Source organism: Peromyscus californicus, unplaced genomic scaffold (genome assembly GCF_007827085.1).
Source record: "Peromyscus californicus insignis strain IS unplaced genomic scaffold, ASM782708v3 Scaffold_15__1_contigs__length_86483966, whole genome shotgun sequence".
Lineage (NCBI taxonomy): Eukaryota > Metazoa > Chordata > Mammalia > Rodentia > Cricetidae > Peromyscus > Peromyscus californicus.
Window position 1 is genome coordinate 82,003,529 of NW_026294447.1, and position 134,940 is coordinate 82,138,468.

The following is a 134,940-nucleotide window of genomic DNA, read 5'->3' on the forward strand; positions in this document are numbered from 1 at the left end:
TTTCTTTAAGTCAACACTAAAAACAGGAAAATTGCTTCTCAGGACACTCTAATGGAAAGTTGAAGTGTCGAGTCCCGGGCAACTCTAGTGAGGCTGGCACACCTAAGTTGTGTGCAGGAAGCAAAGCCCTGGGCGGTGTTGGTGTGGGAGGTGACTTCTGTGTCAGATGATAGGTATGCCACGGGGCCTTGCCCAGACTCCTCCTTTCTCTTCCCTCAGAGAGGAGGCGGAGAGAACTCAGCTCTTTATGCACAGCCCACGTTTTTTGCCTTTTTGCGGCTAGGCACATTACAAACCTTGGAAGGGAAGGCTTCGGTTTTTCCATCAGGTCTCTTCCAGTCACCTGGGTGTGGGCTCCCTGATCCTACTAAGACCTGAGACCGGAACCTAACTGACAGACCTTAGCTTAAGGTTTCTAGGGTAAGTCTAATAGCACCAAGAATCGGGTTCCAAAGACGTACACTACTGCCCTCTTCTGGAAGTAGACGGAACCACCGGCACTTACTATTGAGGTCTCAGGCCAGAGGGAAGGGGGAAAGCATTGCTCTTACTAGATTGCGGCAAGTATGTGTGAAATATTAGCTATACAAAGGAAAATCCCTGTTGGGTATGATAGCCCAACCTGTAATCTCAGAACTTTGGAGACAACGGTAGAAAGAGTGCTCCGAGTTCCAGGTCCGCCTGGACTAAAGTGAAACCCTGTCTCAAAAAATAAATAAATAAATAAATAAGGTGAACTATTGAGGTGGCGTAGAGGATAAAGGAGATGGTCATGCAAGCCTGGAGACCTGAGACCCTAACCTTTGTAAAGGTGGAAGGAGAGAACCTACTCCACAAAGCGGTCCCCTGACCTCCATCTGTGGAGCAGGCTTGCCTCCCCAGTAAAAATAAATAAAATATTTAAAACAAACAATAAACACATGGATAGATAAATAAGTAAAATTATTGATAGAAAATAAAATGAGTACTTATAAATTGCGTGGTAATTCTGTGAGTTTTCATACATTCCAGTTAATTGATTGAAACGGGCACTGACATGCTTGTCTTCAATTTTTACTCAAACAATATAGACTATTTCTTCAATAGACTTCCAATGGTTGCTACCATTTTTTTTCCTCTGAAACACTTAGTTTTCCAGAATAAATAAGATTTGAAACTATGTCACAAAGAATGGATTTGCACTCACTGCTGGGGAAGTATCAGCCATTTGACATTTGGCTGTTGTAAGCACAGACACAAAAAATGGGAAACAGCACTACGGTTCTTTTACCAGATGATTTTGAAAAATAAATACCTCTTCCTCCCTCTTCTCCCCTGCACCCCAGGCATGGAACTCTAGGCCCTGCACATGCTAGACAAATGCTCTGAACTAATCTGTCATCTGCAGCCCCTGGGTTTTTGAGACGGCATCTCACGATGTAGCCAAGGCTGGCCTCAAGAAGCAATTGTCCTGCTGGACAACCCTCCTGGGCAGTAGGATTACAAATCTACACCAGCCTGCCTGACTCTAAGTCTTTTTATATTAGAAACTGCCCTTTGTGGGGGGGAAGACTGATGAATATTGGCGGATGCCTTCCCAGGAGCTGTGTGAATGTGCCTCTCAGCTTGATGGACGAACTGTTAAACCCTGCCTATAGCTATTTCCTTCAAAGAGGAAATGCTGGCACCTTTTACTAGAGGGAACATGAGTTTGCTCATGTGGGGCCCTAGAAATTGCTTACACTGAAGTGATCAAAACAAAACGCTTTGGGTGTGAATGATTTTAAGCCTTACATACTTTTCTGAGGTGGGGATTATAAGTGAAGAAATAGAAATTTTTATAAAACACTTAAGTTTTGTGCAAGGGAACCAGGTACCATGATCTAGCACCCAAACAAACCATATTCATCCCGTGTAAGCTGCACATCTCACGTTTTAACATCTTTAAAATCAAGGCAAGCCTTAAGTTCTTGGCTTCTCCTAATCCATGGCATCTGTCACTCAGATGACTGGCACCCAGATTTACACTCAGCCAGAGGACAGTCATGATACAGTTGATATTGTGCCTTACCACACTGAATTGGGGCAAACATTACGTTGTCAATAAAATGGACACTGGAGCTTCTTTCACTAAAGGGGTTCAGAACACTTGGTCCAGTACAAGGAAGTTTCAGGAAAACTTTAGTCAATTTGCTCTATGCATACATTTCTTTTGAGACAATCCCAGACTAACCTTGAATTTGCTATTTAGTTGAGAATGACCTTGAACTCCCAATCCTCCTGTGGTGTATGCTGCCATGCTGGGTTATTTTTCCTTTCTGGGTCTTCGAAGCATGATACATAAAAGAACTCTGTAAATAAATCTACAAGGGTCCATGAAAGGGGGCAAAATACAAAAGTTTCAATGTAAGAAATGACTTGGTCGTGTTCTAATCATTAACATTTTTTTCTTGGCATCGCATACAGTGAAGGCATGTCTTATGATTAACGCCATCTTCCATTCAATGCATCACATAGTATCATAACAGAGCAGTGGAAAGAACGTCTCTGAATGTAAAAGCAGGTGACGTACAACAGCAGTAACCGAAAAGCACATCCCTCAATTTGCACTGCCCAAGGCATCAATCAATTTTTGAGAAGAAAATGGAATTTTCAGAACTCTCTCTCTCCTCTGATGTACCTCGATATTGGAAGGATAAAATAATGCACCAGATGCCAACATGGATAAACCCCACAGCAGGTGGCATCTCGCTGCAACGGCTGGATGCAGGCCAGCCAGCCTTGTACATCATGGGACAAACAGGCGAGGCACTCAGAGATCAAAGCCAACACGGAGCTCAGCTCAAGCCCCGTGATGTACCTCGCTGAAAAGATGTACAGGGAGATTGAGTGTCAGCAGAGTGAGAACACTGGTGTCTTTCCCAGTCCCCAAGGTCTCCTTTGGACCAGAAAGCATTGCTGGGAAGGCATACATCATGGGCCCGAGTATTACATCTCTCTATGGGTTCTCAGTATGAGTGGAGCAAGAGTGTGTGAAGTTGATGATCTGATATAAATCAGAGTCATTTCTGTTGACAGGAAATAAAGTTAGACTATCAGACATACTCAGAGCCAATATCTGCTTTCATGTTTTTCAAGTTATGAGGGAAAGATGTCTTCCATTATTGTAAATGTGTCAGAGCTGATACTGGGCCAGCCTGTTCCTCCCAGCTTCATTTCTCAGCCAAGACTGGAAACCACGCTGTGATAAAACATCACCAAGGGAAGGTTCCAAGTAAAGGCTCCTTCTCCTTAGACCGGTCTGGCTAAGAACTCCTTCCGCTCACCCTCCACCTCTCCGCTCAAGGAATCAGGCTTCTGTTTTGCCATCAAACATCATTTCTGCCCCCTGATCGCCTGCCCCAGGCTTCATTTTAACAAAGCTCAAGGAATCAGATCTTTCTTCATCTGCACAAACTCCTGGGTGGAAGTGTGGGCCTATTGTATTTGATGTGCACAGTGAGAACACAGGGTTATACATGACCAACATGTATACAGAGCAATGTCCAGGTCCACTTCTGTGAGACTTACTTGAGCCTTTCATAAGGCATGTGTCTTATGGGAAGATACATGTCCATGTGTCTTCACTTGAGTCCCATCACTGACTCAAGAGGTTCGTGACCTCCATGAACCTTCCTTTCAGGTCCCCTGAAGTGCCCACCACTGTCCTCAGTCACCGTCAAAGCTTCTGAAAATGTCCTTTTTCTCTTTATACAGCTATAAGATCGGAACCTTTCTGCCTATGCCCTGGAACTTTCTGAAACGCCTGAGTCATCTTGAAGCCCCTCCCCAGTCCAAACTCAAGTCTTCTTCAAGTTCCAGGAGCTCTCATTTGGACCTTTGTCTAGGACCTACTCTCCAGCTTAGTGTTTTCCCCAAGCAAACACCAGCCCAGAACAACCACGTGGCAACCATGTCTGTTGTCACAGATGATTTTTGGATGGGACACTATTAGAGGTGTCAGAATGATAAGAAGCCTGCCCTGAAGCAGGAAGTAGTGATTCTAAAGACAGCCCACTTCCTCCTGCTTTCTGACCACATGACCTACTTAAGTTATTTTTGTCCTATACTTCCTTTTCTATAAACATGGAGGCTTGGGTCTAACCCACTGGGTTCCTTCCTAGTGGTAGAATTCTGTGCTGTAGGCTTGAGACAGAACATCTTACAGCTGGTATAGATTTTTTTCTTTGTTTAATATTAAAGGATTGCTCATTTCTTAGGAATATCTTGATTACTTCTATTTTATTTTTTATGAGAGGCTATATAGAGTTGTTTTGTTGTATCAAAGTCCATGGCCTGAGGCTTCTTCCATGCGGGGCTATTTGGACTTGCTAAAGTGATGGTGTGCTTGTAAGTCTTCAGGAAGGAGAGCAAGTGTATTAGAACAGAGTCCAATTTGAACAAACACCTCTTGTTCCTTCTACTATCAGCTGCCATGTTACAGACCTAACATGTCACACGAGGCATCCTGGAGAAGGTTGCTCCAGGAATGGTTTCTTGAGAAATGCAATTGTCAGATTTTTTGTTTTGTATGGTGATATTTTATTTGTATTAAAATGTTATTTGTATGTTAATAAATAAAGTTCCCCGGGGGTCAGAGCTATTAGCAAGCCATAGGAAAGCAGGGCAGTGGTAGCTTACGCTTGTAATTCCAGCACTTGGTAGGCAGAGCTGGGTAAGTCTCTGTGTGTTCAGGGATACAGCCATTATTGGATACACATACCTTTAATCTTAATACCAATCATGGAAAACCTGGAGGCCTATACAGACAGGCCGTGAGGAGGCGGTCATGTGGTTGGGTTTACAACCAATGAGAAGGCAGGACAGGAACTCTATATAAAGACTTTAACACAGGGGTAGCTCTGGTTCGGAGAGGTAGGACCACCGCAGGAGGAAGGGTAAGGTTTTAGCTCTTAGCTCTGACCTCTTGGCTTTCTTCTTTGCATTGGTTCTGTGTTTATTATTTAATAAGAAGGTTGGATACATCTACAGTTTTGTTTTGTTTTGTTTTGTTTTGTTTGTTGAGACAGGGTTTCTCTGTGTAGCTTTGCGCCTTTCCTGGAACTTGCTTTGGAGACCAGACTGGCCTCGAACTCACAGAGATCCGCCTGCCTCTCCCTCCAAGCTGGGATCAAAGGCATGCGCCACCACTGCCCGGCTGCAATTGTCAGATTTTAAGAGTTCATAACAGAGAACAGTGCTGTTATCTTCCACTGAGGAGTGTGTGTGTGTGTGTGTGTGTGTGTGTGTGTGTGTGTGTGTGTGTGTTGCATGTATATAAATACATGAGTGGCCATGCCCACGGCCACACACATGAGGAGGCCAGAAAAGGATGTCAGGTATCTTGCTATAGATTGCCTTGAGACAGGGTATATCACCGGACTGTAAATGTGTTATTTGGATTAAGCTGGTTGGCCAGCAGGCTCTCAGGATCCACCCGGCACCTGTGCCCAACGCTGGGGTTACAGGCAAGTGTGGCCAAGCCCAGCTTTAATGTGAGTGATGGAGAGTGAAAGTCGAGTCCTCATGATCTCAGAGCAAGCACTCTTCTTACCCAGTAAGCTGTGCCCCCAGCCCTTCCACTGAGGGCTTTTTAAACGTTACATTGAGGTTTGACATTAAAAAAAAAAAAGTGACATGTTTTTGATAGTCAACAGCATGTCGCAGTGAAATAGCCCTTGGTGTGTGCACTGCTCTTCATGTCTTAGTACCTCAATCCCAGCCCATCCTTCCTCTCATTACGCTCAGCCCAAACAACACAGACTTTTCCAGCATGTGTTCTGAGCCTGCATCGTGGAGCCCAAGAGCCAAACTCTCAGGAATTTAAGCCTGTTTGTTTCATTGCCAGACACTATCCCAAAAGGTCACCGATCTTTGAAATCTGCCAGCCTCTAAACCCACTGAAGGGCTTGGGAGAGTTAAAAGGTTCCAGATGTGGACTGAGTAGCCTCTCCGATTTCTTCAGCCTCTGTTGCTGATTCAGGGTGTGACCTGTACAGGTCATGGAATCTCTATGTGCTTTCAACTCCCCATTTATAAAATGTAGCCAATATGTATGGATCCCCAGGGTGTTTAGAGATACTAGAATTGAGTCACTACAGAAAGAAGACTTTCTCCCTGGGTTTCGTGTTGTTGCCGATGAAGACCTTAGGTGCCGCCTAGCCCCCAGAAAGCAGCAGTTGAGGGGCAGCTGCCGCAACTGGACACATTGACCTCTCTAAACTCTGAAACCCTGCTGCTCCACTCAATCTGGACTTTCACATCAGACAACATCTAGTTTATAAAGGAAAATATTTAATTAACAGGACCCTGGGGCTGGCAACGCTCCTTCTCACATGTAACAAGATACCTGAAACTCGAAAGCAAACCCTGAAAACTTAAACTACTGTAAAATTACAAAGTTTAACATAAAATGGGAAATCTTTAAATAGCTGTTTTGTTCGATGTTCTTAACAGACAAGATTGCCACACAAAGGAACTATGTAACCGCTAGCAGCAGGCACTCCAGGAAGATAAAATAAACTGGCTTTATGGACCCAAGGAATTGATTTTTAATGAGATTCTGCTTGGTTGTAATGGCATCCTGAGAGGGTGATCCAGTTTCCATGGCCTCTGGTATACAGTTATAAGGTGAGGAGCAAGGACTTGGTTAAACAATGTCTGTGCATTTACCCTTTTAGTATATGAGATTAAAATAAAATAAGGATGCTGTTCTGAGACATTCTCCAGAAAGTGCACATGAACACACACCCCCATATGCATGCACGCACGCACGCACGCACGCACGCTCACATGAGCTTGCTCTCCAAAGGCTTTTCTCAAAACAATCCCTGCTTGGATAGTCTGAGTTTTAGAGGACTAAATAATTGAAATTAAATACACACATTTATATTTATCTCCCAGAGTACCTCTAAGTTATTAGATGGACTTGGATGATTATGTCGCATACTCATAACCTGGATTCCTTGATGACTTTTATGTTTACATATAGATAGCCATATGCCACAGGCAGTGGCACCATAGAGTGGAGAGCATAGCATAGCATCTTGGTAAAGAGCGTTAGGGCTGAATCTTTCTTCTGTCCTTGGATGTGTTAATTAAATTATCTGAGCCCCAACTTCAACTTCTACGAATGCGGATAACACCTGTCTTACAGGTTGGTGGCAAAGATGAAAAGATACAAAGGTACATAATAAGTAACATAAACTATAGCAATGTAATATTAAAGAAAAAGAAGTAAGTCCCCACCCCAAGATTATGTATAACATTTCATCATAAAGTTAGAGCTAAATAGCATTGAACTTTATGTTTATGTGCTCATGTGGGATCAATAAAATTATATGTAAGATTGGACATATTGGCATGTGTGGAGTTTGGTAGTTGAGCGCCTGATCATGAGTGTGTGTGTGTGTGTGTGTGTGTGTGTGTGTGTTTAAAAGATCAGACATCAACACAGGCTTTAGGTAGGAAGACGAGAGAGCAGATGTGAGAATCAGACAGTGAGGTAGGAGATTATAGTCAAGGCATTTGTGTCGGAGTGACAGGCCCAGGAGGGCACATTGTGATGAAAATAACTAGCTCACTAAATAAATCTAGCTGTGCAAGGGTCAGTGATGTGCGTGTGTCATGAGCCATCGACCACAATTAATCCAAACCTGAACTGGAGGATCAAAAAAAAAAAAAAAATCAAGTCAATGAGAAAAAGTTTGAGAAAGTGATGAGCACAATGTTTGGTGCTCAGTCAGCAGTCAGTGGCTGTAAAAACAGTTGTGGGCCAGGGATTTCTACACACATTCAAGCTGTTCTCCTCCTCAATAAGTTTAGCTTCCCTTGGCGTTATCAGCAGCTTCCCATTTCTGTTTCTGGATCTCTTCATCCTCTCTTTGTTCCCATTGTATTTCCCAAATACCTAACTTTTGATTTTACCTTGAGATATGATATATAACATAATACCGTAAGCAAACCCTGGAGGTTCTGCTCGATGTATGTTGTCAACTATGTTTAAAAACTTGACCATCATTCGATATAAGATACAGTGTGTGAGTGTGAGTGTGTGTGTGTGTGTGTGTGTGTGTGTGTGTGTGTGTGTGTGTGTGCATCTGTTCAAATGCATGACCAGAGATCAGCCTCAGGTACAGTCCCTCAGATGCCATCCACTTTGGGTTTTTGTGTTTGTTGGTTGGTTGGTTGGTTTGTTTTGAGATGGGTTTCCCACTGGGCTCTAAGTAATTAGGCTAGGCTGACTAGCCAGAGAGTTCCAGGGTTCCTCCTGTCTCCCCATCCCCAGCTTTGGGATTATGGACACATGTCCCTACGCCCTGCTTTTTATGTGAGTTCTGGGGATCAAACTCAAGCAACTGAGCTTGCACTGTAAGCCTGTCACTGACCACACTGTCCCCACATTCCCAGACACCCCCAAAAGTTTCTCTGTGCCTATCACAGTCAACTGATCCCCTGTTAGTTCAGACTTCTTTTACTATAGACCAGCTCTGATTGTCGGTGGGCTTCGTAGAAATGGATCACAGACTATTCTTTTCAGCTTCTTTTGATGAAGATAATGTTTCAGGGATTCTCTCTCTTGTATCAGTAGCCCATTCCTTTTTCTTGCTGAGTAGCAGTCTCACACCGGAATAGTCAATCTATTATCCTCCCTTTCTCCCTTGGATGAATGATCTGTTGTTTTCCAATCTAGAGCTATTATGAATAAGGCTGCAGCAAATATTCCTGCATAATTTCTTTTGTGGAGACATCTTTTCATTTCTCTTAGGTAATGCCCAGGAGTGGAACTGCTGAGGCAGATGCCTGTTTATTTTTCATGAGAAACTGCCAGTTTTCCAAAGTGGCTGGGGTCAATCGGATTCCTGAACTCTGTAAGATCTAACTGTGGTTAAGAGACCACACCAACAAGGACCCGTTGTGCCGGGCCCATGTTTTTCACCAACTCCAAAAGGATGCCTGGGCCAGGCAAAACAAAAATTTTGAAACAATATGGCTGTAAATGGCAACAGATGAATGTTTACTTGTCTGACCGTACAATGTACAAAACCAGAAGTGTGAGGAAGAGCTTCCCTGCTGATTCAAACCGCAACATGAATCACGGTGAAGAATCCGGCTTGGGTGAAGTGCGAACCTAAATCATAGCTTCTCTAGCTTGGGTGGATGCCCCTTTCTGCTCCTGGGCTCAACATCCAGATGGGACTGCCATTTGGCGGGTTGGGGGCCAGGGGTTGCTTGGTGAAGGGTAGTAGGGACATGAATTGCTTCCAATTGGCTGGTTGATTTGGTTGTAAAGACAATGGCCTGCCCTGGTACCCGAGAGCTTTACATCTGTTTCTCATACAGCTCAGCCACCCATGCTGCCTCAGCCAGGCCCTCCTGCAGGCCAGGCCAGCACTTTATAGATGTTTCTCCTGCCCTTTTAAAAAGATGAAAGTTTCTAAAAGCTCCTTGTGTGCAAGCGTGTGTGTGTTTGTGTGCGCAAAGGTGTTGGTGACAGCAGGGATTTCGGCCTCAGCGCCCTCCCCACCTCACCCCTGGCAGTGGAGTGAGCTGCACTACTGTTGGGGTGTGTATTTGGGGAGGCGATTACTCTAGGGTTGGGCACCCACAGCAGTGGAGCTGGCAGAAGCCTAACAGTTAGGAAGTGATGACAACAGCTTAAAGATAATTAGTGACAATGAGCTGAGACCTCATTAACCCCTTTAACACCTCGTGGGTTGTGATTAGGGTGAAACACATGAAGGTCCTTTCGAGATCATCTTGTCTAATCTCAGAAATTGATCAGGTATTAGTAAAATACTTGATGCAATGTCTCCCATTATTTTGTAACTATTAACAATGATTACTCCCAAAGGTTGTACTTTCTTTGAAAACCAGGGGATTTAAAGTCTGTGCTTCTATTTATTTATTTAGATGGGTTTACATTATGAAGCCCAGGCGGGCCTTGAACTCACAATTCTTCTGCCTTAGCCTTGCCACCGTCGCCCTCCCCGCTCCATCATTCATTTTGTTCCTCTAGATTTCGTGGAGCAATAGAGTTCTCAAAGATTTGTAGTGAAGTTTCAATAACAGGAAGTATAATGGCTGGAAACTCCTACAATGGCAATCTGCAGGTATGCCCTTATTTAGATGAATCTGGGGTATTTCAAAGCAATGCCAGCTTCAAGTACCAGGGAAAACGACTGTTTCCACCGTCCTGATGGGCCCTTACTAAAGGACGGTAAACTGAGGCAGAGATACCTAGGTCTCCTGGGATTGCTTCAATCCCGTTCTGCTTCCAAGGCGTCCCTCCATTTAAACCACGGCATACAAATCCTGGAGGGTCTCTTTGCTCTTAAATGTTCCTTATGAAAATTATCGTGCTTTTGGGAAAGTGCAACGGCATTACTTGTTAAACCACACACGTCAGAAAATAAGCCAATACTTCAGAACGGCAAAGGTAAGTTTTATTATATATTATAAACTGTTACTTAGTGACAAAGCTGTAGTGTTTTTCAATTTTTCTTTTATTTTTGTATATGTATGTAGTGTGTGTGTGTGTGTGTGTGTGTGTGTGTGTGTGTGTGTGTGTCTATGTAAGGGTGCTCACACCCATGTGGAGGTCCGAGGATAACTTTCAGGAGTTCATTCCCACCTTCTACTGTGCTTGGAGGCAGGTTCTCAGCCAACCACCTATGGACACATAAGGTCCATATTAATGAAGCCAAGACTGTTGAGTTTTTACTCTTTGAGGACAGTGGTCCTTTCCCTTTCCTGGGTCACAGACTCACTTCAGGAAGTTGGTGGCTCCTATGCCTTTCGATGCAGAAGGGAGCTCCAAGTTAATTACAACCCAAACTTACTGCATTTGGGGGCTCTGTGGGTGCCAGGTTGATATTTTCCTCATCAGCAACAGAATGATGACATATTGATGAATCTTACTTTATAAAACAAAGGAAGAGAGAATGGACTGAAGGTGACTAGATCATCTTCAGATGGGAACTTGGACTTGAGAGAATTACCTTCATTTCTAAGAAAACCAAAGGAGGGGAGGGCAATGAGAAGTGCTTTGTTGTAAAGTAAGGGTCAAGTGGGCAGCAGACATTTATTGAGAAGATAGATTACCAGAAGCGCGAGGTGAAGTGGGTCCCTCAGTATCTAAGCGACCCATCAGCAGAGACGGTGGTTGAAAATGTCATTAGGGGACCTCCAAAGACTGTGCCACATGCCCTTTGGTGGGAGGCGGGGCCCGGAGTTTCCAGGTAATTCTAAGGCACAGTTAAGTTTGTGAACCTGCCTCCCGCTCTTACTCTTGGCATGAGCTTTTCTGCAAAGCACTTTATATAATATCGTTAGCCAGTCACTGTGAATGAGGGACTTCCATAAACAGCCAGAAAATGCTTTTGATAACCCCAATTTGGGCAGTGAATGTCAGCAGAGAGCCCCGTGGAAGGCAGCTGTAAACAATTGTCACTCCGCTGCTCTTAGCATCAGAAGGCCACTTCAGCTCGGCCTATCACCGAGTTTCATTTTTTCGGTGCTTAGCCATTTGTTACAATAAAAATTAAGTTACAGGAAAGGAACGCTGTGACGGGATAATGGACTCCCACTCAGAAGAAGCCAGCCTGTGTCCAATTCATCACTGCGTTTATAGTGCATTAGGAGACATTACAGCCGCAGCAGCCTCGTTCCTCTGGGGCAGGAAGAAAAGCCGGAGTGAGAGAGAAAGAGGAATTTGCTTCATGAACTTGGCAAAAGTGAAGTAAAAATAGAATATAGGGGTGCTTTCAATGGCCGTGTTCAGTGCTCGATGGCCATTCCTCACAGTCTTTGTGACTAGCGTTCCAACGCACTAAAAATTTAGTTCATTTCACTCCTCACCACAGGAGCGGTTTGTCTATTAAACTGGAATGGTTGTCTGAGCAATAGGAGAAAAGCACAAAGAAAATCGGCAAACGTTAGGCAATTCAAAATGATTAAAGCCTGCAAAATATTTTGCAAATAGAAAATCCTGGAGAGAGCCTTAATAATAATATTAGTCCAATGGATGGGGCCAGCGATATCTATATTGTCTGGATATTTTAATTGGCAGATTGAAGTATCATTATAAACTCATAGGAAATCTATGTCAGTGTTCTCATAAAAGTAAAACCGCTTATTTGATGTTAGAACGCCGTGCTTTGAAACATAGTTGCTGAAGGAATGTGGCACGGGGTAGGTATGTCTGCCAATTTAGGCCTGGGAACTTAATAACTTTATAGCGTTTTTATGATTGGCCCCTGTGCCGTGGTAAGCCTGAAGGCAAGTGAGGGGCCTCAGGCCACCTGGAATAATGGGACCAATGTCTTCATTCTGTGATTTTTAAGGTAACGTTTTTTTTCCAACTCTACTTTTATATTAAAATAACATTATTTCATAGATAGAAAATCTGAGGGACGGCTGCAGGTTTCCCTCTTAAGAAAGTCTTTTTAATTCATTTCTGAATCTGTTTGAACAAAAAACCTGTGTGGTCTCATTTTCCTCTCTATCAATCTGTGTTATTTCCAGGGTGAAAGGTAATTTTGACCCATAAACATGGCTTCCATCACACATTTCTAATTTTAACCTATTTGTCTCTGTTTGATTTACATTGGGTTGAGAGCAAATGAACTATTGCGAGCTTTTATTGAGAATTAATTAGGTGGCTGAAGTGCCCGTGGCAGAGTCTCTGCCAGGACAAGCCTCTCCCTGGGTCCCCAGCCTTCTCCAGTTAAAACACCTAGCAACTTAAAAAAAAAAAAGATCCATAAAACCAATGATATAATTAGTTCCAGAGTGGAACTTAATCCCTTTGAAATCAGACGCTGTCTTCCAGTGCAGAAGGGCCATATTAGAACCAGCATTTCATGGTATCAAGGAGTTTTCCTGGGGGGGGGGCGGGGGTAACGTCGGAACGAGTAGCTCATTCCGGTGATCCACCTCACAGGTCTCACAAAGTTGCCCCGTGGTGCCGGACGTGGCTGTGCCTCGTGTCCCATCCTGAAGTCAGAGCATGGAGAAAGGAAACGGGCTTAATAAAAATAAATAAATAAATAAAGTGACCTGACTCCATGAATGTGTGTGCGCATGGGGGGTGGGTGGACGAGGGGGGTGGGGGTGGAGACAGAGAGAGAACTTACATTTTCACAAATCCCCGGGTATAAATGTGATTTATCGTAAATAGTTCCACAACATCGAAATGAGTTTTTATTTTCTGCGTATGCCGCTTCAAAGAGGAGCTCCGTGGGCTCGTAAAAGCGCAGAGAACAAATCGGGGCCCCTAAGTCCAATTTATATGCCATGCCCACTGTGCACCGAGACACGTATAATCTGTAAAACGTCAGCTTCAAAGTTCCACGGAGATCGGTGTTAACCCTGACCTCTGACCCCGCTGCCTCTGGCTGGGCCTGTGTGCTCTCTTTCCCAGCTGTTTTAGATAAACGTGGCCCATTTTTAAGAGATTGTCTCGGTGGTTTTTACATGAATCGTGGCAATAGTATTAACTCTCACTGGAGAAACCACCTTTTCCCAGAGGGCCTTACCGGAGAGCCAATCACTTAATGCCTCGCGCAGGGAAGAGTGGATTAATAAATATGTCACTCTACCAAAAATATTTAAACAACTCGAGGAGAAAAGAGCAAGACACACAACAAAAGGAAAGCGCAGAAGTGTGTTTCCTGTCAAAATACACAGAGGAAGCACTTTATTTGGACCGTTCTCTCCATAAAGGGACCCGGCGGGCCAACATAAACAGAGGGGAAGAATCTGGTTTATCCCACTTTGGAGTTTGGAGGCCATCAGCTCCACCAAAGTTCTGAGCCCAAAACCAGGCTATCTCCCTTGAGGCTGCTAAGGGAGGTCGGTGACAATGGCCGCCGACAGATATACTTAGCAAGTCAATGCTCCGCCATGAAGCGGTCCAAATGGTTCCTTGTGTGGTTGGGTGGAATGATTCACTTGCTGGGATCAGTTCGGAGTAATGCACATAACGGGTTTGTGCAACCAAGACTATAAACAGTGGTCTCAGCCAGAGTCTGGGGAAATTTTTACATTTCAACCCAACAACACAAATCCTGAATGAACGTTACCAGAGAGCTTACCACATAGAAGGTGGGCTAAAGGTACAGAAAACGTACATTACCGGCCAACCCCCAAAAATGAGCATTCAGGATTCAAAAAGCCAGCCAAATGTCACATGGAAGAAGGTCATGATCAGGAGGTGGGATCTCAATGGAACTGGGGTTTGGGGGGGGGGCGGGGGGCGGGGGATGTCGGGGGCAGGTCTAGTGAGGTTCACTGAGCTAGAGGTACTGGGAAATCAACCCTGAGAGCTTCAGATCAGCAACTGGAAAAAAAGTAAATATCCTTGGCTTTGCTCAGGGAGGTTATGGCCAGAGAAAAAGGAAGACACCGATCCAAAATAAAAAGAGGCCACCTCCTTTTGGGATGACACATCCAGGAGCCTGTTTAAGTCCGGTCCTGCTTAGCCCTGGGAAGCTCAGTGTCTTGGGTGGAAACTCTGGCTGGCAAGCATTCTCACGAGCTGTGGAACTGGGTTTTGGAAGATTTGCCCAGACTTTAAAATGATGAAGAAAACGCTGCAAAACCCTGAAGCAGTCTCAATCCCTCCAAATCCGCAGGCGTTTGAAACAGGATCCCAGATTCTCACGCTTCAGCTTCAGGCGCGAGAGCACTTTGGAATTCTTTCATGTACAGAGACTAAGAACAACTTAGATGGACTAAGCCACAATTCGTGTTTTGTTTTGTTTTGTTTTGTTTTTAACATGAAAAAGGTCCTCCAGATAGATAAGAACCCCTAACAGCATTAAAGAAATCATCTTGAGAGGGGGCGTCTGTTCGCTCTGGGATATCATGTTATTAGAAAATTGGGTACTCTCCAATGTGTCACCCAAACCTTCGAGGTCTAGACCAGGTGAAAAGACTGGTTTTGAAACTGATCCAGGAGACTTGTCCCTTTTAAGTAGCAGCTTTCATGGAGCAGCCAGTATTTATATATTATTATAAGATAATACCCCCACCTCACCAGGCTGTTGTGAGAATCAATTAATGTTTACCAAATACTTTGAGCTCTGTAGATGAAAGTTGGTGGAGATGTTCACTGGTATTATTACCTTCATCTGTATTTGAAGTTGGCTGTTATGAAACAGTCTTTTTTTTTTTCTCTCAACCCCCCCCCCGCGTTTTTTCTTTGGGGAGAAAAGGTAAAAACTGTCCCATGCACAGTGGTGCTCTCAAAAGGGCAGGTGTGATGAGGAGGGTTTGATCTAAAGAATAGACTGAAGTAGAGAAAGGCCTCACTTCAAAAGAACGTATGCCATCTCTCAAAACCTCTCCTGGGAGCCTTGGGAGTGTCAAGTTCAATCTGTGACTCCTGCTGAGACAGGACCAAATGGAAAGGCAAGGACCAGCTGCGCATTGGTGTAGCATAGAAACAGCAACCCCAAACTCTGCCGATTAGCCAGCTCTGCTGAGGGGTTTAAGTGAGCAACCTGCTTACTGAAGAGAAAAACACTTCCTTAATCCTGCCACAAGGTTCAAGGGCAAACGGTGGGAAGCTGGTTTTGCTAAGAGTTGACTACTTAGCTTTGAGAGCTACTTAGCTTTGACAGAGTTCACACTGTTGTACTGTGATCCTAGTGAGTGCCCGGAGATAGGATGCTGTAGCCCTCAATGGGCCCATCTGAGAATGTAAGATTGGAAGGAAGACAGAGCAGTGCAAACTCTAAATTTGACGGGTCAGAATTCTTCCCCCCTCCCCAACAGCACGCCTCACAGGTGGAGAACGCTGTCTTCATTATCTTTAGATCTGTGTGTACATTTTAAAAAATAGTCAACATTGCATCACCACACAAAATACCTGACAGGCTACTTATCACGATGTTTCAGAGAATCAAGTGTCCAAAAAGCACGGGCTCTAGGTGACTGCCCCTTGGCTACATCACTGCAAGGCAAATAGTAGTGATGGGAGCAAGCATGTGACGACATCCTGAAGTAGAGATGTCAGGCTTCCTTCTTTTATAACAATCCTCTCCCGAGAACCCAAGCGGCCACTCCAGAACTCACACCCAATAACCCAAGGATCCTCCATGAGGCCCCACATTAATGGTTCCATTCCTTTCCAATTGCATTACCCAAGAAACCAAGCATCTCATCACACCAGATCCTTGGATCAACCATAAGAAAAGCACAGCAGCTTTTCTCCTAGTACCATTCAGGAGATGAGACAGAGTTGGTGGATACAGGTTGGTGGAGGAGGAAGCGGGGTTGCACTGGTGGGGGTGTCTTAGTTGGCTAAACACAATGGCTAAAAGCAGCTCGGGAGTGAAGGGTTTATCTGCCTTACAGTTCCCAGTCCATCATTAGGGGAGCCAAGGCAGGAACCTGGAGGCAGGAACCTGGAGGCAGGAACTTAGAGGCAGGAACCTGGAGGCAGGAACCTAGAGGCAGGAACCTGGAGGCAGGAACTTAGAGGCAGGAACCTGGAGGCAGGAACCTGGAGGCAGGAACCTGGAGGCAGGACCTGAAGCAGAGACCACAGAGGAACACTGATTACTGACTTGCTCCTTCTGGCTTTGCTGAGTTTGTTTTCTTTTACAACCCGGAACCACCTGCCCACAGTGGTCTGGGCTCTTCCAAGGAAATACCCCACAGGCTTGCCTACAGGCTAATCTGATAGGGATATTTTCTCAACTGAAGTCCCCTCTTCTCAGATGACTAGCTTGGGTGGAGCTAAGGAGCACAACGGGTGATCAACTGTACCTGTCTCTACCGTGAGAACAGCCAGATTCCTTATGGATAGGAAGCTGGAAATTCCCACGAGTTTCCTAACCCCATCCTTTGGTAAATGTTCATATAGACAGAGAAACCTCTAAAATTAACTTATTTTAACTTACTCATTCCAAAATTAAAGGCTTGCCTACCAACCGTTAATAACTTCCTGCCCCCAAATTCACACATGCCTTGCCAGTCTTCCAGCATATTTTTGTAATGGCAAATCAGGATTTTTAAAGGCAGAAATTCATTTTTCAGGGAAAAGTTAATGACTTTTTTTTTTCCTGATAAGTTTGATCATTTTCAGTTCATTATTTTCAAAAGTATTCACAATGTTCTCCCACCACAAGTTAAGGACCAACAGTCTTGAAACTATCCAAATTCCTCTGCAATCAAGGAGGAAAGCCTGACAAAAAAGGGGGGTGTCGATGTCTCTTTGAATGCATTTGACCTGCACGTTGACCGGTCCCCAACTCACCTTACTTCCAAGGAGTCGAGAAAATACAGCGTGAGAGCCTGCCCCTCACCTCAGACTTATCAGAAGTGGGCAACACACGCTCCTGCCTGGGCATGAACAGCTTGGACTTCCAGCAGGCAGGTAGATAGGAAAGAAGTCCTTTAGCTAGTCAACAGTGAGGGGTTCCTAGAACCTGTGTGCAAGACTTGAGAGGCTCTCTGAAAAACCACGTAGGTGCCAATAGATTGGAGAAGTGGGGAGCATGTAACATGGTTTGTTTCTACAACACTACTAAGAAAAGGTAAATCTACGTGTTTGATTTTTAACCCCATATAGTTTAGAAAGAGAAACGGAAGTGTTTTTTTTTTTCTGTTTCTCCACAAGCATCGCATAGTCTTTCTGGGATAGTCCAGGGCGGGTGCGAGTATGTCCCATTCGCCCAGCAGAGGTCGCTCTTGCCCACCGTAATCTTCAAAAGCTCTCTCCCTTGTCTCGCTACACTCGCGGCTTCAGGCAGAGGCTGCAGTGTGAAATAATAACGTGGGCAAAGACATTATTAGTCTTGAGAGATGGAACAGAAAAGAATCTGTGGTTTGTGGAATAATATTGCAGTGTTTGGGGGAAACGATACTTGGATGATGACTCTGAACGGTAGGCTTCAATCTGGATAAACCCATCAGTTCCTTTAGTAAAACGACAAGCTTAGCTCCACTCTGTAAAACCTGCCCACCTTTGTCCCTTCTCTGAGAGACACCTTCAGTCGAGAAACTCGGGACAAGAAAGTCAAGCAGTGTGGTCTGCCACCCACCCGCCGTTCTCAGCCCGGGGTCTCATCACATTGTTGAGGGCCGCCTCTGTGATACAGCTAATCACTCCACGCGATCCAACCTTGAGTGTCTCCGAAGACCATCTAACCTCAGTGGGAAGGTGGGATTAGTGTGGTAGCAGCGCCCTCCTTTAAGAACTCAGCAAGTTCAGTGAGCTGTGGGGACCAGGTCAGACCTATGCATACATGTTGATGAGTTCCTGCATACATGCTATAGGGTCCCTGCATACATGTGATAGGGTTCCAGAGAAGAAACCTAGTCTCCCCATCTCCCTACTCAGCATGGTCTTCTAGGTAGAAAACAGGCTGCCCTGGACGAGGTGCTGATAGGATGCTGAGGAGGCAGGCGTGGCTTCTCACACAGAGGGAGGTGACCCACTACACACTGAAAATGGCTTCACCCCACATGGCATTAAAAATAAAACACTCCAGGGCTGGAAGGGTGACTCGGTGGTTAAGAGCGTGTACTGCTCATGCAGGAGAGTTTGGTCTCCAGCACCCACAAGGTGGGAGTGGGGTGGGGGAGGCAGTTCACACCAGCCTGTAACTCCAGCTCTAGGACACTGTCTTCTGGATTCTGTGGCATCTACACTCACACGTGCACAAGCCCACACACACACACACACACACACACACACACACAACTAAAAATAAATAAAAGAAGTATTTTTAAATGAAGCATGGGGGGGGGGGGATGTGCTTCTCTAGACCAGTCAGGGCCTAACCACTGGCATTTAAGTCAAATATTTACAAGACCTATGGCTGATACTGTAGCTTAGTGGAGCACAGCAGGCCCCGGGCTCCCTGAGTTTAATTCCTTGTACGGAAAAAAATGTAAAGAATTACCTTCCTTTGCTCTCTTTCTAACATGCTAGACAAAAAATAAAAAATAAAAATCTTTGTTTTTCAGAACTGTTTTGGGACCACAGCACAGAGAGTTTCTGTCTACTCCCTGCCTGCCCCTGCCCCTAATCCATTTGTTACAGCCCACAAACCCACATACTTATCTGCCAGAGTCCACAGCTCACATTAGGGTTCGTTTTGTTCATAGTCTGGACAAATGTATAGTGACCCAAATCCACCATCGCAGTATTCTACAGAACCGTCTCACTGCCCTAAAATCCTGTGTGCTCTGCCAACTCTTCCCTCCTTCATCTCTGGTCCCCGGCGAGCATGGCTCACTGTCTCAATGGTTTTGCTTTTCCAGCACGTCATAGAGTTCGAATGACACGCATGTGACTTTCTCAGACTGCCTTCTTTCCTTCCAGAGTCCTCCACGTCTGTTCACGGCTTAAAAACACGCGTCTCCTTATGGCCGAATACTATTACATTGCTTGCTGGGTCTTGCTCACCTCCTGCAAGACATCTTGGTTGCTTCCAAATCGGGGGAATTTATGAATAAGTTTGCACTGAGCGTCTTCATGCAACAGTGAATGCCATGGCTCGTGGATGGTCAGAGTGCTGAGGAAAAGGTGACGCAGAGCGCTCGACCTTGAACGGGATGTCTGTATCAAACCCCCTCCACCAAGACTCAGAGGAAAGGACGTAAGAATTGCAGGAGGAGGAGGAGCGCCATGAAATGCAGTTGACTGCACACGACGCAGTCACGGTGCTTACAAACTCACGGTTGCCATAGTCACCTGCGCGGTAGCACACCAGCAAGAGCAGTTCTCCCGGAAGTCAGCGCGGACGGAGCGCAGTAGGTTAAAACATACGTAACATACATACATAAATAAATAGACTTGGGAGGGGGACATGTGGGGCTGTCTGGGAGGTGTGTGACAGGGAGCTGGGGTGGATAACATCTAGGTATGTTGTATACACGTATGAAATGTCAAAGGACAAATGAAAGAAATTCTAAAAGACTTCATGCAAATTTTAGTGTGAATGTAACTATCACATATAATATAACAATTGCTGTATCTAATCATACACCTCCACCACCACCACCCCATTACTGGGAATTGAGTTTAGGGCTGTGTACATGCTAGGTAAATGTTCTACCAGAGTTACACACTTAGAACACCTCTCTCTCTCTCTCTCTCTCTCTCTCTCTCTCTCTCTCTCTCTCCCCTCCCATCATGAGACAGGGTTTTAGTAGTTGTCCAAATAGGCCTCGAACTTGGAATCCTTCTGTTTTAACCTCCTAAGTAGCTGGGATATAGCTTACACCACTGAGGCCTGGCTCCTTTACAGCTGGGATTACAGCCTATGCCACTGAGATTTAGTCTCTATACAGCTGGGATGACAGCCTATGCCACTGAGATTTAGTCTCTATACAGCTGGGATTACAGCCTATGCCACTGAGATTTAGTCTCTATATAGCTGGTATTACAGCCTATGCCACTGAGGCTCCACCCCTATACACCCGGGTTATAGCCTGTGCCATTGAGACCCGGCCTCTATATTTTTTGTTTAAGTTTTGCAGTTGGTGGATCAAGGCCATGTCTTCAGAACGACGGCGCAGATACCACCCCAAGATTGGAAGCTGGGGTCTGATAGATCCCAAGACCCCTACCTCCTACATCCCCTTCTGGAGAACTCTGTGGCTGAGCTGCGACTGTCACAGGAGAGATCAGCAGGTGAGGAGACGGCAGTCTCCGCTGAAGCCTTCAGCTGGTGACACAGTAGGACAGGTGCTTTTCCTGGCGGTTTGTTCAGCATTAGAGCACACCACATGTGCTGACATATGCTCTTGATCACGCTGGGGTTTCCAGTTACTCACTGCCCATATCTATTGAATCACTGAATTAGATGAGTCTTCACATTCTAGCAAGACAGTTCTGTGTTGTAGTGGTGGTAGTAGTGCTTCAGTCAATAGTGTGCCCCCCTCTTTTTTTTTTTAATGCTGGGGATTAAACTCTGGGCTAATCACAGACTAATTAATCAACTGGGTTCCTCCATCCTCTGATGGTGATTTTGATCCTCAGCGTAGAATGCTTATCAAAGGGATTAGAATCCTGAGGCACATCCCTTTTCCTTTGGACAGGACGAGCATTCCTTGTTCTGATCCCTCAGACTGTGCTGGTGGTCATGGCATTGGTGGGGCAAGAAGGAAGGAAGGCTGAAGGCTGCTGGGGCAGCTAGTGCCAGCCTCTTCCTTTGTCCCCTGCTGCTGGGACAGTGACAGCCACTATCTCAGCTTTGCTTATGGTACTCTGGCTTCCCTGTCCCTAACCCCGTCTTCCTCAGCATCTTTAAAATTTGGAAGCGTGTATTTTTCTAAAAGATAAACCAACTGAAGATTGGGTTTGATGGTTGAGGTAACATACTGTATGCCAAAGTGCAAGCGCTCTGGTTAGCCCAGGAGGGAACGCTCCCGCTGATGGGTGAGACTGCACTGTGGCTGTGGTCCAACCATCATGACGGGATTGCAAAGAGTCTGGGGAAGAGGCTCTAGTGTGAGGTAAAATGTGACGTCAGAGGTACAGCTCATGAGGTACCTGTGGATGACTTGAGTCATTAGCGTGACCATTGTTAAAAAATACACCCGGAAACTATGCAAGGTAGACCTGGAGCCCCATGGTTGTGCAGACGCTTCCCACTAAGCAGATGAGTAGGCTGTATTTGGGAGCCATCTTAGAATTATAGAAAAATAAAGCCCAGGGAACATCAAGACTGCCTCTCAATGGTGACATTCCCAAAAAATCTGGACTGTCATCCACAGGTGACAAACATTACCTCCTCTCCTGGAAGGTCCCTGGAAGCTTCTAGACACTGGGGCTGATTTTTGCCCACCGATGCCTTCCAGCCATTCCACCAAACATCCTTTAATCAATCAGCTTTCCAAATGCTGTGGCTTTTGATTTAAACAAATTCTCAAGGAGCTGGAGAATACAGAGAGGAGCCGAATAATACTAGTTAAACATCTATGTAGGCTGTGTCTCTTTAGAGTTAAGAGGAAGAATCACTTTCCTATGGGTAATTACAATTTGGTTTGCTTCTTTGGTTGTTTTCAAATGCCAGCTCTGCCTGGATTCTGTACGGGTGGCAGAGGACGGAGGCCACTGCTCTGACTTCGGTGTTCTCCATGGAGGAGAGGGATGAGGCACTGCGATATGGTGTAGGCTGTGCTGGAGGAGGTAGGGGGTCACAGTCTGCAGGCTCACTCCTGGGATACATCTCCAAACATCCAGGAGTGTATGCCTGCAGGATGGCACTGGAGCCAGTGGGGTCAGAAAAAGGGACCTTGTGTCATGGAGGACAGGACAAAAAATATCGGTGTGGAAGGCACCTAAGAGAGAAGGGGAAGTTATACAGGGGGAGGCTGTAGAAGCTACTGTGAGTCCTCTTAGGGAGTTTGGGGTCAAGGTGGGCGTCAGGGCAGGTTTTTCGCAGGAACTTTCGGAAAGAAGATTCTAATGGTTATGCAGCAGCTCTCGGCTCAGAGGAAGAAAGAGCAGAAGCAGAGGGGTTATTGAGAAGGTATTATCGTGATTGCACAACTTTCTAGCTGCAGCTGCTAGCAAAGTTAATGAGGAAATTCTCTTTTCGGTGCAAAGGTGTGTGCGTTGAAGGTACGCGCAGCATATTGACGCACCAGTGAACTCAGTATTCTTCATGTAAGGCAGAAAGCCTCATGTGTATATCAGGTCTCACCTGGAGATGTTCTTCCTCACACCACTGAGCATCTCTGAGACTAGAGACCTTCAATTTCCAGGTATGATTTAGGAAACAGAGAAGCCTCCCCCACCTCCTCCACTAAATCTTCCCACGATGCCCTTCTACACGAGGACACTTTATTTATTATTGATTGATTGATTGATTTTGTATCTTTTAGGTTTGGATGCTTGGATCCGAGTACGCTAACTGAATAATATGGAATTTATTCCTATTTTCCTATTTTCCCTCAGATGCACCCTTTCCTTCCACGGCCTTTTCTTTGCCAGGCAGCTGATCTGCCACTTCCGTTGGGTGAACTTCCTGCCTGACTCCTGTGTGAGCCCCTTCAGTTTAGGGATGAGTGCAGACCCCTCGTGGTGGTAGCCCTGGGCCCTCTCCAGTTCTCCATGTCTTTCGACAAGCCTACACCTCACTAAGTAGCCCTTTTACTTATCCAATGCTCCTCAGTGAACACCCGTGAGAACTTCCTATATTCTTGCTGGCATGGGACCTCTCCTGCATCTGTACTATAAGAGGAAGAGATGGAGCCCCCGCACGTGAGGATCAAGAAAGAAGATAGATAGATAGATAGATAGATAGATAGATAGATAGATAGATAGATAGATAGGATACAGACAGACAGACAGATATCCTGGAGTCACAGATGACCTCCTTCCCACCTATCCTCAGGCTGGCTGACTGCCCGTCTGCTCAGACCCCTCTTCTGTTCATGTTTCTGTTAGCTGAGAAAAGGCTGCCCCCACAGATCTGGTTTGAATTTATGTAAAAAAAAAATTCCAAATTGATTTGCAAGCTCCAATCTGTAGTTCATAACCACTCCTCATCAGTATTTCTTGTCTGACTGTGTAACTTAGCGGACTCATCACACGGAAACAAGAAACACACAGATGTCACCCAACATTGGGTGAATAATAGAGTCTTCAAGGGTTAAGAACTGGCCACACGCTGCGCCTCAGGTACGGCAGGGTTACCAGAGCTCTTCTTTTGTGTTCTAACAATAAAGTAGTTGGTGGTCTGCTGCCTATGGCCTGTTACACATTCCTGGGTTTTATTAGGATAACCGTAAGCAACCATAAGCCTCCAAGACCCACCCTGATGTCAGTGGCAAGTTTTACAGAACTTGTTGGATTTGGGGGTATATAAAGTGTGAGGTGTAATAGGTAGCAGGCTGGAAGAGCAGCTGAGGGCTGGCTGATACAAGTCCCAGCTCCTGATGTGAATATTTAATAACTGCTCATTACAGGCAAAGGTTGGCCACCAGATGTCTGTTTCTGCAGCTCCCGAGCCCACTAAACTTCAGAGTTCCTTCAGGAGCTGGCATGGAGGTTCACAGTTAACTCTGTTGTTCACACACCTTGGAGATCAGGACAGGCCCAGATGATTTGGGGGCACTGGGTGAGGTGTATTTGCTGAAAGTATCTCATTTGTTATTCCACAGTCAAGCAACCAATTACTTCTGTTCCAATCATTTGCCAAGTAGACACAGCACAGTCGGCCTAAAGTAGAAATGTAACATCTTGGTGTGGGCATGCCTGAGTTCCTCACACATCAGATCAGGAAGGGCCCCGGTGGTCACGACCTCAGTACGCCATGGTTAATGGGACACTGACCTAGCTTTGCACACCTGGGCTGAAAAACTCCTTCCCCACTCATCAGGTTCTAGGTACAGTGATCTGCCCAGCTGTGTTTTGACCACAGCTGGTCTAGGAATTAAACTGCGTTGTGTTTCCATGGCCCATGAAGTTTTATGACAGAACACTCTCAGGACAGTTGCATGTCTCAGCTCCCCATGTCGACAGGAGAAAGAGTCTCTGGTTGCCTTCCACCACAAGCTTCTGTCTTCCCAGCATGCTCCATTGCCTGCTCCATTGCCCTAGACCATGGCAGCAGAGGCAGATGGCAGGCTGTGCCAGCTTCAACTCCTCAGGCTGTGTGTAGAGGGAGCTGTTTATTTTTTTAAAAAAAACAATTCTTAATTTCTATTTATGTGTATGTGTGTATCTGTAGAGGTGAATACCTCACATGTCTAGGTGCCCATGGAGACTCTAAGAGGGTGCCTGATCCCCTGGAGCTGGATTTATAGGTGGTTATGATCTGCCCAGTGTGGTTGCTGGGAACCAAATTCAGGTTCTTTAGAAGAGCGGCATGCTCTCTTAACCATGGAGTCATCTCCAACCCCAAAGAGGGAGCCGCTTGTGTGTGTGTGTGTGTTTGTGTGTGTGTGTGTGTGTATAAATATGCACACATCATAAATATATATGATTTTATATATAGGAGGAGTCTGTTTAATTGGCCTTATGAATCCGAAGCCAAGAACTCCAAAATTATAGATGACAACTCTTTGAAATTTTTTCTCTTTTTTTAGTTTTCTAAAATGAACACAGCTTTATGTTACCACATCTTTGCTTAAAACCTTGTTTTCCATTTATTTTCAAACAAGATGCAAAGGCTGGCATGTGTGTGTAAACCTGTAACGTCGATAGTTGGGAAGCTGATGCAAAAGGATGAGTTCAAGACCGGCTTGGGCTACACAGTAGGATCTTGTCTCTAAACTGCATTCTAAAGGCTGAGAAAGTTATTATTAACGAGCTCTGTGGAGCCACACTCGCCCCAGCCTATGTTCACTTGCACAGCCTCCATTCCCTCCAAGCTGTAGCACTCTGGTATGTTCTAAATCTCTTGAAGTTTCCTTGCCTTAGGGTCTTAGAGCATGCTCTTCTGTCCACCTGGAATACATTTTCCTCTTTCCTCCTCTTCTTCCCTTTAGACTTCGGCTCTAAAATAATAATACTTCAGGGAGGTCACCCCGAGGCTTAGGTAAAATATCCCCTGGTGCCTTGTCTTCTCGACTTCTCAGTAGAGCCTCCTGTCACTGGAAGCAATTAATTCTTGGTATGATTACTTATTTAGTGTCTTATACTGTAAACACCAGGAGGCAATGGATGCTGGATCCTCAGTGCCTAGCTGAGTTGAGTATATAGACTGATACCTAATTGTTCAATTAATTATTTAAAAACACATGCTTATTACAAAACAATTTACAGAAAGGACAGAAAAACAGAGAAGAAAATTAAAGTAATCAATAATCATACCTTCCAATATAGCAAATACTAATATATTGGTGCATTTCCCTGGTTTTTTTCCTTCTAAATACAGCCATGATGTACATATAAGCAATGCCTACTGAAAGCATATTCTGTGTGACCACGTCCTCCTGAGATGTACTAGCTCTTGCTTTTTGCTCCTGATATCAGCTGAAGAAGTTTGGAGTTCCACCAGCTGTGTAAAGGATATGGGATTAAACCCAGATCCTGGAAGCAAATTCAGGCTTCTCCCTACCATAACCCACTATCATTCCAGGCCAGTGTTTCTCAACCTTCCTAATGCTGTGACTCTTTAATACGGTTCCTCATATTGTGGTGACCCCCAGCCATAAAAATTAATTTCCTTCCTACTCTGTAACTATAATTTTGCTACTGTTATGCATCATAGTGTAAATATCTGATGTGTAGGATGGTCTTAGATGACCCCTGTAAAAGGGTCATTTAACACCCCCAATGGTTCACGACCCACAGGTTGAGAACCACTGTTCTACAGTCTCAGCTCAGTCCTCTTAGTAATTAGTATTCTTCAATCTATAGAACTATGTTATTTCACTGTTTTGAATTTATTTTCTTGCCATTGTCCTTTCTCTTTTTCCCTAACTCTTATTAAAGGAGAAACTTTTCAGGATCGTGAAACCAGGCTGCGCACTCATGGCTCTTCTGTGACATGAGCTGGAAACAGGCTGAGCGCCTGGATCGTCCCTACTTCCAAATAATCGTGTGGTTTCTTTCCAAGTACCTGCCACTTGATCTCACTGTATCTATTCCTACCCACGGCTAAGCCCACAGGGAGAGGCATCTTCTAAGTGGTCAGAGGTGTCACAGAACATGCTAGGAAGTCATTGAGTCAGGGCTGCAACCCAGGCAGCCAGGTTCTGAGCCACTGCCCAAAGCCACTGCCTCACCAAGCAGCGGGAAATACCAGGAGACCTCAGTCTTTAGAACCCATGAACTTGTACCCACACATTGTGTAGCCACACATATTCATTTTATTGTCTCCCCTGGGAAGAAGAACTCTACATTTCATCAGGTTTATTTAGAACAAGAAAAAAAAAGACTAATGTAAATGAACAATTGCACTCATATTTGTTGCCAGGTTACCAAGTACCATTGTAAGCACTTCATATGAAGTGAGCCCTTTAATCCTCCCAATGACCCCATGAAGTAGATACCACTGTCCCCCTTTTATGGTTGAAGAAACCGAGGCAGGGAGAGACTATTACTGTGCCAGGTCACACAGATGTCCAGAACTGAAGGAAATCTCTTCCAGGAGATCTCATTCTCACTTAACCACAGGAAACAAACACCTCTCTGGCAAATGTCGCCATTTAAATATGCATTTTCTGACCCCAGAACTTGGGGTATGTCTGTTAACATTTACAGCCCACGCTGTATTTCTTCCTTCCTCTAGGAAAGGAAAAAGCTGATGCTTGTAGAATATTCCTTTACACTGTGTGACTATACGTCTCTGTGATTGGTTTAAGGAAGAAGCTGACTGGCCAATAGCTGGACAGGATAAGGCTAGGTGGGAGAGCCAAAGTGAGAATGATGGGAAGAAGAGCAGAGTCTGGAGTCGTGAGAGATGCCGGGAGAAGCAAGACGAACATGCGCTATGGAAAGAAGGTACCGCCACATGGCAGAGGGTAGACAAGAAATACGGGTTAATTTAAAATGTAAGCGTTAGCTAATAACGACCTGAGCTATTGGATGAGCACCTATAATTATTATTAAGTCTCTGTGTAGGTTATTTGGGAACTTGCAGGCGGGAAAGAAAAGTCCGTCTATGGTTGCTCAGTGGAGTCGACGGAAGCTCTTACCCTCGAAGATATGGTGGAGTAGAGAAGCAACTCCCCTTTATTGAGATTAAATCACTAGCAACCCATGGAATCAGCTTAATGATCAAAGGAATTTATTTGGGAGTTAACTCACAACCACGGGAGATTTATCATAGGGGTCCGGGAAAGCTGAGCTATGTCCCACATTGAAAGGCTGGGTCCAAGATCTCAAACCATGAGGTAGCCAAGAGAGAGCACTTATGTGCGTCAGGTCTTAAGGTCACCCCCCCACCCAGTGGCCACGCCCCAGGGGCATGTACCTCAAGGTCATAGGCAGGTGTAACTGTGACTAGGGGCGGGGCTTCAGGGCATGTCTCAAACAGCCATCCACTACACCTCTTCCTAAGGAGGAGCCTTTTAGTGACTCCAACTGATTCTTACATATTTTAACACGATTGCTGTCCTTCGGGTATGCAGACTGGACAGTCAAATTTTTGATGGGTTGAGTTCTGCATTAGCAGGGAGGCCTTCTGGTGGGAGCAGGTCCTGAAAAAAGAGGGCTCAACAGGGGAGTATGCTAACACCATTGTACGTGTGGCAGGATGTCAGAATTTGCACGTTTATAATGTGTGCATTTGTGATCACATACTTCCATGGCCACTTCTGCAGTACACCCAGACTAAACCACGTTTGATCGGTTATATTGACTCAGATGAATGGAATTTAAATTATACGATGCTTTCTCTATACCTTTTGAGGGAATGAGACATGACCTAAGCTGTTCCCAGAACACTGCCCCACACGCTTTAGAGTTTTTCCCTCTGCAGATGGAAAAACAGAGCCGAGGGAAGCAGGCTCACTGTTCAGCGGCTTCTAGGAGATTTAACAGAAAGCTATGAAGAAACTTATGACTTTATTCTCCCCGTTGGGGATTTAGCATTTTCTTGATGAAGTGACATTGAGACAAAAAACTGAAATAACAAAGTCTCGGAGATGAGATTGAGTCCACCCCAGGGTCCAGATGAGGCAAAAGACAAAATGGGAAATGTGCACGCTTGAAGCATGAGGCTTTGGTGGACACCCACACGGCCTCCCTAGCCTCAGCTGAGCGGGTGTGGGAGAAAGTTCTGGAAAATGCACCCTAGGCAGGCTTTGGACAGGCTGATCTTCTACCTTTTTTTTTCTTTTAATGTTAAAATCTTGGCAGAGTCCCACTTTCAGGCCCGTTAAAATTCAGGAAAAGAAAAGGGGGGGGGGCAGAGGAAGAAAAAAGAGATTTTAAAGAGACAATGAACGCATCCACTCTTGCAAAAATAAAATCCTACTCCAAAAAGCCTTTGTGAAAATGCTTTTCAGCTTTAAAAAACAGGGGGAGGTTGGAATGCTGTTGGGACCGTGGGATGACTGTTAAATGTGCCGTTTGATTAGCTCTTGTGCGCATGCACCTAAACCTTGCTCCGTCCTTGGAGAGAAATAGCCTTGTCTTCTCCCCAAATGGAGTGGAACCCATTTCTATGGATGGACTAGATCGGCCTGTGTGCGGATGCGGTTGGGTGGAGTGCAGAGGACAATTTGTTCCCATGTGCTGGCTCCAAAATAAGAGCCTCCCGCTCTGAGAAGTTTCCTTCCAACCCCCCTCCAACGCAATCAATGGTCCCGCCAAATCCCTTCCTCCGGTCTCAGATTTCTGTTATATAAACTGCGCTAATCAAACAGTCTCCTTCCAATGCAGAACAAGGCTATTCAGAATAAGCATTTACCAGCAAGCCCGTGGCTTATGTAACCAGAGCTCGACATACAAATTGTGAGAAATCTGGTCCCTCACTCAGGTGAGCTCCGTGTCTACTGAATCCCAATTCTGTAGTTTGTACTTGCTGGCTACAGCAGGGTTGATTTCAGACAGACAAAAGGCTTCTTCCCCCTTTCCACACTGGCTGAGCTCAGGTTCTGGAGCCCAGTGTAAGCCATGCCTTAGCGCCCCCCCCCCCCCATTCCCCAGCGAACCCCAAGCATAGCCTTGTATTCAATGCAATTAAATACGTCTAGGAAGCTGTTGAGTGGCTACTTGGCATTCCTGCTGTATGATATTTAAGCCATCTCCTATTTCAGAGTATTTAAATGAGTCCCATTTGGGGAGTGATTATAATTATTTCATGAGGAATGCTCTGTTATATAAATATTTATGCCACTGTTTCCATAAATTCCTAGCAGTGGAATTTCTTAGTCAAGGATATGCCCATTTTGATGGCTTTTTGTTACATGTTGCCAAATTACTTTCCAGAAAGGTGAAATGGATTTATACTCCCATCAGCCACTGCCTGATACCATATCCAAAATCATTTAATAATTTTTTTTTTTTACAAAAATGATTAAGTAGGAAAGAAAAAAAAAAAAGCCCTCAGAACTCCTTTCCTTAAGAAAACATCATACATACAGGAAATGTCTGGTGAGCCATCCATCTATTCTCTCGTGTGCTGCTAGGAAAATGTCCCTGGGAGGGGAGAATACAGCTGTGCACATCAGCCTGGCCTTCACAGCAGATTCACCTCCTGCCCACTGTGTTAAATTCCTATGCCCTTCCTTTCCCCCTCCCTGTCTTGCAGGTTCTAGTCACAGCTCTGATCTTCAATCCTTCAAGGTGCTCTGCGAAGAGGTGCCCTCGGACAGCAGAGTAGAACCTGCTGGATGAGGAGAAAGGCAGGTTCAGGTTCCATGCTGTCAGCAAAAAACCCCCTATAAACAGAGGCCGACACAGCAAGCCCTTGCTGTTAATATGCCGTCTAGACTTAAGATTGCTCCTTCTCTGTCCTCTAAGCTTCAACTTTTGACCTTGCTTCTGTTCTTGCATAGGTACGAGTGACTACGTTCAACCATTTCCTCTTTCATGGGTTCAACGGCCAAGCGACCTGTCATCTAAGCTGCCACAATGACCCGATGACACCGTCCTAGCCTCGTCCCTCTATGTAGTGAACGAAAGGCTTCTGGCCATGAGAGACAACTTAAAGGAACAGTCCCTGCAGAAACTGGAGCAGACAACCTTTGCCAAAGGTGGGTGGCGTTATAAAGTACGTTTTTAAATTAACTTTTTAACTGACATAGAAAACCACATATTACGCATGTTTAAGGGCATATGTCCCGTGGGATTTAAAAAAAAAAAGATTTATTTAATTATTTTGTAGTTATATGTGTGTGTCTACATGGAGGTATGTGCATGTGAGTGCAGGTGCCCACAGAAGCCAGAAGAGGGCGTCAGATCCCCTGGATCCGTAGTCACAGTCAGTTGTGAGCTGCCCAGTGTGCTGGGGACTATACTGTAGTCCTCTGGAAGAGCGACAAGTGCTCTTACCCAGTGAGCCATCAGCCCGGCAGCCTTTACTATGTTTTGATACATGAACATGTTCAGCACCAGGAAAGTATGTGTGGGAAGGTTAGGAAAAGAGTTTGAGGGTGCTACATTTATAGTAGAAACAAATTACTAGCAAAATGATTTGGGGTAAGGTTTATTTTACATCTATTTTTACCCAGGAATGTTTCTCCATCTCCTCCACATTGCCAAATCCCCATTGCCCATATTTTAATGTGTGCTTATTCAAGTATTTCCTTCCTCACCGTGTAAACTTATTAAGCATTTGCCGTGTGCCCAACATTCTTGTTCACGAACATCAAAAATGTTCTCATCTAATGTTCTCAACTGCAACAGTACTCTTGGGGTACTGTTACTATTATAATTCCTGCAATATGCAGGAAGAGACTGGAGCATAAGCAATTATGAAGCTTGTTGAAGACAACAGAGCCAGTGGGGGAAGCATTCTGGCTCTTAGAAACACACTACCAACCAATATTCTCTATTACCAGCCTATCTAGATTCTTTTGTTTGGAGTTTTACACACACACACACACACACACACACACACACACACACACACACACTTATCCTGGTAATATCTTATCTGAGCCTTGTAAACTAATCTGATTATCAAATTTAGGCTGATAATGGGCTAATGTATTTCCAGTCTCAGTAAACTGATAGTTGACTAGAACTAGCACTGTGAAAGGACTAGTAGTGGTGGCAGTTAGGGACATCCACGAATGACGGGCCAATGGGAAGAGTGATGGTGATAGGTGCAAGAAAGGTCTGGTAGGTAGGATGATAATCTTGGGAAGTGTTGGGTAAGCCTGTGGTATCTGCAGTCACCGGTTCACTCAGCACATGGGGCCAGACAGACAATGGATATAATGTGTAAGTCTTTATTAGGAATGACTGATTGTTCATATGTTTGCCATCGTGATTAAGAAATCCAAGTCTCCAGAGAACTGCTATCATCTGTCAAAGATGACCGAACCACTATGTTTAATGGAAACCACGTAATTCCACCACGGTTCTATCCACAACATCTTGTTTTTGTCTACATTTTTGTGACTAAGGAAAGCAACGGGAGTATGACACATGCCCCGCGTGGATCTATCTGTACCCCAGCCTGGTATACACCAACAGAAAAGTCACATCCCACATCAAGTTGTCACATTCTTTTTAATTTCATTGACCCACAGCATCCCACATAGAATTTCCTCTCCTGATTCCCTTTGGGGCTGGGCAGTTTATGTTAGAGAGAAGATGATGAGCTGGAAGGTGTGGCCTAGGAATAATATCATCTTTGGCTTGCATATGTATACTTTGGTCCTGGAAAAGTATACTTAGGAGATTTTAATGAGTCATGAAGGTGGTGCTGACATGTAGAACAATATTTTTCATACTCTTCAGAATGAATAACTGCACAGGGCTTCCAAGTGGAGGCCCACAAATGCCTGTTGGTCAGAACAAGTGAGTGAGTAGTGGCACTCCATGGTAAGATCAACCCACCCACACCACAGTTAGGGTGGGTGGGATGGTGCATTGCAGACCTCATCTTTAAGAGTGTCTTGAAGGGGCTGCCAGGTATTAGTAAGACAGTTTCCTTTTGTCCAGTCATGATCTAGGAATTAAAAACATTCCCACTTCTAAGATTACATTTATTCCTTCCAAGAACTTTCATAGACTTCCATAAGAGTACATTGTTTTGCCTTGTTGATTTTTATAAACTTGTAGGATGAAGTGCTAAATGATATTTAAAAAAAAAAAAAAACCAGAGCCAGATATTGGGGTGAAAAGCTGAGAGATCAGAAAAGCAGAAAGAAGCCAGCCATGTTCTTACCACTTGGAGATCCTCCACCAAAGAGAGCTACTTCCTGTATACCCACACCTATATGCTTTTCTGTTCTGCATCTCACTTCCTCTTTCCACCTAGCTACATCACTTCCTCTTTCTGCCTAGGTCTGTCACTTCCTGTTGGTCTGTACAGACCTCCAGACCTTTATGGTTAACTAGTGTTGGAATTCAAGGTGTGTGCCACCATGCCTGGCTCTGTTCCCAGTGTGGCCTTGAACTCACAGAGATCCAGACAGATCCCTGCCTCCCAAGTGATAGGATTAAAGGCATGTGATACCATTGCCTGACTACTATGTTTAATATAGTGGCTGACTTTTTCCTCTGATCCTCAGATAAACTTTATTGGGGGACACAGATTAAAATATCACCACACAAACTGATGATCTTTCATTTCCTTGATGCCAACACCTACTCATATGCTAATAGAGCTCTCTCTCAAAGGAATGTCAAGGAATTTATGAATATTATAATGTGCCCTATGGGGCTGGAGAGATAGCTCAGTGGTTAAGAGCACTGACTGCTCTTCCAGAGGTCCTGAGTTCAATTCCCAGCAACCACATGGTGGCTCACAACCACCTGTAATGAGATCTGGTGCCCTCTTCTGGCCTGCAAGGACACATGCAGACAGAACACTGTATGTATAATAAATAAATAAATAAATAAATAAATAAATAAATAAATAAATAAATAAATAATGTGCCCTATGTAGCTTTCCCATAGACCCTTCCTGGAGCCATGGGGGGAGGGGGTCTATATGCCACACTACCAGGGTCTGCATGCCACACTACCTTAGCATCGGAAGTATCTGTCCTGATTCCACCCATTTCAACTTTAGTGTGTTCGGCATGGTGCCCTGGTGAGGACTTGGGTTTCATCTCTTCTGGGCAAGAAGCTGTTCCCAGGCTCCAGGAGGCATACTGGGTTTGCCAAGCCCACAGTGCAGGGACCAGTGGAGACACAGAACTAGTTGAAGGGGTTTTTTTTTGTTTTGTTTTTTGTTTTGTTTTGTTTTATTCCTAGTAGAAAGTTAAAGAGCTGGAACAAGAAAGCACACACATCATTTCCAGCTCATGTGCATGTCCTTCTGCTCCCCAAACACTGACTATGCCACAAGCCACACACTCTTGTTCAGGACTCAGCTCAAAATGAGAGCCGGCCCAAAGCCACTGAAAGGAGCCGAGAGAGTGCGCTTAGTGGAGAGGGGCTGCTTCCAGCTGTCAAGGGTGTTTTTGATGCAGAAGGCTCAGGAAGGCACAATACAATTACAGAATGGTAGCTCAGAAGTCCAGGCAGTGGATAAGCTGCTTCTGAGGATGGGTGAGTGCCCCCTGGAGTTGGTCTCATGATGGGAAAGTCCTAGTCTCAGCCATGGCTCTAGCACAGGGTGATGCAATCCCATTATAGGCCCTGCCAATTGAGTCCGGACTAAGAAACTGGATGAGGAGATACTTCAGCCAGGGAAGGGCTTGTAGGGCAACCGGGAGAATCTGAGCTTGATCCCTAGAGTCGACATGAAAATCTGGGTGGCGTTCGTAATCCCAGCACTCGGGGAGGGGGAAACAGGACTCTCTCTGGGGTTCTCTGGCCAGTTGTGGTGGTGCACGCTTGTAAGATTTGCTGAAGGAGGCAGTGGCAGGAGGATCATGAGTGTGAGGCCAATCTGGGGTTATCTGGCCAGAAAGCCTAACTAATTCAGATTCTGTGAGCACCGGGTCTCAAGAGATTCTGTTTAAAAACACGAGGTAGACAGCTCCTCAGGTGCAACATCCATGGTTCTCTTCTGATCGCCACATGCACACAGGCACACATTTGCACTCTCCCACACGAACATGTACACACACAGATGCACAAAAGGACCCTACTGTGACCCCTTGTGAGTGTGGCTTGGAGCTTGCTCCAAAGAGCAGAGCAGGGAGTATAAATGTGAGAGCTGCTTTACACAGAGGGGCCTCGTAGATGCTCTCTGGGCCAGGGGCTCAAAGTTAGCATCCATAGCAAAAACCCACATGGTCCACAATAGCCTGGACCTCCTGATCAGTGTGATAGGAATGGCAGTACACCTCTATCATCTCCTCCATGACAAATCCATAACCTCAGTCTAATTATGAGGCGGGGGTGGGGGTGGGGGAGTGGGGGGAGCCTCAGTTGAGGAGGATTCTACAAAACACTCAACCCAACAATTCTTGGCCATCAAGCGAAGTCCGAGGAACATGGTCTTAGCCAAGAGGGTCTGAAGAAGAAGTGATGACAAATATAGAATCCTGAATTTAAATAAAAAGTGCTAGTGAAACACACACGCATCGTGACATTGTAGTAGTGACGAATGTGCCATGGTGATGTAAGGCAATAACAATGGCGGATGAATGAGGAAGACATGAGAGTTTCTGTTCTATCTCTCCAGTGTTTCTGCAAACCTAAAACTATTCTAAAATAAAGTTAATCAGGAGCTAAAGAGCGATCTCTCAATGTACACTTTTGCATTGGAGTTATGAACCATGTGACTGCATCAAGTCTATGTGTGTGTGTGTGTGTGTGTGTGTGTGTGTGTGTGTGTGTGTGTGTGTGTGTCTACCTCCTGGGACCGTGGCCTGCTTCAACATGTTGAAAGAGAACAGTGTCAAGGGGGATGCTTATTAGGCAAAATGTTAATTCTTAAAAGTGTAGCTTGCATAGCAAATGAGGGCCAGACATGTGGGGATAAGGTTGTCAGTTGCAAATGTGCTCCCCCACAAGGAGCTATTTGTGGCTGCCTGTCTGGACTGCTGGCTTGTGAGTGTGAAGTTTTGAAAAAGCAATTTGGCTCTGAGGGGCCTCCTGAGAGTTAGCTCTCTTGCAAGCTTCTGGCCCTTCCTTTCTGGGTGCTTATGCTCCATGACTGTTTAATGGTGGGCAGCGCCTCTCATTCACTCTGCTGCAAAGACCCGGTGTCAGACAGGAAGGGAGGGTCGTATATTATAGATCTCAGTCCTAATAAATAAATTCAGAGGCCGATATCACGCTGTATAATGGAGTGTGGGAAAAGAGCAATAAAGATCAGGCAACAGAGTCTTCCCAGGAGGCCAGGGAAGGGGGCAGAAGGTAGGGAGAGGCTGAACTTGGGCCAAATGGTAGGAGCTGAGGATGGAGCTGCGATCTGCAAGCAATGCGGTTGAACTAAACTCATCTCCACTGAGGTCTCAGTACAAGACACTCTGACTAGAGGCTAAAGGAAAAGGTTGCAGGGAAACACCATCACTTCATTTTAAAGACAAACAAAAGCTGAAGTGTTTACCTCCGTCCCTCCAACTGTCCTTGTGACGTCATCCATTTTATGGGGCGTGTGGGTCGAGAGTGTCTGGAACCTGAAAGTTCAATCTCCCTTTGCTATGTGAAATCTCGTCCCTGTGCTATGGGGTTCCCAGTCCATCTACCTAGATCCTGGAATGTACTGAAACTGTTTAGATGGATGAGACTGAATGATCTTTAACATTTCTTCCACTTCTAGAAGCCCTTGGAATGCCTTTGCTTATGAGAAATGGGCTTCATCGTTTGAGTCTTCCTAGTTGGGAGGACTGGGTAAGACAGAGATAAACTAGCTGTTGAAAATTTAAAGATGGGGATCCATAACTCTTTTAGATTGTTTGTTTATTAAGATTTTTTTAAAGATATCTTTATAGACTGAAAACATCTCCTGGGATTTCCAAGTTTCTTAAATGTTAGGAGTGTGAAACTAGCTGCTGGGAATAAAATGTAGAGACAAGAGTTGGTAAGACAGATGAGTCTCTTAAGTTTGAGTTTCACTCATGAGGTTTGACCCAGCTTATAAGGGACCTCTGGTCTTCAGAGAAGGCATAGTCCACACAAGAAGCTCAAAGCTTTTCATCCATGCAGAGTTTCTTTTCTCAGACACTGCTTCTCCACTGTAAAGCAAGCAGCCTTGGTAGAAAGACCATCTCATGGCATAGGAAAGGGAGAGCTGAGGTGTGTCAACCAGTCACTCCCATGAGGCAATGGTCCAGCACTCAGATGATCCACAAACTCAGATGATCCACAAAAGAAGTTCAAGTTGATGGTGTCTGAAGCCAAAATCCTTCGCATTAGCCTGTCGGTAAGCCAGAGAGAACACTGTTTGTGTGCAAGTATTTTAATACAGGGAATACAGGGCTGCCTGTGACTTCTAAAGCCCCTGTATATGAGGGAGCTTTGAAGTAAAATCCCACTGGTTGTCTTGAAAAGACACGTGAGGATGTGAGCCATGAAAATGCTTCTCTGGCCTGATTTGCTGAATAAATGACAAGAAAAAAATGGGCACAATCAACTAAACAGAACCAAAGCAAAGTGCTGAGCAATAAGGAACCATTTCAGAGACACCATGAGGATCATTTTCTAGGTCCTTGGTGCATTAATTGCATAACTGAAACACAATAACGCACCTCAAATTGTGTAGCAAAGAGGCGTATCGATGGGGAGACTCCGAGCCAGTCTGACAACTTTTCTGAGATTAGAAAAGAGGAAAAGTATCACTTTGCCAATCTAGTTTGCAGAAGGCGGTCACCACTGCTCTGTGGAGACAGGGGCATGACCAGGCAGTGCATGGAAAAGACGGGCTGTAACTGCTCTCTGCTCCAGAGATAATGAGGAAGCAGCACCTGAGGGCAACCTCTGGGGACCATTTGGATTACAAATATTCTCCCATGTTGCCTTTTAACGAAGAGTCACTTGGGAGAGCCTGCAGCTGAAACCCTGCCTTCTCCTCCTGGGCCAGTGCTTAAGCAAATGATCCAAAGAAGGTGCCCTAGGAAGAAAGCAGAAGAGAGGAGGGAGGAGGGGATTGTTAGGATCTGGAGGGGACGGAAACTAGGAGGCCGCTTCAAAGGCGGCTGTGTCCTGATCGGTGAGCATGTTTGGGGCACCGGATCCAGCCCGGGGGAGCAGAGTGAGCCAGGGCTAGAGAGGTGAGAGCAGCAGGTCAGGTGGGCCTCGCCCTCCCATGCTCCATTCCTCTCACAAAGAAGGGAAGAACATGAAGGAATAGGGGAGCGGGTTGGAAGAGGGAGATGGCTCAAAACTTTCCTACGGTGAAAAAAAAAAAGTGAGTGCAAACAGGCTGAAGGAGTGGAAGGTGAGGAGGAAGAGGAGGAGGAGGAAGAGGAGGAGGAGGAGGAGGAAGAGGAGGAGGAGGAGGAAGAGGAAGAAGAGGAGGAGGAGGAGGAGGAGGAAGAGGAGGAGGAGGAAGAGGAGGAGGAAGAGGAAGAAGAAGAGGAAGAGGAGGAGGAGGAAGAGGAGGAGGAGGAGGAGGAGGAGGAGGAGGAGGAGGAGGAGGAGGAGGAGGAGGAAAGGCAGACCCTAAACCCAAACACAGTCCCAACCAGGTTGTCTAAGCCCATGGTGCCCCACAATGTTAACTCAGTAAGAAGTCCCCTGGGGGATTAAGCATCCAAAGACAATTTCCAAGAAACAAATGTCTGCCACTCTTCAGGGGTCTCCTAGTGGGCTTATCTATTAGGTTCCCCGACTCTAAGACCCAGGGGTTCCAAGCAGCACCCCCACTTGCTTGGTGCCTTTGTCCTGTTTTTCCTCATTTCCTGACTAATCTGAAACCCTCCTCACCTTTGTCCTAAATCTGAAGCTCCAGATTCATTTTTATAAAAAATGACCTGCCACTACAGCATGTAATTTTTATGAATGTCTACCCAAGGCTAGGAGCACCAAGTAATAAGACTCAAATCCCCATAGCCACATTATTCTGCCAATCCCCCCTTCCCCCTAGACTTACCAGAGTGCAGGCTGCCTGCCAGGAAAATACAATAAAATGTGGGAACAGGAATAAATAAATAAAAATAAAATGTTAAATTATGTATCTTTGCCTGCTTAGTGTTTCTCTCTCAAACGTATAGCCCTCTCTTTCCTATCTTTCCTATGTGCTAGTTTTCACCCGGCTTTGTGCCTGCCTCCCATGTTGATTTCAATACATCTACCCCTTCCTTACGAATTTTCCAGGTCAGCAGGTCACTCTCTGCACTCGCTGCCTTGTAATGCTCCCCTCTTGCCATTTCTTACGTCCCTCTGTGTGGAACTGCTCCTTCCAGCTGAAGTCATTTTTTTTTTTGTCCTGTGGGCTCTGGGTCACGATTCCGCGTCTTGGCTGCGCCTCTGGAAAAATCTTACCTGGATTTTCACTATGCCAGCAATTCTTCTGGTTGCTGTTTGTAGGGCCCTCCCTCCCTCGGGGCCTAGTGCATTTCTCGAGACATTCTTTAACCCTCAAACTCCCTGTCCTTCCTAACAGGCGGCTGTGGCAGGTGTGTGTGTGTGTGTGTGTGTGTGTGTGTGTGTGTGTGTGTGTGTGTGTGTGTGTGATATAGTTTGGATACAATCTAGAAAACTGTGCGCGTTGGAAGCTTTATCTCCAAAGCAGCCCTGTTGAGAAGTGCAGACTTGGGAGGCCACCAGGGCTCTGCCCTCGTCTGTAGATTCATGTGTTTATGGAGTTGTGCATTAATAGGGTAAAGGATTCTCTTGAGAGTGGCTTTGTTATAAAAGCAGGTTCTGTCCGATGCGCCTGAGCCGCCTCATCCTGTGGTTCCCCCTCCTTTGTGAGGCAGAGAAGAGGCCATCCCCAGCTGGCACCACACTCTCATAGACTTCCTAGCCTCCAGAACCGTGAGCTTAAAAAACAAAACAAAACAAAACTTCCCCAGCCTTTGTAAGTTAACCACCATATATAGAGTAGAAATGGAGTGATGAGGTCTCAGGACTATGGATGGGCCTTTCTGGAATCTTCTAACCCTACACTGTATTTCTCACCATTGATCATCAAGCTCAAAAATCCTAATGCTCCTGCACCTACACATTCCCCACTCCCGTGGTGAGAGCAAACTTGAGTTCTCCCAAGGGCTCGGTGCCGATGCAGGTTCCCAAGTCTTACACAGTAAATCCATCCTAACATTACAACCTCTCTGAGGCCTCCACTCCCTCCTCGCTAGTATACCAGGCAACTCTGACATTTCCACCTCTTTTCTCATGAGCCGGTTTCTGTGTAGCCCTGCAGCAACAGCAAGGACAGAAAGGATTTATGAGGAATCTTTGCAGTAAAGTTGAAACTCAGAATACAATTCTCTAAAACTTTGCAGTTGGAGAAACCATAACAACTCAAATATTATTCTTGCACGCTTTTTTTTTTCATTTTAACAATGGGTGTTATTCCTCTGGGTAACATTAAGTAATTCAGCCGGTAGGTTAACTAAGGTCTAAGAGGTAATGGAACTGACTGGGACAGTGACAGCATCGCCTTTCTGTTTCTGTTTTGTGGGGTGGTGGTGCCTCTGTGCTTGGGAGGCTAACTCTAACTCCACTGGGGTATAAGTGACGGGAAACTTGTGTCAAGGAGAAATCATGGATCAACGGATATGACTCAGATGGTGTCCCATTGAAGTTTACTATCCTTGCCTTGGTGGAAAGAGGCAGTGTGAAGAACACAATGCCTTCTTCGGTTTTGGAGTTTCAATGGCACCGTGGTTACCAAGCGATAGCCGGGTCATTTGTTCTAAAAAGATGATCTGTTATCTGTTTTACCAAGCGATAGCCGGGCCATTTGTACTAAAAAGATGATCTGTTATCTGTTTGCAACTCAAACTCCACTTGGCATTCTGTATTTTATGTGGAGATTCTAATAACATGACTGCCATACTTCATTCCCACGGAGGGCCAAGGACCACTACCCATCTGTAACAATTACCTCTAACACACCTATGAGTCTCAAATTCTGCCTCTGCTCCAAAGCCAAAGGAGGTTGATGTAGTCCAAATTCTGGTCCTTGCCAGCTTCAGTTTGGATTGTTTACTTCAGGGACACTGATTAAGTCATATATTATAAAGAAGCCTCCCCATGCCACTAATTCAAAACAGCTGGACCAGATTTTCCTGCCAGCCAAGCCTTACTGTGCATGCCTTTGGAGGGGACAGGGCTTGGGACGAGGGTAATGGGGGGACAGCGCTAATATTAAGCAAGGACATCTCTTTATGCCCTTGTAGAAAAAAGCTCTTTATAGAGCATCAAGTTACAAAGCCTCAGTTAGGTTCGGGGAGCGGAGGGACAGAGGGGCACAATGCTTGAGGATCAAAGAATCCAGCCTGTCAAGTGCTGTGATATTTCTTCAGTGAGGAAATGGGTTCACATTTTCTCCCCGAGGGTTTACAGACAAAAGCCACGGTTCCACTCCAAATTTTAAGACATTTATTAAGATGCCAAACTATGCCTGTCCACAGATGCCTCGGTCCCACTCAGTTTTCACTTTCAACTCTGAGGGCAGGAGAACATTTTATTATGTGGCTACGAGGGTCACAATCGGGTGACTAGGGCCGTTTTGAAATGTGCGAAAGGTGAGGAATGAGTTTGCTTTTATTTATTTTTTTATTTTTTTATTTTTTTTGGTTTTTCGAGACAGGGTTTCTCTGTGTAGCTTTGCGCCTTTCCTGGAACTCACTTGGTAGCCCAGGCTGGCCTCGAACTCACAGAGATCCGCCTGGCTCTGCCTCCCGAGTGCTGGGATTAAAGGCAGGCGCCACCACCGCCCGGCGAGTTTGCTTTTAAAGTTCATTTAAAAAATGAAGAGGATGTTTGGCCGAACGCTGTGAGGTGATGAAGGGCTGGCTACGAACCTGCATGCCCGTAGCTCATGCCTCCCCCTCCCTCCCCCCTCATCTGAACTGCAGGTTGGAGGAGAGGGTGCAGGTTTGCAGGAAAGAGGGTGGGGATGGTTGGGAACGCAGGAAGGCTGCAGTGAGATTTTTCTCCTCTCACAGATATTTCCAACGGTGCCTTTCTGGAGAGACTCCAGTTTGTTTTAATTTCATTTTACAGTCAACTCTGTGTGAATGGACATGAAAGTGCAGTCAAGGTCAGCAGGCCATGGGATGAAACGGACCGGCTCAGAGCAATTCCACCTTCATGTCTATTGACCAGAAACATAACATTAGCTATGCTGAGGAAATCAGCAGATAAAAATCAAAACTCAGTCTTTGCCTGGCCCCAAGGCAGGCCCTATATTTGCCTTTGCGCAAGCTTTATAATATCTGCTCTAGCCTGACAGGCGTTTGAAGGAACAGACGTTCTTTGAGAAAATCAAGGAGGCCCTTCCAGTGCTCAGAGGCTGCCCGTCAAGATGCCGGCACAGATAGAGGGGGCCGGTGGATGTGGATGCATGTCTGCCTCACGGGCAAGGGCAAGACCAGCGTTTCCTGTCTTGGTTTGTTTTCGTGCTGGCTGTTGTACCTAGGGCCTTGTGAATGTGCTCTAACTAGAGTTACAGGACCTAGAGCTAGGCATGTGCTCTACCCTTGAGTTACATACCCAGTCCTTTCTTCATTTTGAAATTTTATTTTGAGACAGGGTCTCGTTTAATTCCCCAGGCTGCCCTTGAACTTGCTCAGGCAGACCAGATCTTGCAATCCTCCTGCCTCTGTCTTCCAGAGTAGCTAGGATTACAGGCCTGGAGTTTTCCTTTCCCCTAAATGTTTCTAAAAGTCATGAAGAAGGTTCCGGTGGGATGGCCTTTAGCTGGTGAGGAGCAGGAGGCAGATGATGTTGCCATCAAGGCTGCTGTGATGTGGGTGAAGTCAGAGAGATCATGGAAACTGGGTGGAGAAGGCCAGAGCCAGGGGGCACAGGAGTGCTTCTGCAGATGGCAATAGAAACTCAAATAAGAATGAAGCCAGATCTGGTGGTGCAGGCCTGCAATGCATTTAATCCAGCCACTTAAAAGGCCAAAAGGGGGTGCTGGAGAGAGGGCTCAGCGGTTAAGAGCACTGGCTGTTCTTCCAGAGGTCCTGAGTTCAATTCCCAGCAACCACATGGTGGCTCACAACCATCTGTAATGAGGTCTGGCGTCCTCTTCTGGCCTACAGGTGTATACGCAGGCAGAACATTGTATACATAATTAATAAATAAATCTTTAAAAAAAAAAAAAAGGCCAAAAGGGGCCTCAGCTCAGGCAACTTTGTGAGCTCTTGTCTCAAAGTAAAAACAGAAAGAGTCTGAAGATTTGGATCAGTGGCAGAGCACCTGCCTAGCGCTCAGGGGCCCTGGATTCAAATCTCTTAGTTCCTCCAGCCCTACAAAGATATATGATGAACTCAGGAGACACCACGTACTAGGGATGTAGCTCAGTGGTAGAGTGTTTGCACAGTACACGTAAGCCCTTGATGGCTTTTAGCTCCCAAACCACAAAAAGATGAACTAAGGACATCATTATCATCATCATCACCATCATCATCACCATCACCATATCATCATCATCATCATCATCACCACTATCATCATCATCATCATCATCATCATCATCATCCCCTCTCCCTCACTCGCCTCTCTCCTGAGATACAACATATAGTAAAGGATATGAATCTAAAGTGTAGAGTTGGATGAATTTTCACAAATGTGGTCTGTCTTGACACCCTTCAATTCAGATATTGAACAAAGCCTAGAGTGAAAGACATCCTGACCACAACATTCCAAGGGATGACAGTTTCGAACCTTTACATGTCAGAATAGCCTGTCACTCTAATGTGGCCCCAGTCCCTTGTTGTGGAGAAATAATCATATTAAATGAATGAATACAGATAGCTGCCTTGATTTTGTAGCGATACAGAGCAAATAAGAGCTTTGCTTAACTTAATCAACATAACTGTAATCACCTTGGAGTTTAGCCAGCACTAACATGTGATGTTCAGGAGCCAGGCCTTCAGTAACACAAGGTAGACAGATGTTCTAAACTTTGTAGGGAGTCAAGTGAGCATTTGTGATGAACTTGAAGAAGGAGAGGTAAACTTGAGGCGGTTCCATCCTTCAGAAAGTCTGAATATGGCCTTTACCCATTCACCATGATTTATTTTCTGGTATCTTTTAACTTTTATTATTTGTTTTAAATCCCTAAAGTTTCTTCCACCCTGATAGCGAAGGTACCCAGTGTCTAGATCACAAAGTAACTGTGGAGAGATGTGGTCTGAAAAGTGCTTCTAAACCGTGTGTTTAATTAGCCAGCAGTGTGTGAAGCTGCAAAGGACTGTGTGCTATCACCTTGGATTGGGAACACTGTGGAGTCCCAGAGGGCCTATCATCCTCCTAGATGTCTCTTGAAACTCACAGTGGTTCTAAGCTGCAGTATTGATTCTGAGCTCAGCACAGAGGTTCTTCTTATCACAGGAACTTGGGCCCAATTGAAGGACAGGGTCTATGGCTGTGTGGAATAGAACACAACAGAAGCAGGGATACGCAATTTTCCTAAGCAGTGGCAAAACCTAGAAAAGAGGAAAGGCCCAGGCTAGAAGTTTGGATGAATTAAATAATTAAATAGCAAGTGCTTATTTGGTACTTATTGTTCCCAAGTTCATGTTTCTTGAACTTCTGCACTGGCCAGAGTTCTTTGAAATAAACAAAAACAACAGAACCGAACAGGGGTGTTTTCAAATGCGAAAAGAGAGCTCTCTTCCAAAAAACTGGATCAGTGACTGTGGACCTGGTAAACCTGGACTCTGAAGAGCCAAAATATAGGTAAGAGTTGATGATGTCATCTCAGCTCTGAAATCTGTGACGGCGAGCTGGAAAGGAAAGCAAGATTTCTGTGTTGCAGTCTTGAGGCTGAATTCCTCCTAAAAGCAGGTTCAGTTCTGCTTTCGGGGCTTCCAATGGATTGGACAAGGCTCTCTTGCTCGACAAACAGTAATGTAATCCTCTGTATTCGAAGTCTGTGTTTGTAAATGTTAAATCTCGTTTTAAAACACTTCCACATCCATACTGACATTTCACCAAACAACTTGGCACCTGGGCCTGGCAAAGGTGACAGATAAAAGGAACTGTCACAACATTCAATTGTCTAAACCCTATACTAGGTTTGCAGAAGAAACCCATAGGAAATAAAACCAAAGTTAATAAGAAACCATCCCTTCCCAGGAAGCCTGTCATCCATGAAAAGGGGGCATAAGGACTGTCCTTAGAAATACAACCAGCTAGATTTTGGGTGTAGTATAAAATGTGATTGCAACCATGATTTTAAGTGCTCTAACAACTGAAGGGAAGCAATGAATCTATAGGAGCCAACAACATCCTGGAGCAAGACTTCTAGAGGACTGTCTGCCCCTAATGACCTGGGCTCCCCTTGTGGAGGGAGGTTCAGGACCAACCAAGATAAGGAATCAAAGAGGAGACCTTTACTTGAACCTGGATCCCATGAGTCATACATTTTAGAGTAGACTAGAAATGAGCTTCCCGTGTTCTGTGTCGAAAGGGATATCAAGGAGACGTCATACTGGATGGAGTTGGTCTTTGTGTAGTTTTTGTTTTGTTTTGTTTTTTACCTGAATCTGCACTATCTCTGTGATCTGAATACCAGTGGAGAATTGAGTTCAAAGCACTTCCAAGTCACAGTGTCCTCAGGTAGCTAAGGACTGGAGCAGATCTTTTCTCAGGTTTCAAAGAATCCCTACGGATGAGTACCAAGAACACTACGTCAGCATCAAAAAACATCAACCCCATAAACAAGGCACAGTGAATGACTGTTGGCAGAATTGAGTGCACAAAAAAAATTTCCTGTTCTGAAATCATCGGACTCAGACTGCAAATACTTTTCATTTGTTTTTAGAAATGAAAGTTTGAAAATATGAACAAAGAACAGGAAAGAATTTTTTAAAAATAGAATTTCTAGAAATTAAAAACTCTGAAGTAGTACTATAAACCAGAAATTGAACAGATAAAAGAGAATTAGTAAACTGGTAATGAGATGTGAAGACATTATTCAGAGTTAGTCAAGACACACAAAGACAGAATACATGAAAAAGTGGGTAAAGAACCTAGAGGCTAAATGGGGAAAGTCTACTGTAAGTCCAACAGGCATCCTCATTATTTCCAGAATTGCTGAAGATCCTCAGCTCTAGTATCCAGGAAACCAGCTGATCCAATCCCAATAAATAATACATCACTGTAAGAGAATAAAGGAACAGCAAAGATATAAAGTCATAAACATCTGGAGAGAAAGCCAAAAGAAGCTTGGCGTGGTGGTACACAACTGTAATCCTAGCAAATGGGAGGCTGGGGCAGAGGGCAGGTGTTTAAGGACAGCCTGAGCTACAGAGTAAATTTCAGGCCAGTTGGTCTACACAGTGAGTGTCTACTTCAGAGAGAAAGAAAGGAAGCAGCGTAGGGTGGTGGTGGCACACGCCCTTAATCTCAGCACTTGGGGGGCAGAGGCAGGTGGATTTCTGAGTTCAAGGACAGCCTGGTCTACAGAGCAAGTTCCAGACAACCAGGACTGTTACACAGAGAAACCCTGTCTTGAGAAAAAAAAATGAAACAAAAAACCAAGAAAGGTATAAAATAACAAGAAATAGTAAATAGTGTTCTGTAACATATTAAAAGGCAAAGCAGAGTAATATTTAATGTGTACAACATACAAGAAAAAAAGAGGGTTGGGGATTTAGCTCAGTGGTAGAGTGCTTGCCTAGCAAGCGCAAGGCCCTGGGTTCAGTCCTCAGCTCCAAATTAAAAAAAAAAAAAAAAAAAGAAAGAAGTCAATCTAAAATTTTTATACCCAGAAAACCTGTCAAAAACCTACATGAAATAGAGAACTAATAAGAGTTTATTTAATACTGAACGATACTCAGGAGAAACTACAAGAGTACATTCCGAGAGAAACAGACTAGAATACAAGAACCAGTGGTTAACGTGCTGGTTAGTTTTATGTCAGCTTGACACAATCTAAAGCCATCTGGAAGAGGGATCTTCAGTGGAGAAAATGTCCCCACCAGATTGGCCTGTGGGTAAGCCTATGCTACATTTTCTTGACTGATGGTTGGTGTGGGAGGGCCCAGTTCACTGTGGGCCATGCTGTCCCTGGGCTGATGGTCCTGGTTGCTATGCGGAAGCAAGATGAACAAGTCATGAGGAGTGAGCCGACAAGCAGGACTCCTTTACGGCTTCTGCTCCAGTTCCTGCCTCTAGCTGGCTGCCCTGCTTGAGTTCTTGCCCTGATTTCACTCAGGGATGGACTGTGATGTGGAACTGGGATGTGGAACCATGAGCTGAAATAAACCTTCTCCTTCCCAAGTTGCTTTTAGTTGTGTTTTATCATAGCAATAGAGCCCCTAACTAAGATGGTAAACAGTATGTTGTTCATAATGTGTTAAATACTGCACTTATTTTATGAATTTTAAGAATAAACTAGAACTTAGTATCAAATAAATAAATTGGAAAATAGGTCACTAGAGTTAAAAAAAGTTTTAAGATTCTTGCATATCTCAGGAAGAAAAGAAAAATTTGAAACTAATATATGTAAGTAAAACTAGTGCATTAAGTACCTAGAATATACAGTAATGGAAAAGACACACAATATAATGTGCAAATCCAGACTTGCAGAAGAGAAAAATACTGAAATTCAATTCATTATCAAGTAAGGAGGAAAAGAAAATGAATAAACAAGACAGGACAGATACAACAGAAGCCACCCAATAAGGCATCAGAAATAAAACCAGATATAATGGTAATCAAAAGAAATGTAAGAAGAAAATTCAGGCATTTTCTGTTTATGAAGATTATAAGAACACAGAATGACTGAAAGTAAATTATAAAAGAATGGGAGGAAGAAAGAAAGCGAGAGAGAGAAAGAAAGAAAGAAAGAAAGAAGAAAGGAAGGAAGAAAGAAAGAAGGGAAGGAAGGAGAAGGAAGGAAGAGAGAGAGAAGGCTGACACAGTTGTTTAACCACACCAAAAAGATTTTGTGTGTCTGTGTAATACTGAGGACCAAACCAGAGCTTTATACATGCCAGGTAAACACTGGCACTAAGCCGTCCCCAGCCCCCCAAAAGATTTTAAGACAATGGGGGGTAATACTTATTATTGACAAGTAGAGTCATTGCAAAATGGCAAAAGTTTTGATATATTAAAAGGTATCACAGCTCTAAACGGATTTGTCCTTGATAGATGTGACAAAGACGGGGAGACATAAATGGAGACAAGTCCAAACGTTTAATGGCATGCTCTGCAGGAGAATGAGACAACGTATGTTGACCAGTGGGGAACAGGGATGGTGGCTAACAGGGCTGGGAATGTGTGGTAGAACCAGATTACAGCAGGTACTGTAAGTCAGAGGAATCCAAACTGGTCCACAGTTATAGTCTTGCTGGGATGGGCGGGGAATACAACTGAAATGGTGATATACGATGAAACCCAGAAAATAAGACCATTTGCAAGGTGGGACGGATGAAGAGTGTATACCAATAAAGAGGTCGCAATACCTTGGATTTGGGCATGGAGGAACCTGAAAAAAATCTGTGTCTAAGAATAGTACAAGTCTGTTGAATTGTTTCCTTTCCTCAGACAAAATCAGTGGGACATTGTGACTCACTAGTGAGCTATTTTTTTCTTTAGACGTGACTGAAGGTGAATATAATTCCCCAAAATGACCTGGTTAAAAAAAGAAGCTTTGTTGAATCCCAAGGGAGGCCTGTCCCTTTCTGAAAAGAAGCAGAGGAGGAGCCAGGTGGTGGTGGCTCACGCCTTTAATCCCAGCACTCGGGAGGCAGAGGCAGGCAGATCTCTGTAAGTTCAAGACCAGCCTGAGCTACAGAGTGAGTTCCAGGACAGGTACCAAAACTACACAGAGAAACCCTGTCTCAAAAAGCCCCCCCCCCAAAAAAGAAGAAGAAGAGAATGGGGGGAGGGAGGCCAGAGGGCAGGAGGGAGGGGAAACTATGGTCCGGATATAAAATAAATTAATAAATTTAATTAATAAAAAAAAAAAGAAGAAGAAGCTGAGCTCCTTCCTATCTGCTTCCTGGAAGGTTCACTTTCTTTATCCTCAGGAACTAAGCTCAATGGCCCACCTTACGTGGATCACCAGGTCCTTTATTCTCGGGCCCTAAAAAATCATTTTAAAATGTTTGCTGAAGGACTGGGATTGGGACTCTGGTGAAGAGCCTGCCTAGCATGTCTGAGATGTTGGCCTAGGAGAAAAGGAAGCAGCAAGCTGACTGAGGGAAGCATCTTGGGAAGACTTTGCAGTGTTAGATCATTTAAAGACTCAGGTTTTTTTCTATTTTTTTAAAATTTAAATTTTTTTTCATTTTACATACCAACCACAGTTCTCCCTCCCTCCTCTTCTCCAGCTCCCCCCTCACACACACACACTTCACTCCCCACCCTCTCCCCATTCACTCCTCAGAGGGGGTAAGGCCTCCCCTGGGGAATCAACACAAAGTAGCATACCAAGTTGAGGCAGGACCAAGGCCCCCCCACTTGCATCAAGGCTAAGCAAGGTATCCCACTATAGGGAATAGGCTCCAAAAAGCCACTTCATGCATCTGGGATAAGTCCTGGTCCCACTGCCAGGGGCTTCACAAACAAGATCAAGGCACACAACTGTCATCCACATTCAGAGGGTCTAGTTCGGTCCCCTGCAGGTTCCCCAGCTGTCAGTCCAGAGCCCCCACTAGCTCTAGTCAGCTGTCTCTGTGGTTTTCCCCATCATGGTCTTGACTCCCCGCCCCTCTGCCCGCCCCCCTTGCTTATATAATCCCTCCTCCCTCTCTTCAACTGGACTCCAGGAGCTTGGCCCAGTGCTTGGCTGTGGATCTCTGCATCTGCTTCCATCAGTTACCGGATGTTAAGTTCTATGATGACAATTAGGGTACTCACCAATCTGGTTACAGGGGGAGGCCAGTTCAGGGACCCTCTCTGCTATTGCTCGGAGTCATAGCTGGGGTCATGACATAGGTTTATTCTTTAAACAACTCCCCAGAGACTGGAGATTCCAAGTTATAGCTATTCCATACTAAAAACTCCACCTGTATTCTCCCAAATTAATCGCACATCAGTTACTTTATTGTGCATGTGTGATTTAGTTTTTCAGGTCAATTTTTAAAAGTTTATTTTATGTGCACTGGTGTTTTGCCTGCATGTATGTCTGTGTAACAGTGTGGGAGCCCCTGGAACTGGAGTTACGGACAGTTGAGAGCTATCATGTGGGTGCTGGGAACTGAACTCAGTCCTCTGAAAGAACAGCCAGTGCTCTTAACCACTGGGCCGTCTCTCAGCCCTCAGGGCAGTCTTTTACATGAGGAAACACCGACGTTTAAATATATATTTCACAAAAGCTTGACACAGGTTGGGTGTCACTGAAATGCTCCAGTTCAAAAAATGTCCAGATTTACGTAGATGTTTAAATTTTGGAATATTCATATACACATAATGAAATACCCTGAGGATAGGACCCAAGTTTAAGTGCAAAATTTATTTATGTTTTATATGCCCCTTATGCCCACATAGTGCCATGGTAACTTTATCCAACATTTTACGTAATTTTGTACATGAAATGAAGTTTCACACTATATAATTTTCTACTTGTGGTGAGCTTGTTCGTGCTCAGAGGAGTTTGGATTTTGGAGTAGTTTGGATTTGGGATTTTTGGATAAGGGATGTTTAACCTGTATATTCTTTACCATCTCTTAGAGAAGTCAGCTAAGAGCCATATTGAATTACCACCAGACTTCAGTGATCTCTCTATTTGGTAGAATGATTTATGGACTAAACCACCCACGTGAGTCCAGCCTAGATCTCAGTCTGATCCCCAGGAAGAGTCTGCACCATAAATAGTAGGAGGAAAGCTAGATCCTACTCGGATGGTTTCATCACAGACCAAGGAAAAGGTATTAAGTAACAGACATGCTTCCAGGCCCAACTTATTTATGATGCATGTTAAAAAGCCTGGGCCAGTGTCGAATGAACTGTGTGCTGGGACCTCCTGTTACATCAAGAGGAAAGTAAGAATTATTTTAGAAGCCAATAGTACTGTTTTATTATGTTGGGTTGACCGCCTGAAGAGGCCACTGATCCCGACTAATAACCATCGAGAGAGGGACTGCACATCATCAGTTTTACCTTAAGCTTATTATTGTTGGTAGCTGTTCCCAGCACTGTCTGGATTTGTACATAACAAATTGTCTTATTTTATGTCATTTGTTACTCCAACATTTGGCTGTCCAATGACTCAATTCCATTCTTTTCCTGTCTGCTTTTATTATAGACCCCATCAGTCAGGACTTACGTCCTGCAAGACTTCAGATTTGAGTCACAAGTCTCCAGTTGCCAGTCACTCACCCTTCTGACTGGCTGGCTATAATGTGGGGTCCCCACAATTCCTGCCTCCAACTTCATAATTTGCTAAAGTGGCTTGCAGAACTCAGGAAAATTTGATACTTACATTTACTGGTTTATTGTAAAGGACATGAATGATTGGCAGAAAAAGAGAGTCATAGGCAAGGTCCAGAAGGGTCCTAAGTACAAGTGTCTCTAGCCCCATGGAGTTTGGATGTAATACTTATCCAGAATGTGGATATCTTCACCAATCTGGAAGCTTCCAGAATCCTATTTTCAAAAACTTATTAGAAGTTCCTTCTGTAGCTCCATCTGGTAGTCCCTGATGTGGGCAAAAGGGGCCGAAACGCTCCAACTGACCACTTGGGCTTTAGACCAACCCGTCCTGAGATTGCCCAGGGGCCCTGCCCCCTCACTGCATAGCACAAACTTAGTTATAAATGAAAGTGATTCATTATGAACAAGAGGAAACACTCCTAGCACATAGGAAATTCCAGGTCTTCAGTAGATCTGAGCTAGGAACCAGGGACAATTCTACTGCAGTCACCTGCCTTACCTCAGAGGCTGGACAGGAGAGTGGTATTACTCAATTATAGGTGTGTCTGGCTGGTGTGAGATGGGTGTCTGAATAGACTTCCTTAAGATTCTACTTTCTAGGCTGACACTATCACAATTCTGTTACAGGGAGTAGAATATCATCAGCCTTCGTAGGAAGCTTTCTTGTCGGACTATCTGTGGATCACCAGCCCACAAATAACAACTCAGAGGCTTACTATTAATTATGAAAGCTTGGCCTTAGCTCAACCTTTTTCCCACCTAACTTAAGTGAACTTGTCTCTATTAATCTACATTCTGCCATGTGGCTCAGTTACCTCTGCTCTATACCGTATATCCAACTTCCTCAGAGTCTCCTGGCATCTCTCCACCTCTCTTCTTCCCAGAGCTCGCTCTCCCTAGAAACCCCGCCTATTCTCTGCTGTCTAGCTATTGGCCACTCAGCTCTTTATTACACCAACCACAGTAACACATCTTCACATAGTGTACAAATACCCCACAACAAGCCTTGGCAGCCCATGAGCTAATACACCAACATAGCTCCTGAGGAGTTCTGAGAGTCTGCACCTGCCCATAGCTGCTCCTGGTTCACTTGAGCCCCAAGAGTAAGGCTGCCAAAGCAGCACTTATTTTCTCCTGACTTCCTATTTGACCTTGGCTACAGGATCAATAGCAAGGGCGTCTTCTGCACAGAGCTGGACGGGCAATTGCTGGTGAGATACCCTTGCAGAAGTGCTTTCTGTGTCAAATTATGGAGGTTTTGTTGTGGGCACAGCTCTGGCAGTCTCTCATGACAGTTGCCATTATGAAGAAATGTATGAGAGCCTTCCTGTTGTGTTTTGAATGTGAAATGCCCTCATGTGTTTGGACACCTGCTTCCAAGCTGGTGATGTTGTTTTAGAAGACTGTGGTGTCTTTAGGAGCTGGTGCCTTTCAGGAAGAAGTGGATCACTGGGATGGGATTTGAGGTTTGGTAGCCTGGACCCACGTCTTGTTGCCTCTCTGCTTCCTGAATGGGATGCAGTGTGACCAGCCAGCTTCCTGCTCCCCCTGCTGTGACTTCCCTGCCTGTTGCAATGTCTTCCCCACCACGGACTCTACTCCTCTGCAACAGTAAGCCAAAAAAAAAACCAAACCAATCCAAACCAAACCACCTTTCTCCCTTCCGTTTTGTTTGTCTGTTTTGTTATTTTGGTCAGGATATTTTGTCACAGCAACAGAAAAGAAACTCATACACTTTCATCCTCCAGGCTTCTCTATTGTCACTGTTCTAACAGTGACTGTACTTAGATCCTGGCAGTGGTCACAGATTTAATTGAGGGACGAATGCAGACAGAGGGGAGTGGACCTGCATCCACTGGAGTGACTGAAGTTGAGATAAGGCATAAGAAACAAGCTTCATGTTCAGTGTGACTTTAAGTAGCTCTTAGTGGGAGGACCAGAATTCAAAGAAGGTTTATTGAAGGGGATCACACACCATTTTTCAAGAGATACTTTCTATAGTGTTAAAGTCCATGTGTGGATAAAGTCAAGGCAAGCAGTAGACCTGGCTCACATACCCAGTTCCCTCAAACTCCTAGGCCAAATCAGTCTTCCTGCCTTGGTCTTCCATATGGGGGCTGTAGACATGTGCCACCGTGTCCATCTAGAATCCTGGCTTCTCTGTCATCTTTCCTTTGCAACCTTGTGTTTTATATATCCTTAGAGTTGCTCTTGCTTCTTATATTGAGTGTCTTGACATAAGTAAGTACACCAACTATAACAGTTCAAGATATGTAAAGAGAGGTTTCTGTCCTACCAGCAACTCCCAAATACCCAGCAGCCACTTCCCAAATCATTGGCTCAGAGGTTTAATATTACTTATAAATGCTTGGCCGGTAGCTCAGGCTTATTACTAACTAGCTCTTACACTTAAATTAACCCATAGTTCTTATCTATGTTTAACCACGTGGCTTGGTACCTTTTCTTGGTATGATATTCTCATCTTGCTTCTTCTGCATCTGGCTGGCAACTCTTGACTCCACCCCTCCTCTTCCCAGCATTCTTAGTTTGGTTGCCCCGCCTATACTTCCTGCCTGGATACTGGCCAATCAGCATTTTATTAAATCAATTCAAATGATGAATCTTTACAGTGTACAAGAGCATTATCTCACAGCAGAGCTATGTCAGTGTTTCCTCGTAGGGTCAGAACAAAACTGCTCTCTGTGGGGATGTCACCTAAAGGTCACTACTTGCTTAGCTTCTTCCCCTTCCAACTCTGTTGCTCCCAAGGAGGAGCACTGAACCATCATAAGAATCTGTGTGTAGGTTGGGGGTGGCTCCTCCCACTATCTTCCTTGCCTTCATACGACCAGTGAGACCCCCCTGATTCTGCCTCTGATATATGTTTAAGACCTGCCCGACTCTCTCTTCCTTGCTCTCCTCGCCCCTGGCAAGACCCACATGATACATTTCCATAGCGGCAACCCAGTTTCCAATCTCAGTGCATACAGATCTGTTCTGCACATGGTAACCAGCAGTGCTTCCCCCAACAAAGCTGATGGTGCCATCTCTTCGCTTAGTGTTCTTCAGGAATGTTACACTGACCTTAACATGAAGCCTGAGCTTTTAGCTGGCCTATGAGGTCCTCCCCCATCAGGACTAGGCTTTGCTGCTGCCTCCTCCCCCTTCTCCCCACCTGTGTTCCGCCTACAGCGCTTCTTTCTCAGGCAGGCTTTGGGCATAGACTAGTCCCTCCTTCCAAACATTCTCCCTCTTCCTCTCCTCTTCTTTTTTTTAAAAGAAGCCATTCACTTGACAAGTATTTATGACCCTGCCAGGTGTGAGACTGGAGCTGGGATCTCTGGGTTTCATCAACATTCTTAGGCTGTCAGCCTGAGGTCACGTTCCTAGTGACACTCTCACAGTCCACCCACCCTGAGCTATGACACACGTGGGCTTCTGTGAGCTCCTAAAACACCTGGTTCTGGTAACCACCCTTAGCAAGAGAGCCAAGGGTGGGCTGTCTTATATTCTCCAGAGCCTTGGCATGGTAGCTGGCATGGGTTAGGTGCTCAGTAAACATTCTTTCAATGAAGAATTCTCACTTTCACATTACCGACAGCTCACAGGGCAGTCCTTTTTGCTCCAGCCCCATTTGCCATGGCCTCGGGTATGGGAACAGCCTTACCCGGGCCCTGCTGAAGCATTCTTGACAGATGGGCTCAGGAACAGCCCATAGTGCCTTTGGTCAGAAGACACTTTTCGCCCACTAATTTTCATAACCCTGTTTGTTTGGGAGGAAATCTAATCCAGATGTTCCAGATTCATTAACATTCAACTCATCACCACGTGACTCCCTAACAGATTTTGATGACCATGAAGTCCTTCTTCACAAAACAGGCACTTGCCATTTGCCAACTATAAATGAGCATAAGACCTCAGTTTGCATTTGGGTCCAAATTTAGACTCAATAAGAATTGGGGTGGGGGGTGAAGTTTGGCGACTCTGTCTTCTCTCTGCTGAGGCACAGATGGGATTTCATAGACCTCGGAATGTAGATTTCCTAATGATGCTGATGAATGTCATGGTGTGATGGTTTCAGCCACCAGACAGGCAAGGCAACCAGGCTCTCCCATGTCCTATGAGTCCTTCAGCCCACTGGAAAGGGAACTGGGAGACGGCAAAGAGGTCAAGAAAGGTGTCAGAGAAGAGGGAGTAAGCAAGCACACATTTGCACACAAATACACACCCCAAGCTGCAACAACCCCTTGACTCACTAAGGCACCGGGGCACTGAAGTCTGCTAAGCCCTCTAGCAGGCAGAGAGCTGAGGCCACCCTCTCTCCCCCTCCTCTCCCTCTCCTTTCCTCTACCCACCCTTCTTTCTCTGACATAGGGGTATTTTTTGGCACAAAAAGACGCCGCCTCGTTCCATTGAATTAACTCAACACTGCAAAACTAACTCAAAGTGATCTGTAAGAATATTTTATGGCTCAGAAAATGTGTGTACAAGGGTGGTTCTCTGGAACTGTTGGGAAACGCTGCCTTGGCACAGTGAGTTGTTCCCTCTGCTATCTTTGTGTTTTGCAATTTATTTGCTCCGAAGGCTATTACCATCAACGGACTGGGAAGACCCAGGGACAAGAGGAGTCCTGTAGCACGAATCTTAAAAGGTCTTATTAATAAAAACAAACCTGGAGCCAGGTACTGGGGTCAATGATGGAAGATCAGAGAAGCAGAACAAGCCACAGCCACCTCACCTGGCCAGTTCCTCAGCTGATCCTGTTTCCTCAGACTGGAAGCTTCTGTGTCCTCATCCAGAATGAATCTCAGCTGAACTGCTGCTAAAAGCCTAAAAGCTTAAACAGCTCTAGTTCCTGGTCCTCACGCCTTATATACCTTTCTGCTTTCTGCCATCACTTCCTGGAATTAAAGGCGTGAGTCACCATGCCTGGCTGTTTCCAGTGTGGCCTTGAACTCACAGAGATCCAGATGGATCTCTGCCTTAGGAATGCCAGGATTAAAGACATATGCTACCACTGCCTAACCTCTATGTTTAATATTATGGCTGTTCTGTCCTCTGACCCCCAGATAAGTTTATTTGGGTGCACGATATATCAACCACAGAGTCCAGTGCCATTTGTTCTTGACTATTCAGTACTCATTGCTTAGTACACAGCTCATGAAATAGCTGATGAACGAATGAGCAACTCTATCAACCAATGCTTCTATATTAACCGGAGCTTTCAGATCCCACCACCCAGACTTAGACAGACGTGGAGACAACATAGGTCAGCATGGAATGGAGAGAGGAAGGAGAAAGGAAAAGAAAGGCAAGATGGGGCTTCTACTTCTTAAAGAGCCCATGAGTGGAACTACGGAATTTTAAACACCTCATCCAAGTGGCAGCAACATGCTTTGAACATAACTCTACAGCAGTGTTCTCTGACTCTGTCTTGCCTCCATTGTATAGCCTCGTTCAGGTGTCAAAGCTGTGAAAACTTGTCATTTCTCTGCTTTCCAAGGATGTCATCAAAATAACACCAGCAACACAAACATCCACGTCTGCCAACAGTATGGCAGCCGCCAGACACCGCTCAGTGATCTAGGACATTCTGTCTTTGCTGAGGTCCAAAGTCAATGGCACCTGTGAGTAAGGAGTAAAGTGCTAGCACGTTTTTTAAAATTCTGTTTTCTCCGTAAGCGATTGGATTTCCTTAGTCCTCCACACACTCGCTAGGACACAGCAGTGCTTGGATGTAGAAGCATGGCCTCCGTCTGAAAGGAAGGGAAAGATGATGTCATCGTTAGCCATTAAGGACTGGGGGGATTACAAGATTTGAAGTGGGATTTGAATAAACCTCTGGTGCTGTGAATACTGGGACTGCTGGCAGCCTCTTCACCTGCACAGAAACGCCTCCTGCTTGCCTCTGCAAACTGTAATAACTGTCCTCCTGGCCGGGACTCTGACAGCTTGCTTTCGGTCATTTTTTCCACTCTGAATTTCAAGGGATTTTACCATAGGACCATGATTCTCCCCACCCCACTTTTATTCAAATCTTTTTGACATGATTTCAGATTGTGAGCAGTCTGAAGTGTTGGTGGGGTATTAATGGAACGGTACACTTGGCAGCTTAGGAGCTACAATGGAGAAGCAATTATGGAGGCGAGGAGTGGGCCACAGCCATTCAGGGATCGCTTCAGCCCTCAGAGGGCTGCACAGCTGTGTTTGGCTTTCTTAGTCATGCGAGACTGCAGGCCAACACGGCTCTTCGAGTTATTTCACAGCAATGGACCAGACTTCTGGTGTGTCTGCAAAGATCCTACTCAATAGAGTGTAGGTTTGTAGAATTAATAGAGCTTCTCACAGCCAGCTCCCCTTCGTCCAGTAGAAATCCATTCCAGAACAAATGATGCTGTCCTGCGCCTGCTGAGCCAGGCTGGAGTGACCTTTTTAGAATGTCCTTCTCCGGGGCAGGGATGGTCACACGAGAGACGTGTGGATGTGTTCATCTCTGCGTTTGCGTTCAGGAGGTCATTGAAGATGCCAGGCTGCCCGGTACGCCTCATCCTGTCATCCCTTGGCTGGCCCCGTGAGGGGCCACCTGAATTTTCAGCTTTCCACTCTGACTCCATCACCCAGTGACAAAGGGCCATCAGCTCTTCCTGCAAGGCCAGAATCACCGAGAGATAAAGACACAGCTTACCCTTTTCAGTACTAGTACTCAGGCGGGTTTCTTGTCTGTGGTCAGCGTTCCCCCTCCATCGCTCCCCCAACAGCATAGCAGGGAAAGGCATGGACTCTGCCTCCCGCTTCCATGACTGTCTATGGTCGAATCCCGAGAGGACAAGCCTCGTTCCACAGCACTCAGGCCTTTTGCATCCACACCCCTCACGCGGGTTGGCGATATGAAGTGTCATTTCCCCCACCCCAAAGTGTATGTCTACCTTGAGCCATGGAATGCAACCTTATCTGAGGAAAGCTTCGTTCCTTAGTCACTGGCCTCATTATTGTGACAAAATGTCTGACGAGAGAAACTATGAGGGAAGGGTCTATGTTGGTCCAGGAGTCCAGGGTGCTGTCCATCATCAGGAAAGTCACGCGGAAGGAGCTTGAAGCAGCGGCTCACTTTGTGTCCACAGTCAGGAAACAGGAAGATGAGTGCTGGTGTTCAGTGCCGTTTCCCTCTTTATGCAGTCAGTGATCCTGCCCTGTGGGACGGTGGCACTCACAATTAACACGGATCTTCCCTCCTCCATTAGCCCAATCTCTCAGAGGCATACTCAGAGGCTGACCTCATCTAGATAATCCTTCCCAGGTGTGCTGTCTTCCAGGTAAGTCCTGATCGTGTTGACAATATTAAGCATCACGGGTTCATTGTAGATGTGGTTCGTGAAGATGGGGTCACACTGGACTGGAGCAAATGAATAGTGTCTGTATAAGAATATTAGAGGCTACATGGGGTCAGGAAGAAGGCACTGTGAGGCAGAGCAGAGACTGCCTGGGTTAACTATAAGCTGAGGTACGCTGGGAGCCATAGAGGTTAGGAAAAGTCGAGGAGGATTCTCGGTAGCCCGAGAAAGTCCAGCTCCGACGACGCTCCGACTTCTGGTTTCTGGTCTCAATGGTGAGTCAGAGATGATTCGTTAGAGCAGTTGCAGGAAACTAATACATCAACCCTGATGTTTCTGTCTTCTTCCTCGCTCCCCATCACACAGTCCCCTTGCCATGGTGTCTTAGTTTGAGATCTTTATCTCTAAAGGAGACAGGAGCTTGGCTGAAGGTGAGTTACTGGGGAGGTGGTGCCTAGAAGCACAGTGAGGGAACAAAGGCACTGTGAAGGAAGAGAACCTGAGAGACTGTGAAGGAAGAGAACCTGAGAGACTGTGAAGGAAGAGAACCTGAGAGACTGTGAAGGAAGAGAACCTGAGAGACTGAAGGAAAAAACTGAGAGACTGTGAAGGAAGAAAACCTGAGAGAGAGAATCTTAATGAATCGTTAGCACCATGACCCACCAGAGGCTCAGTCCTACTGGACTCTCTGAGGAGCAATGGAGAGTTAATCTCAGATACTTCTGACCCAGGAGTCGGGGAGTTGCACACTGATGCTCACTCTTAGTTAGGTGAGAGCTGTCTCTGGGTACCCCTGCCATCCTCAGCATCTCAGCTTTGCCAGTGTCTGGGAAACCTCCAGGGGAGGAAAGCACCCAGGGAAGCTATAGGCAGGAAGGGGGGATGTTCTATTCACAGGGGACCAAGTGTGGGCCAAGGGAACCCAGGGTTCAGTCACCAGGGTGTCTGCCTTACTGCTGCCAACTCCTGCAGAACTCCTCTTTGTTGACCCAGGCCTGGGAACAGGGCTCCGTCATCCCTTGCCCATGGTTTCTCAGAGTCCCCTATTGCCCCCAGAAAGCGTCTTTACACTAAGCTGTCTTCAGAATCTCAACTCCTTCCATTTCTTGTCAATCCTGACTGGCAGAGAGACAGGGACATGCTGCTTTCCAGAGGCCTTTGGCTCTCTACGTGGCGCGAGGCCAGCAGCAGCCTTTGTACTCCTCTATGGGATTCTCTAGTAATATTATTGCGACAGTGTGAGGGTGTCCTCAGTTTGTCTACATATATTGCCAAAATGCTTTCCAAAAATTTTCTCCCATGAGCTCTACTAACTTCAAATTGTGTTCCGTGACTTCCTCCTCTACAGAAATTAGGCCATGGCTGTGGTATAGATACAGTTTGCTGCTTCAAGATTCGTGCACTAGAGACACAGTCTTTGGTATAATGGTGTTAAAATGGTGGGACTTTTAATAGGCGGGACCGAGTGCAAAGTAATCAGGTCATTGGAGGTGCTGCCCTAGAAGGTAATAACCTAGCTGAAGTGATAACCCACAATACACTCATGAATACAGGACAAAGTAGACGCCACTGCTGGTCCAGCTGCCGTTGTCCTGCCGTTCTGCCCAAGGGTGATGAGGACCAACCACAAGCCACGCTTCCACTTGCTTCTGCTCCGACCACCCGAGAGTAGACCACGATCCCTCCTCTCCTCAGTTCTCAAGCAGTCACTTACGCAGACAAGACTATGCCCTAGAGCTTGTTACCCCCATGCCATTGGCTGACCGATGATATTCCCGCAACACCTAGCCTTGTGTTTGTTCTTGGCAGAGTAGGTGGCCGTACTCTGAAGCTGTCTCATGGAGTGCCCACTTCCTCACACGGGCTCCCCCTGCTTTCCTCTGCCATGCGATGGCTTTACCAAAAGGGCTCTTACCAAAGACTGAACTGATCTTGCAACATCAATTGTTAGCTAAATACACCTGTTTGTAAAGTACCCAGCTGGAAGTCTTTCACTCTAGCCACAGAAAACAAACGAATACAAGGATTACCGCGTCCTTCTTTTCTTTCGTTGGTTACAGTTTGGACTTGAATTCATGTATAACCTTGATCAATGTTCCTTCCACTTGTCCATATGTTGACATTTGTAATCATTTAAATAGTGTCCAATAGGTGCTAGAATTGCCTTGGCTTCCTTGAATGGCCTCTGTTCCCAGCTTAGGAGCTCATCATTTAGAATATTCATCGAGGACTAGTGGGGTCTCTCTTCTAGACAGCTGCTTCATTAAATCGGGGCATAGCTAGTTGACTGAAGTCCTTCTGTAAACTCTCCCAGTCTTTGGAGGGTCTTTTCATTCTATCCTCCACTATCATCTTATGTCTGCTGTGTGCTTACACTACAGAAAGTGAGTTAACTTTCTCCCCCAAAGGCTTCGATTCTTCTCTTGAATTATCTAAGATCCCTCTGTATGTTTTCTCGATCGCCCTGCAACCTTTTCTTCTGTCTCTGTTATTCTGGGTCAGAGTTATTAGTTTGCAAGTTGCATATCTCCCACACGCACACACCTTGAACCCACTCCCTTAGCTACACCCTTTATATAGCCTCCCCCAGAGAAGAATGAGAACAGAACATCTACATGCGTGTTCTTAGTGTCCCCCCCTCCCCCACACACTGCCAGTTCCAAGTTTCTGGAATGGAGCTGGCAGAATATTTTCACATTCATGCTCTCGTTGACCATACTTTATGCATTAAGGGTTGAGAGACTGTAAGGTGCATTCACTTCCGGTTAGCATTTTGGACCTTGCCCCAGTGATTCCAAGCACACTCTTGAGCCTCTTGGGGTTTTTTGAGGTAGCCTGGCTCCAGTCATCTTTGTGGCTTTCCAGTCAGACTATAAAAAAAACTTAACCCCGCCTATTTCATTCAATAGCTCCCCCTTCCCCCCACTTTCCATCATGCAGAAATCTGCTGACCCTCTTCTATTCTAGGGGGTGTGCTTACTCCTCTTTCCAAACACCTCACACTTTTATGACTCCATTTTGTGCGCTGTGCGGCCAGGGAAAGTTATTCGAACAGTTTGCACCCAGTTTTCTTAAACATAAAGTGCAAAACAGTGAAACTTGCCCCACCGAAGTTTGTGTAGAATTTTAAAAGTTAATGCATCCAAAGGCACGAGGCCAGCACTCAGCCTCTGGACAGCTTTATAATACAAACTGGTTATCCTTTGATTATGTGGTGAGGGCTTGAGAGGAGAGAAAAGCAGGGTCCTGGGCCTCTGTGTGTAGACGATTTGCAGAGGGCTCCGGCCTCAAGTGTAAGCACCTCACCAAAGAGATTACCTGTTGTACATAGATAAGGTTTACTTATCTTTGGCTTCTTTTTTTTTTTTTTTTTTTTTTTTTTTTTTTTTTTTTTTCGAGACAGGGTTTCTCTATGTAGCTTTGCGCCTTTCCTGGAACTCGCTTTGGAGACCAGGCTGGCCTCGAACTCACAGAGATCCGCCTGGCTCTGCCTCCCGAGTGCTAGGATTAAAGGCGTGCGCCACCACCGCCCGGCTATCTTTGGCTTCTTATATGAAGCTCTTTGTATTTGTTTTGTTTGTTTGTTTGTTTTTCGAGACAGGGTTTCTTTAATGCAACAGCTCTGGCTATCCTGGAACCCCCTTTGTAGACCAGAACTCACAGAGATCTGCCTGCCTCTGCCTCCCAATTGCTGGGATTGAAGGTGTGAGCCACCAACACGCACCTCCCCGGAAGCTTCTTCAACTTCAGCGTGCATCACAGTTCCATGAAAACCCTGCTAACTGGCAGATCCCAGCTTAGTGTGTAGAGAGTAAGCTCGGTAGTCTCTGTTCCTGTCAAGCTCTTTGGTGACACAGATCCCGACAGCGTGTGGAGGTACTTGTGTGCTAGGATCAATAGGAAATTTACTCTTATTGTGGGTACTATATATCGGGCTGGAAACTCCGCCTTGGCCCCACTCCTCCTTCTCCAGCTCTGCGGGCCTGGAAGGTCACCCAAGAGTGCTTTTGCTCATTAAACCTGGTCTCTTTTAATTTGGCTTGGTCTGGCTTACTATGTCAGCAGAGAAAACTAATATCGGGGTACAAAAAAAACATCACTGTAAAAAAAATTATTAGAGAACGCTGCAGAGAAATTATCTTAAGAGTCTCACTCTGAGCTGTCTCCACAAGAGATTGCTCCTCATCTCATGGCAGCCTTGGAAGTCAGGCATGATTTTATCCAGGAAGCCTGAGGGCTACACACTGCTCCTGACGGCTGTGCAGTAATGGTATTTCACAAATCCTTACAAATCCTCAGCTCAACCTTTCAAGGCCCCCACAGGGCTGGGATGGTGCTGGGCATTATCTGCATGTCTGTGCAGGTTTTCCCAGCACTTGGAGCTCCCGGCTTGGCGCCTCTCTTACAGACCACCAGGGACCTGACATCCCCATCCCTTCCCCGGGGTATCTGATTTCACTCTTCAGCCACTGGTTTTAGATTTCTTTTCCTTGGAAGACAGGGACAGCTGGGAATGTGGATCTCATCCTGTCTGGGTTTTCCCCTGACAAGTGGCCGTAGTGGCAGGATATGAGGTGCTTGAAGACCACTCATGATACTATTATCACCCAGAGCAGAGTCAGCAAAGGAAGGGACAGGTGCAGGGGCCCTGGTTTCATTTTGCAGGCAAATGGGACCGGCCAGCCAGAAGGATGTGGAAATCACAGAGTGAGGGGAAAACAACCGAGTGAGAGACTAAGAGGTGAAACACAGTAGAGTTTTCTGGTCCTGAATCTATTCTGTGTGACATTATGAATTTGTTATTAAAAAAAAAAAAAACCTTTAAATCAGTGGTTCTCAATGTGTGGGTTGCAACCCATTACAGTTACGAAGTGGCAATGAAATAATTTTCTGGAGGTCACCATGACACGAGGAAGCATATTAAAGGGTCGCAGCTTTAGGAGGGGTTGAGAGCCAGTGCTTTAAATGTACGACACCAAAAGTGAGCCCCAGTCTCACCTATGGCCTTTCATTCTTAAAATTGTGTCAGCGTTGACTATCCAGAAAGGCAAGATGCCGACCCCAGGGAATCTGGGAAAGGGGGCGTGAGGGTGAGTGTGTAGCAACTTTCTTAACTTCTACTCGGTTTTCCTATAAAACTAAAATTGCTCAAAATTTGCTCTTAACTTTTTAAAGGTAGACATTAAAAACTAACCTCATTTGGATACTATGTTTATCCAAGTACAGAAAATACACAGAGCACTGAAAGTTGCTTAAAAGTGATGCAAAAGCCATGAAATAAGTGTCGACCTTCCCTCCACAAAAACCCCAAATGCAGCACATGGGGCGGGGGATGAATTATTGCTGGCGTCCTACAGAAACACCTTCCCTCCTTCTGGACTCCTGTCAGCAGAAGTGCTACCTGCCTCAAGAGAGGGGCGTGTGCCTGCACACCATTTCCACATATATACATACAGGGGAAATGATACATCTCAAATACCTCTCCATATTACACGCTTTCCGGAGGTTGCTTCCTATTCTCACACCCCATCTACCCTTGAAGTCAAGCTGAAGCTTCTTGTGCCACGGAACCCCAGTAATAGGACACAGGTGAGGGAGCCAAGCCCCTGCCTTATCTTTGGAAAGGTATAAACGGAGAAGTGCATTCAGACAGAAGGGTCCTCTCGCCTCCCATCTCAGAACTAAACATTGGGGAGGGTGCAGGAGTAGAGACGGAGACACAGTGACTGTTGACCCAGCACCCCCAGGACTGTAGCCCAGCCTTGGAAGAGCCCTTGCTTGTTCTGATGAATACCGTTTCTGCACGGGCATGCTGGGAGTGAACCCTAGCTGATAACTTACTGAAGTGAATAGTACTCAGATGGTTCTTATTACAAAAAATAAAATGTACACATGGAAATAATCATTTAACTGGAAAGGTATGAAATAAATACTAAAAATAATGCTTCATGACCCCCCAACCCAGGCACTCTTTTTAAAGGAAGCAGTATTATGCATCTATGGTTATCCCCCGCCTGCGAGTCAATTATCTACTTTAAACAGCACATTTATACTGTTTTCTGGTTCATCAGCTTTAAGGAGAAACTATTGAATGTTGTTTTGCAAAACTAAAAATTTTGACTCTCTTTAAACTCCCTTACAACTTTAATTGGGCTTTTGTTTTTTAATTCTGTTAGCTACTTTATGCCTTAAAAATACACCGTTTTGTATAGCACCATTAAACTGTACCTCTTCTATCGGAGAATGCAAGAAAATGCACATTCTTTTCCTGTCCCGTTATATTCCCCTAACTTCTGGTTGGATTGCTACTTTTTGGTGTCCAAGATCAGCCATTTTGTCATTGTCTGCTGTAATTATAAATGGAGTTTCACATACTTTGTCGATGGGAATTATTTATTTTCAAAAGTCAAAATAGCATTTGCAGTGACCGTGAAAACATTCGTTGCCAATGGGATAGCATCACTCTCTTGAAACTTCGTTGATACAAACTCATCCCATAGAGGAGTTTGCTTCATTTTGAGATCATAACTTTTTGTATTTTCTGGCAATTCTAACTGCTTTTCTGTTTTCTTGTTGACCAGAGAGACTTATAATAGGCAACATCATACTGTGTGCTGAATGGTCAAATTTGAAAAGAAAGTGATTATGTAATTCCTGACAAAGAGACAGAGGCCCTGGGGTTCCTGACTTTCCAACTATAGCCTTTGTGCTCTCTGTCTCTCTGTCTCTCTCTCTGTGTGTGTCTCTCTCTGTCTCTCTCTCCTCTCTCTCTCTGTCTCTCTCTGTCTCTCTCTCTGTCTCTCTCTCCTCTCTCTCTCCCTCTCTCTTTCTGTCTCTGTCTGTCTGTCTGTCTCTCTCTCTCTCTCTCTCTCTCTCTCTCTATATATATATATATATATATATATATATAGAGAGAGAGAGAGAGAGAGAGAGATGACAGAGATAGATAGAGAGAGATACATAGATAGATAGAGATATATCCACAGCTACATAGATAGAGATACACTTGTAGTAAGGTCAGTCATGCCCTTCAGTCCTTACTCCTCCTCAGACTCATAACATACAACAGGGTTAGCTCTGGGATTCCTAAGATGCACTTAGTTCCTAAGATGTATGTATATTTGATGGGGTACTGTATGAACGTCAAGGTAATGACTAGAGTCGGTCATTGACACATGGAAAGGAAGGAGAATCCATCCATGTTACTTATTGATATTAGTAATTATGATAACTGTAAAACTCCTCGTCAGAAATATTCCTATGGGAGCTTGAGATTTTAATTAATGCCAAGCTTACCGGAAGACCAAAGGGAGTGGGGGAGAACATACAACAGACACGAGGTCTCCACAGGGAATGAGCGCCTGATATTTCCTGACACTCCCCACTTTCCAACAATGCAAATGCTATCAGTTCCCCTACATTGACTGTGGTGTCTTAATAAATCAAGTTATCCAAGGCTCATAAGTGTAGAAAAAGCAAAAACAAGTGAAGCAAGCGTAGACTGCCGCTCCAACATCAAAGAACCCAAACCATAAATCCATAACATTCACTTTCCAAAGCCGACGATGAAAAATATGGAATGAGTTTCTTAGATTTAATTTGAAGGCTGCAGAAGTATGTGAAAGCAGAAGAGAAATGCTGAGAAGCAGAAACCAGAGCAGAGGGCGCTTCATTTTAGAATTCTTCGCTTCTCCAGGGAGCTAAAGAGCTTACTTCCATGATGGCTGGAAACCGTAGCAGAGTTTGCAAACTCCACCATGCCTGGAAACCACGGCAGTATGCAAGCTCTTTTCTGTATTAAGTCCAATCGTTCAGCTCCAGCTAGTAAATCAGAAGCCCAAGGGGTATGTGATACATTACTAAATTTATGCAAGAGCTCTGAATTCACCAAGGAAAATAAAGGTGCTAGATGTCGTGAATGATTCACTGGAAATCAAACCATCCAGTGTTAAATTGATGTTTAAGTCTATGGTTCCCTTTTGTGTAGAGTCTTACTTATAGTAGTAGACACTGGTCTTTTGTTTGTTTATTTTTGTTTTTTTGTTGTTGTTGTTGTTACATATATTTCATTCCCCTTCTGATGACATCCCAGTTTCCTTTCAGGGAATGGGAATTGACTTTCCTTATTTCCTTATTGTGTAACCTTGGTGGGAAGCGGTGAATTCCCCCTGCTTTCTAGTCCTTCAAGCTGAAGGGGGTCAATCAACCTCATCCCAGCCTGCCCACGGGGCAGCCTATGTGCCCATGACACAGGCCCATTCAGTGGGATACTTCCCCCAGCCTCAGAATATCAAATGAAGAATGCCAGAGTGTGTGGTCATGAGGACTTGTTTTCCTCTGTTGACAGGCCTCAGGTTCCCTTTAGTCTTACCCATTTTCCAAACCCAGCATCTGTCTCTTCATCGGTCTGCTCCCAGTCACCAGCAGACCCTTTATTTTTTGTTAGGACCATCAGAATCAGTTATTCATCAAAGGAAGTCTGATGGGCACATTCATTCAAGGGAAAAATTCTGTGTATCCATTACGTGTGGCATCAGGGGGACAGAGACATGAATCCTGACCTAGGACCCCCTGTAACAGAGATTGTTAGGTAAATAAGACAATTGTACTGTGATGCAAGAGGCACTATGGCAGAAATAAAAGTCACAGAGGGAGAAGTCAGTAGTTCCACTTAGGGTTTACAGGCAATGTCTTAGAGAGGAAGCAGAGAATCAGTGGTTCTCAAGGAATAAAAGGAGTTGAAAAAAAATGCTGCAGGCTTCTAGAAGAGACTGCACACATAAGGGTTGCGCTGCGTTGGAGAGCCAGGCCACTCTTGGCAGCTTCTGGGAGAACCAGAACCCGGGGTGGGGCCAGCTTCCGGGAGAATCAGGCCACTCACAAGAGCTTCCAGAAGTCAAGCATGGGCTCAGCAGGCTATATCATGAAAGACGGTGTAAAACAAAATGGTCTTTTTTTTTTTAAAGATTGATTTTTATGTATGTGTCTGTTGAGTGTATGCCAGGTAAGGGTGGGACCTCATGGAGGCCAGAGAAGGCATCGAGTCCCCTAGAGCTCGGGTGACAAGTGGTTGTGAGCTGCCACGTGGGTAGTGGGAACTGAACTCGGGTCCCCTGAAAGAGCAACAAGTGCTCTTTACAGCATTCACATTTACACATTTATAGTTCATTTATACGTCAAGTGCTGAACCATCTCTCCAGGCCCCGAAATTATCCTTTTAAATCCCGTGGAACTCCAGTTTCCATTTCCAGAAGAATGTCACTAGCTCCAAATGTTGATACTCAGAATATTTCAACATTACTTACTATTGGGGGACAGTTCTTCAGGGATCTGTCCTAATCTCTATACCTTGCAAGCTGAGACACTGACTGCTCTTCATTTCAGACTGTCTATTTAATGAGGTGTTTGTAATGGACAGCCTTGGAAATTTGAGGTACATTGTCCCCTAGGATAACAGCGAGCATAAAACATCAAACATCCACTCAATGCTTAGCTCTAAACTAGGTCCTATAGGAGATAAGAACAAAGAATAAAGCATCCTTAGTATATCTAGGGAGTGGTGGCCAACACAGGAAAGCAGAGGCCACACACGTTTATAGGTGATCAAAGTCAGGCATGGTGGAGCATTCCTTTAATCCCGACACTTGGAAGATAGAGGCAGGAGGATCTCTGTTAGTTCAAGACCTTCATGGTCTACATAGAGAAGTCTAGGCCAAGCAGGACTATGGCTGAAGATGATCTCCTGACTTTTCAACTTTGGTTAAAAATATTTTCTTTTTCCTAATGCCCATCACCTGCTGGAAGCTTGTCTTCTACTGTGCTCATGTTGAGGTGGGAGTATCTCTAAGAAGTGAGGCCTAGAGGAAGCTAATTGTGTCACAGGGCACCACCCTCAGGAGGGGTTAATGTTGATCTCCAAGAGTAAATTAGTCCTAATTAGTCCTCTCTCTTTTTTTTTTTTTTCCGGAGACAGGGTTTCTCTGTAACAGGCCCCCATCCCCCACCCACCCCCGCTGTCCTGGAACTAGCTCTGTAGACCAGACTGGTCTTGAACTCACAGAGATCCACCTGCCTCTGCCTCCCAGGTGCTGGGATTAAAGGAGCGCGCCACCGCCTGGCAAATTAGTCCTCTTGAAAGCAGACTCGGTAAAGAAAAGCCATTTCTTCCAGCCCCTGTGTGTGTTTGAGCTCTTCTGCATGTGGCTGGTTCTGAAGATATGTAAGGAAGTTACCAGTTAGATCTCATCATGGAGCTGGGAAGTCAGCCGTCACCTCCGTGCTCTCTCGGGGCAGCTGGTATGTATCCTTTGTTCCTGACCATTTTTCCTTCTCACATAACTTGGCCTTCTAAGGCTGGGAAGGAATTTCAAATGATCCATCTATACCAGCTCCAATTCCCCTTCCCTGTGGAATCCAAGACTATACCTCTTCTCTATGGGCATTATTCCAACAGCCCAGGTTATTTCTTTCCTATATCTTTAATGTTGCCCTCCTTACTGATTCTTCAACTTCAATTAAAAATATTTTATTTTCCCTAATGCCCTTCAGTTATGGACTGGGTGTTTTTGTCCACCCCACCCCCGTGCATACGATGACTCCCTACCATCTAGTGTGATTGTATTTAGAGATAGGACTAACAGGTTTTCTGTACCTCAATAATAGGTTTCTCTGTCAACACAGAAAGCCAGATCAAGCTGAACTGAAAAAGTAAAAGGACAGGTTTATTTGAGCAAAGCAACCCCCTGGGTGAGTTCTCCAGCCCCCAGAGATCAAGGCAGAAGAGTCAGGAGAAGTCAGTGCCTGAACTAAATCAGGGAGTTTAAATACCCTGTAGGCGAGGGGTGATGACCTATTCTCTCTCTACAAGCTGGATTTGTGCCCAAGTATGGTACACTTTAGGCAGGGTCTTGAGCAACTTCAGGGGAGCCGCCAAGAACGTAGAACTGGACTTTTTGGTGCCTTTCCTTTCTTGGAGGTTCTCTGAGAGGGTGGGGGTTTGGAGAGGGGGGGGGAAGGGGGAGGGAGAGGGGGAGGGAGAGGGGGAGGGAGAGAGATGGTGCTTTCCAGATCAAACAGGAGTGAACTGGAGGTTCCAGCTGAACAAGGGCTTCTATAGAAACCATTAAAACTGAAAGAGATCCCAGAGTATGACTCCACCCTGACTGGATTTATGTGCATTGAAGAGGAGACCCAAGAAAGCTATCACTGACGAGAGGTTTCCTCTCTCCCTTCTCCCTTCCTACTCTGTGCTCCCTTGGAAAGACCATGTTTAGGACATAGCAAGAAGGTCATGACATTTACAAATCCGTAAATAAGCCCCTACAGCAGTGGTTCTCAACCAGTCACAACTCTTTTGGGGGTCAAACGACCCTTTCACAGGGGCGGTCTAAGACCATTGAGAAACACAGACATTTACGTTATGATTCATAACAGTAGCAAAATTACAGTTATGAAGCAGCAACAAAAATAATTTCATGGTTGGGGGTCACCACGACATGAGGAATTATGTTAAAGGGTCCCAGTGTTAGAAAGACTGAGAATCACTGCCTTACAGAATTGTAACTGATATATGGATCTAGCAAATTCTATTCTTTAAAATTCAAGATACCTTGGCTCTTAATTTTAATTGGAGTCTTCTTCCTTTGGCTCCTAAAATGTCCTCTGCATATAATTCTGTCCTGGAGCTGTCACGTTAATGTAACCACTTCTTAGCCTTCTTCCCCTCCACTACATCTTCTGGGAGTCAAGACCAGGTCTCATTTGAGTTTATACTCTCAGTGACCAGTGCATTGCCTGGCACACGAACAGTCTTGGGTTAAAAAAATGCGTTTCACAAATCTTCTATGCGAATCACAGACCTCCTAATTATAAACCACAAAGCTTTCCTGTAATTAGGGCAGTCTATTCTTGAAGGTGGGAAAACAAATTTATGTAGGTTTAGGCAGAAAATGTTACAATTAGAAGGAAAGTTACTGAGCAAGCTTTGAAACAAAGACCTAGGCAGACAAATATGGCGGGAATGTGTCGGCAACAGCTATTTATTTAAAAGAAACGCTAGAGGAAGTTCTGGAGGCAGAAGGAAAACAGTACTAGATGGAAACATGGTAATACGGGAGGAATGTAAAGGAGGAAAAGGTAAACACTGGGTAAAACATAATAAATATTGACTGCCTACAACAACAACAGTAATGTTTTGTGGGATGAAAAGTATGCAGAAATAAAACATATGACAATAATAACAACAGCCAAAGCCAAGTGAGTGGGTACCACCATCTGTCCAGGCTGCTGTGAGAAAATACCACAAACCCGGTGGCTTTTAAACAACAGAAATCTAGTTTTCACAATTCTGGAAGCTGGGAAGTCCAAGATTAAGGCAGATGCAGAGTCTGATGAGGATCAGTGTAAGACAAATTGCTAAACGGTTTTATTTATTAAAAAAAACCTGGAGCCAGATACTGGGGTGAAAGCCCAGAGATCGAGGATTAGGACAAGCCACAGCCAACCTCACCTCACCAACTCCTCAGCCTCCAAAGAGAGCTGCTACTTCCTGGATACCCACACCTATATCCTTTCTCTCCTTCCATCTCACTTCCTCTCTCCGCCCAGCTACATCACTTCCTGTCTGTCTGTACAGACCTCCAGACCTTCATGGTTAGTGCTGGGATTAAAGGCCTGTGTCAGCACACCTGGCTCTCTTCCCAGCGTGGCCTTGAACCCACAGAGATCTGGATGGATCGCTGCCTCCCGAATGCTAGGATTAAAGGTGTGGGCTACCATTGCCTGACATCTATGTTTACTACAGTGGCTGGCTTTTTCCTCTGATCCACAGATAAGCTTTATTAGGGTGCACAGATAAAATATCACCACAGATCAGTTTCTGGCTTACAGCTGATGCCTTCTTATTGTGTCTTCCCAAGGTGGAAGGGGCAAGCAGTCTCTTCCAGGCCTCTTTAGTCTGGGCATTAATTCCACTCCTGAGGGGTCTGCTTCCAGGAGCCAATCACCTCCCCAAGGTCCCAGTGCCATCAAGCTGGAGGCAAGGACTCCAACATAAGGATTTAGGGGAGAAGGTACAAATATGTAGACCATAGTAATGGTTTTCAATGTGATGAGGTATTTTAGTTGCCTGAGAAGAATTAATGCTACTAATTTATAGTAGGTTCTGGTAAGTCAAGGATGCATATTTGTGTCTCTGTAATAACCAAAAAAAAAATTCTCATGTTTTTGGTTGTGAGCCTAGACTTTAATGGCTGAGCCATTTCTCCAGCTTAAAAAAAAAATTCTTAAAAATGTATAATGAACAAATAGGGAGTGGAAAATGGAATGATTTTTTAAATTCTTAATTAATGGCTAATGTAAGAAAGGACAGATGATGAGAGAAAAAAATTTTCACAAACAGATGGTACGCATGCTGGAGAGATGGCTCAGTGGTTAAGAGCACTTACTGTTCATAGGCTGGACCTTAGTTTAGTTCCCAGCACCCATGTTGGGCATCTCACAACGCCTGTAATTCCAGCTCAGGGATGATCACATACCTCTAGCCTTAGAAAGCACCTGCACTCACTCGGCGCTTACGAAAAGACACACATCATTAAAAATAATCAAATAATCTTTTTTATTTAAAAAATTAAATAAATAAAAATAAAAAAATAAGATACATACTATATATAAAAAAATTAAAAGATGGTGTAAATTGTAAATAGAGATGAAGACAACAGCTTTGAACCCACATCGTTCAGCCTACGAATTTCCGAAAAGCAGAACAGGCCAGGCTGGGGAAGCGAGGTGGTCATCCTGCAGCAGGTGTACAGAGAGGCTGGTCATCCTGCAGCAGATGTGCAGAGAGGCTGGTCATCCTGCAGCAGATGTGCAGAGAGGCGAGAGGAGACCCACCCTGCCTTGGGAGAAAGATGGATATGTCTTCACACAACCTTCCCAGCTCAGCGTCCTGAACGTGGGCTCTGGAGAGTGAAAAAGCTCGGGTATTCTTACAATAAACTCTACTTTCTGGGTTAATTTCAGGCCTGGTCCAACCTTCTGTTGCGAGCGCATGACCCCTGACTGAAAGAGCAGTCATGGTCAATAGGAACTGAGAAATATGGTCTCATTAGATCAGACTCTAGGGAGAGGGAACGAGTGTCTTGGACACGAAGCTTCTATCACAAGAATGCTTTCATATACCAGCTTTCGGCCATGACGACTTTATATATTTTTAAAGTGTCGTGTATATTTTAAAACCTCCATAATTACTCTTTAATCTTAAAAGGAAGGTGGTATTGCTTATAATTAATGGGATACTAAAAAATTATAAAAGAAAACGCCTCAGGCAAATAAACAGAAGAAAAACAAAGGCCCCTTGGTTGATTTTTCTACAATGGCCATCTGGTTTTGGAATTAGTATCTTGCCAATATACTGAAATATTTTCTATGTAAATCTTTGACATTCTTGCTGCATTTTCAATTAAAGACTCTGAATTAAAACTCTGTGCCATGAGTCAGCAGTTAAAGCAAACATGTTTTTTCCATTTACCTTCCTTTGGGAAAACCTATTCCCAAACGCAGAGTGCCTGCCTTCCTTTGGCTCTTTTCATCAATCCAGATGTCCATAATTACTTCTGGAGGTTACCACAGCAGTCTGCCCTGCCATCCGACACCGTCTTTCCCATGTGTGCCCAGAACAGCTTCTCCTGCCCTACACTGTTTCATACAAATACTCCCTTTCCACAGTGAAAAACATGACCTGTGGTCTGCAGATCCTGGACCTCGAGACACTCCATGTTCCTGGGTGGCTTCATGAAGGGACCGTCATTTTAGAACCATGATAAGGGAAAAGGTTCTCCATGGCCCATGTTAGAAATGGTGGTTCCATTCACTGAACTGTATCACATCGATATTCTGAAAACTTTACCTTCAGAAGGTAAAGTCCCAAAGGTCACATATACAAAAGTTACGAGGTCCACACAGACACCATGAGAATATCGTCCACAGTATGCACTCAAAACCATCTGGACCCTCAACATTTGGTTGGCTATTATATATATATCCTGTTGACTGTCTGTGGTAGATGTGGTTGGAGAAGTGCTAAGCACAGTGGTGTCCTGTTGACTGTTGACCAATATCCAGGCTAGAAAAAAATCTGCTTCTCTTGAACAAGCACTTCCAAAGTCAGTCCCAGGCCTTCTGAAGACACTCGTGTCTGCACACATCTCTACACACACACACACACACACACACACACACACACACACACACACACACACACACACACAAAGAGAGAGAGAGACACACACACAGAGAAAGAAACAGAAAGAGAGAAAGGTTAAGTCTTCACATGCTTTGAACATCTATCTCCTGCCAATGACCATGAGATGAGATAAGCGTAAAGGAATCTAACCACGTAGATAACATTCTTCTGCAATACATAGGAGTTTGCAAATTAAGGGGAGGTAAAATGTATGTTGAGAGGTTTGGTCAAAATCAAATTACTCAGAAAAAAAAAAATATACATCTGTATAATCCGCAACAGCACAATACACTCTGGAAGCTCCCAAAACCAACAGTGTCTAAGCAACTAGGCCTGCCTGGCACACCAGAAAGAGCAAAGAAGGAACTTGAAAAACCCAGGCCCACTTGTCTAATGCTGTATACACTGATGCCAGTTTTCCCTGCAGAAGCCAGCAACATACTTACAGTCAAGAAAATGAGGCGTATTGGTAGGGCTTGAGGCAAGATGAGTAAGCAGGCAAAGGTTGGTTGTAGTGACATTTTGTGTATGTTCTAACAAGCAAAGCTTGCCTGAAGATCAGAGGGCAGAGCCAGCCACTAGTTAGCCATAGAGGCCAGGCAGTGGTGGCTCACACACACCTTTAATCCCCTCACTTGGGATCTCATGCCTTGGCTCCCAGTACTTGGGAGGCACACACGCCTTTAATCCCAGCACTAGGGAGGTTGAGACAGGAAGTGATATGGCTGGGCGGCAAGAGGAATATAAGGGCAAGGGGAGAAAGGAGCCCAGTCTCTTTCAGACTGAGGATTTTGTAGAGGTAAGAACTGGTGGCTGGCTGCTCTGCTTCTCTGATCTTTCAGCTTTCACCCTGGTATCTGACTCCAGGTTTTTATTATTAAGACCAATTAGAATTCATGCTATAGCCGGGCGGTGGTAGCACACGCCTTTAATCCCAGCACTTGGGAGGCAGAGCCAGATGGATCTCTGTGAGTTTGAGGCCAGCCTCGTCTACAGAGCGAGATCCAGAACAGGCACCAAAACTACACAGAGAAACCCTGACTTGAAAAAACCACACACACACACACACACACACACACGAAGAATTCATGCTACAGTTGGTTGTCTTAATAGATTTACTCAATAGAGGTGAGGAATACGTTAGACATTTTCATCATTTTAAAAGAATCATTTCTCCCATTTTCATTGAAGCTGCGTGGGGAAAATAGCATCACCACCACCAAAGAAAGTCACATTTCTTCTCTCTGTAGTTGTCTTGGAGGCGATTTACGGACAGCATGGCCAGGTTTCTGGTCAATAATCTTGTACGGGGATTTTGATTTTAGAATTGGCTAACCTGGTGACTCTTTTGTTGTTGTTGTTGTTGAAAACTGTGTATTTACTTCTGTGGCCTTTGGCTAGCGCTGAATATTAATGATTTGTTTACCCTTCCCATTGTAAAACCATTTATTCCACCAGTAAATGAGTAAAAAGTTATTCCCAGTGCGATGGCAATACAGGAAGTGATGGGAAGGAGATAGGGGGTGTGATTGTCAGCTTCCTGTGACTAATAAATACCGGACGGTGAAACTTAAAAAAAAAAAAATAGAACAGTCAGTTTTGGCTCATGGGGTTGTGGGGAGGAGTTGGTCTGTGATCAGTTGACCCTATTTTGATACATCATGCCGGCGAGTGTGTGACGGAGCAAGCTGATCACCTCATAGGAACTGCAAAACAAAGGCAAAGACACCCTCTACTGCCAACCCCTCTGCAGGTACGTTCCAATAACCTAAAAGTCTCCTACCAGACCCTGCCCCTTAAAGATTTCCCCTCCTCCCAAGCTAGGGACTAAGCTTTTTTTTTTTTTTTGGTTTGCTTTTTCTGTGTAGTTATTGGAGCCTATCCTGGAACTCGCACTATAGACCAGGCTGGCCTCAAACTCACAGAGTTCCTCTGCCTGCCTCTGCCTCCTGAGTGCTGGGATTAAAGGCCTGCACCACCACCACCCAGCAGGGGAGTAAGCTTTTATCATGTTTGCCTTTGAGAACATTCCAGATGCCGACTACAACAGAGAGTAGCTGGTGGGGGTGGTGGGATTGGGGAGGTGGAGGTGGGAGTGGGTTGTCTTCGGTTGGACCTAGTGGTGGGATGCTTCTCTAAGGAGATAATAAGTATTATCTTTAAGTGAAGAGTCCACAGTTTAGGGAAAGAGAGTCCCACACTCAGGGAACAGTTCGTGCAGGGCCTCAAGGGGGACTCTCCTGCCATCAGGAAAAGAAAGGGCAGAAGATGGTGATGTCACCGAAATGCCGCCAGGGGTGAAGCGTGGCTGGGCCACAGGCAGACCCTGGTTTGGAGAACGCAGGTAAATTCGGAGGATAGGGGACACCAGAGAAGGATTTCCAGAAAGAGGGTGACATACTGGGGGGTTTCTGAAGTTCTTTTCGTTTGTTTTACTTCAAATGTTTTGTTTTGAAAAGACGGTGTTGGCTGCTGTCTGGAGAATGGTCTAAAGTGCGGGTGGAGGGGACTGTCGGGGAGGGGAGTAGAAGAGGAGACACTCGCAGGTCAAAGTGGATGTTCCGGTGGGGGAAAAACCTGGGCTCTCCCTTTGGGTGAGATAACGTGAAATCGAGGTGGAAGGACGAAAGCCATGGCTGACCTGAGCTCTCAGAGCCTGTGAAAGCCAGTTCTCGTCAGGAGTAGAGGGTGGGCTGAGTTCATTCAGAAAGGCAACACCGTGTCTTATTATTATAACTCTCCCCGTGGAGTATATTTTATGAGTAGACATTATATGCAATATGTCTTGTCAGCCCAACAATCTAACTTGGGTGTTCTTAACGCTGTTTTGCAGATAAAGAAATAAAAGCTCAGAGATTCAAAATGACTAGTACAGAGTCACAAAGGTCATAGTCGGTAAATGCTAAATCTGATCAAGCCTTTGCTCTCCCTGGGTCTGGGGGAGGGAGGAAAAGATAAGCACAGAAAAGATGCAAAAGTAAACAAAATAAGGCTACTATGTTTTACAAATGTTCCAGTCATTAATGGTATAGCCATTACATAACAGATAATATAAGAAAAAAAATCTCACTGTTTTCCCTGACTTGAGAAGGAACACCAAGCAAAGACTACAATTTAAAATGTTTACTTCAAAAACTGTTTGCCTGCTGGTGTTGATGGAGGTGCGGTATGCTCCAATATACAGAACACAGTAGCCTATGATCCCCTTTTTACGAAGACAGAGTCAGGAAGTCTGAGGTTAGCCTGGGCTACATGAGTTCCAGGCCAGCTGGGAGCTACACACATGGAGACCTTGTCCCCAAAATCACCCACCATCATTACCACCACCATTATCACCCACACAAATATATATGTGTGTGTGTGTGTTTTCCAGACAAGGTTTCTCTGTGTAGGCTTGGCTGTCCTGGAATTCACACTGTAGACCAGGCTGGCCTCAATTTCAGAGCTCGCCTGCCTCTGTCTCTGGAGTGCTGGGATTAAAAGCATGCGCCAACACACAAATTTTAAGAATGAAAATCAAGTATCAAACACTCCTAAAAAGAAAGGAAAGAAGGCAGGAGAGATGTAAAAGTGATCTAACGGGGGTAATATCAGCCTTTCCCTGGCGATCAAGGCAAGGATGACTGATGGGAAAAGTCCTTCACTTGCGACTCCTTCAAGAAGGGAGTGTTGTATGGGGTCACAATTCAGACTCTCTCTGACTCTCCCCTAAACTCAGAGGTTTGCAAAAAGAACATTGTGCAGTTCTGTTTTGTAAAGAAACAGCAACCCAGTGTGAATCCTTTGGAAGGTCAGGGCTAGGCCAGTGGCCGGCTGGGTCCCTGCTAAGATTCCCAAACACAGGCTATGTCCTAAGGCTCAGAAGGCCAGGCCCCAGGTCCCTTCCAAAGGCGTCTGTGCACTCCCATTCTCTTCCAGTGAGGTTATTTGTGCACCGTTGCCATGTTCTTTTGAGAATCCATAACTGTGGGCAGCAGGGGAGTCCCAGAGAGGGCAGGTCCCCGGAGACAGCTGCCACTGGGCTAGGCAGCTGACCAAGCCAAAGTAAACTCCCCAGGCCATGGGCCAGACCTCTGGCTGCTCCCCTGGGGAGCCCAGCCTGCCCCAGGCGCCCTCCCTGCTCCTGCCCTGGCTGTGGCCTCCTCCAGCCCACGGGGGACACCTCTCCACCAGAGCTGGCATACAAAGCAGGGCTGTCTCCCTCGCTCCCTTAGAGAGCCTGGCCACCCTCCTCAGCTGCCAAAGGTGAGACATCAGTCAGCTCTTGTCCCTCACACAGGATAGCCATGGATGCCCATAGCAAACCTCATGGGGGAGTAGAACATAGTATGAGATGTGTATGATATATATACCACTTGTGGTATTGATTGTCGTCACATATTTAATGTACAGCATTCTCTCTCTCTCTCTCTCTCTCTCTCTCTCTCTCTCAAGAAAAGGTCTCATGTATCCCAGACTGACCTCGAACTCCCTAAGCAATGTAGCTATGTAGTCGAGGATATATTGAACTTCTGATTCTCCTGTTCATCTTCCAAATGCTGGCCTTCCAGGCGGGCACCACCATAAGCACTTTATATGGCATTGGGTGTTAGCTTCATGCTAATCAAGCCAACGTCTTTGCTAACTGAACTGCGTATCTAGATCAACACATTTTTTTTTTTCCTATGTAAATCCTTCTTCTTAAACTGAAACTCTTAGGGATGGAGTCATCCATCCCAGGGCATACTGGTTGCTGAGAGTCAAGCTCAACTTTTAACTTCAAAGTCTCTTTACCTAATTTGTATTCACCAACTGATTTGACAAATTGTGTACCTACCACGTGCTGGCAAAGGACAGAGACCATTGTAAAACAGCCGGCCCTTCCTGCTTGGTACTCAATGTGAAATTCAAAAATGACGTTGGACTTTTTAAAAAGGCATTTGTAAGGTCTGCTGAAATTACAGTTCTATGCTTGATTTTTTTTATATTGTTCTGGCTGAAGAGATCACTGATGGTAAAGTTGTCTCTTTTTGGTACACACACATTCACATGCGTGCACACCACACACATCACACTTAGGTCACCAACACTGGGACAATCATGGAAGGTACCTTCTTTTTAGGAGCTGAGAGCTCCAGCAGGAAGCAGGTGCCTCTGTAAACATGAAATATTCTGAAGGGGATGCCTGTGGCCTCACTTCAGGATTCCTAGCGCCCCACCCCCCCTGTATTCTCAGGGCCCCAGAGCAAATCAGGAGGCCAGAGAGTAGGGCTGGGGAAGTTGGGGTCCCCGGGGTAATTAGCCTTGAGTTGCCTACAGGTGCTACACAGGTGGTCCCAGGCCCCAGCAACGACCTGGGCCAAGCCCATGGGATCCCTCAGCTGCAACCAATCCCGCAGGCTGCGGCCCTGCCTCCTTGACAGAGTCCAGGTTTCACTTATTAAACATATTAATCTGAAGTTAACCATTTGTGCTTGTTCCGCTGACCGGCTTGGAGAAAGACTGTAAGGAGGAGAATCTGATCCCCTCATGGTCTAAGTGGCCTCCGTCGTCTCCTGCCTCCGAAATCACTGGAAGTGGAGAGGCGGCTCCCAGAAGTGGAGGGCAGGAGGGTAACCCTACCTGGAGTTAAAGAAACACAAACAGAAGCCTTCCCCTTTCCAGCCTAGGCCTGCCATGTGACTCTGAGGACATTGCTTACCGCAGTGACAGCATTTTAAACAGCGGCCCAGAGGGCTTTTAAATAGACTTGATGTAATGCAATGATTTATGGAGCATGGGTTACCAAAATATTAAAGTTTTGAAATGTCCCTAAACCAACCATGCCCCCCCCCCAACACACACACACTACCCACTCTGCACCAAGGGCTTCTCTGCTGCTGAAGTCTGACTCTTATGGCTTCTTAAAAAAAAAAAAAAAAAAAAAAGAATGCAGCTGCTCTGAATAAGGGGCCAGAGAAAGACAAACAGCTTTGAGGAGTAGAGATGACCTTTCATATAAAAACACACTCGCTTGGTCTTCAACAGCTCAGGCCACCGCAAGTGCCAATCTCCAAGCAACAGGCTAGGTACTTATTCTTTAACTGTGTAACAACCCTTAAGGAAGTTGCAGTGGGATCAAGAAGTGAATCGAGTTAATGAAGTACCCCTAGAGCAGGACTTTATAAAATAAGCCACAAGTATGTAAACATGTTACAGCCTTAATCAATGGCCGCCTCAACTGTGATGAGCTAAAAGCTCACGGAAGTCTGAAATGGGCGGGTGTGCCCATCCTCTCGTGCACTCTTGTTATTACACTGGAGTGACCTCCTCTTCCTAATCCTTGAGTGTCCCCCGGACTCAAAGAGAATGCTGTGAACCAAAGGTTGGGCTCAGAGCATTCTGACAGTTCTGTTTATGTCAAAAATAATGAAGGACGACAGGCTATCACATTTAGACATGTAACCCGATCGTTTGCTTCGGGCCTTCCTGCTAAGATTAATTTGGAGACCGCAAAGAGGAAGGAGAAAGAGGAGGAGGAAGTGACTTTCGAGAAGGTGGGAAAAACAAACTTATTAAATGCTCACCTTAGGGGCCGGAGAGAAGGGCTGACGAGATGGTCCTCGCCATGGGAAGGTGCTTGCCACGCACCGCGCACTGACTCCCCCAAACCTGAGTAAAAGTAGGAGAGAGCTGACTCCGTAAAGCTGATCTCAGACCTCCACATGTGCACAATGGCACAACCTCCCCCCTCAATACACATAATACACACACAAACACTAATAATGATAATAACAACAACAACTATAAAATGCTCACCTTAAACGTAAGGGAGAGGCATTGATGGTATGGTCAATGATTTTCACTTAGCCAATGGACAGGAAACAGTTGAATGAAGTTTTATGTCAGTTTCTATTGAATCTTCCTTATATTTTAGGTACACATTTCACTGATGAACATAATGCACTGATGATAATGCCTCAGGTATGCAAGAAAATGAGAAGGTCCGCCTTTTTCTGGTGGTACTTTCCATAATCACCATCCTCAATACCATCACAAGCACTGTAGGGAACCTCGAAGTTGGCTCAAGGCACCCCAAGGCCAAGTTCTCAGCACAAAGGAGATTTATTTGCCCCAGGGGGACAAAAGGCAGGAAATAAGAGACAAAGACAAGAGATAGAGGATGAGGGAGAAGGGGACCGGGAAGAGGGGACTGCCTCTGGATAGAGAGGAGACAGATGCGGCCCATAGGCAAATGGTGGTTTATAAAGGTAAAATGGGAAACCCCTGCATTAATTTTAATTGAGCATGTTAATTAGGAGAGCCAAAGGGGGCTTTTGAGTGCTGGCTTCAATACTTCGATAGCTGGACCTTGGTGGTCAGCCTCAGGAGGAGGAATGGGCCAGATGAGGGAAGAGACCTTGGGGGCTAGCTTTAGGAATGCCATCTGGATGATTTTTATCAAGGCAGAGAATCAGAAGGGCAAGGCCTGCCGGAGCTACGTGCTCAAGTGGGCCAGTGTCCCTTCCAGCCCCGTGAGTACCACCACCATCATCACCGCCACAACCACGGCCATCTCCAACACTACCACTGTCAACAGGACACTGTTAACATGACCATCTGCTTTTTCTGTGACCTCGGGGAGACGTGGGGCCTTATGAGGATTGGGGGAAGGCCTGTGAACCCCCCCCCCCCCGCCCTCTCTCTCCCTCTCTCCATAAGGAAATGTTGATAGGCCCCATTTCATGAGGGTCTAACAGGGGTTATCACACCTTCCTGATTCAAGATGCAATGATCCTGTCTAACCCAGAGGAAACTGCTACACAATATCCAGTCTTATATGGAATAGAAAGGTCCCATATCATCGGCTTATTTCTATCTATCAATAGTATGTTAAAAAAGGGATAGATGGATGTTTCAGGTTCATTGAGAAAAAGGATATAAACACCTTTTTCTAGTCCCATCCTAAATACATAGAGATACATTTTTATTAAAATCCCATGGAGGAAAAGAGAGGAGATTGACGACCTTTCCACTCCTATTCCCCTAATATGACTGACCAGTCCACATTTACTCATAATTACATCCTAATGATTTAGCCTGGGAAATTTAATCCCTGGTTCTGAGAACCAGGAAGCCCAGGACTACATACATTGGTTATTGGTTCATATTATCAAACCACGTGAACCTGAAGACCTTGAGCACCAACAATGTGAGCTCTTTAATCTCTCAGTTCCCCTTAGCAGGTGTCTAATCTCCCAAAGTCACATCCTCCATGCTGTTTGCTACAGCTACTGTAGCAATGAAATCGCTCTCATGGCCTCAGGACCACAAGGGGGAAAGATTCTGAATGGCTTGGTTTGAATCGAGGTCAGACTTCTGCATCCATCACGGGAGCAGAAATGGGACCAGTGACAGGCTCAGTTTCAAGCCCATTGTGCAGCTAGAGGGCTGAACTCACACACAGAGGGCTGCTCCTATTCAGAACACATAGTTGAGTCAAGAGAGGAAGACAGGAAGGAGGGGTTGATTCTCCCAAAGAAGAGTAAGTAGACTCAGCCCCTTAAGGACAGTCAGTGTGAGTTTACCAAGCACTTCAATTTGAGCTGAGGATGTGACAATCTGATACGATACATGCACTGTGCGGATGTCAGTGGTGAGCAAAATCCTTCATCCTGGCTCTCAAGACCCTGCAGTTCTAGAATAGGATCATGGACAAGATATTTCTAAGCTTTGTCTCCAAAGTGCGGAAAAAATCAAGGGGTGAGGTGCAGGATATTTACAATGCAAAATCCTGTCCCATTCCAGAGAGTCTATTTTCCTAGATATAGAGCCCAGGGTTTTAAATTCCATACTACTCCTTCACAGGGTGATTTTGACATGCGAGATTTCCTGAGCATATTTGGGGAAATACTCGCCCAGTGCCTTATTTGATTCCATGCCTCCAGGTCTAAGGGAAGGTCAAGGTCTAAGTGGAGCAGACACAGTTCTGACCTCTGAAAGTTTTCTCCAAGTGTCACCTGCTGTTGCATTTGAGGGCTTAAGAGGTAGATTGTTGAGGCTGAAGAGATGGCTCACCAGTTAAGAGCCCTGCTCTTATTATTATTTGTTTTCTAGAGGACCTGGGTTCCATTCCCAGCACCCACATGGAGGCTCACAACCATCTGTATAACTCCAGTTATGAGATCTAGTGCCCTCCTAGGGCACCAGGTGTACAAGTGATGTACACACATACATGCAAGCAACACACACGTGCACACACACACACACACACACACACACACACACACACACACACACACATAATAAAATACACTTTTTAAAAGAGACCAAAATGGACTTTCCTTTAGTGCTTTATTTCTAGAGTCCTTTTCATTAAAGTCTGGAGAGCTCCAGGCACTCTGCCACCCAGTTAACCTACTGCCCCAGGCTCCCAAGGTCCCCTAAACTCTGTGGATGGACTCAGTGTTGATCTGAATAGCCTTCTGCAACAAGCCTCTCTCACAGTGCACTTCCCTGGGACTCTGAGCTAAGACCCCACCCCACAGGAGCGCCTGTCCTCCACGGGGCCACTGTCCCCCATCTTCTCAACCTGTCCCTGCTCCTGCTTTCAAGGAACAAATCACTACAGCCGTCAAGTTAATGGCCCGTCTAGATGCCGTCCCAGATACTAAGTCTGCAGTTCAAGAAAGCCTTCTACAGAAAAGGATTGATGGCAAGGATGAGCTGGTAGGGAAGGGAAATCGATCCCAGCCAGTCCAACCATCTCAGAGCAAGCAGTCACTCTCCTAGGAAGCCACAGGAGGCAGCACAGGCCTGGGAGTGGGCAGACTGTGGTGTGTGTGTGAAAAAGGCAGGGAATTCTGGCTCTCTTGGAAAGGACGGGGACTGAAGGACCTCAGGCAACCGAGGACAGGCTGAGCACAAATGAAGAAAGAGCTCAGAGAGAGCTTAAAGGCCGAATCACAACAAATCTAGTTTTGTAGATTTCAGCTGGTGACTCTGGAACTGGGGTAGCCGTCCGGCCAAAAACAGTTCAGAATGCACTGTGCCAAGTGAGATGGTGGATTGTGACTGACAAGGTTCCCCCTGTTATGACAGCAAGTTACGGTTTGTTTCTACAAGTTAGCGCACAGTTCACTCATGTACCACCCTTAACAGAGGGATCCTAGAAAGGCCTTCACAGCCTAGGTCCAGTCATGGCTTTGATCATTCTAACAGTGTGCCGGAGTCTCTATTTCTTCGTCTGGGAAATGGGAATGATAAGGATTGCACAATTTTTATTACCCAGAATTCACACACACATACACACACACACACACACACACACACACACACACACACACACACACACACACACAAAATAGCAAAGCAACTCTGCCCATGGTTCTGCCTTCTCATTACTAGGAACACTGCCTTGTCAACACTCCCAAGCCCATTCAGAGCAGAGATCCACAGGCATGTCCATCATCATACTTAGCACTTACCACACTCAGGTAGCACATACCTAGGACTGCTTGCTAAGGTTTCCTAAAACAGAACAGGGAGGAAAATCCCAGGACTTCACTGATGCTGACATTCTTGGTGACAGCCTTGAAAGGCAAGGGTTTTCTCTTTCGCAAAAGAGCAGGAACATGCATGGATTTCCCTGGAGCTAGAGAGAAAACCAGGGGGCTGTTAGAAATTGAGTCAGCTGGGCCTAGGCCCGCAGCTCTAAACCACTAAGCCAACTGGCTGGGAGGGGAGGGTGTGATCAGATGACTGCTTAACCCTCCATTTTAATGCATCCCGGCAGAACACATCTGAGTGGCTAACAGGACTGGCCGTGCTCTCGGTTTGGATAAAGAGTTAAAACCTCAGGGTCCCGTCCAAAGCACACTGGTAACTTTCCCCTTTTGTTACATTCCAAGCACATATGCACTTTCCGCCTGCTCTCGGGTTGTAACATCCTTGCAGAGGCTATGGCTTATGACCTATCATCACCTTCCAGATCAGCCTGGAAAGCAAGAAAAATATGATGTGAGAGGTTTTCCTCCCTCTAAGCCAGTCTTAAGGAATGAGCCCTTTTCAGAGGAAAAGCAGGATTGTTGAAGGGCCAATACACAGTGGGTTTATTTTAACCCTATGTGATGCACTAGTAATTAGGTATATATGATTTCTGCTTAAGAAAGGGCTGAGGAGAGTTGGGAGTTGGCTGGCTTGGGTTGAAAGGTTGTGTGAAGCAAAACAATGAGATACAGTTCTTTGGGGAGAGAAGAAATCTAAAAAGAAAAGAAAGCTCCCTAGGATTTGGAAAAAGGCAATAAAGAAAGTGAAGGTGTGTGGTGTCATGCCAAAGGCAAAGCCTGAAACCACAGTCCTGTTGTTGTTATGACTTAACGCTGTGATTGACAATGACTGGCTCGTGGGTATGAAACAATAATGCCCCATGCACCTGGCATCACCCTCCATGAACGGGAAACCAGATTCTTTTGAGTCTGTTCTTTAGTTTCCTGCTGAAAACCATCCATGATAGAGCTGAAAGCACACAAAACTATTGCCCAATTTCCTTTTATTTTTTTTTCCCCAGGGCCACGTACTTCCATCAGGGAAAGCTGGGAGTCTTCCTCCGACAGGACCAAGTGGTCGCAGTCAAGCATAATAATGCCTGCGAGGCTGGTTGCTCATGTTGCATTCAGTGGTTGGTAGGGAAGGAAGCGACCATTGACTTTCAAACGCATGCACATGTACAAACAGCCCCGCCAAGCTCCGTTTGTTCGGCAGCGGCAAACACACGGACTGGAGCCATTCAGTGTCATCAAGATCAAGGGTCCAAATCACAATATAGCACATCTGCCTCCCACGGAGCTCCTTGGAAATGTTTCAAAGGGATTGGCTGCCGCAGAGAGAAGAAGAAGAATGGGGGGATTGGCTGAACCTTGGGCCGCTTTCCTCCATGGTCTGGTTTCTAAGGCTTCTTGAAAAGTCTCCGAGAACTTGGAGGGAAGATTAATGGTTGGCTTGAGCCTGAGAAGATCCAAGTGAGTCAGTGTCATCTGTCAGCCCAAGCATTCTTAGCACTCTCAGGAACATCCTGGAGAGGATTCTGTTCCATGGATATCGTGCATACTTTTCCACGGATTGATTTCAGGATGGGATTATAATTTCTGCGTTAGCCTTCTGATTCTTTTTTTTTTTTTAGCCTTCTGATTCTTAAATAGTATGTCGGTAATAAACCAACTCATTTGAATGGTAAATAGCTGCAACTTGTTAATACAATTCAGGTGATCCCTAGTAAGACATTATCACACCTGTCAGGGCCTCTCTCGACTGCTCATCCTGAAAGCCACAGACCCCGTGACTAGCCTGGACCATAAACACATTCCATGCTCTACTTCCAGTTTTAAGCAAAAATAAATAAATAAAGCGTGAAAACAGTTTATCTTGTGTCCAGATAAGGAGGAATAGGCCACATTGATTATGACAGATTCAATTATAAATAATTAATCACAGATATTACTAAGTGTGCCTTGATTCCTATCTTTGGGTAAGACCACTTACCTGCACCCTTCCTAGCCCCTGATGTATGAAATCCAAAACCCCTTTGTTGGAATTGTAGATACAACACTCCCCTTGCCCTTCATAAACATGTACGTCCATGCAAGTGCATTTGGAATCCTAGCAAGAAAAAAAAAAAAAAACCACCTTTGCCCAGTCACCATCAAAGCTCTGACCGGACCACTGTCCTGGTTGGCTCTGTAGGTGTCTGGGGTGTAGTATAGAGAGACGCCTTTGGAAGAGTAACTGAGATCTTCCCAGATGTCCTGTGTGTAAGACAGGAGCTGAGCTGAGCCACCGCCCCACCACTGGGGACAGACAGGGACAAGGAGTGTCTACAGCACTTGGAGAACCAAGTTAGATGAATGACAAGATGAAGAACGGAGATGCAAGGAGCTGGAGGGGACTGGGGGAGCTGTGCCTTCCTGGGCTCTTGGCCTATAAAAGAAGTGTTAGACCAACAGTCCTCAACCTGTGGGCCACGACCCCTCTGTGGGTCTCCTATCAGATGTCCTGCATATCGGATATTTACATGACGGCTCGTAACAGTAGCAAAATTACATTTATGGAGTAGCAACAAAATAGTTTTCTGGTAGGGGGTCACCACAACATGGGGCACTGTCTTAAAGGTCACAGCATTAGGAAGGTTGAGAACCACTGCTCTAGATGGTTCTGACTCCATCTGGCCGGCATCCCTCACTCTCCTAACAGTCTGCCTCCATGTGCTCCAGCCTTGCTCAGCCTTTAACGGTCCCTCCCCGTCTATGTTTCTTTTCTCTTTCTTTCCCTCCTCGCTGCTGTATTTTTTTCTTTTGCTCTGAGGACTGACTGCTTGTCCCCCAGTGGACTGGTGAGTGGAAGTCCCTTGGAGGTCAGTTAGGGGAGCAGGGCCCTGAGGACTCAGCCAGAAGGTGAGGTTAAAAGAGCAGACAGATGGCCAGGGGGTGTGTTGGGGGGGAGGGGTGTCAGTGAGTGCTGGCCCATGCGCAGAGAGCACACTCTCCTCGTCAGGAGACCGGTGGCCGTACCCCTCCAACACTAGGGAGGCATCTCAGCCCCTCATTCTGGTGCAGCTCCAAAGTTCCGTGGGATGCTGGGATCCTAGCTGCATGCTGTAGCTCATACCTATGGTTACCTCCAGGCTTCTCGCAGAGTCCCCGTTCCTAGCCATGTTCGTTCCGTGCTTGGGTGAGACCTTCCCCCAGGGCTCCAAGCATTCTGGTTTTCATCTCCTGACTTGTAGTGCAGCCCTCCAGCAGAGCTAGTTGACTGCAAGCCCAGCGGGAACTCCAGAGCTCGGCTTCCGGGTTCTCGGCTCTTGCTGCTCCTCAGCATGGCCCTCCTCTGCTTTCCAAGTTACCGATTTTTTGGCTGCCAATGGGGCTCTTGTAAGAAATGGACTCAGACTCATTAATCCAAGCCAAGCAGAAACGAAGCTAGTCCGTGTACGGTGTTCTCTGTCTGTTTCTCTGCTGTGAACTTGAAATCCTATTGGATCTAGGATGTGGCTTTTCCTGTCTCTAGACACGCTCTTGGAGTCTAGAATTTACAAGATGAGGACTTCTTTTTATTTCATTTATTTTTAAGAGTGTGGATGTTTTGCCTACATCTGACAGCTGTGGTGCCCGTGGAGGCCAGAAGAGGGCATCAGATCTCCTGGACTGGCGTTTCAGACAGTTGTGAGCTGCCATGTAAATGCTGGCAATTGAACCTGGGTCCTCTGGGGAAAGCAGTCTTTTAAACTACTAAACCGTTTCTCCAGTTATGAGGACTTTTTAACCTAGATGAGGTTTAGAATACCAAAAGTATGCGTGGGAGGGGAGAGACCAGGCACACTAACAGCCTCCCCCCCCACTCGGTTCCACATCCTGCCCACCCTTTTAGAAGAGAGGAGGCGTCCTTATGTGTGGCTGAGCAGCTCCAAGTTAGGACCCCAGGGCTGGCCCTGAACTACTGAAGCCCAGTGCCACTAATGGGCGAGGCCTCTTCCTACACCCCCACTTGTCCAGCAGAGGGTGAGCATTTGCAGCATGTGGGCCCTGAGCATTGTGTACAGATCTCTGTTAAAAAAAAAAAAAAAAAAAATCAAGAGCTTGAATCACAGACACCTTTTGATCGGCGGTTGCTCTGTTTGCCGTGTTTCTCCTCCACTGAAACAAACCCCGACAGGGCAGGACTTTGTGCAAACACTCTCCACTGTGCCGCCCGGTACCCGGGACAGAATCTGGACCGTGGAAGGTGCTCCATGAGTATCTGTGATGGAAATTCAAGCACAACGACTCCGACTCTTGCTGCGTCGTCACGGTAAGAGGCAGAAGCCCAAAGTCTGTCTGGGTTGTCCATCCGTCCGTTGGTTACCAGAGTGACCGCTTCTCCCCGCCCTGCTTCCAGATCATCCCTACCTCCGGAACATCCCTTCTTCCCTCTTGCTTTTCTTTCCATTCCTGCATGTCTGCTGCTCTCCTACTACTAACGTAAGCGAGCCCGTTCCCTCCATGTTTCCAAACCACTGTCCACGCCGTTTCCCCCTCAGCTTGCCTCTGGTGAGAAAAGAAAGATCCCTCCCAGAAGTGTGACTCAGAGAAAGGGACTGAAATGTCATCCAAGGCCACCGGAATTTCTCAGCCTTGCATCACGTACCCTGCGCAAAGAGCCCTGGCTTCGGTCAAGACGGAAATTGTTTCAAAACCCAACACCCAGAGACACCCCCCCTTCACCCCCTCTTCCCAGTCCCGCCCACTTTTCCCGCTTCATGGTCGCTGTACTTGGCCACCTTGGGTGAAGGTTCGCTTCCTTCCCAGCAAGTTTCCATCACTGTGGCAAAGAACTTCAGCAACCCTGCAGGCCCCGCCCCGCCGCTGCCCCCCCCCCCCCCCCCCAGCAGCTGCCCATTGAGGATGCAGAGGAGACATCAGCCGCAGCCAGGTTTCACCACGGGCTCCCAGCCAAGGGGCCTCAAACTTGCCGCTGCACCTGGAGACAGGACATGAAAAATACAGGTTAGAAAGGAGCCATACTGTGCCATTCAAAAGCCTCATTCAGGAAATTCAAAACAAAACCAAACCCTGCAGGATTCACACTGCTCTGTTTAGTTTGTTCTTTCTCTTTTCCTCTAGTATTTGTAGAACAGGTCCCAGTGCATGCACGTGGGGGGGGGGGGGGGGGAGGGAGAACGAGAAAGAGCGAAGGAAGGGGGAGGGGGAGCGGGCGGAAGAAGGAAACCTCAGGTTCAAGCGAGCACAAAGAGGGCACAGACACCCAGAGAAGAGAAGCAATCCTGCGCTCGCATATGACAGGCAGCGACAGGTTGAGAAATTGCCATCCAGGTCATGGGAAGGTCATTGACAAGTTTTTCAGGTTTCCGGTAAGTAGGAAAATGACTGGGTCAACTAAACTTCCAGCAACCCTGACTGAGAGAAGCCGAACCTGGCACTGGCGGGCCCTCAACAGATCCCAGGGGAGTGATGAATGATGCCTGCTGGGCTTCTCTGAGGCTGGGACACTCAAGACAGAGCCGCCATCAAGGCACAAGGAAGCATGGTCAGCAGCACTCTTGTTGTCCAGCTGGGGTTCCACAAGGTGTTGTCAGAAAATCACAGGACCAGATTAAAGAGGGGGTTCATCTCTGCCCAGGGTGTCTGCTCTCCTGATGGTAACAGCCATGTCCTTATCACCATGGCAGTGATAAGGGCAATGTGGGATGCTGTCTTTAAAATGGGCAGGACCTAAAAAGGGAGCAAACTAATCTTGTCCCCTCATAAAGAAAGATTCCTCCTGCCCTGACTTTCTATCCAGCGCCCTGGGGACAAGGATAAAGGAACATTTTCCTTTATCTTGTCTGTGCCTGCCTGAAGGCGTTTAATTTGTAAACAAAACATTACTATACATGTACTGAAACCATTATGGTGTGGGTGGGTTTTTGGTTTTTGTAACAAGGAAACACTTTGTATCCCAGGCTGGTCTAGAAGTTGTAATTCTCTTGCTTCAACCTCCCAGATGCTAGAAAGGCACATGCCACCCAGCAAGGTACATTTTTTTTCATCTTTTAAGTATCAATAAAAAAATAAATATTAAAAATGTAGGCCAGGCATGGTGGCACACTCCTCTAATCTGAGCACTCATGAAACAGGTAAGCAGATCTCTGTGAGGTCTAGGCTGGTCTGGTCTATGTAGGGAGTTTCAGGCTAGCCTCAAAAGGAAAAAAAAAAAGAAGATAAGTATCAAAAATGGCAAAAAGAATTTAAACTCCGCTCAGTCAACCCTGCATTTCCTGAAACCTTGTATTACCCCAAAACCCTTGTGGACTATTTAGATGAAGGAAGAAATCTTTCTGGCTTACCAACTTCTAAAGAATGGTAGAACTAGTTTTAGGAAGTGTCATGACCAGGAACTTGAACATGGTCAGAACTTGAAGATTGCTACCTGGGCATTCCAGGCTCCTGACAGGCAGTGGGAGGCTCGCCAGCTTCCATTTTTTTCTTCTGAATCACAGGACTATTAGTTTTCCCAGACCCTACCTGGGATTATTCTGAACAAAGGGAAACTAGATGAGTGGAGATACCATCTACAGTCAGTTATCACACTTGTTTAGAAACTGTGAGTTCAGGACCAGCACTTCCGAGTTTGAGACCAGCCTGGTCTGCAGAGTGAGTTCCAGGACAGCCACAGCTCCATCACTATGACATCCAATACATGAATTTAGAAGAGCACATCCCAACAATGGCATCATGGGAATAAAAGAAAGATCTATGGGTAGAATAACTCCAAGTGCTAACAAATCAGTAAGAATAGGCCTGAGTGGGAATCCAGACCCATCCATGGTGGCTCACACCTGTAATCCCAGCACTCAGGAGAAAGCAGCAAGAGGTATGCTGAGTTCGAGGCCAGCCTGCACTACACTATCTCATATTGAGATCCTGTCTCAAAGGGGAGGAACGGAAGAGATGGAATGGGCATGGTGGAGGAGACCAAAAGCCACACAGTGGAAACGGGAAGGCAGTTCTCTCACAGAGTAAAGCATTGCCTGTTTACCAAAAAGTCGCAGATATTGCCAAATTCCACAGACCTGGCAGCTTTGGTGCTCCGAATGGCTGGTTTGGTGGTTTCAAACACCACTACATTTTCCAGTGGCTTTAGCTGTTGGCTGGAGCTCCGGGTGCAAATCAGAAAGACATGAACAAATTTCAAGCAGGGATACAAAAGTTGGCTCAAGATCGCATGTTCAACTTTGATGAAAAAGGTATCCATTGCAAATGTATGTATCCAAAAAAAAAAAAAAAAAAAAAAAGCCTGCGTTTCAAGGCCAGAGAAGGGAGCTGAGAATGTTGAAGCTTTTCTCCTACCTCTTCATCGAAACTCACACCCTGCCACCCTCTGGGTACCCACTTCACAAACAAATTCCGGGTCTTCGTTCACAATAAAACGCTGTATTGATTGTAGCCTTTGTGTATTCGTAAACGATTTAACACGCTCAGCACTGTAGTAGCTGCTTTACCAGATTCCTGGTTGTGTTTTCCTTCCTCTGACGAAGTCCTCTGGTACTGTACCCGTGCCCCGCTTCTCTGTAAACCCTGTGGTTTTATTGTGCAATTCTGCACAGCCCAGCGAATCTGAGGAATGTATCTATTGTATGACAGCAGAACCAGTGCACTGTAATGTAAGATGTAAAACTACCACACTAAATGAAAGTACCTGGCTTGCTTAATCCCTGTGTGTCTCCCTCAGCCGTTGTTTGGCTACCACATTCTACAGGTGAGAATCTGTACATCAAAATACACCCCGATCCAGAACCTTCTAGGCTCCCCTTCCTTGCTTGAGGCTGAGTCAAATTTCTTAATGACTCTGCAGCTGAAGTGATTGAAGGAAGCGCCCACTGAACTGCCTTCTGGCCTTTGTCTTTGACTGTGTACATCTGTCCTTGCTTAAGGCTACCCGCTAGAATCTTGATTGCTCTCCATTGCATGGCAATTTCCCTCTCTTCCCATCATCACATGGTGCTGGCTGATGGTCAAGACTTCCTCCAAGCTGGGCCCTTCCTGGGTGATTAACCGAGCCACCTAGAATGCTCACACAGATAGATCTGTGGCACGCGCACACTCGGGAAGAGTCTGGTTGTGGGCTCGGCAGGCCCAGAGCTGCCTCTGGTCTGTTCTGGAAGGCTCCACTTCCTGCAGGACTGTCGTCTCAGCAGGAGCCACCAGGACCAGTCAGCAGGAGGTGAGAAGAGCGGGCTGGAAATCAGACCCACGGCTACCTAGAAAACCGCATTTTAACCACCACCATTTAGGAAACCTCTTCCTGGGGGAATTTTATTATTCCTTCCTGGCTACCTAACACACGTCAGGGTTTGCAGAGTTAAGGAAATCCCCCGCTGGGTAAGCTTTATTTTACTTTAAAGGGGGAGATTTTAGTCCTTCCTGTTTCCAAACTTGAGGAGCTTTGTCTACATAAGAACACCACTGTGTGGCTCAGTTGAGACAACCTCACAATGAAAGGTGTAAATTATATTGCTCCAATGAGAGAGAGAGAGAGAGAGAGAGAGAGAGAGAGAGAGAGAGAGAGAGAGAGAGAGAGAGAGACTTTTAAACCAAAAGAGGCAGTCAGGAGAATCCTCCTGAAGTCTGAAAGACTTCCTTTTTTTTTTCTCCTTTTCCTTTTGTGTATATCACTTCCCACTCTTCTTCAAATTCATGGCCTCTTTTTTTCCCACTTGTTGTTACACACACACACACACATACACACACACACACACATATTTGTATATACATATATATTCCAAAATATAACCTGTTTAGTCCATATAATGTTACTTGTATGTGTGTTTCCGGGCTTGACTGTTGGGTATTGGACAACTGATTGGTGTGCTCTTCCATGGGGAGGACCACCTCTCCCTCTCCCGGCTTTCCTCAGTTGCCTTGGTTCTTTGTCTAGGGATGAAGCCTTGTGGTCTTTAGGTGTTCAGGTGGTCATGGCGAGAATTTATGAGTATAGCTTAGGACATCACTAGGAGACACAAACTCACAGCCAACTCCCTGAGCCTCTGGCTCTCCCGGTCTTTCCATCACCGCTTTCACAACGCTCCCTGAGCCTTAGGCGAGGGAGTGTTTTGTGGATATATCCACTGGGACTGGGCTCCACAACTCTACATTTTAACTGGTTATGGTTTTCTGCAGTCGTCTCCACCTGTTGCAAAGAGAAGTTTTCTTGATAAGAATTGAAGACTCCGCTTATTTGTGGGTCTGAGGGCAAATGTTTATAGATTGTTGTTAGAGATTGTGCGGTTTAGTAAGTTAGTGGCTGTCAATTCTCTTCCAGTAATGTGACTTCACTAGCACTGAATAGTTAGCTAGGTTTCTAGTACCAGGCATGGTTCCCCTCCTGTTGAGGGGGTCTTAAGTCCCATTAGAGAGCTGTGGGTCACCACTGAGGTATGTATGTACCACTACTGTACCGTTAGGATTATCGTGCTGTGCCGGTCATTGATGTGGTTCATAGGCATCCTAGCTGGGTGGGACTGTTGGTTGCTCCCTACCTTTGGAAGCTGGCATGGTGCCTTCTTGAATTATGAAAGCTAATTCTCAAGGAGGGGGCATTCAGGTCAGTTCCAGCTGGGGGGGGGGGCACATTCTGAGCCCTGTTTCTGAAATGCATGATATCTTCAGCAGGAGGAACTTACCTTCCACCTTTGGAAGAGCAATAACAATAGGCGGTATGTTTTGAACAGCCCAGGGCCCAAAACTCAAAAGAGGGCTTTCTCGTGTCTGGTATTGCGGTTTTTGGTAAGTGGTCTTTGACTCTCAGAGAGAGCATTGTTAGTCCAGAAAAGAAAAGTTCATTCAAACTATGTATCCATACATAGAATTATGTGTATTACAGGTTTTCTTTCAGGTAAATAGTTAATAGCCTGATTCTCTGTGGCTTCTTCAGATATCCTTATTGCTATTTTATAGCCTCCCTACTTCTGAATTTACCTCCTTTCTTCTCCCTAGATGCTTCCTTTCCTATTTCCCTACCAGATCACTTCTATCCGCCACTTCCCTCTCTATCACTCCCCAAGCCCCTATCCTGGCAATGGCCCTGTTTTACTTTTCTGATTTCTATAGTTACTTCAGGTTATGTACACACATCTGAAAATTTGGAGTGAGACACCTCGAGTGAGAGAGAACATGAAACCTCTGTCATGGAAAACTTTCTTTAACCCCTTAATTTCCGCAGAACTCTATGTGGTTTAAGAGAAATTGTCAAGGAATGCATCGGTGAATTTTCTATTGCTGTGATAAAACACCACGATCAAGGTAACTTATGAAAGAAAACATTCAGTTGGGCTTACGGTTTCAGAGGGTTAGAGTCCCCGATGGTGGAGCAAGGGCATGGCAACAGAAACAGAGGATAGAAAGTGATTTGTGAAGGTCAGGTGACCAAATGATGATAGACAGAAGACTCCAATCCAGGAAGGCTATAACCTGCATCTTAAACACAGGGCTCTACCCACTTTCTAAGCAGGACCATCAGGATCATCCCCGGACCTTCCTCTTGCTTAAAAGCGGCGCATGTTTATTTAGACGTTTCTGTATAACTGTTCTTCCCAGCACACCCACTTCCTTAGGCAAGCACTCTGCCACTGAACTACAACTCCAAAACCCTCTCCATTTTTTTTTTTTAAGACAAAGCCTCACTAAGTAGCCAAGGCTGATATTGAACTCCTAGATATAAGTGACCTCAGATGCTGGGGTTACCGGCAGTGACCACTGCGGGTTATCTGTTATTGATGGTTTCAGTCCACAGGTGATTGTGAGAGGATAGCATGGGAATGAACACTCGAAACTATTTATTGTGGTTATAGTTCTTTTACAGCTAGATAAAGTCCTCATCCCTTTCTGGCTATTTGGGCATAGGTTCAGGTTCTGATAGATTACATAAGTTCTGGATCCACTTCTGAGACTTGTGTGCGTGTTTGGGTATCAAAGAAGGCACAGTAAGAGAACAGACACGCAAAGACCTGTCTGTTGCTGGGCTCCGTGGTCCTTCCTGTAAGATATCTAACCCATGGCAGTGGCATGCTCCACTCTGCTCCGACCAGCCCCCCAGCACTGATTCTGCATATTTCTCCCCAGCTGTGTTGAAGTGAGTCGTCCAGGATGGTGAGCAGTGGAAGCAACTAGACAACAAAAGCTGGCCATTGCCAAAAACTTCACATTCTCCCTCAGCCATTAATAAAACATTTACCAACACAGACCAGTATGGCGACCACACAAAAAAAGTGTATTTCGTTTGTGTGAAATGTTCTAAGTCATTTTTTTCCTCTCTTCAAGGTCCAGATAGTCAAAATTACAAAGAAAACCTGCAGAACGGAATAGAAAAACTTCTTGGATACTTGGTTAATCAATTCGGAACCATTGCCATGGTTACAAGTTGTCCTCCTCTGTCTGCATCTGTCTTTGGCTAAAGAGATGGAAGAGTTTTCAGATTTGCCCACATCCTCGGCAGGAATTGATGTAACCCTGGCCCTAGGGACCCCATCCAGAATTTTCCCTAGTTCTGTTAGACAAATTTCTCTGGACATGTCTGTAGCTGTTGGTTACTGACTAGTAGGAAATTCCTGTCCCTAGTCCTTGGCCTGGGGTTAGTTAAGTCCTGCTCTGAACTCATGGAAGTTTCTAGTAGCCCCTGGACCAGAAGTCCAGAATCAGAGCGACCTTTCCCTGAAAAGAAGTCGGTTAAAGGAAGAGCCAGCATTGGGGTGAAGATGTTCTTCTGAGATGTCTCCCAGGGAAAAGGACCAGACAACTGAGATGGGGTGGGGGTGGGGGGTTGGGGCGTGCCTGGAAAGAACAGAATCGAAGCTAGGACTCCGAAGTGGAGGAGAGGAAGTGGAACTGGAAATTTGTTGCATTCGGGAATTGGGGGTTGTGAGAAAGCCCAGTGGGTTGAAGAAACACTGCCTTCAAGCACAAGTGTGGTCCGTCCCCTAAGACCACGGCAGCATGCTGCGATTCAGTGCTAGAGGAAAACAGGCTCCCCGGGGCTTGCTGACCAGGCAGTCTAGCCTATGGTGAGCCCAGGCCATAGAAGCATCCATTTAAAAACAAATTAAAAGATGGATAATGCCTGATGAACAACAGCCAATGCTGTCCTCTGGTCTCCACACACAAGCACACCCCCAAAAGATGGAAGCTGGGTGTGTGTGGTAGCACACACCTGTAATCCTAGAACTCGGGAAACTGAGTCAAGAAGATGGTCACCAGTTTAAGTAACCTGTTCTATATAGGGAGAGCGTGGTCAGCCAAGACGACATAGCACGATGACATGTCTTTAAAAAAAGGGTGGGAGGAGGTGGCGCACGCCTTTAATCCCAGCACTCGGGAGGCAGAGCCAGGTGGATCTCTGTGAGTTCGAGGCCAGCCTGGGCTACAGAGTGAGTTCCAGGACAGGCACCAAAACAACACAGAGAAACCCTGTCTCAGAAAACAACAACAACAAACAAACAAAACAAACAAACAAAAATAACAAGAGAGAAAGAAAAGAAACACATAAATAAAAGCAAGCAAACAGATAATTAAAGGAAAAATAACTGGATCAATTTCCTGAAGGAGTGTCATGTAGAGGATAGTGGATAAGACTGCTGTCCAAAAGGCTTGGGGACTTCCCTGTAGACTTGGGCTACTCTCAAGTGTCAACAGGATCTCTCTGAAAACTGATGGCATTTCCAGGAGAAAAAGCTGTGACAGCTTTCCTATCAGGGGACAGTTGAGGCATAAATACTGAACAGACTCTGGTTTAAGGGGGGCAAACACAAGTGTTTTGTTTCTGATGTAAAAATCTAAACAAAATCAACTCCATTTGGAAGGCAGTCTGTTCCTGTTTTCCGAATATTGTGAAATAAATTTTCAAAGTAGTTAACACAATCTAACATGTGTTTGGTTAGTTCCTATTAAAATTTTGGGTAAATTTGAAGAAAGTTGTATCCATATATTTTTGATCCATTTGCATTCAACCAATTAAAGCAATATTTAAATGTTATTTTATTCTCAATCAAAGAGGGATAATATTCATCATGGCTGGGAATAAAAACACAGGATGAAGCTGAGTGGCAGTGGTGGCACATGCCTTTAGTCCCAGCACTCTGGAGACAGTGTGTCCATAAAAGTCCAGAGGGGTTCTCCATGTCAGCTCATTAGCTTTATTCATCTGGTTCTTGTTCTCGTTCACTGTGGTGACTTGCATGAGAGATGTCCCCCGTAGGTTTCGGGCATTTGAACACTTGGCCCCCAGTTGGTGCTGTGTTTGGGGAGGCTGAGGAGGTGCAGCCTTGACAGAGAAAGTGTGTCCCTGGAGTAGTCTTTGAGCGTGTAAACCTCACCCTGCTTCCAGTTCACTCTGTGCTTTGTGCTTGAGGCTGAAGATGTGAGCTCTCAGCTCCCTGTTCCTGCTGCCATGCCTGATCCTTGTTCTTCTGCCTCCCCAGTCCCGATGGACAATTTCCCCACCCTCCAGAATCATAGGCCAAAATAAACTCTCTTCCTCACATTACTTTTGATCCTGGTGTTTCGTCACAGCCACAGGGAAGTAACCAAGACACTCATTGAAGCATTAGGATGACATGGAAAACACTGGCTGTCCAAGTGCAAAGGAGGGTAGGTTTAAAAAAAAATCACTTTAGTTAATGATAAAGTTTTTATTTATTAGTCTCCTTGTCACAGCAAGAGATCCGAGAACAAAATCTTAAACTCAAGACATAACAAGAAATTACATCAGAGGATCAGCCCAAGGCTGGAATGAATGAAAACACAATAAGGGTGTGGTATTCAGATTATCAAGAGAAATCCTTCACCAACAATGAAACCATTCATTACAACCAATCCCAGAGAGTAGACTGTTTTCATTCATTGCTACCATTCTTTACTTCCCTTGGATCCAAAGAGTTTGTCAAGAAACTTAATGAAGCCCCAAAGACCAGTACCCTTCTATTGAAATAAGTTTTATTGAGTCATATCTTACTTTTGTATTGCTGTGAAGAGACACTATGACCAAGGCAACTCATAACAGAAAGCATTTAATAGGGGGCTGGCTTACAGTCTCAGAGGTGAGTCCATGACCGTCATGGCAGGAGCATGGCAGCAGGTAAGTGGGTGTGGTGCCGGAGCCACAGCTGAGAACTTACATCTGACTTACAAGCATATGGCAGAGAGCAGGGGGAAGGGAGAGAAAGAGAGAGAGAGAGAGAGAGAGAGAGAGAGAGAGAGAGAGAGAGAGAGAGAGAGAGAGAGACTTGCTTCCAATAAGGCTACAGTTCCTAATTCTTCCCAAAGCAGTTCTACCAATGGGGGACCAAGCATTCAAACATATGGGTACCATTTTCATTCAAACCATCATGAGTTATAGTTAATATGCAATGAATTCCACTTGTTTTTTAAGGTTTATTTTTAAATTATTTTTAAGTGTGGGAGTGTGTGTGTGTGTGTGTGTGTGTGTGTGTGTGTGTGTGTGCACATCTGAGTGCAGGTACCAACAGAGGCCAGAAGAGGGCGTTGTATCATCTGGAGCTTGGGTTACAGCTGCTAGTGAGCCATCCAACCTGGGTGCCGAGACCTAAACCCAGGTCCTCTCTGAAAGAGCAGTACTTCTCATAACCGCTGAGCATCTCTCCAGCCCCAGATCCATGATTTTTTTAATGTGTGTGTTTGTGTATGTAATCACGTGCACAGTCACTCAGTCATCACCACAATCCAGATACTGAGCATCTCTGTCTTACCAAGCAGCATCCCCACACCACACAGTGCAGCCAGTGTCTCACGTCACCATCTCCAGCCTGGAGCGAATGATGACTAATCTGGTTTCTGTTACTATGGCTTTGCTTTTTCTAGAATTTCATATAAGTGGAATCATACTTCATGCCATCTCCCACATCTGGCTTCTTTTTCTCTTAGCACAGCACTTGTGAGAATTTACTAGATTGTTGCCCATATCTGTGGTTGGTTTCTTTTTGATACGGAGAAGTACCACATTGTGAGGAAATCTAGTTTACTTCTCTACTCACCAGTTGATAGATACTTGAATGGTTTTCAGCTTTCGGCTACTGTAAATAATATTGCTATAAACATTCGTGCACACATTTCTTCTGTGCAGACACATGTTTTTATTTCTTTTCCATAAACATCTCAGAACTGAACCATGGGGTCATAGGATAAGTTTATATTTCATTTCAGAAAACTGCCACGCTGTTTTACAGAGGATGACACCATTTGTCCTGTTCCACCCGTGACACAGGAGAGTTCCAGGTGCTCCACATCCTCACCAACACACAGGACTTAAAGTGTTTTTAATCGGGGTGCCTCCCTGGAATGAGATTTGCTTGTTGTTTCTAGTTTGCCTTTCCTTGATGGTGAGCGATGCTGAGCAATTTTTCATGTCCTTATTTACTGTTTCTACATCTTCCAAGGGGAACTGGCTGCTGCAACCTTTTACACATTTGTTTCTCATGTAACAGAGAGTTGTTACATATTCCAGTCATGCCTTTCACAATATATAACTGCTACATTTTGCCCAGGTCTGTGGATAGCATTCCTTGAATCTTCTATACTTTCTCTGGTTGTTTTGTCTGCTTATTCTGTATTTATTAAGAGATACATACTAAAGGTTCTTGACACAATGTATCTTTGTCTATTTTTCCTTTTCGTTAGTTCCACTCCATTATTAGTTTGGATTTGCAGAAAAGTTACCAAGGTAGTGCAGAGAGCAGAGAACCCTTGTCTCACCTCAGTCAAGATTCCTCTCAGCAACTTTCACTTGTCACACTAAGGAGTCAACAGCAGCGTTCCTGTTGTCCTTGGTGCCACTGTTTACTCCCTTTCACTAGTTGGTTCCTCCCACCCCTTTTCTGTTCTGTGATCCAGTCCAGGATCTGACCTTACATTCCGTCCTCCTGTCTCCTGAGCCCTTTCTAGTCTATGACAGTCTCTCAGACTTTCCCTGTTTTTAATGACTTGGTGAGTTTTCAGGTATGTCATAGACGGTCCTTCAGCGTGGGGGCGTCTGACTTTTTTTCAGGGTTACACCTGTATTAGAGGTTCAGGGAAAGAAGAAGCCACAGAGGCAGAGTGCCATCCTTGGCACACCACAGCAAAGGTGCATGGTCATAGATTCCCACTGACAACACCAACCACGATTCCATGACCAGGATTTGCTACTATAACATCACCTACTCCTTCCTTTCCAAATTCCACTTTGTGATGTGTGTGTGTGTGTGTGTGTGTGTGTGTGTGTGTGTGTGTGTGTGTGAATTCTTCAGAGAGGTTTGTCTCTTCTTACTGAATTTCCTTATTTATTTGAACATTTTATATCCATGTTGACCTGTGGGTGTCTATTTTAGACTTTAGGATATAGTCCAGTACTACATTGTTTATTCTGTTGGTCTTACTTTAGCCAGAAGAAGCATTTTTATCACGGTTCCAGTTCCATCAGTCTTTCATGGGGTGCTTCTTTGTTTTTTGAGAAAAGATCTCTCTATGTAGCCTTCATTGGCCTGGAACTCACTATGTAGACCAGGCTGGCCTCCAGTGCATAGAGATCACCTGCCTCTGCCTCTCGAGTGCAGAAGCAAAGGTCTGTACCACCACCACACCCAGCTCTGTCTCACAGCTTTTAAGCCCTTATTGGGTGAATACTTTTTAGAGTGGTTTTATTTTCCTGAAGAAGCTTCTCCTCTCTGGTTAGGAATTTTCCCTTTTTAAAGGAAACCTTTGCTAATGATGCATCTGACAGAATTAATGTCTAGAAAATACAAAAGATTAGAAAACTAAATAAGGAGGAGATCAAGCAACGCCCCCCCCCCCTCGTCCCCAGTCAATAAGTGGGCAAATGAACGGATAGATCTCCAAAGATGAAGTGCAGATGGCCAATAAACTATGAAGAAAAAATTCAGCCTTACTAATCATCAGAGGAACGCAAATGAAAACTGTATTGAGACTCCACCTCACTCCAGTCAGAATGGCAGTCACTTAGGAAACAAATAACAGCAAATATTGATCACAGTGTGAATGAAAGGAGACCTACAGGCTGTGGTAGGGATGTAATTACTCTAGCCACTGTGGGGACAAATGACAGTAGAACGCCCACGTGACCCAGCTATTGCCACTGGCAGACACCCAGCAGACTCTAGATCAACGTATCACAGAGATCAACCGCATCAATGTTTGCTGCGGCTCTAGTCACAGCATCTGAAATTATGGAATCAACTCAGGGATCTAACAAGAGAAGAACGAGGGCAATGTGGCGTATATGCACAGCGGGATTTACTTTTCGGCCGTAAAGAGGAATAAACTTGCGCTGTTTTCAGGAGATAATCATAGTAGGAGAATCAAGACAGCCTCAGGAGGCAGACATCAGCTGTTTCCTCCTTTGTGAATACTACGTTTCATGCAGACGCATAAACTCATGTGTATATATATGGCACAAAAATCCAAGTGACACCCAATGAGGGCCAAAGGGGACTCACAGGAGGAGGAAGGTGTGGGAGAGGGGAAAGGAAGTCAAATGCTCAAGGGACATTATAGACTAGTATAAAAAGTTCCTATTAAAATCATTAATATTAAGAAGTTTCTTCTTTTGTCTTTGGTGTTATTTCTCCTGTGTGGGTCAATTTCCTAAGCTCATGGGGCAATCTATTTTAAAAGCCCGGGAAGTTTCTGGAAGGACTTTTGCCCTGATGGGTGAACTGAGATGAGTGTTGTCTTGATTACCTCACTCCAGGACTCAAAAGCAATGACTGAGTCACCATCTGCCCAAGCAGAAATCAATTGGCAAGAGAGAGCCGGGTTGGTTAGAAATATTTTCAAATATCAGACTTGAATCTCCTCAAACCAACAGGAAATTAAAATCCATCGCAAACTCCTTTATCAAGATGCACAAACCAGAGTGAGTCAAAACGAGGTGATGTATGCCAGACCTGATGGATGAGTCTGGTTTGTGAATGCTTTGGCTGCTGTGGATATCGTTCTTATTGTCCTGTATAAATAAAACACTGATTGGCCAGTGACCAAGCAGGAAGTATAGGCGGGACAAGGAGAGAGGAGAATTCTAGGAAGTAGAAGGCTGGGTGGGAGAGACACAGTAGCATGTGAAGATGCCGGTAAGCCACGAGCCACGTGGCAAGGTATAGATTTATAGAAATGGATTAATTTAAGATATGAGAACAGTTAGCAAGAAGCCTGCCACAGCCATACAGTTTGTAAGCAATAGAAGTCTCTGTGTTTACTTTGTCGGGTCTGAGCGGCTGTGGGACTGACAGGTGACAGAGATTTGTCCTGACTGTGGCAGGAAAACTCTAGCTACACGTTGGCTACATCCCATGCCTTCTCTCTTCTGCCTTTCTCAGTTTCTTGTAAACTTCTTACGAATGCACCGTGTGCTGTTCCTCCCCCCAGTCTTTCTCTTCCTCGCCTGTCATTTGCCCTTCCCGTTCCTCCTTGGCATTAAAAACGGAGTCACCAAGTGCCCACTGCATATCACATACTCTACTAGTTACCTTTCCCACCGCAGCGACCAGACACCTGACAGGAAACAGCTCACGGGAGGAAGGGGTCATTGTGTCTTGAACTTTGGGACAGAGACCATCATGGCGGGGAAGACACAGCTGCTGGAGCCTGGCAGTGTTAGTCACATTGTGTCCATCGTCAGGAAGGGCAGGACGGAGCCAGGTGGGAAAATCCAAGAGAATAGAGAGAGGAGAAAGGAGAGGAAGGAGAGACCCCAGCTGCCCGCAGGAGAAGCAAGATGTGAAAATACCGGTAAGCCACAGCCATGTGGTAACTTATAGATTAATAAAAATGGGTTAAGTTATAAGAGCTAGCTAGCAAGAATCCTGCCATAGGTCATAGAGTTTGTAAATAATATTAAGCCTCTGAATGACTATTTTGTTTTATAAGCGGCTGTGGGACCTTGGGGCCGGGCAAGACTGGAGATACCTTCTGGCTACAGAGAACAGCAGCAGGTCTGAATCATCACGTCTCAAGGTCCACCTGCGGGAACTCACTTTTTCCAGCAAGGTTTCACAATCTTCTAGAGTGTCATCCTCAGCTGCGGACTGTAACATGAATCTTAAAGGGTCTTATTAATAAAACCAAACCCAGGGCCAGTTATTGGGGTGAACGCTGGAAGATCAGAACAAGCCACAGCTTCCTCCCCTTGCCATTTCGTCAGCTGATCCTGTTTCCTCAGACTGGAAGCCTCTGAGTCCTCATCCAAATGGCTCTCAGCTGAACTGCTGCTCAAAACCTAAAAGCTTAACCAGACCAAAAGCCTCTAGTTCCTGGTCCTCACACCTTATATACCTTTCTGCTTCCTGCCATCACTTCCTGGGATTAAAGGCGTGTGTCACCCTGCCTGGCTGTTTCCAGTGTGGCTTTGAACTGACAGAGATCCAGATGGATCTCTGCCTCCAGAAGGCTAGGATTAAAGGTGTGTGTGCCACCATTTTCTGGCCTCTATATCTAGTGGCTGTTCTGTTCTCTGACCCCAGATAAGTTTATTAGGGTGCACAATATTTTGGGGAACACAATATCACCACAGGGGACCAAGTGTTTGAACGTAAGAGCCTATGGGAGGCATCGTATACTCAAACCACAAAGGGCACTGGAATTCATCTGCTTTCAAACTTGATCATGACTGAACAGATTTTAGATCAAAACCCAGTTTTCCATAGTAGCTCACCCCGTCAATCCCAGCTCTTGGGAAGCAGAGGCAGGCAGATTTCTGTGAGTTCTAGGCCAACCCTGGTCTTCATATCTAATTCCAGGCCAGCCAGAGCAACATAGTGAAATCCTATTTCAACAACAGCCTCTTGTGATGATGCATACATTAAGTAGCAGCACTCAGGAGGCAGAGACAGATGTGTCTCTGAGTTCCAGGCCATCCAGGGCTACATAGTGAGGCCCTGTCTCAAACAACGACAAAGACACAGTTTTCTTTTTCTGTCACATTTAACTGAACAGTCCTGTTTGTTTGCTATTTGAGACACTCTCACCACACTGCTAAGGCTGCTCTTGAACTTGTGATTCCTACTCCTTAGCTTCCCGAATGCTAAATTATCATGTGCAATCATCTCTGATCCGTATGTTAGTTTTTTAGGTTGATGTAGCCAAATACTGTCGCCTATGTGGCTTCAACAACAGGAATTTGTTTTCTTATGGTTCGGGAACAAAGGTTCCTGCTGAACATGTGTGGCTTCCCCCTAATAAAGTGCCTAATGGCCCCACAGTCTGTTCAAGAAACCATGTTTTCAAATTTGGAGATTTTTTTTTGCCAAGTGTATTGTTTTAAATAATTTTTTTTCCTTGCTACTGAAATCATCTGTTCTTGAATGGCATTCTGAGGGAAAATACACACAGTATAATTCTCAGCAATCCCATTAAATATTTAATAGTGAGTGCCTCTTACCCACTCGTGGCCAGCTCAGGGTCCTCAGTACCTCTAGGTATTTCCGGAAGGTCATTCCACCTCTCAGACAGGTGCCAACTTACTCTAACTGCTGGATCTCCCGTGTCTGCCATGTCTGGCTCTACGGAGGCACTTGGTCCACTCCGTTCATAGCCAGTCTCTTTCTGCCCTAAGAACCATAGTCTGGGGCTGGAGAGATGGCGCAGAGGTTAAGAATACTAACTGTACTTCCAGAGGACCTAAATTCAACTCCTAGCAACCATCTGTAACTCCAGTTCCAAGGGATGTCATACCCTCTTCCGGTCTCCTGGGGCACCGGGCACACAAGTGATACACTAAAATACATGCAGGAGAAACACCCAGACACATACAAATATAATAAATTTTTTTTTTGAGACAGGGTTTCTCTGTGTAGCTTTCCGCCTTTCCTGGAACTCACTCTGTAGTCCAGGCTGGCCTCGAACTCACAGAGATCCGCCTGCCTCTGCCTCCTGAGTGTTGAGATTAAAGGCGTGCGCCACCACCGCCTGGAAAAATATAATAAAGTTTTTTAAAAAAGGCCGGGCGGTGGTGGCACACGCCTTTAATCCCAGCACTCGGGAGGCAGAGCCAGGCGGATCTCTGTGAGTTCGAGGCCAGCCTGGACTACAGAGTGAGTTCCAGGAAAGGCGGAAAGCTACACAGAGAAACCCTGTCTCAAAAAAACCAAAAAAAAAAAAAAAAAAAAAGAAAAGAACTATGATCCATCCTGGGCGTGCACCCATAGACATTCATTGATTTGTATAGACTTTAGGTCAGGTTAATTTTTTTGTGTGATGTTTTAAAATTTTATAATAAACTTTGTAAAAACAAATTTTTAGAAAGCTACAATACAAAGCTCTGGGTGAGGGATACCTGCACATTTCTCTCAAATTATCTGTAGTCTCAGTACCTGGACTACATATTGTCAACATCTATACCCACTCAAGGCTGGTCCTGAAGCATGTAGGGTCACAGGTAGACATTTCTTTTGCAAGACTGCTATGGATATGAGATTTGAGTCACTCCAAATCAGCATGTCAGCACCACACTGGCTGTCCAGTGTTGAGCAATTGCATGAATGCGTACAGTCATTGGCAACAGTCTATTCCCCAGGGTACTCAACCCAAACTGGGTCCAACAAGGTGGCGCCATATAACATGGAGCCCTGGAGCTGCTCAGAGCATCTCCTGACCATATACACACAGGACAGGAAGGAGAGACGCATGGATCACTGCCCACATGGACCCCAGTCCACACTTAGGGTGCTTCACTTGGACTTTACTGCTCATCTTACTTTGTCCGAGATACCATTTGGTATCGTTTGGTGTCTCCTTCAAGAGGGGGACTTTAAGGAGGCAGGATGACAGATACGCAGTGTAAGGCTCAATACAAGGCTGTTTGCTGGGCTGAGGTAATATGGTATTTGGTAACAGGAATGGTTCAGTGCTAGAGGCTGGTCTCCAGCTCTTCTAAGCCAGATAGCGTAGAGCTAGCTCCTGGATGCATTTTTGAAGTTTCCCAGGTGGTTTCTGCAGGAACTCAGGGCGACTACTAAGTCATGTCTAGAGGACTGGCATCTTCCTACCACTGGCATAGAGAGGAAAATACTAGAGAAGTGAGTTTCATGTCACCCTGGAGGCTAAAACTTCAATCCCAATAGATGGCACGTTATCTGCCCTTCATTCCTGCACATCTCTCAAGGCTGTACTCACAGGTGGGGCTCCCACTTACCCCAGCCGGATCAAGTGCTGTTTTTTTGTCTTTGATGTAGCCTTTAGTTGCTATGGCTACTATTTCTGATCCTCAGTCTTCATGCTACCAAGAGGCAAAAGGGGGCTCAGGAGTATCTGGACAGTGTCTTAACAAAGACTCTGCCGGTTTTCTTCCCCGCCACGGCTGGGCATGGATCATCTCCTCTGGTTAAACTGACTAAGACACAACCCAGAGGAAGAACTTGCTTGCTTTTTAATTTTTGTTTTTGGGTAGGACTCCATGAGGAAGACCAAGTGATGCGACTTCCAGGCCTATTTATCCCCATGGGGTAGAAAAGATTTGAGAGCAGAGAGGGAGGAGGAAGGGACACATTATCCAGTGTTAGCTAGTCACAGGCCGGACTGCTGACAGGTGCTGGGTTGGTTTAGACACTAGCTGGAGATGGGGTTTGGATGCCTCTGGACAATCCACACATCAGTGAAGGAAAACACCCATGTGATTTTCTTTGACACATATCCCAAGTTCCTTTCCAACAGTATTATTGTTAGAAATTTCAGAAAGGAAAATACTGAATTATAAACCATCCTCTCTGGAAGAAAATTGAGTGTATAGATTCTTGGATCTATCAACATAGTTCTTGTATACCAAGTATATACACCCAGGGAGAGTCAGAAAAATTCCCTGCCTACCATGGTGGTGATAAAGTGGAGTGAGCCTATTCAAGGACCTACAAATTCTAGCTTTGTGTGCAGTCTCCTTCCTAGTTGTAGGAGACTCATAAAGATTTCAACTTTCCAAAGAAGAGGCTAAACAGAGTTGGGATGGAGCTAAGGTCCTTGGGGGAGGGGGGATGCGAGCAGATAGTACACTTGGAGAGTTGACTGAAGAGTTTGTGAACTGGTATTTTACAGAGATGCCAGGTAACCCCTAGAGATGAGGAAGTCCCCTGGGGCTGATGACAGCCCTGTGGTCTCCCATCCTGCAAGGGCCAGAAAAGAAAGTGGTTTGGGGAATCTGGGAAGGCCTGACCTTGTAGGAGCTAAGGACTTTGCCAACCCACAGCCCAGCGGGGAAGGACAGAGAAAGAATGTTCAACCTCGGTCTCGCCTCCCTCTGATCTCCTGCTGGGCATCCCTCTGGCTGAACTCAACAAGAACTCAGAGGGCAGAAGAGTCCAGTCACGCAGTCATAGAGGTCAGCCTCCTAGGACAGGCTGGAAGGCGGCCAGTGGAGCAGAGGGAGACTACCCTCCAAATAACACATTCTCAAATAAGCATCTGCAATATACTCGCCGCCTTTGGAGCCGTACGATCGCTTGATCATGCAGAAGGTTCTGCGTGATTGTCCATTTTGTTCTCGCTGCTATGGTGTTTGGAGTTAGAGAACTCTATAGACCTTAGATGCTGAGCAAATGGAACAGTTTAGCCATGGTCAGGTCCTTTGGATGGCACCAGGCTACGTCCATCTTCAGTGCTTTGCCCTCACTCTTACACCGGCAAAGCCCTCTGGAAACCCCAACAGCATCAGCCACAGCCAGGTTGCTTTGCTGTTGACCTTCCTCTCCTCCTGCGGGCAGCGGAATGTCAGCAAAGTTGCCAGGAGCCTGCTCACCAAGAGCCGGCTTGATTGCTTTGGAGACCCAGCCCTCCTCTGGAATTTAATAAAAACCACCCCCTCGTGGCGGGGTGGGGGCACTAGCTCTTTAAATGATGCTTTTTCTTTAAGCAGGAGGGGTGGGGTGGGGGTGAGGGGATGCCAGTAAGAGAAAGAAAAGAATTTGGATTTTCAAAGATGGAGGAAAATGTTTTTAATTTACAGCTTTGCTAATTTAATTCCCCTGCACCGAATTCTTTGATGGCTATCGTTGCCGAGGGGGGCTCACTTCAAATGCCTCAGCTACAGAGCTGGTCTCATCATTCTCTTTGGGCTGTGCTTCTTCCGTCAGACTGGGTGACGTGGCTGGCATTTTCTGGGCGGTTCTAGGTATATTCCCCCCACACAGCTTTTTCGTGCCACAGGTCAGAGGTTTGCAGTGCAAAAGAACCTTTGGCAAAATCTGAAGACATTTTTTATCGTTACCCTGGGGCAGGGAGTGTTGCTGGCATCTACTGGGTGGAATCCAGTGGAAGGTATGGATAAATAAATATATGGCGCTCAGGGGACCCCTTCACAGTCCCGCAGCCTCCAGGGTCACAGAGCTGAGGTTGATAAACCCTCTTCACACTGGAATTATACCCTTTCACTGACTGGCCACTTACCGCATGCGGTTTTACATTTTTATTGCATTTATTTAGTATTTATGTGCATGCCTCTGTGTGTGTACATGATACACATGTGAAGGTCAGCAAACTTGCAAGAGTGAGTTCCTTCCTTCCAATATGCGGACCTCAGGGATCAAACTCAGGTCCTCAGCCTTGGCAGTAAGTGTCTTGACCAGCTGAGCCATCTTGAAGGTCGGGTGTAGCTTTTGAGCCCTTTAAATGCAAGTGGTCCAAAGTCAAGTGTGTTGTGTCAAATGCTAGCCTAGTTTCTAAGAGTTCAGATAAACCACAGAATGTCAGTGTTTTGTTAATAATTTTCTCACCGATTACATGTGGAGATGATAACATTTTGAACATTACGATTTAAATAAAATACATTGTTATGATTAGCTTTACCTGCTTCTTATTGGTTTATGAATGTGGCCACTAGGAAACTTAATTATATATGGGCTGGTGTTCTTTCTCTGTCAATACTAGCCTAGTTCAAAGACAGGCAGTTTTTCTGCATGGACCATACACAGTCTAACCGATTTCTCTTTGTCTTCGTCTTGACCACCTCCACCTCATCCATTGCCACTTTAAAACGTACCAGTCTTTGGAAATGCAAAGTCCTTGAAACCTTTTAAAAATACACACTAATTTTAAAATATAAAAACAGTTCTTTAAGGGCTGGTAAGACGGCTCAGCAGGCAAAAGTGTTTGCCGTGAAAGCCTGAAACCTACGTTTGGTCCCTAGAACCCAGTTAAAGATGGAAGGAGAGAACTAATTCCACAAAGGTGTCCTCTGACCTCCATGTACATACTATGGCACCTGTGCTCCCTGCCGCCCCACCCCCCACACCACGAGTACAGGCATCTCATGAGTATATACACATACTAATAATTTTAAAATTAAAACCTAAAGAAATATTACCATATATTACTTGTACAAAATAATGGGTGGTCATCGTGACATTTTTATAAAGGCAGGTCATGCATTTTGTTCATCCTCTCCTGGCTCCCTCTGGTCCTGCCTTCCCTTTGAGCCCCTTTCTCTGAGCTAAGAAGCAGGCCTTGGTCTCTGATACAGCCTGTGGCCTGGTAACTGGTGAACTCAGAGAAGTCAGTGGGCCTCGGGAGGCCATCCTCCCTCCTTTCCTTTGCAGTGAGCTCCTTGGAATTCTCCATGGCCTTTCTTCTGCAAGTTCTGGAATCTGTGTCTCTAAATCCCACCCTCCCAGTGTGGCTGATGGAAGGTGACAGCAGCAGACCAGGCGGAGGCTGCATGGACCTTGCCCTCCGGGACCTTGCATTTTCTTTGTCTCTAAGTGGAGTAAATGACAACTCCGAATGAGGGTGAGTGTGAGGAGGAACCATCCAGACACAAGCAAAACCCAACACTTACCCCATGGTCCCTCGTTCTTACCTCATTATTACAGGCATCACTTTTCTGTGATTATATATTGCAAATGTTAAAACCTTTTTTGACCCACACAGATGGGAAAATATGAGGATGCTCATTATTCTCTGTGCTGCCAATGATTATTTTTAAAACCCAAGTTTCATCAAATTACCTTATAAAATCTATAGAATTATGCTGAACTACTTCCAAGCAGTTGATTGTTTTTCCAGGGAGTTACATCCCATCCATGCATAAGTGTGTATATGTTGGCAGCTTAGAATTAACAGTGTATTTTTTTTTAAGCTCTAAATTCCTTTCAAATGGGAACGAAGTGTTCTCCTGACCCGTCCCACACTCCATATTGCTGCCGACATCTGCAACTAATTGATGATCTATAAGTCAAAACTGTGACCAATTCAAAAAACCTTTAGCAAAGCCTGCCTGGGCCTGGCTGACCCTCCTCAGCATATTTCAGATTAGACTAATAGAGCCACCTTTTAGCTGCCCAACGGAGGACCAAACAGTAGCGCTGAGTGTTTACCAAACATCAAATAATAACATAATCAGATAACAGGCTTTCCAGGGAAAATCTAATTTAGAGCCTTTAATTTTTTTTTTTCATTTGGATTTTTAAAACCCAGACGTTTCTCGAGAGGTATAAAAATAAACGTGGACAGTGCGCAATTTGATTGACTAAAGTAACTCTTTGTGTCGGCAAAATCAAATTACGACCATCTGAGTTTCTGTAGTACATAAATGGCATTTTAAGAAATCACAGGAAAAGCCAACTTAGTGTTCTGGTAAGGAATTTGGGGTACATGGCCCTGAGCTGTGGCCTGGCTGTGCTGTCTACCAGCTAGATCATGCTGGGCAAGCTCCCAATCTCCTCCAGCCCTTTTGCTGCCTGTGAAATGGGCACTCTAGCACTGACCTACCTCTCTCTCCTCCCACGATGAACCCTGTGGGAATTCAAGGTATTCCCTTTAAAGAGAGGTGTTTGACACGCTCCAGACTGTGTTTGTAAGAGCTGCTAGCAAAAGGTTACAAAATGCAGTCTAAACTAGCAACAGTATTGTTTAAATGAAGTAAAGACAAACAAAAAATAGTTTGTAGCTATTTGTGTTTACTAACTGGCCTCCATCATATTCTTCAGAACATTAAATAAATGCATCTGCTTACCTCACATTAGATCCAGCTACACACAACTGCCTTTGTAAAAAGCAGCTTTTGTTAGCTGTCAACCACATTTAGTCACCCTCCGGCATTTCCTCTGCCCAGGGCCTCCGCTCTAGTCCTCTGCAGTGGACAGTCACAGCTCCAAGCTGCTCAATTTCAGTCCCTCTCAATAGGATGACACTTATGTCTCTGAGTTGTGCCACAGCCTGGTCTACATCGTTTGTCTAGCTACCCTAAACGTCCCATACGAAACTACCTGTCCATGCTGGAGTTCAAGTCCCAGTGCCACATAATCGGATCATGTTGGTGCTCGCTTATAATCCCAGGATGCAAGAGGTAGACTCAGGAAGACCCACAGGCTCAATAGAGTCTGTGGGTCATACTGGGCGATTTGAGATCTGTGGAGGAAGGGGAGGAGGAGGGAAGGAAAGAAGGAAGGAAGGAAGCGAGGAAGGGAGGGAAGGAGAGAGGAAGGAAGGGAGGAAGGGAGGGAGGGAAAGAAGGAGGGAGGGAAGAAGGGAAAGAAGGAGGGAGGAAGGAGCGAGGAAGAAGCCTGGTGTGGTAGTGCACACCTTTGATCCCAGCACTCAGGAGGCAGAGGCAGGTGGATCTCTGTGAGTTCGAGGCCAGCCTGGTCTACAGAGTGAGTTCCAGGACAGCCAGGGCTGCACAGAGAAACCCTGTCTCAAAAAAAAAAAACAAGGAAAGAAAGAATGAAAAAGAGAAAAGAACAAAGTAGGGGGGGTCTGGGGATGGGGAAATGGCCCAGTGGATAAGAACACTTGAGACCTGAGTTCAAATCCTCAGTATCTATGTAAAAAGTAGAGTATGTTCCCCTATGGGCCTGTAACCCCTTTGTGGGGGTTGGAAATGGAAGACTGCCAGACCCTGCTGGCCACCAGGCTATCTACAGAGAGACACTGTCTCAGATGGATAAGGCAGAATCATAGAGCAATTCTGTAATTCTATCTCCTCCGATGGCCTCTGCACACATGGGCACATACACAGAGGCATACACCACACTTGTGCACTAAAAACTACCCAGTCATTTTTAAGGATGTGATAAGATCAAGACAAGCGAAATTTCTTTTCTTTTTTTTTTTTTTTTTTGGTTTTTCGAGACAGGGTTTCTCTGTGTAGCTTTGCGCCTTTCCTGGAACTCACTTGGTAGCCCAGGCTGGCCTCGAACTCACAGAGATCCGCCTGGCTCTGCCTCCCGAGTGCTGGGATTAAAGGCGTGAGCCACCACCGCCCGGCTAAATTTCTTTTCTAATGTTTATTAGTAATCATCTGATTTCAAAATCAGACTAGACAGAAAAAGATACAGTGAGCTGAGTGATGATACATATCTTTAATCCTAGCACTCTGGAGGGAGAGGAAGGCAGATCTCTGTGAGTTCAAGGCCATCCTGGTCTACATAGTGAGTTCCAAGACAGCCAGGGAAACACAGAGAAATATTGTCTCCAAAACAAAACAAAACAAAAATGATACTTCTGCATTTTAAAATTATCAACATCCTCTAGAATAATGATTATACTTTACATTTTTGTTCATTGATGCTCCCTTCGCACACTGTGCTAACTAACTATGGTCATTTTTTTCCCTTCCCAGCTGCCTAGATTGGCAGCCTATAAAATGAGGTGGCAGACGAAGACGCCCGGAATCAGTTCTGTAAGTGCAGAGGCCACATTCATCTCAGAGGATCAGCTCCATGAGCTGGGACCCTGACAGACTTAGCCTCCCTCGTCCTATAGGGTTCCGAACCTGGGCAGGGTGCAGACAAATACACCAACCACAGGTCCACCCATACCAAAGCCCCCAAGTCCTTAAGGCAGCTTGGACACCTCATGTCAAAGGCCAGACCACCATGCAGTCCCTGAAGAGGGTACTCCTCGGCCACACTGAGGGGAATGTTGTCTTTGCACACCGTGAATTATTGATGGGCTAATCTGTCTCTCTTCCAAGATCAGGACAGGGTATATCCATGTGTCAATCAAACATCTGTAATGACTGGCACCTGTCTCTCCTCCAGCCCAAGCATGCCTGGCAGCAGGGGAAAGACAGGTGACAGTAACTAAGTACCTCCAAGGTGCTTGGGCAAGACACTTGGTGCTTTCCTATGTTATCTCATTTACGCCATGGTCACCTTTGTAACCGAGAACTTTGAGCCTCATTCAACAGCTAAGAAAGTTGAGGTTTAGAGGTATTAGTCACTTGAAAAAAATCTGGACGATTCTGTGTTAGAATCCAATCAAAGTTTAACAGATAAGTTCATACTTGGGAGGTGCTTCAGCAGACCAAGAAGGGGGCGGCTAAAACTGTCTCCTCAGCCCCACCCCTGACAGATGAATGCCTGTGTGATGTCGTGTGCATGATCATACACATGCACATGCATACACATGTACAACACATGAATAATCCCCGCCACACACACACACACACACACACACACACACACACACACACACACACGCACACATACACACATAGCATGGTGTAGAGGAACCTGTTTGTTTTATCTGCTCTGTGTCTCCTGACTTAAATCACTGGAGTCCTCTGCTCAGCTTGGAGTCATCCCTAACTGAAAGCTACAGAACACCCCAGAGCTCGGGTGTTCATCACTTAGGTCTCACGTTTGCTCCTCAGAGAGCTGCAGCTGACCACAACTGCTCTGGCACCGTTCCACCGTGAGGAAGTCACAGAAGTGGCATTTAAGTCCAGAGCGGGGGAAAAAACACCCGAAGCTTGTTGGTTTTTTTTTTTTTTTTCTGACAGGTGCTGGAGCCCATGAAAGGTCAGATTCTGGCTCACAGTCACATCCTGGCTTAGTTGGCTCCAGGCACACAAAGGCCTGTCTGTCTCCCCAGATCGAGGGGAGTGGGGATGCAAGCCAAGGGCTTAAAATGGCCAGCCGATGGGCTGCTCCTGCTGACCGGCTCCTTCACGGACATTGGCCTAAATGAAGCATTGGGAAGCCCAGCTGCCAAGGATGTGTGAAACAGGCCGGAGGAGGAAGAATGCAGGCTTTTTTCTTCTGTGAATTGCCAGAGATATTAAACCCCCCCCCCCCCCGGCAGCCCATGAATCCAGGCCCTGACATTGGCCTGCTGTGGCTCATTTGTAAGAGCCTGGGATACTTCTGTTTCATGTTCAAAGCCTTGCCTGGCTGGAAAATTGAGTGAAAGCGGTCTCTCCAAAGCCCTCCACAAAGATATTGGGAAAAAGAAGTGTGTTCTCTTCCACGTGGTCCATCTGGGATAGTGCAAGACCTGTGGTGTTATTGGAACAGAGGATGTGTGTTTGAACACACGTAGCCGCACGCTTTCAACCTGGACGGTTTGTTTTCACAGCCTTTATGAAAAACATCCCCTGATTCAATATGGCTCCGAGGACCTGCAGTTCTGTATTTACAGTTCCTCACCAGCAGCTATAGGCTGTGGTTATTTAATATCTGTAAACATCGATAAACCTATCTGAAAGGTCCCTGACCCCTCTCTGGTCATGTGCCCTCACCCCAAGAACTTTACATCAGATTGTGGTGCAGGCCAGAAGCTGAAAGATACCATGACTGCCCTGTAAAGGATGATTTTGACATTTTCTCCATTTTATCCCCTGACCATGGGTTCTCATGTAACCCAGGCTAGCTTCAAACTTGCTAGTAGCCAAAGAACTCCTGGTTTTCCGTATCCACATCTGGAGTGTTGGGATTAAAGGCCTCTGCAAGCACACTCAGTGTGAGTCCTTATAATAAGGACTTGAATGGAAACTTCCGTTAAATAGCAAGATCAGGGTATAAAAAAAATTGAATTGTATTTTATTTATTTTTTGCTGGGGATGAGTTGTGGGGTACAGCATGTGCCACGGGGTACCTGTGGTGGTAGGAGGACAACCAGCAGGAGTCAATTCTCTCCTTCTACCCTGTGGGTCCCAGGAATCAAATTCAGGTCACCAAGCTTGGCAGGAAACCATCTCACCAGTCTGGGATCAGAGTACTAATAATCTAAGAAATAGCAACCGCTAATGAAATAGCTGTTTTACAATGGTTTTCCCCTGTCAGGTGAAGACATCACCTTTAAAGTGAAATAAACTGTGAAAGCTGAGGCCTGACCTCTTCTCCCAGCTATTCTGGAATGTTCCAGAGTCAACCAAGTTCCTACAGGAAAAACCTACCTTAGCAAGAAGGGAGAGCTCCCCAAGGCCACTGAGTGTGCCTGTGTCTCTCTCCACACCCTAAAATCTGTCCCTTGCTTCCTTCCTTCAGTTGATAAGCTATTTCGTTAGCCTAACCAATGATTCAACTCAACTATCTTTAGTTAGCAATCTATTTGAAAAGGCAAGGTGTCCTTGGGGCCTGTCCCACAGTCACCTGTGATTCTTGGCTTCCATCTCCCAGCAGGGAACACAGACATTCTCTGGGTAAGCATGCAGACCATTATACCTGCTATGGTCACTAGGCAAAGTTGTTTCAGGTGTGGTCATATGACTTTATTCCGCTTTATAGAAAAGGTGCCCGAGGCTCAGAGAGACCCTAAGATGCCACGGATCCAGCACACAAATCCACATCAATTTGATGTCAAAGACCGCGTTCCTAGCTACCATGCTACGGTGCCTCTCGACCAAAGTGGGGCTATTAAGAATAACAGCAATCTTGAATTGCAGACAAGGCTTTAGTTTAAGGAAAATGAGCTGTCAGTATGTATCAGGCAACACAGAGCTTCGTGAAAATCTCTTATTCCTGCAGCATAAGTGTTCATGCCCCCGTTTTATATGTTAATGGCTTGATAGACACAAGAGACAAAATAAAATCTCAGCCTGGTCCAAGAGTAAGAGGCCTTGGCACTTCAATCCGGAAGACAGACAACATGAATCTGGCAGCTTGCTTCTGTGTTATTGTTATTTCTTATCCTCTGAAATAATAACTGTGGCATCTACAGAGCACAGACTGCCACATGTCCCCCGAGGGCTCTGTCCCCAGGAAGCTTGTGGTTTCACTTGGGAGATGTCAGCTTTCCAAAACCTGTGAGTCCTTTGAATTACACACTGCCTGGGACTGTGTGTATGTGTGTGTGTGTGTGGTGTTTGTGCACACCCTGCTATGTGTGCCAGGAAGTGTTCCCTCATTTAAACAGCCAACTAAAATCTACTTTAGTAATACTTACTGCATGTCCCTGCTTCTCGGCTCTCCCATCATGACAAGCTCTTAATTTGGACGAAGAGCTTCCAACAATGACTAGCAGCAGCGAGGTGAGTTCACCGAGCCTATAGGTCCTTTATTTTGCTTTCAAGGTGTGCCTTCCTGTAAAAGGCTCGAGGTTTGTGCTCGTAAATGACTTTAGACAATGCTCCATGCTTCAATGAGAAAAGCATGCTTGTCTTGTCCTGGCACGTTACACATAAAGTCCTCAATTTCAGCATCGTGTCAGGCTTTCATGGAGGCCAGAAGCAATGGGAAACCCTCCCTACTCAGTTGTGTGGATGCCAGAGGTCAGTGATGGAAGATGGGCTCCCTCTGAGAGTACAATGCTGAAAGATGACCTGGCTGTCATATCGAACGCCATTTATCCCATTTCTTTAAAGTAATCTGAGAGTCCAGATGGGCTGTATAAACAGAGAAGGAGGTTCCTGGGAGTTCACTGGCTTAATGAAGCCCGTATGTTTGACTCATGTAATAAGTATTTAATCATGCTGATGAAATTCACTTAAGCTTCAGCCACACACGCTGTTGCTGCAGCCCTGATTAAACGTCCTAGCTGCATTGGAACAAGAGAGGTCAGGTACAAAGTGGATGATGTTTCACAGGGAAGGTGGGCTTCGGAGGGCACCTCAGGGGGATAATGAACTGTGAACAGCTGGCCCGCAGGCCGACTGCCTCGGAACTGTGGTCTCCATCTGCCAGTGTGAGCCGATAAAGGCCTAAGCTCACGCTTGTTCTTGTTCTTAGTGTCTAAATGACGAGTAAGGAGAAAGGGCACATCAGACGAAGACTTTGGAGGAAGGCAACAGAAACCCTAGCTAGCTCAGCCAGCAGGAACAATCGGGAAACTTTGTCAATATGCAGTAGCAGGAGTTCCAAATGCAGGGCTAAGGACTCGCATCAGGAAGCAGCTGACCTCGCTGTGCTCTGTACCTCCTGGGGTTGTTCAGGTGTTCTCGGGCAGCTGCCTCACCACGAAATGCCAAGATGCTGGCAGCACCACCACGGAGAAGCAGAAAGGGCAGGAAGAGAGAAGCTCTTCACTCCTGAATGAGAAAGCAAGCTTTACCTAAAGTGCCCCAAGCCCAATCCCTAATATTTTTTTGCTCTCAAGCCAGACCCTGGCTGGAAGACTGGGTCATGATGATTATGTATCCCTGATCACAACAGAGCAGTATCTCACCAGAGCCAGAACATACCAGACGGGTGAAAACTGATAGCATTCATCTCTCCCTAGCCCTGACTTCGATGACCTTGTGGCGGTGGCTTGAAGTGGCCTTGGTGGGACTGTTTATACCACAGGAATTGGCAAGCCCTGTCAGTGTTTTCTTCCTGAAGATCCAGGTGCTAAATATTTGCCAGCACATCACTGTGACGAGATCTTCCTCCTCCTCCTCAGCGCTGGAACCTAAGTCAAAATGAGCTTCTCTAAGTTAGGGGGAAGATGATGTAGGTCCGGAATGCGAAATTAGTTGTGTGCACATCAAGCGTGTGGGACTGTTCCCTGGACATCCGGTGCAGCACTCAGAGATCTAAAATGCAGCACTTTTTTTTTTTGTTTGTTTGTTTGTTTGTTTTTTGAGACAGGGTTTTTCTGTATAGCCTTGCTTGGCTGTCCTGGAACTCTCTGTAGACCAGGCTGGCCTCGAACTCTGAGACCTGCCACCTCGGCCTCCCGAGTACTGGATTAAAGGTGTATACCACCACATACACCCTTTTTGCACTTTTCAGTCTTGAAGATGAATGGATTTTCACATGAGATCATTGAAATGGCTTTATGACATCCTGGAACAACCTGGGGTCAGGGATGTAGCTCAGTTGGTAGAGTGTTTACTTAGCAAGCACCGAGTCCTGGATTTGTTTGATCTCCAGCATAAGCTGGCCATGGTGGGACATGCCTGGAAGCCTGGCACTTGGGAGGTAGAGGCAGGAGGATCAGAAGCTCAGGGTTATCCTCAGCTACACAGGAAGTTTAAGACCAGCCTGGGCTACATGAGAACACCTCACCAAAACAACAAACCAACCAAATTGAGAAACTGGTAGGATGACTCAGTGGTTAAGAGCACTGGCTGCTCATGCAGAGGTCCTGGGTTCAATTCCCAGCATCCACATGGCAGCTCACAGCCGTCTGGACTCCACTGAGGGTGTGATGCCCTATCCTGGCCTCCATGGATACCAGACACACAAGTGGTTGACAGATATACACAACACTTTTACATGTGAAATAAAATAAAAATAATAAATTTTGAACAAACAAACAAACACCTGTCCAGGTAGGTGATTTTTTTTTTCTCAGCCGGTCTCATTTTCCTGCCCCAATTAAAACCCACGTCTGAGAAAGTCCCTAGTTCCTTTTGGCTAATGTGGCTCTCTCCACTTGGTGTCAATCATAATCCAGGAAAAGGCTCTTCCCCCTACTTCCGCCTCTGGGGTGTCAGGGTTCAGTACACTTGGGGTAGAGACTACACACCCCCACCTTAACAGACATCCCTGTGACCTTGGTGCAAGTGGTCTGAGAAACACACCGACAGAACGTGAGGAAATGTTCCCCTCAGCGAGCTAGCCTCAAGGCTGGCAGCTGTACCCATGAGCTAAGAATGCTTTTTTTTCTTCTTCTTCTATTTTTAATTGGTATTTAAAACCCCAAAGAATACTACTTTGTCCTATTAAAGCAATGTGAAATTCAAATTGCAGTGTCCATAAAAAAGGTTTTATCGGGAACACAACCACGTGTGTTTGTTGGTATAGCGGCTGTGGCTGTCCTCACACATAATGACAGAGTGGAGAAGCTGCGGCCGAGGTCACATGACCAGCATATCCTCGCTTGGCTCCTATCTGGCCCTTTCTGGAATGTCATGGGAAACATTGTCTGTTGTTTGTAATGTTTTATTTCTTTGATTTATGTGTGTGTGTGTGTGTGTGTGTGTGTGTGTGTGTGTGTGTGTGTACACGCACATGTGTGCACACACCATGGTACACCTATGGAGGTCAGAGGAGAGCTTTCATGAGTCAGTTATTTTTTTTCCACCAAGTGGATCCCCTGATCAAACTCTGGTAATCAGGCTTGGCAGCAAGCACCCTTACCAACTCAGCCATCTTGCCTCTCTAATATTGTCATCTCTCAATGTCCCAACAGAAGGTCCCCAACTGGGCAGACACCAAAAAGGGGCCTACAGCCCATGAGTCAACCTGTGACTCCACAGCCTTTAGTTCAAGAACTAATAGCTGTGGTCAGGTGCCTTTCCCGTTGACTGTTAAAGAGTCTCAGAAAGATGAGCATAAAACTTGTAGATATGTCTTTCCTGGTGACCTACTTCAACCTATTCCAAGAAATTGCTATGCTATGGCCCATGGAGCCTCTGCTACACACACACACACACACTCACACACACACACACACACACACACACACACACACACCTGTCTCGGTCCATTTTCTGGTCCTCTAACAGAATGCTTGAGGCTGGGAGATTCATGACAAGTAGCCAGGTCTATCAAGCCTTCATGCTGCATCATAACATGACGGTATGACAGGGCAATGGTACACTCAAGGATGCCCACGTCTGAAAGAGGTAAAACACAAGGGGAATGTGCCTTTGTAAGGACCCACTCTTGAGGTAACTACCCAGTCTTGGGAAACAAGCACCTCCTACCATAGACTACCTTCATGGAGGCAGCTCACTCACAGACAAATGCTCTTTCAAGGTCCCACTACTTCTGAAAAGATAACAATCCTATTCACTGTGATTTCCAGATAGTACAATCCTGCAACCACCTTGTGCTTGTCTATGCTGGGTGTCAGAGGAGAATGGACATACACCCATGCCTGGTCCCACCCTCCCAGAAGGTACACTTCAGCTGAGAGGAAAACATAGAACTTCCGAGTTGTACAAAAATAACTATGGTTCCATTTGAGGCTGGGGCGGCGGCTTTCCTGGAGAAAAGTCAGGAAAGTGTTCAGTGATTAACTGTCCCAGGGTAGGGTTTTATCAAATGTATGGTTCCTGTGAAAGAAAGGACCCCAAAGGAAAGCTTCTGGGGACGTAGCCTTTCACTGGATCCTGGCATGCCCCCGCCGAAGAGTATTATCAGTAGAATTCCACTGCAGCATGCTTTGTTACAAACCGTAGACCTTAGGCGGTTCAGCACAGGGCCTGGGTGGGGCCAGCAATAGAAACAGAAAGAGGGAAGTGTCTGAAAGGAGGAGGACCAGAAGCAAGGACGTGGAGGATGCTGAGCAGAATGAGATGTCTCCTGGATGTCAAGGTGAGTCCTGAGGTAGTGTGACCTTGGGCCATAATGGAGGAATCCTTAGTGCTAGGGTCAGAATGATATTTAGTCTCAAAGGCAAGGGAATGCCATGCCCAGGCTTTCACTTAGGTGATCTTTTCATTAAGGCATATTTTGTTAAGGGCACAAATCCAGACAGCAAGACCGCTCAGTGGGTAAAGTCATCTGTGTGACAGGCTGGGTGACCCGAGATTAATCCCAGAGCCATGTGAGGTGAAAGGGGAAACCAACTCCACAAAGTCCAATAACCTCCACATCCACAAACACACATGAACACACATGTAATGATGATGATGATATTGATAATAGTAATAATAATAATAATGATAATTTAATTAAAAAATTTTTTAAAGGTCACGAATAAATGAGTTTTCATTAAGTGTGGCTCTGTTACCTGTAACATACTTGCCTGCTAGGCTTCTCCCAGTGACCTCTAGGACTTACATTTACTTTCATTGCTGCGATTTACAAACCATGTTGCTCAAGTCTCCACACATACATATATCTTATTTGTTTTTCTTTCTCAAGACAAGGCTTCTTGTGTAGTCCTGGCTGTCCTAGAACTTCTGTAGATCTGCCTGCCTCTGTCTCCCAAGTGCTGCATAAGGGTTTGAGTCACCACGCCCATCTTAACACATGATGTCTTGACCCCTTTGCTGGTGCAGCCGTTACAATGATGCCACGTATTAACTTTGTTATTTTTGTTTTTGTTTTCTGAGATAGGCTTTCTCCGTGTATCCCTTGACTGTCCTGGATCTCGCTCTGTAGACCAGGCTGGCCTCAAACTCACAGAGATCCGCCTGCCTCCCTAGTGCTGGGATTAAAGGCGTGCGCCACCACTGCCCCAGCTCATGTATTAATTTTTTAAATGGGCTATTGAAGTGTTTATATATATAAAATAGGTTATATCTTATTATACATATCATGGAGTGGTAATCAAACCAGAGGCGAATCATCTATGTTCAGCCTTGCCTCTGAACTTAAAAAATATTATATTCTTGTTTATATGTGTTTGCATGTATGTGTGTATTCCACATGTGTATACACCACCTGCTTGTGGGGGCCTGCAGGGGCCAGAAGAAGACATTGGATAATCTGGAACTGGAGTTACAGGTGGGTATGAGCCACTGGGAGCCCAGCTTCAGTTCTCTGCAAGAGCAGTACATGTTCTTAACTTCTGAGCCATTTCTCCAGGTTCCTTAACATTGATCTTCAGTGGCTTTGCAGCTGTGTACAAGTCCTGCAGATTCTGGGAGTCTTGCTTTTCCTCTCCTCAAAATGAATGTAGTCGCCCAAGTGACTACCACACAGGCAAATGAGTAGACCTGTGGGTGGTGGCAGAAACCTGTTCCCGAAGCATCCATGTCCTTGCAACCCTGCCTTTCAGTTCCCATCCCAGCTGTGTCCAACAGCATGGAGCTGAGGAGTGCGTTCTGACCCACTGCCAAGCGGAAGATGCCATTTCCAGCTCATGGCTGCCTTCAAGTCCTGCCAAGAATTAGTGGGTTTGTGGTAGTCCCACTTTGTACCAACCCATATTCCAGAAAACTAATTCCTTTATTTAAACAACCTACACCTAACTGATATTTTGAATGCTTGTTTGTTTGTTTTGAGAGAAGATCTCTTTATGTCGCCCAAGTTGGCCTTGAGCTCAAAGCACTCTTCCTTTCTTGCCCCTTGAGTGATGGGATTACAGGCTTGAGCCATCACACCCTGCTCGTTCAGTATTTTGATTATTTTCTTAGTGCCCCTTGACTCTTTGGAAGTAGGAGTACTATTTACTTCCTAAGCACAAGAACTTTGGCATCGTATCCAGTTCTCAACTGTCCCCATCACGAGTGATGTCGTCTCTCTAAAACTCAGGTTTTTCAACTGCAAAAGTCAAGAAAAAATGTATTCCTGGTGGAGTTTTGAGAGGATTCGATGAATTATGTAAAGTAGTGCAGTGCCTGAGAGCATAAATGCTCCAAAGTGGCGACATATAGTCCTAATGACCTATGACATGCCATCCCGGAAAGGACAGCACAGACTGCTGATTCAGGCACGGCAGTCCCTTCTGTGACCCTCACGAGGCCCTAAACACCAAAGTCTCAGTACATACTTGTACACAGGCAGACTCTGGGGACCACAAAGATAGGACAATAGCGACCACGTGCAGCGGCCTGGAAGCTTGGAGAAACATCTCTGGCATCCAGGGATTTGCCAGCACCTCCTGCTGCTGGCTGCCACATTTGGAGCTGAAACATAAGCATTCTGGCTTACACCAGTCCCCTCTGGGTAGCAGGCTTGGGGGGACACTAGCCATTCTTCCTCCTTGTCACCAGCCTATGGAAGATGGGAAGGGGACTGAGTTCACAGGAGGGTTGCCATGGTGTTTTTGCCTGTGAGCTCTCCAAAGACGCTAGACTCTACCTGATGAACACCCAAGTGCTTCCCAGGGCTTTGAGCGTGGGTTTCTTTGCCAAGAAACTCTGGCTACTAAAGCTAGAAAGAATGTGTGGTGCCTCCCAGCCTCTCTCCATCTTGGCTTCGCTTCCACCGTTCCCGCTCCCAGGGGACATCACTGTCTCGATGTCGCACAAGGACAACACAGGGGCACAAGACCATCTGCTTTTGTCTCTTTTGCCTTCCTGATTCAAAAGCCAATGGGGAACCGGAAGGGGCCTTAGTGGCTTTGTGATGGCTCTCCGCCTACGGAGGAGCGAGACTCCAAGCCCCTGGAGTCCTGCCAAGACATCGAGGTAAGATTCATGAGAAGGAAGCGTGGTGGGTCCATGAGAAAGCCTCGACTCTGTGGGCTGTGACCTAGGCCTGTCCCAGAGGGAGAACCAGCGGAGTCAGGTGGGAACATCATGCCTGGGACTACAGAAATGGCCGAGGGTGCCAGGAGAATGGGGGACGGCCAGAAGCCCTCATGGCGGACAACAGGTGCAGGCAGGCGGAGAGGGTAAGTGCGGCCTACTCCTCTTTGTCGCCTCAGGTCAGAGGACCCACAGCACCGTGGGTCACATTTGTTCCATGAAGGGGAGGGGAGAAGAGGAGGAGGGTCAACACAGCCAGCTCACTCTGGCTCGACGAATCTCTGGGAGGGAGACATCTTTTCTGGCGATGATCTTAGTGGAGCCGCCTGACGGTGAACCTGAGCGTCATAAGTCACCAGGGCTCTTGCCAATGTCAGCTCTACCCAATGGCCCAGTGCAAAAAAAAAAAACAAAAAAAAACAAAAAAAAAAAAAAAAAAAAAAAACCCGAAAACCACGGTTGTTTGGCTGTCAGTGGGGACACACACCGCTCCAAGGGCTAGGGTTGTTGTCTGCCAGCCCATGGACACGGGCCCACGCTCTCTGAGGTGTGACGGGGGGGGGGGGGGGGGGGGGGGGGTGAAGAGCAGCAACAGATTGCTGTCTCTGGGATTTCTGCCCAGTGGCCTGGTACAGCTGGAATGACCTTGGCCAGGTCTTGGTGAGCTCTCAGTCAGGGGATGAATCTCATGATCAAACAGCTTGGGCTTGCTGGAAGATTTTTATCCGCTCCCCCCGCCGCCAGGTTGCAGAATCATCCAGGGTCACTGCGGTGCCCTTGCAGCTCTTGTTAAGTCCCCCGGGATCAGCTCCGAGTTCCAATTGTTCAGCCGGTGCTAAATTTGTTTAGCCTCCGTGGGCATACCTAAGAGTAAACGTATCAAAGCTGTTCCCTTCCCATCTGTCACAGAAGGGGAAGTGAACCCAGAAAAGGGACAGCAGATGTCCCTTTTTACCACGTTTCACATAGCTCACCTTTCACACCCTTGGCCGCCACGGACACCAGCCCTGCTCATGCACCTGCTCTGAACTAGACTTGTAGAAAACATTTACTGTGCAACCCCCCCCATCCCCCAATGCCCATACTCACCTGCAAACCTTCCATACCCAAATGGCAACACCTGCCATACCCAAATGCCCATACTCCTGCAAAGCCTTCTCTGAGATCTTGCCCATTTCAAACAGAACCCACAGAAGCCTGCATTTCTATCTCTGTGACCAAATACCATGACCAAGGCAACTTTAAAAGAAAGAGTTTAATTGGGCTTCTGGTGTCAGAAGGTGAAAGTCCGTAATGGTGGAGCAAAGACGTGGCGGCAGGAACTGTTAAGAGCTCACATCTTCATCCCCAAGTGGGAGATAGAGCTACCTAAAATGGTATAAATCTTTTGAAACCTCAAAGCCCACCTCCACTGACAGACTTCCTCCAGTAAGACCACCCCTCCTCATCCCCCTTCCCACCCCCAAACCCCCAGCAGCTGGAGACCCAGTCTTTAAACACATGGACCTATGGAGGGCATTCCCATTCACACCACCCCAGAGCTCTTCTCTCCATCTGCTGAATAAATGATAATTAAGCCCCTGGCCGAGTCAGATACTGTCAGCACGGAGGAAAAGGAGATGCCTCCCTTCTCTGCCTTGATGGGTCTAAGAAGATGCACGTGTTCAGTAAGTGCTTTGAAGGAGGTAAGCAAGAAGCTGGGAGCAAACGGCAAAGATTAAGGTGGAGACGCTACTGTAGGTGGGAAAGCAGTCATTTCAGAGGAAGTTAGCGGATGAAAGGAATAGAGGAGATTGAGTACTCGGGGAAGAGTGACTGAGTGGTCCAGGCAGAGGGTGTCCTGTGCTCGGAGAAATCAGTAGGCACGAGGCACAAATTCCACCTGTGACTGCAGGACAGACAACCTCAGGCTTTCATGGAAAACAGATTACTGGAAGGGGATGTATGGAAGCCCAAGCTCAGCCTGCTCTGAATACTTTATATATGTGTAGGTGTGTGATATTTCTATGTATGCAAGTGTATGTATATATTATGTATGTATGTGTTTTGTTGTACTGGGGATAGAGGTCTCGTGCATGTTAGGTAAGCACCCTGCCACTGAGCCTCATCCCCAGCAGATACTTTGATTTTTAAATCTCTTGGTAGGTATGCACTTGCATTCTTCATATTGGTACACTTCCTACCTTCCAAGCCGAGTGCGAAGCCTTCAAACACAGACTTCATTTTGCTCATTTGTATCTGTGGGCAAGAGGCCATTCCGTAGACCACGGATGGGTGGATGAGATGTATAGTTGATGCTCAACCTCCGAGCCCCAGTTGACTCCTTCTCACAGAGAAAGAGCATGGAGATCCAAGCAGCCAGAAGAACTGCCTTGACCTTCGTCCTGAGGTAACCTTGGCACCTGAGGTATGATGTTCACAGCCTGGAACCACTTCAGGCTCCCGGTGTCTTTCCAGATGCTGGAGGTGCCAAGGTATTCTGCAAGACGGAGCTCCTTTTATGGCCTCATCCGTGTCTCGGACACAAGCCTTAAGTGTGTCATAATCTCCTTACAATTGTTTACAAGTGGTTGCTCTATATACAATACTGGTTAAAACAAATCAAGTACTTACTCTAAACCATGGACAGAATGTGATCTGTGGCAACAAGCATCCCTCACGGGCATCTTTTTCTATTTCAGCTCAATTCCGGTTTCCGCATTAGGCACAGGGGGCCAGGAAGGACAGTCTAGCCCCTGGCTTCAGGGAGCTTATCCTTGGAAAAACAAACAAACTTGGAAACAAGTAAATGGTACAAAGTATTTTAATGGCTGTGGTGTAGCCATCAGTTCAGTCTGTACACCCAGTGACCAGTTTCTCCTGGAGAAGAAGAGGTGTGGAGACTAGCAAGCTGTCCGCTGGGGACGGAAAGAGGGCATCCGGCTTGTAGTTGAGGGAAAGGGCCCTTAAGAGCCTGTTGTTCTGGGGACGAACAGGCAATGAGGCTGGGAGTGCAGGTCACACCAGCTGTAAGGGTATTTGTCAAGGTTCACGAGCTGTCGGCTGGAACAGAAGGGAGCCGGATGGTGGCAGGGCTAGGGATGCTGGGTTCGGGAGCTTTGATCTGATTGCTGCCATAGACAGCCCCCGAAGCGTTGTAAGTAGGGTATGGGTGGTGACGGCAAGTTCACTCGGGGGACGGGTTGCTGGACAGGCGGGATGGAGACTGGAGGAGAGGAGTTCAGCCAGGAGGCCAAGAAGTCAGACCCGGCACAAGTGAGGCCCGTCACCTTGAAAGAGAACGAAGATTCTGTAGGTATAAGGAAGTTGGAGTCACCAGGTTGTGAAATGCTGACTGTGTGAGGGCCCTAGAAAAGGAAAAGCCTGTCTCAGGGTCGCCCTGGGAGGGAATGAGGAAGCCCCTTATGCCCTGCCAAGGGCGGCTCACAGGGTTGCTGTACAGAGCAGCCCCAGGCAGTGGCCATGTGCTGTTTGCTTGGTGAAGTGTGCAGATGGAGTTTGGATAGACAGTTGGGGTTTTCTCCACACACGTGCAAGGTCATGCACGGTGTGAGACACAGTAGGAGCCTGGATAAAAAGGTCTTCTCTTGTCTCCTACTATTGGAACCAGACCTGGAGGCAGTGTGCAGGGCGACCTTCTTTTCTAGACTAATTACAGAGTCACCTCACTCTGCTCCGTGCACATTGGTCTGACTCAGTCTCCATGCCCCTTATCATCTTGGTTAACCTCCTATGATTTGACACTGAATTTTGCCAGACTAGGAATCTGGGTACCTGCTGTGTATTCTCTACAATCAGGGAGGCTGGATTCAGTTATGAAGGCCTGGATGAGTTTTAGGGGTGATTCAGGGCTGAAGTTGGCAGGAGAAAGAGGCATGCCTGGGGAGAACACCCAAACTGTAATTCAGAGAAGCAGGGATGGGGGTGGAGACACTCAGTGCCTGTGTCTCCCAGCGGTCCCCCCAAAACAAAGGTGAGGTCCACTCGGCTTTCTATGCTGTTTTTCTAACCCAGCTTTCCCTACAGTCTTTCTCTGGTCTGCTTTATAAAAACCAGTAGGTCTCCCTCTCTCCCTCCTGCCCTCCCTCCGTCTCTATCATAACACAACGCCTTCTCCAGGAAGGAGAGCAGTAGCCATCTGGATATCTTCTCTGTGTCTGGCCACCTCATCAACTCATCATCCCTTTCATAATCTCATCTGAAAACATATCGTTTCTCATTTGCTTCTTAATTTCTCCCTCCTCCCACCGCCCCTCTCTCTTTCTCTAAGACTTTATTATGACGTTACGGAACACTGGGGGATAGATCGCCTAGAAAATATGCACCGTAAAGTAAATGCATATGGTCCCATCTCCTGGTTGTCCAGATCTAGTCCAGCTGCACAGCTTCACAGGTCCAGCTGTTTACTGTGCATAGCCCCACAGCCTAGTGATACGGCCCTGGCTTAAAAACCACCTTGTTACCTGCTAGGACTTCCATGTAGTTAACCTTAGATCACTATGACTCAGACAGCAGCAGGTCTGGTACGTGACCAAGCCCAGAGCCCTGACAAGGCAAGCTTGAGCCCTCCTCCAGTCCAAGAGGAGAGCGAATATGAATTCTAAGCAATTAGGAGCTTCCTGACATTGGTGTCCCTGTGGCGTTTCATAAACCCTGACAGCTCCTCACCATTGTTTTACGGGAAACCAGCACCCCATTGCCTTCCCTGGAAATAAACTCTTCCCCTGCTTTGAGTCTTGTCCCAGCATGAAGGAGGGGAATGAATGCATAGGACCAAAAATGCCAACGATGACCTGAAAGAAAAGGGTACACATGTCTGCATCCTTTCCAGGAGCCCTGTGCAGTTCTTTTTAATTAGCTTATGCTGTGTTCTTCTCGGGTGGGGGCAGCCCAGGATCACCTGTCAACAGCTCTATCTATAGCAGAACCGCCATCCCTCACCCCACCATCTCTGCTTGCAAAAGGCTTGCTGACCCCGAGGCTCAGCTGTGAGAATCAATCATCTCCTTCCAGAATTCATCATTCAGCAGCTCCAGGGCCTCAGCTATTTTTACCGCCCCGAGAAACCAGTGGCCAGGGACGTGCCCGGCTACCTTTAAGGCAGGGGGTATTGCCGTGGAGATGAGCGGTGGGATGTCAGGGCAGCTGAGCTTCTGCCTCAGAGTTAAATCCAAAGTTCCTGACCTGGAACAGAACCACATTTGATCTCCTTCCATTGTGCAGCCTGCCCCAGAGGCTCACACCAGGGAAACAGATGTCTCAGGGAGGGAATGAGGCCAGGGACATGGAGGAAGGACTAAGGGTGGGAAGGAGAGGGGAAACAGGGTGCATGTGGCCTGGGTTACGCCTCACCAGGGGGTGGGATCTAGATACTTGACCTCAATGACCTGCACAGATGTAGAAAAACAAAAACAAAAAAACCCTCACTCTCTGTTCCTGATGGTTGCCGATCTTTGCAGATGCTTCCTGTGCACCAGGCCTAAAGCTCGGACTAGGTCTCCAGAATCTTCCCTGGAGTTGTCCAGAGTCTAGAGGAGAGGGCAAATTGGGCAGGCACCACCAAACTCTGGCAGTCCCATTCACAGGCCCTTTGTTCACTGCGGGCCAGGAGCCGGCAGGGTGACACTAAAGCAGTTTATATTTGCAGAGGTCTATTTGATACCCTCCACAAGCTCCTTCAGCACAACCTCTGAGGTAAGGCCGTATTTTTAGTCTGTGTAAAAATAGCCCGGATGGCTGGTTGTGCACATGTGTGCTTTGCTCGCCAAATGCCCAGCGGAGGGAAGGGCGACAGAAGGCTGAGACGCCCTAAAGCGCTTCCATCTCAGAAAAGAGGGGCCTCGAGAAGCTGAAAGCAGACTCCTGTGTGGTAGTGGAGGGGGACAGGGAAGCAGGTGACCTTCAACTCCTCTAGACTCCAAGGTGGGACAGAGGAATGGCATTAGATGAGCTAGAAACCAGGGTCCTCCCCAGCCTGCAGCCTCTCACTCATCTGTGGGGGACTCGCTGAGGGCAGTTGTGAGAGAGAGGGGTCCCACTGAGGCACCCTGCAGACCGGAGAGAGACCTCTACTGTTCATTCCTAAGGGCGGGAGTTGAGAAGCGAGATTTGCCCAGTGAGCAACGGGTCTGGCGGCAGATGGTAGCAGCCCTGGAGATAAACTGAGGTGTTTATCAACTGCCCTGGGGCCCTGCAATCCACCAAGGCCCAGAGCTTCCTGGAAGCTTAGCTCAAGGTGGCTGTTACTGTGATCAGACACTTGGCTGCTTTGACAAGTCACATCCATGCCACATTAGCAGACCATGGAAAGTCACCGACACTCAGTCTGGGCAGCACACAATTGATGTGATTTTCTGAGGGGGAATATGGCGATTAGTATGGGCTTTTAAAAATATATGTTTGAAAGTTGTATGGTACATGCCTGTAACCCCAGCACGTGGGAATCAGGAGGATTCCAAGTTTGAGGCCAGTCTGGGGCTATCTGAGGCCCTTTCAAGAAAGAAAGCTACGAAGGAAGGAAGGAAGGAAGGAAGGAAGGAAGGAAGGAAGGAAGGAAGGAAGGAAAGAGGTACACCCTTGAGCTGATAAGTTCTGCTTTATAAGTTTCCCCAAAGTCAAGGCTGTCCAACAACAGTGGGATTACAGAACACACTCTGAGGCATGTACTTAATCAAATCCTGTGCTGTTAAACATCTAACGATATGGGAACGTGCTAACAATATAACGCTCAACTGGACAGGCAGGGTAAAAACTGTATATAGCACATGATCTAAAGGCTTTTATTATTGCAACAGTTACTACAGGGAAAAAGTGCTTGTTTAGACAAATTTGTTCATAAGCCGCTTGCTTGAGGGGAAGGGTGTGGACAGATGTGCAGAGCAAGAGAAGAGATGATTCGGGGTCACGGTGGAGGGTGAGGAGGAGGGGAGCAGGCAGTTTCGGGGTGTGAGCCCCAGTCCTCTCCAAGTGTAAGGCTGCTGCCCCGAGCTGGCTGACTCCAGGTATAAAGAAGCTTGGTATTCTAATTGAAGGCGCTGCCGCTGCTGTGAACTAAACCTCAGCTGCGTTCCTGCATAAAGTTGTCAATAAAGTCCGTCAAATCAGGAACTGTTTTACCCAAGTGAAGATTTAGGGTGGAAAACCAGAGAGAGAGACCTATAAGATCTTGAAGTGCAGAACTACACAATGGAGTTAGTCATGGACATCGATGCTCGCGGGCTGGGGAAATGATTAAGTTCGTAAAGTGTTTTGCCATGTGTATTAGTCAGGGTTCTGTAGAGCAACAGAACTTATAGAATGCATCCATAGAGAGAGAGAAAAGGGATTTATTAGAATGGCTTACAGGCTGTGGTCCAGCTAGTCCAACAATGGCATCTACCAACGGAAGGTCCAAGAATCCAGTGGTTGTTCAGTCCATGAGACTGGATGTCTCAGCTGATCTTCAGCATATGCTGGAATCCCAAAGAAGTAGGCTCTAATGCCATAGAAGGAATGGACTTGCCAGTGAGACCAAGAGCAAGTGGGAAAAGAGAGAGGCTTCCTTCTTCCAGTCTATATAGGCTGCCAGCAGAAGGTGTGGCCTTCCCACCTCAAAAGATCTGGATTAACAGGTGGGTCTTCCCACTTCAAATGATTTAATCAAGAAAAAAAAATCACTCACAGGCATACCCAGCTGCTTGGGTTTTAGTTAATTCAAGGTGTAGGCAAATTGACAGTCAAGAATAGCCATAATCAGGAGTATCTGAGTTTGAGGCCAGCCTGATCCATAGAGTGATTTCCAGGAAGAACTACACAGACAAGGCTCAGATGGAAGAGTGCTTGTCTACCATGCACAAGTCCTGGGTTTAAGTCCCCAGCAGCACATAAACCAGACATGGTGGTGCATGCTCATAATTGCACTGAAGAAATAATAGCAAGGGAATCAGAAGTTCAAGGTCAACCTCAACTACAAAGCAAGTCTGAGGTCAGCTTGGGATAGATGAGATTCCACTTCAAAAATTGTTTTTCGACTCTTCCGTAATAACTCTAGGTTTTACAACTTTGAGAAAAACACTGAGTGTAAACACTGCCATTCCATGTGGTGTGTAGAGTCTGCTCTGGCTTCTGGGTTGATGCCCAACTGTCACCACGGACATTGATTCTTCATATAACTGGGGTCAACTCTCACCACGGACACTGATTCTTCATATAACTGGGGTCAACTCTCACCACGGACACTGATTCTTCATATAACTGGGGTCAACTCTCACCACGGACACTGATTCTTCATATAACTGGGGTCAACTCTCACCACGGACACTGATTCTTCATATAACTGGGGTCAACTCTCACCACGGACACTGATTCTTCATATAACTGGGGTCAACTCTCACCACGGACACTGATTCTGTATATAACTGGGGTCAACTCTCACCACGGACACTGATTCTTCATATAACTGGGGTCAACTCTCACCACGGACACTGATTCTTCATATAACTGGGGTCAACTCTCACCACGGACACTGGTTCTTCATATAACTGGGGTCAACTCTGGGTCCCTGGGGCCCTGCCCACTCACCAACACACAGAGATCCCATGGCATACCCAGGCGCTCAAAGACACATTCCAATGTGGTCAACAGCCCAGATCTCACTGCTGATCACAGCATCAGGCCCAGGAACCCTCAAAGTGTCCACTTGCAACATGAGGTGCCACCGAAGTTGTGAGGTGGCGATCTGTGTTTAGAATCTCACGCTTGGAGCGTTGCTTCCACGGCTGGGGATGTGAAAAGGCTTTCTTTCCTCAGCACCAATCCTTGAGCCATTTCAGGAAACAGAAGGAGTTGAGAGAGATTATTGCAGAGGGTAGAGAGACAAATCACACCAAGATTGTTTGATAAAGCCTCAAGGAATCACATTTTTATAGTTATCTAAAATTAATTATACACAATACATGTAAATGTGTGTATATGTATATATATACACACACATATATACATACAAATATGTGTGTATACAGATGCACACACTCACACATCATGAAGTTAAGCCACTTGGGCTGACAATGCTCCCCGCAAGAAACAGTCTAAGAGTGCCAGGCACAAGAAACCTCCTTTCTAATGGTTGGTCAGGGTAGCCCAAGTGACCCCCAGAACCATAGAGATCATCAATGTAGCCCTTGGTTGCTTCTCAGGGGTCGAGTGTAGGTCCCTATTGAAAAGGCCCTTAGCCTTTTCAATCTAATCTGGCATGACTCTTAAAACAGAAAGAGGGAAGCTTAGTCACACTCAGAAGCTGAAGACACCACTTAGGATACAAGAGGGTAACCTGAACTGGATCTGACCTGAAAGCCTGTTTCCTATGGTCTATCTTTCATGGTCCCAGAATATACTATGAATATACCCAAGGAAGAGAAGTCCCACCCAGCTGCAACACTCATAAACCACCATGGTGACCAGTGTGGCAGGGTGTCTTTAAAGGTGAATTGGTGGTAGCCAACAGCTGTCTAATTGGACCTCAGGCCCACTCCACAGGAGTGAAATCATGTCTGTTACTTGAACCCTAGTCACCTTCCCAGAGCTGGTGAGGTCATGGACCTCGGAAAAGAATCCACTCCCCCACCACTTTGCTAAGCCAGGACGATTCTTTACTACATTCTAAATCTTATCCTCATACCCACAGATAAGTGTAACTACCACCCCTCACCAAAGAAGCCGCTCTTTGTAACTAATGGACACAGAGACCAATGGGTTGTGGGAAGGAAAGGGAGGGGGTAAAGTGATACACTTCTGTTTCTATGAAAAACATATTAAAAATTATAAACATATACACACAGTTTTATAGTGTAATAGTTTTCTATGTATAATAATCTCCTGTCTATGCATGTATTCTATAGTTATTTAATATACTTGTATTATATTTCATAATCTAAAACAATTTTTTTTTCAACATTTTGATCGTAATTGGTTCTTAGGTTTCTACTCCTTTACATTTGGTAGTGTCCAGTAATGAGACGTTATGAAATCAAACACTGCTCCATAATCCAGGCTCAGCAAGACAAACACCACATGTTTTCTGGCATACTGTAGGGTCTAGGTTTTTATAGATGTGCATACATGTGAGTGTGGGTATAGGCTGTGAAACTAGACCGGGACTGTGGGAGAGAGAGAAGTTTTTAAGTGAGGGAAGAGGGCCATAGAACACCAGAACCATGAAAGTGAAAAGGGTTCGAGGGGAAGAGAGAGAGGCTGAGCAATGAAACGAAAGATGAAGTATTATAAAAATGCCATCATGAAACTCATTTCTTTGTATGTTAATTGAAAACACTTTTTAAAGAGTGGACATTGTTTACATGCAAGAGATTAACAGTTTATATTTCGTAACCCCTTCTCAGCTCCTCCACTGGCTTTGGACCATAACTCCACAGCGTGTTCACTCTTTTGTTTAATGAGCACACAGTTGTAGGCAAACAGGAAGAACAAGTCCAGCGTTGAGTGGCACAGTGTTGAATATTATTAATGCTATAATTAACATGAATTTATTGTATTTTCAAAATAACTAGAAGAGATGATTTTGGATATTCGTACCACAAAAAAAAATGAGAAATATTTGGCATGTTAGATATACTTATTATAATGATTTGGTTGTTATTCATTGTATATATGTATTGAATTATCACTCCATATAATGTATAATAATTATGTGTCAAACTAGAATTAAAGCAGTTATTTCTTCCTGGGAGACAACAGTCTAGGATTCTATTTTAAACTGGATTCTTCTTGCTTGGAAGGGACACTGAAGCATAGCAGAGCTCATAGCTGTAGAAAACTCTATTTTAATCAACAATCTTTTTGTTTTTCCAGCCCTTAGATGCTCTCTCCCACCCAAGAACCTCGATCCCGCCCAGGATCCAGAGTCCTGGACCGGGAAGACAGAGATGTGAGTCAGTCAGCCTTGTCCTCAGATGCCTATGTCTTCTCCCTGGGGGTGTCGGGTGAGATTTGAGCACGGAGTCAGAAAAAAGAAGCCTACAGAGTAAGGGAGGTTGAAGGGAGACCAAGCCACATCACCAGGGAGGCCTGGGTAGAGAAGAAAGCTAAGATGAAGGATGACAGCGGGAAAGAACAGTTTTTCTCAGAGAACCTCCTACCACAGCCAAGGACACCACCCCAAGGAACCTCCTACCACAGCCAAGGGCACCACCCCAAGGAACCTCCCACCACAGCCAAGGACATCACCCCAAGGAACCTCCTACCACAGCCAAGGACATCACCCCAAGGAACCTCCTACCACAGCCAAGGACATCACCCCCAAGGAATCAGCTACTTCAGCCTTTGGACAATTGAAACTGATTCTCAGGGTGCAAGGATCCAGTTCCATCAAACAGGACCGCCATAAGTGCTCCATCCCCAGTTGCCTGGCAGACTTCAACTTTCTTCTCTTCCCATAATCCAGTTTGTATGTGTGTAGCTGAAAGTTTTCCCGTGCCCACCCTGCTCCCATGTCCTCGCAGTCCCGCAGCCGCTCAGACACAAGTAAACACACAGAAGCTTATACTAACTATAACTGCTTGGCCATTAGTTCAGGCTTAATATTGACTAGCTCTTACACTTAAACTCAGCCCATTTCTGCTAATCTATGTGTCGCCAGG

The 134,940-nt window shown here is 45.8% G+C and overlaps 1 protein-coding gene and 1 long non-coding RNA gene across 2 annotated transcripts in view; both read left to right on the top strand.

Annotated features, from left to right (window-relative positions):
* Positions 1 to 4,875, top strand: part of Tmem30b (transmembrane protein 30B) — a 15,749-nt gene extending 10,874 nt beyond the window's left edge. The window contains exon 2 of the transcript XR_008218541.1: positions 3,736 to 4,875. The gene's annotated coding sequence lies outside the window, so the exon portion shown is untranslated. The remainder of the gene's footprint in view (positions 1 to 3,735) is intronic.
* A 15,640-nt stretch (positions 4,876 to 20,515) lies between these two features.
* On the top strand, positions 20,516 to 85,920 carry LOC128110578 (uncharacterized). The gene is made up of 4 exons (XR_008218260.1): positions 20,516 to 20,671; positions 27,301 to 27,439; positions 30,442 to 30,639; positions 85,074 to 85,920. It is a non-coding gene; the product is annotated as an uncharacterized LOC128110578 (long non-coding RNA).
* Positions 85,921 to 134,940: the final 49,020 nt, after the last annotated feature.